The sequence below is a fragment of the Magallana gigas genome, chromosome 10 (genome assembly GCF_963853765.1).
Source record: "Magallana gigas chromosome 10, xbMagGiga1.1, whole genome shotgun sequence".
Taxonomy (NCBI): domain Eukaryota; kingdom Metazoa; phylum Mollusca; class Bivalvia; order Ostreida; family Ostreidae; genus Magallana; species Magallana gigas.
In genome coordinates, this window is record NC_088862.1 from 15,335,632 (window position 1) to 15,479,810 (window position 144,179).

At 33.0% G+C, this 144,179-nt stretch overlaps 6 protein-coding genes and 1 long non-coding RNA gene across 16 annotated transcripts; 4 read left to right on the forward strand and 3 right to left on the reverse strand.

Moving 5' to 3' along the window:
* Positions 1–11,705: 11,705 nt before the first annotated feature.
* Positions 11,706–50,616, reverse strand: LOC105326851 (uncharacterized). The gene is made up of 6 exons (XM_034454717.2): positions 50,545–50,616; positions 49,947–50,051; positions 49,345–49,579; positions 44,457–44,573; positions 44,161–44,257; positions 11,706–12,428 (listed from the first exon to the last, which is right to left on the reverse strand). The coding sequence occupies exons 2-6, from the start codon at positions 50,010–50,012 to the stop codon at positions 12,359–12,361; spliced, it is 585 nt and encodes a 194-aa protein (XP_034310608.2). The 5' UTR covers positions 50,013–50,051; positions 50,545–50,616; the 3' UTR covers positions 11,706–12,358.
* Positions 50,617–50,845: 229 nt separating this feature from the next.
* Positions 50,846–56,621, forward strand: LOC105326852 (vacuolar-sorting protein SNF8). The gene is made up of 8 exons (XM_011427061.4): positions 50,846–50,997; positions 52,234–52,284; positions 52,514–52,652; positions 52,794–52,898; positions 53,253–53,325; positions 55,205–55,346; positions 55,780–55,854; positions 56,284–56,621. Exons 1-8 carry the CDS (start codon positions 50,947–50,949, stop codon positions 56,386–56,388), a joined length of 741 nt encoding a protein of 246 aa, XP_011425363.2. The 5' UTR covers positions 50,846–50,946; the 3' UTR covers positions 56,389–56,621.
* A 1,498-nt stretch (positions 56,622–58,119) lies between these two features.
* On the reverse strand, positions 58,120–90,578 carry LOC105326853 (dnaJ homolog subfamily B member 6). 8 transcript variants are annotated; one of them, XM_034454700.2, is made up of 8 exons: positions 90,483–90,578; positions 75,167–75,299; positions 69,862–69,971; positions 69,272–69,463; positions 66,702–66,762; positions 63,435–63,626; positions 61,239–61,349; positions 58,120–59,827 (listed from the first exon to the last, which is right to left on the reverse strand). In XM_034454700.2, the coding sequence occupies exons 2-8, from the start codon at positions 75,232–75,234 to the stop codon at positions 59,728–59,730; spliced, it is 834 nt and encodes a 277-aa protein (XP_034310591.1). In that variant the 5' UTR covers positions 75,235–75,299; positions 90,483–90,578; the 3' UTR covers positions 58,120–59,727. The 8 variants fall into 8 exon arrangements, with proteins under 8 accessions (XP_034310591.1, XP_011425364.2, XP_034310587.1 ...); XM_011427062.4 differs by having other exon boundaries at positions 66,702–66,801; XM_034454696.2 differs by lacking the exon at positions 90,483–90,578 and adding an exon at positions 90,235–90,369 and having other exon boundaries at positions 66,702–66,801.
* LOC136272384 (piggyBac transposable element-derived protein 4-like) lies at positions 78,612–82,636 on the forward strand. Its single transcript, XM_066073869.1, has one exon. The coding sequence runs from the start codon at positions 80,163–80,165 to the stop codon at positions 81,486–81,488; it is 1,326 nt and encodes a 441-aa protein (XP_065929941.1). The 5' UTR covers positions 78,612–80,162; the 3' UTR covers positions 81,489–82,636.
* Positions 90,579–90,768: 190 nt separating the features above from the next.
* On the forward strand, positions 90,769–104,905 carry LOC105326854 (polyribonucleotide 5'-hydroxyl-kinase Clp1). Of its 3 annotated transcripts, none has more exons than XM_066072613.1 (12): positions 90,769–90,935; positions 91,189–91,266; positions 93,068–93,181; positions 93,697–93,822; positions 95,292–95,405; positions 95,738–95,936; positions 96,119–96,208; positions 96,889–96,989; positions 98,349–98,499; positions 99,168–99,248; positions 99,442–99,535; positions 104,262–104,905. In XM_066072613.1, the coding sequence occupies exons 1-12, from the start codon at positions 90,921–90,923 to the stop codon at positions 104,374–104,376; spliced, it is 1,278 nt and encodes a 425-aa protein (XP_065928685.1). In that variant the 5' UTR covers positions 90,769–90,920; the 3' UTR covers positions 104,377–104,905. The 3 variants fall into 3 exon arrangements, with proteins under 3 accessions (XP_065928685.1, XP_011425375.3, XP_065928684.1); XM_011427073.4 differs by lacking the exons at positions 98,349–98,499; positions 99,168–99,248; positions 99,442–99,535 and adding exons at positions 102,252–102,402; positions 102,893–102,973; positions 103,449–103,542; XM_066072612.1 differs by lacking the exon at positions 104,262–104,905 and adding an exon at positions 99,826–100,469 and having other exon boundaries at positions 90,770–90,935.
* A 1,770-nt stretch (positions 104,906–106,675) lies between these two features.
* On the forward strand, positions 106,676–109,287 carry LOC136272134 (polyribonucleotide 5'-hydroxyl-kinase Clp1-like). Its single transcript, XM_066073184.1, has 4 exons — positions 106,676–106,874; positions 107,365–107,445; positions 107,921–108,014; positions 108,734–109,287. Exons 1-4 carry the CDS (start codon positions 106,691–106,693, stop codon positions 108,846–108,848), a joined length of 474 nt encoding a protein of 157 aa, XP_065929256.1. The 5' UTR covers positions 106,676–106,690; the 3' UTR covers positions 108,849–109,287.
* Positions 109,288–133,576: 24,289 nt separating this feature from the next.
* On the reverse strand, positions 133,577–136,123 carry LOC136272379 (uncharacterized). Its single transcript, XR_010710371.1, has 3 exons — positions 135,926–136,123; positions 135,367–135,623; positions 133,577–134,978 (listed from the first exon to the last, which is right to left on the reverse strand). It is a non-coding gene; the product is annotated as an uncharacterized lncRNA (long non-coding RNA).
* Positions 136,124–144,179: the final 8,056 nt, after the last annotated feature.

Consider the following 144,179-nt stretch of genomic DNA (forward strand, 5'->3'; position numbering starts at 1 on the left):
GGGGGTGTTAAGGAAGCATATGGAATCTGAGTTACATGTAATTCCGTGAAATGACAAATCTTAATTATTATGTACATATTCAAATACCTAAGCAACGAAACGTAGATCAAAAACAAATAAAAAATACTGAAGACAATTTTTTTTCAGAAATTAGTTTGTGTTACGTAGATTTACACATTGATGACGTCATGACTAAAAGTTGAATGTCGTGTGAATTTGATCGGAAAGCATTGTAAACATATTCAAAATATAACTAATCTAAGAACTCTGAAAAAGTATTGTGGTGTGATTTATTGAGAATTGAACATAAGAATACTGGGGGAGATGTTAGTTTTATCAATCATTCTCTAAAAGGTATGTAAATTTGCTTTTCTTTCTCGGCCAGGCTTTCCTCTGTCGTTGTTTACGATATAAAAATCCGACTAGAACAACACTACCCCGTATATATTGAACTTGAAATTTTATACGTATCGTTAGTTTGATCAATGCTTAAATTGAAAAGTGCTGCTAGAATCCCATGATGTGTGTTGTTTTGATGCAATTTGCCGTTTTCCGTGCAAACTATATAAAAGTTGGGAAGGTTTTACAAGAACCGGATGAATAACTTTTTAATAAGGAAAAACATAGGATTCTAGCAGCGGTTTTGATTAAACTGAGATGTTTTGCTTTCGCTTGGTATGTTTATTTTATTTTGGAAACTGCGGGGTAGTGTTGTTCTATCTCATTTTATGTTAAGGAATATACGTAAGCTATTTATAGTTGTCACGTGATAATACACTAATGTGGCAGTAATGTACTACCCGATTTTATTGCACTGACATCTATTTTAAAGGACAATACTAAGTTTTTGATCTTATTCAAAATAATTATTTTATTCCACGATTTTGAATATAACAGTCAAAATAAGACGCTAAATTGGCCATATGCTTCCTTAACACCCCCGCGTATAACTCAAAAAGTTTACAACCGATTTTTATGAAACTTTCAGAGATTATGTGCAATTATAATACCTCGGCGTTTATGAAGTTTCTTTGAAAACGTCACTTCCGTTTTAACGTTACGTCATTTTTAAAATTTTCAAAAAGTCATTTTGTCCGCGGCGTTTCTCAAAAACGCTTTAAGATAAAGGCTTGAAATTTTCAATGCTTATGATTTGATCGATTTACCTCTATAATAAGGCTGGAAATGAAAATCTGTCACTTCCGGTCAAAACCGGAAGAAAAACAAATTTTTCGAAAAAATGAATTTTCTGATTAAATCAAAAATGAATATGTGTTTTGTAGAGCTTATAAAGCTGAATCTAACACTGCAAGCCGTTTTAAAATCGGACGATGCATTACAGAGATATCGGGGTTTAAAAATTGATTTTTCCGGAAATTTTGTTTCCGCGTCCTTGGTTTAAAAAATAGAGTAATGTTCAAAGTAAAATTAACTCGTACCAAAAATAATTGTTAAGTCGTAGAACACATTCGGATTTTTTTTGTGAAGTCGTTCTTGAAATCGGAAAGGTGTTTGTTAAGTCGTACTTAAAATTATTCGTATATTGTTAAGTCGTACCAGGAATAATTCGATTTTTTTCATCTTTTTATTTTAGTTACTCTTGTTATTGGTTTAAGAGCTTTGCTTCTTACAGGAACTTCCAGCTTTACTTTCTACATTAACGGAAGACCCACTTGTTGCTTTGCAACGAGCTTTGCTCTAGTTATTATTCTTTTTATTTTTTTTTTCTGACTCCTTTTCGGCTTTATAACTCAAAAAGTTTACAACCGATTTTGATGAAATTTTCAGAGGTTGTGTGCAGCTATAATACCTCAAAGATTTTAAAGTTTACTTGACAACGTCACTTCCGTTTTTACGTTACGTCATTTTAAAAATTTTCAAAAAGTCATTTTGTCCGCGGCGTTTCTCAAAAACGCTTTAAGACAGAGGCTTGAAATTTTCAATGGTTATGATTTAATCGATTTACCTCTGTAATAAGGCTAAAAATGAAAATCTGTCACTTCCGGTCGAAACCGGAAGGGAATCAAATTTTTCGAAAAAATGAATTTTCTGATCAAATCAAAAATGAATATGTGTTTTATAGAGCTTATTAAGCTTAATCTAACACTGAAAGCCGTTTTAAACTCGGACGATGCATTACAGAGATATACAAGTTCAAAAAATGATTTTTCCGGAAAATTTGATTCCGCGTTTTTGGTTAAGAAATAAGTATCAAGTTCTTGGTTAAATTAACTTGTACCTAAAAATTAATTGTTAAGTCGTACTGTAACACATTGGGATTTTTTTTGTTAAGTCGTTCTTGAAATCGGAAAGGTTTTTGTTAAGTCGTACGTAAAATTATTCGGTTTTTGTTAAGTCGTACCAGGAATAATTCGATTTTTTTATCTTTTTATTTTAGTTACTCTTGTTATTGGTTTAAGAGCTCTGCTTCTTACAGGAACTTCCAGCTTTACTTCCGACATTAACGGAAGACCCACTCGTTGCTTTGCAACGAGCTTTGCTCTAGTTATTATACTTTTTTTTCTTTTTCTGACTTTTTTGGAGCGTTATTGCTCAGAAACTATTCAACCGATTTACACCAAATTTTTAGGAGATATAAAGCATCAATGTCGCTACTAATTTTTAAAATTTCAAATGATTACGTCACTTCCGGTTTCAGATATGGACGATTTTGTAAATTTTTAACGGTCATTTTGTCCACGCATCTCCTCTGAAACTAATCATGATAAAAGCTTGAAATTTGTAGGGATTGTAGATGAATGTCTGTAGATTTCCCTCCATGCTTCCAATTGCGAAAAATGCGCAAGGCCTAGAAGCTCGCCTGAACCTGAAAATTAGCACCAAATTTTTTCACAAAATGTTCGCACATTTTCCATAATATCTTTTGACGTATAAATATTTTGTTAAAACATGTAATGCAAAAGCTGTTTCAATTTGCACGGGCTTTTATTTGTTATCAAGAAAAAGGGGCTGGCCCCTCAAATTAGGGGCCAAGAGGGCTCTAAAGTCTTTTAGCAATAACTTTTTAGTGAACAATAATTTGTTATCAATTATAGAAGCAAAAATGCTCACTGTACAGCTGTTTATCTATACAGTACCATACTTAAGTCATATATTACGTAATTAGGGGTTTCAAAGAGCCAGAAGTTCAAAACTTTGATCATTAATATCTAGAAAAAGAGAAATATTTTGAAAAGTTGTTCAAAATAATGTTTTGTACAATATGTTACCTTATATGTTTTTGTTTATGACCCCATTTAGGAGTTAAAGGGCCGGCCCCTGAAACACATTTGTACAGATATCTCCAGAACGGTAAACATTTTGTGAACACTTGTTGAACAAAATATGTTATATTTACAAGACCTTTCATTTGATGTCAAGAAAAAGCGGCTGGCCCCTCAAATTAGGGGTCAAGAGGGCTCTAATGTCTTCTTACAATAACTCTTTACTGAACAATATTTTGTTATTAATTATAGAAGCAAAAATGTTCATTGTACAGCTGTTCATCTATACATTACCACACCTAAGTCATATATTACGTAATTAGGGGTTTCAAGGGGCCAGAACTCAAAACTCTGATCATTAATAACTGAAAAAGGAGAAATATTTTTAAAAGCAATGTAGAACAAAAGTTCTTCAAAATAATCTTCTAAACAATATGATACATTAATTTTTTTTGTTAGTGGCCCCGGTAAAGAGTTAAAGGGTCGGCCCCTAAAATACAGTTGTTTAGATATCTCGATAACGGTTTACAATTCATGAACACTTGTAGAACAAAATATGTTTATAGTAGCGAGACTTTTTATTTGATATCAAGAAAAAGGGGCTGACCCCTCAAATTAGGGGCCAGAAGGGCTACTAAATCTTTTCATAATAACTATTTTCTGACCAATAATTGATATTAATCATAAAGCAGCAGAGAAGCTTTTATTAAGCTTTATTTAAAACCGAAACCCGTTTTAAAATCGGACGATGCATTACAGAGATATCGGGGTTTAAAAATTGATTTTTCCGGAAATTTTGATTCCGCGTCCTTGGTTTAAAAAATAGCGTAATGTTTAATATGTAATGTAATAATTGTTAAGTCGTACTTGAACACATTCGGATTTTTTTTTTTGTTAAGTCGTTCTTGAAATCGGAAAGGTGTTTGTTAAGTCGTACTTAAACGCATTCGTATTTTGTTAAGTCGTACCAGGAATAATTCGATTCTTTTCATATTTTATATTTTAGTTACTCTTGTTATTGGTTTAAGAGTTCTGCTTCTTACAGAAACTTCCAGCTTTACTTCCGACATTAACGGAAGACCCACTCGTTGCTTTGCAACGAGCTTTGCTCTAGTTACTCTTGTTATTGGTTTAAGAGCTCTGCTTCTTACAGGAACTTCCAGCTTTACTTCTGACATTAACGGAAGACTCACTCGTTGCTTTGCAACGAGCTTTGCTCTAGTTATTATACTTTTTCTTTTTTTTTCTGACTCCTTCTCGGCTTTATAACTCAAAAAGTTTCCAACCGATTTTAATGACATTTTCAGAGATAATGTGTAACTATTATCCCTCAAAGATGTTAAAGTTTTCTTAACAACGTCACTTCCATTTTGACGTAACGTCATTTTTAAAATTTTCAAAAAGTCATTTTGTCCGCGGCGTTTCTCAAAAACGCTTTAAGATAGAGGCTTGAAATTTTCAATGGCTATGATTTGGTCGATTTACCTCTGTAATAAGGCTCGATATAAAAATCTGTCACTTCCGGTCGAAACCGGAAGTAAAACAAATTTTTCGAAAAAATGAATTTTCTGATCAAATCAAAAATGAATATCTGTTTTGTAGAGCTTATTAAGCCTTGTCTAACACTGAAATCCGTTTTAAAATCAGACGATGCATTACAGAGATATTGGGGTTTAAAAATTGATTTTTCCGGAAATTTTTTATTCCGCGTCCTTGGTTTAAAAAATAGCGTAATAATCAAAGTAAAATCAATTCGTACGAAAAATAAGTGTTAAGTCGTACTGTAACACATTCGGATTTTTTTTGTTAATTCGTTCTTGAAATTGGGAAGATTTTTGTTAAGTCGTACTTGAAATAATTCGGATTTTGTTAAGTCGTACCAGGAATAATTCGATTTTTTTCATCTTTTTTTTTAGTTACTCTTGTTGTTGGTTTAAGAGCTCTGCTTCTTACAAGAACTTCCACCTTTACTTTCGACATTAACGGAAGACCCACTCGTTGCTTTGCAACGAGCTTTGCTCTAGTTCTTTTTTCCTTTTGTTAGTAAGCAATGGGAAGCGTTAAAATGATTTTGCAATAAGTTTGCGGATGTTCCGGGTCTCTTTACGAAGGAACATTGGTAAGCTTACCAGGAATGATCTACTGAGCCATATGCATGGACTAGAAACTTTTTACATTGATACAGAATCTGGGGGAATAAGCCGTTGCAAATGCCCACGACCTTCTCGTACCTCTAGTAAGAAGAAATAAACGTACGGGTTAACTGGGCATTTAAACGGTGGACAGTATTGTCCAAATGAAAATGTCCAAATAGGCGTAACTGTGCTTAAATTTTATAGTAATTACATATACTTTAAACTGGCAAATTTGAAATGACAATCACGTACTCATTTAAAGAGTTTAAATACAAAAATGTTGATTACTTTCTAAAAGTATTTTATTAATGTACCTCAGTCATCATATACAACCCCTAACGCAGGGGAGTCGACAAAGAGTATGGGGGAGTCGATTCCACCATTTGTAGTAGTCGATTTTTTCCGCTTCGGAAACAGGAGGAATTTAGGTAACACCTTTAGTAGGTATTTAAAACAAGTTTTTCCAAAAAGAAATGAGTGGCGTCGGAATCAAATTGAAAGTGTGTGTGGGGGGGGGGGGGGGGGGGCTAGACTTGTACAAAATATTGACAAGCAAAAAAAGGTCTTTGGTATGTATAAATTTGCAAAAAAAACATATTTGTGTTGGTCATTGGTCCGAGTGGTCTATATGTCTTCTGGTACAACTACTATGCTTTTTCTTTCACAACAAAACACGCATTTGTAATGTGATTTTCCTGCCGATACAATTGGAAGTGAAATACATGCCTAGTTAATCGTTGAATTTGCATTAGGCGCACACTGTACGTTTGACTTAGCTTGTATTCTGCATTTTGAGCACAATTACATGCTTTTGTCCAGCGTATGTCCCTGTTGTGTTAACAAGACTCTCAAGGATTCAGAGATTGAACGTTTTATCTTGCCATTTAATAGTTTCTTGCATGCACAACAACCATTTGTTTAAGATATGAAATCGTGAAATCTTAAAGAGAATAACATACATTTCATATTTTATAAAAGTAGTAGAAAACGCATATCAAATAATTTCTAGTTATTATTAGCAAATTTTTAATTAGTAAGAAAAGAAAAGAAAAATTCATTTTAACAATGTATATTATTAAGTATAAAAAGAAAATTACATTTTAACGATGTAAACAAAAAGATAAACAAAAAAAAACTCAAAACGCGTACGATTCGAACACCCGCTTTTGCATTGACATTTGTTCAAAGAACTCCTCACTTACCACTACACCACCGATTCGCTTGTTTAAAGGGTATAATATAGCTGATTGTATTGTTATCAGTATTACGTAAACGACTGGACTTAGCCATTTAAAGCCCAATCTTAAAAATCAAAAGAAGAAAACTTACTTTTTACCATAGAGTGGGTTTTCGTACCATTTTTTGGAAAATCGAAAAAGATAGATGTTAATATGTGTTATCAATATTCATTCTTTAAAAAATGGTACGATGACCCACTCTATAAAAAAATATAATTTGAACATCCGATTTCTATATCATTTTGTTGCCAATTTAGCATATAACTATTTTGTTGTCTTAATAACAATTAGTAACAAAAGTGAAATTTGTTAGAAAAAAAATGTTACTTTTTTTAATGGACCTATGTGGTTTTTTGTCTCGGCTTTTTCCCCGAGATTTTTTTTTCTGCAATTTTTGATTAATAAAACTAAGAATTTCCAACAAATTGGAGCATTTAGGTACATAGCTATATGAAAAGATATTTAGCAATCAAAAATTTTACTAATAAAAGTTATTAAACGAGAATAAGAATCCTTAGAACTTACCTGTAGATTTTAGATAAATAGCCACATGTAAACACTCTCAGGTAAATTGTGAGTTTAAACCTCAAGCGCTTTATATTCACTTATTACTGGAAAACCCTTGATCACGCGTATTTTCAAACTTGCCAGGTGTTACAGTCGCTTCTGAATATGGTCGCTCAAATAGCCGTGCAATTCGACATACGACACCAATAATTTGAATGTACTTCTGTACTAGATATACATGGAGCCATATCAGATTCTTAAAAATAAATATTTTTATGAATGAATTAAGAATCTTTTAAAAGGACACGCAAAAAACCCAATGGAATTTAATATGTTTTACGGTGCGACCGTTGGGGCGAGAGCAGCAAGTGATCAAAAATCAATTATGATATAAAAATAAAAAAAAAATAAAAGCCGTGACGTAAAGTAAATGAAGAATGCAAAATGAAATAAATATACCTATTTTCCAGTAAATTTTCATTATTCATAATTCATAAGATTTTTTATCTTTTAATAACGCTCCAAATTCTGATAACAAAGTGTAGCGACATCAGAATTTGTCGGAGCGGATCAAAAATCTGATTTTAATCAGATTGTTTATATACTGGTCGCACGCCAGTATAGAATTTATCTCAGATAAAATTTTGTTGAATAATAAAGATTTTAACATAATGCTAAAGATTCTAAAAAAAAAAAAAACGCTCATTGGTTCGCAGTTCATAATTTTTCGTGGAAACTTTGTACAGAATAATTATAACGTGTTTAACAAATGAAATTTGAGAATCGGTTGTAGAGTTATAAGCAAGATAAGGTCTCATAAGTATTTGTCATGTAAACAAGGCTCGAGTCCTGTTTTTCTTTACATAGGTTCAATTTACCCGGTAAGGCCCGAGAAGCTGCGATTGGCGCTTGATATTCACTTATTACTGGAAAACCCTTGGTCACGTGAACGGGAAGTACATGTACTTTTCTTTTTAAAAAAGAGAAACTAGTAAACAGGTTACCGCCTCAGGTATTACACTTGTAATCGATTAATCAGTTGTAGTTCCATATTTAGTAATATTTCAAAATTATTGTTTTCCTTGTGTGACCGCGTAGTTTCGTACGGTGCAGGGAAATTCCTCTAGCTGGAACTGCGTCCGTCGTGTGCAATATTATCGGGGTGGGGGAATGTTGGATTGTTGGGTCAATCTGCCCCTACATTTTCGATGTCGCTACACAAAGTAGCGGCTTCGTAATTGTCGGAGCGGATCAAAGATATGATTTTAATCAGATTGCGTTGAGGGTACAAGGACGAGGCGCGCTGTGGTCGGTGTGCCGTATTCCCAGAGTTCCACCAAAATGCAATTCTAGATAAATAAAAGCGAATTGATGCAGGATTTCTAATTTATTAGACGAGTCGCAACAATGGCAACAGTTTCTTGAATCAACAACTAAACAGACATGTTTCTAACGAGACGGATATGGCCGGTATTGGCCTCCGAACTTCGACTGTGAGTGAGTCGGACGACTGGCCGAGACTTGCCGTAGTATTCCGGACTGAGAATTGATAATTGTACATGGCTATGTATAAGAATCTAAACAATGAGTAGAAATTGACAGGTGTTGACATTAGGTAAGCTGAGTGAAGGATTCACAGGTTTCGAATAAACCCAATGGTTGTACAACATGAAAAACGGATTTCTGCACAATGTTGTTTTAACAGCGTAGTAGTTCTTGAAACATAACACTCTGTCGCTTTGAAAATACAACAGAGTCAGAAAAGTCTATCAATAATTGAATAAATACTTTTGTTATAATTGAATTATGAGAAAATTTTATAAAATATATTTTGATTTTAAAAATAAAGGTTCAAAATATAGTTTATAATGAACAGGGAATTTTTCACGGTGATACTTGACAACTTTTTGACATTACTTTACTCAGTTTTGAATATTTTTTTTGTATATTTCGTGTCTTTAACCCTTTAACCCCCAGAACTTTTCACAATTTACCAAAATAAAGTTATATAATAACAAATTGAATTTAACTTAATACTGGTTATTTTTTTACTCAAATAACTATATATGGAATGAAAGACATTATTTTGCAGATTTTAAATTTGATTTAAAAAAGTCAAATATGCGGTTGCCATGGCAACGTTTTGGACACTTCCCTGGTTTGTAAAACTTCTGGAAATTTCCTCTTGTCATGTCGATAAGTGGTCTGATTTTATGAAGTCTGAAATGTAATAAAACATGTATTCTAAAATGTATTTGGGGAAGGGGGGGTGGTGGTGGTGGAGGATTTCAACTGCAAGCCCTCACTCCCTTTGAAAAAATTCAAAGTTATATAGTTCACATAGTAAAGTACCGTAACAAAAAATAGATCTTGGAACCCACCCACCCCTTCCCTGGCAAACAGAATTTCTGCATCTGTGTATACATGTAATATAATTGTTCACTGAGATAGTAGTTTTGTATTCTAGTTTTGATATTTCGGTTTCAGTCAAAACTCTAACCATGGTCCAAAACTTGACATGCCAACACTCTACTAATACTGAACCACTGATTGATTTTTAGGAATGGTTTCCCTCTAAAGTGTTACATAGTGAAAACAATTACCGGAGCGATACGTGTGTTAAACTGTAAAAATGCATGCAGATGCCAGTTTTCAGTATTTATGTCAAATCATGATGAAAGATATTATTTTAAGCAGACTAAAGATTAGATAATGCTTTAAAATTTTGTAGTGAAAAAAAATGTGGAAAACGATTTGTGGTGTGGAAATCATATAATTTTCAAAATATAATTAAAAAAAAAAAACCTTTGGAAATGGATGAAATGACGTCACTGTAGCTTTAGAAATTCGTTTCTATATTCTATCTGTAAAAGTGTCCAGATCAGTCGTCGCAGTCATAAATGATTCCCTCAGACTTTGTCGTAAGAGTACGACCAATTTTGAGTTTATGCGCAAGTCTGAGAATTGAGCAACAAGTGCGAAACATTGCAAAGAAGAACATGACCAATCCATCAAAGGATAATTTTGACAGAAACTTTATTAAAAAATCTTTGATTTTTGCTCACTTTATGAGAGATTTGATTTCACTGATTCAAAGAATGAGAGGATTTGGACAAAAATGTGTAGTGTTTAAATTTATATTACTTTGAATTTCTTATTAAAGATATATTAACGCAAAAACATGCCAACACACCTTTTACAAATTCACACATATGATATTTTGTGTAGAAAATAGGTTTCATGTATCTATGTAAGAAGATAGTGACCTATATATCTAACCAATAGAATGCTTTCTTTGGTGAATCATGCGGAATATAAAGGTAGCGACATTGCAGAAAAATACATAACTCGCGTTAGCGAATTACGTATTTTTTTCTGCAATGATTATTTACAGCTTTCCTTTAACAAATTAATGAATTTATCGCAAAGAGTAAGTAAAGATAACCTAACTTGGCATGGTCACAATTTTTGTCGAAAATCATTTTCCCGATTTTAATGTTTACAATGTTTCAGTAAGGCATTTCTAATAGTCAATCAAAATTTGAGTGTCATTCGTTGAGTAATAATCGAGTTACAAGGCTTAAAATTCTTTGCTATGTAAACAAAGCGTCTGTTTACATTTTGAATGTTGAAGTGAAAATTCAAGTTCTAGACCAAAAATGACTGTGTTAAACGTTAGAAACTATATATCTATGATTAAAATGAATAAAAAGATAGACAATTCAACCTGAAAAATATTTTTAACTGGTATATTGAACCTATGTAAACAAATACAGGGCACGAGCCTTGTTTACATGACAAAGAATTGTGAGCTGTGTACCTTTCTTATAACCACATGAATGACTCTCAAATTTGATTTGATCATTAAGAATGCATGTAAATAATAAAATCAGAAAATTAGAATTTGGCCAAAATCATGACCATGCCCCTTTAATTTTTGTTTATGTACATCTGTACGTTAGATAAAAGAATTTACCAAGTCGCCACATGGGAAATTGATTTTGATATCACCGTGATTACCGGTATTTCGTACAGTCTGTGATTTTTCTTTGGTTGCTGAAGGATCGACCGATCGATAAACTTGTTAGAACTGGATCGGGTAGATTTCAGTCCTGTTAGTTTATAGTATTATGAATCATAATCAGTTTTTTATAAGAATTCGAGGAGAAAATACTCGGCCGATGTAAATATTTATACAATAAAATACTTTCTTTGATGATTCATGAGGAATATCAAGGTTGCGACATTGCAGAAAAAAATACATGCATTAACCGCGTTAGCATCATCATGATTACTAGTATATCTTGCAGTCCGTGATTTTTCTTAGGTCGCTGTAGATTTCGACAAATCTGTTTCTACAGCTGTTCTATAGAGCTGTTATTAACTATAAGTTTCCTTAAGAAATAGACGGAATAGATGTAAATATATCCTTACATAATTATGATTGTGGAAAATCCGTAAATATGATAGCTTTATGGTAGTCTGTGTAACATAAAAATTGAACGCCAGATTTTAAAAAAAAAAGGTATTATGGAAGTTTTTCTGTACATGCACATTTCAAATTGTAATCAAAACTTTATATTTTGACGCATTTAATGTCATAAATACAATTATAATGTTGATTTTACAAGCCGTGTGGCAAAAGGTTAATTTAATTGAGCAATAGCTTTTAAAACACATCATTTCTTTAGGACTACCGTAAAGATCAGTTAAAACCTTGAATATACACATATCACGAATGCATGGCACTGATTGAATAACTTGGGTGACAATATATACATGCACAAATAGTTGTTTTAAAGATGAAATAAATTGGTTTTTGTCATATCAGCATTCGATCATTCGAGAAAACAAATTAAAATGACCTTTTAACGACAGTTGTATATAAAAGCATAAAATTGGCAGCATAAAACATGAAGCATGTAACTAACCATTTCAAATTAATTTTGAGTGAACAGTACGAAGCTTCGCATTATGGCAATGTCTGTAGGAATTCATCGACGTGGAGCAATGGCAATGGATATGGCAATGTGTAAGAGCAAGTGGTTTGTCGAACATCGGTTTTGACAAGCATCATTTCTGTAAGACTAGCATGTTGACTCAAATTTATTCCTATTTCATTATTGACGGTGTTTTGAAAAAGTTCGCTATAGCGATGTACTTGTGCATGACATTTGCATGCACATTTAACTGGTTTGCAAATGAAATCGCAGCTCGCATGATGACATGTGCATAATTATTTAAAATCACAAGATCATCTCAATACACGCGCGTGCATTATTTGAAACATCGATAGGAATGTATACGCCAAATTTCCCCAGATTCTGTAAAAAAAAAATAATAATAATAACTAGATTCGATCTCGTTGCGAGCAACGAGTGGGTCTTCCGTCCAATTTTTGATTAGATTAGATTAAACTTATCAATTCAAAGATAAAATCGTAGATCTAAGCGAAAAATAGAGAAATTTTTTTTTGCGGCACTCAGGGCTTGAACCCGGGTCGCCTGGGCCATGTACACGACTCTATCGACTCAGCTACTCTACTCTCGCTTCAGAACTTTGACGCTTAATTTATCGAGAATGCCTTGATCGATTTTAAAACAAATTACATATTCTGAATCAGTGAAAGGGTCACTATAAGGTGTAAAAATTTCAATAAAAAATATTTAAAAAAAAAAAGTCGAAAATTTCAATTTTTGAAATTTCCTTCCGGTGATAACCGGAAGTGACGGCGGACATTCTCTTGACCGAGGTACATTAGAAAAACGGTAGATCCATGATATCTGAAATGTTCAGCCTTTTATCTTTACTCGTTTTTGAGAAACCCGACAGACATTCAAAATATTCAATGAATATTCTTTGTTAGTTCTATTATATGTCATTTTTCAAATATAGGTAGATAAAATATTTGGTATTATGTATTGATGCATTTAAGCATACGTATTGTACATTTTATGTTTTAATGTCAATTGGTTATTATTTCATAAACAAATTCAATGGTATATTTGAAAAACATAAATATTATTCCAGGATAACCCATAAAAGCTCAAAAGGTTATTTCCAATTGGGTATTTTTAATAATATGTGAAACATTTCTTATTTAGTTTACTTTTAACTGTAAAACAAAATGTATGTGTACATAATACAGGCACTGTGCTAATTATAGCGAGCTTAGCGAGCTCTAAGAATCATTGTGCGCGGGAAAGAGAACGAGCTAAACCTACAGATTCATCAAACAAAATTTTTTGTCTACGTCCCATGATGCTCTCCAATGTTTCACCCGTGGTGTTATGCCAAACATGGCCGACTTTTAACTCGTAATTTACGGTGTCTTAAAGTTTGAAGACACGTTTTGAGTACCGCACATGCAAGCTTTGGCAAGACCCAAAAGATTTTTTTATACATACTTCCATACCTTCGTATTAACCCCTTCACTGTAACTGCGGTACTGCTCTTTTGCAGGGCAAAATGACATAGTTTGGTGAAATATGACGTAACGTCAATTGTTTCATTTACGTCATTTAATTATCTACCTACTGAAATTTCGGCAAAGTATATCATTTGCCCTGCAAGATAGCAGTACCGCAGTTATCGTGAAGGGGTCTATTGAGTCCAGATAGGTAAAACACAAAAAGATAATGGATGACGTAACAGTGTTCTCGCGCTTTATTTCCCGCGATAAATTTAGTGGTGGATCAAACATCTGTAATACGTGTACTATAACTATAGGTATTTCAGTATTGACTGCGATACCTGCCTCATTAACATAATTTAAATTCCAAATATTTTTTGCATGTAAAGTGTGTGAAAAGATACTGCAGTTATAAGACTGTAACACACATAGGGCACTCAAAGGTTAGAATGATTAGTTTTATTATGACGTCACAAACATCGAGCGCTGTAAAATGCAACGTCACAAGCGAGAATAAAAGTTCACGCTTGTGGCTGTTACAGTGGCTCTTCCATTAATTTGAACTTACCCATAGGTTAAAACAGAAATTTTGAATTATAAACTCATTTGCAGACAAGGCAAGATGTTGAAAAAATTTAAATGTAAACATTAAATCATTCTTTTTTTAAAGATATATAGTCTCATAACCGCAGCGGTGTGTGCATACACATTTTCATAACGCGCTAGCGCGCGTTACTCAATTTGTAAGCACACTTCGATGCAGTTATGAGACTATATCTTTCAAAAAATAATGATTCAATGCTTATATGATTTGTTTTTAATTTTTCGCGGGTACAATAAGGCAATTCTCAGCGATCTTTGGAGTAAAAATTCCTCTAATCGATATTTCGTCACAATAATTAAGCAGCATGATGTCATGTTTTAATCAGAAACATGTCAATTTTAACTTTATCTCTGGTTTAAATTATAAAAACTGCAGGTGTAAATTGTCACTAGAAACTCTTCTAACTGAATGTATCTTTGATTTTTCTGTATTACGTATAATTATCGTTGATGATGTCACAGGCATGTTTAATAGAGATGATCAATGTCGGGAGACAAATCATCGGGATGCAGTGTAAACAATGCCGAAATAAGACTTATTTAATACAGATATCCAAAATTAGATGAATATCAGTTAGGATATAATCAGGATAATACAGGCATGGATATTTTGTTTTATCAGCAGTGTTATAAGGTAAACAGATATACATTTATATGGTTTACCGGCGTTTTCTCTGTCAATATGTACAAAAAAGGCAAGAGGGTAACACTACCCCGAATATTGTGAAAGTTGAATTTGAATCAAAAACATAAACCTAAAATAAAGTGTTGCTAGAATCCTGTGCTTTGTTAAATACGCAGTATTTTGAATGACATTGAAGAAGTTGAGAAGATTTCCGATAAATAATGACAATATTTATTTTATGCGAATAACTATATATATATCCCTCGTAAAAATTTTTCAACGTTATCATCCGGGCGTCTTCATCTTCTTGGCAATGGAAACCCCCCGCAGACTTTTTATTTTTAGCCAAGTATTGATTCCCGACAAGCTAGAGGGGGCGTTTCAAAGTGGAAATCTTCGGATTTTTTCATACTATTTAATGAACATCGTTTGAACCAAGAGGTAATTATAAATATCGAATAATTTAAAGAAATATGCGGCAAAATTATCTTGGGACAGACTATAGCAAGAGCCATTCTTTACTGTCATATCGATTCATTTTTAAGCTTATTGCGGATGCATGACAGTAGGCAGGTAAGTAATATGAGTATAGGGAGGAAATAAACAATAGAACATTTTGAACTAAATAAAAAGAAATGAAATGAAAAAATAAACTGTTAAAAACTTTATTTAGATATTGCATATAGTCAAACCATTAAATTTAAAAGTGGGAAATTACACAGCTACAAACAGGTACGGGCTCTCTCTCTCTCTCTCTCTCTCTCTCTCTCTCTCTCTCTCTCTCTCTCTCTCTCTCTCTCTCTCTCTCTCTCTCTCTCTCTCTGTAGGGGGTTGCTCTGTATGTATCATAACCATTAAAATTAGTACATTTGGCATACTTATTGTAGAGCAATACTCTCTAAAATTTTCTTTGACGTTCGTTGATACCTAAATAACATTAGGTTGACAATAATTCATGGTATGTGTAATTCTTGCTGCGCTCGCCAGAACGTTAGCACCGTAAAACATTACTATAAACAACGATATAAACTAATTCTGAGTATACATATGATAACATTGATAATATGCATTCGGTGAAATGAATTTTATAAAATAGTGTCTAATAGTACAATATATAATTGATTTGTTCTAAAATGCTTTTTTGTAAAATAAAACTTTTATCTTTTGTTATATATATAAACAAAAAAATATAAACAGTAATCTGTGAAAATGTATATACCGTCTATGATTAAATTAACGTGGATATATATAGTACCGTTAATTCATCAGATACATTACATATACATGTATACGAGAATTCAAATAAGCATTTACTAGAATTTCAAGTATTAAATTACAATTAATCATTCATTTACATTATCGTATATTTTATAAGATCTGCTTTTAAAATTAGGTCTTATTTAGGCTATTAGAAATATGCAAGAGGATTCATAGGCGTAAGCCCCCCCCCCCTTTTTGGGGGAAAGTTCTATCTAACCATTAGGCACATAGCAGAATAGAGGGTTCAGCGCCCCCCCCCCCCCCCCCCTCCCCGACACAAACACACATACACACCTTTTTTCGCAGGAAACATAATTGTTCCTTAATTAACCTTTGACAGATTGAGAAGTTGTAGTTCTCATGATTTTGGGAAATAGGTTTTTTCTCTCTCAATATTTCTGAGGATCAGTCTAGCCCCATCCCCCACCTTCAATTTGCTTCCGATGCCAGTGCGATTATATATTTGGCGAGTATTTAGTACAAGGATATATATATATATATATATATATATATATATATATATATATCAAGTAATATGTGTTCAGATTTTTTTTTTCTTATATGTCAGTTTATGTAGGTTTTAACCGTTTTGTATATGGGATATTTCTTGTATAAGAGTTTACCTGTATACGAGTTGATCTTTGTACGAGTTAACTTGACACCAATGACTGCGAACCAGTTTACTTGACACCTATGACTGCGAACCAGTTTGCTAATTTAGACTGACGCTATATATCAAAGCTGTTACTGCGCAGTTACAATATCCATCTGTATTATTGTTTAATACATTGCAAGAAGTTGTTTGTTGGCACTGAATACTGTATAAGACTTGACAGTAAAGCTTGACGAAGAGGAACCAGATACATTCTCTCTCTTATCGTAAGTATTCGCAATTTTATGTGCATTTGTTTGGGTTTGTGTTTTTTCGCGCCATACCGAGAGAAGCGTATATTGATAGCCTATATGCGAATAGCAGATGCAGCGACGTTGATAGTTTGACACATTTGGAAACGGTCGTTAAATATTAAAATCCCGAAATATTTCACTGTTCTGTTTTTTTATTATTTCTTTATATTTAATTGTTTTACGGTGCTACCGTCGGGACGAGCGCAGCATCTTGTATCATTGTCAACTTTGTGATATTTTGACAATTATTAACTAACATCAAAGAATTTGAGAGAGAGAGAGAGAGAGAAAGAGAGAGAGAGAGAGAAAGAGAGAGAGAGAGAGAGAGAGAGAGAGAGAGAGACTAATTCTAAGTTTAAAACAAATCTTACAAAATACAATCATATCGTACACAGACCAACTCGTATACAGGTCAACTCGTATACAAACATTTCCGCATAAAAACACACAAGTCAGCTCGTATACAAGGAATTGTTGAGTCATTAACGTTAGCATATACTAATCACCGTTCTAGACAATGAAAGTCATCTTTTGCTGTAACATATTATATAATATTTTCTTAAATACATCATCTGTTGTATGAATATTTGACTCATGACTGGCGTGCAGCATTTGTTATATAAATTTATTATCATATTTAATATTTGACATAAATTATATAGGCATATGAAATTTTTGTATACGAGTTGACTTTCGGTTAAACACACCGCGATATTTTGTATACGAACTGATTTTTGGTTGTTTATATGGAAATTTTTGTATACAAGTTGACCTGTATACGAGTTGGTCTGTGTACGACTTGACCGGACTCCCATAGACTTGCTTCCCATAAAAGCAATCTTTATTTTTGGAGAGAATTGATTAGTCTGTAAAATTTAATTGTTTTTTATTTTGGTCAAACATTTATATGATAAATATTATTTTTATTTTGTACTTTGTTGTTATTTGACTTTTTTCCCTGGTTCATTATATTTTTGGGTTTTAATGATGTTTTTATTATTGGATGCTAAATACATTACATACTTTGTATTCATGCCCCTGGACCAATTTTGTAGAGGTGAAATTTCCCATTTACCAATTAACTGATTTAACAATATCAAAATCTTGAGAAGGTTGGTGCCACATTTGGAATCTGATTTTGCAAAGGAAACATAATTTATAAAAGTTAAAATGGTTTATTACTTGGTTAGAAAAAAAGTTTTATTTATATGCAATTATTTTGTCAAATTGCTGATTCTTTTGAATTGTTTAGACTTTGGACCCTGGACGATTCTTGGGCCTCACAAGGGGTTCAGAGTTTAATGTAGCCAGGTTTTTATCCCATATTTAAACAATTGTTTAGGTTCTTGTTGTGTACCTTGGATGCTCAATATGTGATAGGACTGTAAAATGTTAGAAAGGGGATATGAATGTAAACAAAAAAATTTTTAAGGAGAAATTGATTATTTTATACACTATCTAGTCGATCTAAATGTATTACATGTATTAAACAATAAAATGGTTTATTTGGCGATTCATGCATGATATGAAGGTGGCGACATTGCAGAAATACAAAATACATATCCCCTGTTAGCGGGTTACGGAAAGAGGATATCTATATAGTGTAATTTTATATTTGATTTATTCAACGAGTTGAAATGGTGTATATATTGGAGAGACTGTTGAGCGAATATAATTATTTCAAGATTTGGAATAAGCAATTATAAAATCACACAATATGTAGATGTTCTATTTATCCCATACTATTTGATTTATATTATGAAGCATTTGAGACAGTCCCTTATATGACCCAAAATTGATTTTTTCAAACATTAAAAACAAGGATCCGTGCTCCCACGCAACAGAAATCCTTTTTGCCACTTTCGCACAGCACAAAGAATGACCTATGTTTTGCAATTATTTCTTTGATATGACATACTATGCAAGTACATGTTTATGTATGCGTATATATTATAGTTTTTAATATTTTGAACCATTTTTTTGCATGTTGTCCATTCGTCGTTAAACTTTTCACATTTTTGTATTCTTCTCTTAAACTACTGGGCCCAATTTTGTTTTTCAATTTTGATTTCCAGTTGTTTATTAATAAATTGAATATATGGCAAGCAATTTTTTTGTACGGTTTGTAATAGTTGCATTTATAATCTAGAATTCTTTTAATCAAAAGGACATTTAGCATCAACACTAAAATTCATGCAAATCTTTTTAGTAAAATGATATGTTTCAGTCTTAATTTCTCAGTGTACTTTTTTTTAATTGCGATTAAAATTCATTCAAATGATAAATTTATTATTACTTGGGTTTGGTCGCTTGATAATTTTATACCCCAAAATTTAAGTAACATTGGTCAATTACCTGGTAATTCTAGCATCTGATTCAAATTTTTTTAAATTGAAAATCCAATTTAGTATTTTAGAAATTGGTTTGGACTTGCATTCAGATTTTTGGTAAAGTATGAAAAATAATGTGTAAATGTATAATTTTATTATCTTAAAATGATTTTTACATCTGCCTTCAGACAAATACTAAGGCCTCAAGAAGGGTTTAGACTTCAGAGTATATAGGGAAAACTTTAAAAATCTGTTTCTCAAGACTTACAATGGTACATTAGGTCAGGAATTTTTTATTTTTAGGTTTACGAACAACAAAATGATAAAGTTCTGTAGGAGGAGGAAATAAGAAAGGAAAAAATCACTTTTGACCAACAATTTTTTATCTTAGGTTTACGAACCCCACTATTGTGAAGTTCTGTTGCCTGTTGAAGGGAAAAAAATTATGACATCATTTTTATTCTTCTTAATATTAAATGAATTGCAACTTCATGATTGTGGTGTGTAACTGCATAAAGTGTAGCATGAAGTGTAGCATATGACAAGTATGTAATCTGTGAAACATCGCCGAAAAAAATCTTCGTTATTACCAAAGAAACAAAATTTCGTATACAAAGGTTGGAATAAGGAATGCTATATATAAATGTATAGTCAGAGGTGTTATGCATGAACATCATCATTAGACAATGCTGCTTTAGAATATGTTAACTTTCTTTAAATAAATGATGTTAAATTTCATTTTATTCAGCGTTTTGGATGTTCAAGTGATCGTTTCCTTTTCACTCGCAACAAATCGACATGCATCAATTACATATCGGTCTGACAAGATAGTTTGATCTTTTTAATTTGTTGATCTCAGCTTTTTCCATCCCGGGAACAAATTTCAGACTAAATGAGCTCAAAATAAATACAAACTTCAGTTCAATACATTTTCTTGAGCCATATTAGATAGCAAATTGTTGCCTTACAGTCAGTATTGATCACGATGAAACCTTGAGAGCGAACCAAAAAATAAAATCTCGATCCAGTCTAAAATTTGCTGTTTTTGCATAAAGGTATAGCACCCCACCATGCATCACACAGTGTCGCCATGCTTCCCGCTATGCATACTTACATGTATTATAAGCAAAAAATCGTTTTCCAATTATTCAAATCTTAACAGTGATAAGTAGATTTAAAGTTGTCGTTTTTCCGTTCAATCTTCATAAAAATGTCTGCACCCACAGAGAGCGACGCTAACTTCAATCGCAGTCTTCGAAATAACCTGGGAGTCCGATGCCCGGGGCCTGGTAAATTTGCAGGCGGGCATGTAAAATTGCCAAATTACATGTACATTACATGAGTAAATTTTTTGTCAACGTACATTATGTTTACTTGCCATTTCTTCCATCGTACCCAAGTTATTCGTGTAACTTGCTTTGTGCAGTCTACAATCTTGGTACAACTTGTCAAATAAGCATCAATCGTAATCATTGAAGTGTTTACCGGTAGTTAAACCTATTGTATATATGTTTGCTAAATTATCAGACGAAAAACGATGATAAAATTGATATAAAACCTTTATCTATTTATATATTTTGGTTGCACCATACATGTACCGATAAATATTAGAATTTTGAGTTGGGCATGTAAAAATTTGAATGGGCAGGGTTAAAATGATGGGTCTACATGCCCTTCGGGCATGTGCTGAAAAAAATTTGTCAAAAGACTGCAATCGACATCGATCTCGGCAAGGGGGCACACGTGGTTAACTGAACTTATGATTGAGATATATTGTATCTGAGTTTATAAATCGGTAATAAATGCATAAATAGAGGGGTGATTACTTCTTGTTTTAATATAAGTGTGTTCTTTGACACCTCCGCCATTATCGAATGTTGGTGATTTTCCAAGATCTAAAAATACCGCAATGTTCCCTTGATGGAGTTAGGTTGGTTGTGCTATGATTGAACTGTTAATTTGCCTTAAAATATTGGCATCTTGCGTAAATATACTCAAATAAGAAAAAAAATATATAGTTAAGCCTGATTGCAAGTCATACACGGAAGCGATGTCACTTAACTATAATATAGAGACATCGTATATAGTATACCTCTGAAAATGACTGTGTGCTCATGTGATGTGAAGAGAATGACTGCAAAGTTATAGTGCAGTAATTATTGAAATTTGGTGTCAAAACAAATTTGCTGTAATTGCATAGTAATGCCTGTTTCTTGCCCCCCCCCCCCCCCCAAAGTTAATCTTTGTATAAAGGGGGAAAATAATAAAACAGAAGGTGTAAAAATGGTATTAATATTGCTAGAAAAAACCTAGAAATATATGAATAAATATACATGTATGAATAACAAATAAAATGAAATAATACTTATTGATGTAGATTTCATGAGAATGCATTAATTATAGTACATAACATGCAGTACAATTGATCATCATATGGTTATATTATGTGCAGTGATTTCGTGCTGGCTGTGGCGCTGTTACGTTGCACCGCACACGAACTCTGCCAAACTTCCCCCACTCCCCCCCCCCCCCCCCCCCTTGCATTAAAAATTTTCTGGGGATAACACTGAAAAGAAGAAAAGAGAACTCTCTAACGGATGACATTTTCACATTTTTGTGCCAGCTTAGTGTGCACAGGAATACAAGGTATACTGATATTTGAGAGCTTGGTGGTTTTAAGTGTTTTTGTGTGTTATATCGTTGAATGAATTTACTGTATTTCAGTTGTTAGATAAAAGAAAGAAACAGATTGTCTCATATTGGAGTGTGAGTCTGACATTATTATAATTATTTCATGCAGTCCATGATTTTCCTTAAAGCAATGGTGGTTTCAACCGATTGATAAAAGAGGCGTCTAGATTTCAATCCTGTCTGTTTCGGTCATTAATGTTCGACCAATCAATAAATGGGGCATGTGGATATCCGTCCTATTAATTTTTACAGAGCTATGAATTAACTAGTTACTTTCTATAGAGCTATAAATAAACTAAAGTTTCCATAAGAAATAGAGAGGGACTCGTACTCGATACATGTAATTACAGTCATATCAAACCCGTAAGCTATTATGTTCCTTCAGGCCTTTGATTTTTGAAATAGTGAAAATATATGAGAAAATGGGATCTGTACAGTGTCTGTTTGGAGTAAAGTTACTCATAGACTTGAAGTTGTGATTAATAAAAAACAGGGTTATATGGAGCATTGTCCTTGAATTTGTTGCGTTTTTATAAACAAGCCTGAATTTGTCAAAAACCTATGTATGTACAATATACAAGTACAAATTTACATCATTTACATTTATAAAAATGAATTTGATTTTAAGTTAAAGAGTAAATGGTATTGGATGATCTGGGATACCCTGTACATGTAAGGAAAGTTTATAATTTCTGTTTGCTTCGTATGGTTCTTGTGAACAAACATAGGAAATTTTTATTTCAAATAAAGTTTGGTTGTGAGGATATGTGTCATGAACTTGACCAAGGGTCAGTTGTTCAAGGTCATTGTTTAAAAAAATGCTTTATACTGTTGGGGCCATATCTTGTAGGAAATGTAAATTTAACACAAAGATTGATTGTGACTTGTAAATGTCCTGATTTGAGCTGTGTTCATTTGTGGTAGTTCAATGTCTCTATAAGCATTCATTATTTTCTAATAGAGAAATACTTCAGTTTTAATATTTTGTCTTGTGGTGGGTATCCTTGTGAGCTTGCTCAGAGTACCTCTAGCTTACTTGAATCTATAACTTTGATATTATTGATATTAGGCATTTGTTAATTGTTTGTTGGTGTATATGGAACCTTATAATATCTTTATTCAAAAGTAGATTACAAAAACCTATTTGAATGATTATGCATGTTCCAGTATTGTTAAATTTGATAGATTGATGCCCGGGATATCAATATTGTTCAGTTCATGTATCTTAAATCTTGGGACATGATGTCTAGAAAATAGGTATTAATGACCTTCCTTTTTTGTGTTGTTCCAATGTATGAATATATGAGAATTGAAAATTTTCATATTGGAAAATATAAAGAGTTAAAAAAAAATTGTTGGTTCTGACATGTGATATGATGTATACATATAAGCCTCTTGTTTTTATTCACTGTTTACTTGGTTTAGCTCACCTGGATTTTGATTTTTGATTATTTATGGAAAAAATACCAGCTGTTGAACTTAATCATTTCAGAAAGTATTGTATTCTCTTTAGCTCACCTGGATTTTGATTTTTTATATTTTATTTAAAAAAAATTCTAGCTGTTGAATTTAATCATTTCCTTGCTAAATTTTGCATTCTCTTTAGCTCACTTGGATTTTGATTTTTGATAATTTATGAAAAAAATACCAGGTGATGAACTTAGTTATTTCTTGCAGAATATTGCATATAGGTTACTCCATTTCTGTGGGATGGTAGTGTTTATCAATTCAAGGTTGATAAATGGATGATGGATATTGTTTACACAAAAGAAAACTGTGTTTGCTGTCACATTGACATCTTTTCCCCTGTTTGTTAAATTAAATTGTGCACCAAAAATCAAGTTGTGTCTCCATGTTTATTGACATCACATAGTAAAAGGATAGTTTTGTTAAAAGAAGAATTGGCGGATGAATACAGCACAAATGGTTTAAAAGTTCACCAAATATGATATAAGTTTTTTGATCAGGTTGATTACATTTTTACATTATTTTGATATTCGATAACAATTTCAATCTGCTTTTTAAATTTAATTTCAAACAAATAGTTCTTAAAAAAAGGAAGCGATAAACTTGTTTTGTGATTTTGTTGTAAGAAGCAAACATGATATTGTAGAAGGATTGGTTGATCATTATAGATATGACAAATTTCTGCACGTGTCTGTTTGTACTCAACCAAACCATATGTATCTTTTTTTTTCAAACCGGAATGGGAAATGAATAATAGTATGTTTAATTACATATAGGGAAATAATGGTAATAAATTGTACCCCTGTTTATTGACAACTCATTGCGAAAACATATGTTAGCTAAATCAACGTTGTATTGAATTGTGTAGAAATGGTATATGAATACGATAACATGATAAATGATACGACAATTGATGCAATAATTCTCCAAATTTGATATATATGTTTATCTGAATACTTATTAATTTATTCTAATATTATATGGTATGCAATAATTGGTACAGAAATCCCATAGTGTCTCTATTCAAGATGCTTTATACAGCATCATGTTATTTCGTTACAATTGAAAAGAGAAACTGGGTTTTGGAATATAATACTCTAAATGAAAGTAAAGAGTTAGACATGTCATTTTCAAACTCTGTCCAGTTGGTACAGGTATCATGATATAGAAAGGTGTTACCTAATCCATCATCAAAAAGGCAAACACCCATTAGCCTCATGATATTTTTCATTTTAACATAAATTCAAAATTCTTATCTATAACTATCATATTATTTACATTGAATGTAAAGTAATATTCCGGATATTAAGATAAACAATGTATCAATACCAAAAACATATAAGTGATTTGTTAGATATGTTTAAGGGAATGCATGTGAGTTACGTAGTGATAATATTAAAAGGTGCATCGAAAGGTTTTAGCTTGGTTCAAGTTAGCTTTTAAATCTCTTGTTGTCTGGCATCTGTCTGTCTGTCCGTCTGTAAACTTTTCACACTTTTTACTTCTTCTTTAAAACCACTGGGCCAAATTTAAACAAATTTGGTACAAAGCATCCTTTTGGAATTTTAAATTGTAAAAATAAAGGACTGTAACTTTTTCAAAGGGGACATAATTGCAAAACAGTGAGTTTAGTGTGCATGTCTTTAAAAATCTTCTCAAGAACCACTGCATCAGAAATGCCAATAATTACACAAAAGGTTGTATATTTAGCAAATATTCTAAATTGTAAAATTCGAGACCCCTGGCAAATTCAATGTTTAACATAGAAATACATAGGAAAAATGTAAAAAAAAAAAAAATCTCTCAAGAACCACTGCACTAGAAATGCCAATATTTACACAAAAGCTTTTAATATAGTGAAGATTCTAAATTGTAAAAATGTTGACCCCTGACCCAAAACGGGGGTCCCAGGCGCGGTTTAAAGATTAACATGATAGAAATACGTAGGAAAAGTGTTTAAAGATGTTCATCTAAAGAACCACTGCTTCAGAAATGTACATATTTACACAAAAGCACCAATTTTGATAGTTTTGATTTCACGCTGCAATTATCAAAGATAAGCATGGAAACGTAATTTTAAAACTAAAGTTAGTGTTTTTGATTAGTTTAATTTGGGGGAAAATGATAAATCACAATCATAGTGAAATTAAAATCATCGTGATTAATTACCAATTTTAATTTTAATTTGTATGTAGATTATGCTGATCTTTTTTACTAAGACATCTAATGGTACTTGATTCCTCTTTTTTTTTTGGTTTCTTGACCCAGAAGTTATCAATTGCTTTCTCAAAGATGGCCCAAGGAGCTTCATAAAATTGTTTAATATATAGGATATAACCCTTTGAGGAGATCATGACCTTCCAAATGATGACATTTTTTTCTTTAAATTGCCCCAATTATAATTAAAGTCTTCCGTATCCAACTCAAGACCTTGTAGTGATTGTAATGCTTCTTCTTCTTATTTTTATTCTTTCCTTTTTTTGTCAACAAGATTTCTCAGAGGTGGCTGGATAGATTTTCTTGAAATTTTCAGGACTGATAGAGAACGATAATATCTGCAGACGTATTTTCAAAATTCACTTCCTGTAGTCTGTGTCCTGTCCCGCGGCAAAAAGCGTTGGACAATGAGATCTCAAAAAACGATAAAGACTTGAACCGCCAAAGTTTAAGGGATGACAGACTTATAGTTGTAGATGTGTTTAAACTATTTTGTTTTGTTCGTCGTAACTTCTGGTCATCACCGGAAGCTCTTCAAAAATTATGTTTTTAGGCATTTAATATATTTGACATAGAATTAAAACATAAGTATAAATGGTTACATATGTCATCTATCCGATGTTGAATTAACATAAAAATTCTACTTCCGGTGAGATAACTCAAATATCTCAGGTAGCCTTTTTTAAAACAAATGTTTGAACCGTGAGATCTCAGAAACTGTAAGTGATCAAGACACAAAACTTATATGGATGATACACAATTGTGTGTTTAACTGTTTTCATTTTGTCAACCGTCACTTCCTGTCCACACCGGAAGAGTTCAAACAAATCAAGTTGTTTAAAAGTGTATCTGTTTTTGGTTGACAACTATAGATAAATTGATAGACAATTAAGTCATGTTGTTTTATGTTTTAAAAAATACCAAGTTTTATTATACCCCCGCAAACGAAGTTTAGGGGGGTATATTGGTTTCACCCTGTCCGTCTGTCCGTCTGTCTGTAGACACAACTTTGTCCCCCCTATAGAATTTTTTGTTACTGCATGGAACAGTTTGAAAATTTGTACATATGTTGAACACCATCTGAAGATGTGCACCTGCAATTTATTTTAAGATCAGACAAGATTTAGTGATTTCATGAGAGTTTTCATTTTCCTTATTCTATATATTGCACACTAATGTTGAAAAGTAAGGGAGGTAATCCTTACAGATTTTATTAATTAATTAATAGTATTAAAACACTCTAAAATATATTTATATAAATACATCCAAATGGAGGTTTTTTGTCTTTATGTCTTAAAATTTTTTTTTTTAAGTATTCTATCAACTGACAATGCAAAGTTTTTGTTTGTCAATGATAAATTCTTAGGAGCTAATAAGAACATCAAAGACAAGTGTGGCTGAATTCATTTGTCCACAGGGAGCCATTATCTGAGCCATGGTTCAGATGGAGCATGTGTTTAGGGGAAATTGATAATCTGTAAAATTGGTGATGGTTTTGGGGCTATTTTAAAACTGTTTCATGTAAACCAAAAGTTCTATCATTGTAAGGAAATAAATAATATCATTATTAATGAAGAAGTTAAACTATTTCTAGAGGTTGTTTAAATTTAAAAAAAATATATATCATCAGATACATACATTTGAAAATGTATTACTGTTATAGATTATGTATTTACAGTGAAATTCTGACAATTTTGATTTTAATTTTTCTTTGTTCACTAATTTTTTTTTTACATGCAATTCTAGAATTTATTTTTGTATGTGTTCCAAACCTTTATTATTGAATTCAATTATTTGTCCCATTTGAAATTAGCATTGCGGGGGTATTAGTCTCATTAGGACAGTTCTAGTTTTCATTGAGCACTTCCGTTTGTTTGTTTCCTGTCCTGAGACAAAAAACCTTGAGTCCTTGAGTTCTCAAAAACGATATTGACTTGAACAATCAAACTTTGTAGTATGATAGACCTGTGTATACAGATGTGTTAACATTATTTTGTTTTTTCGGGGTAACTTCCGGTCGTCACAGAAAGCACTTCAAAAATTATTTTTTTTTCTTATTTTATTTATTTTAAATGGAATGAATATATCAGTATAAAATCTGATGTGTGTCATCTATACAGTGTTAAATAAGCAAACAATTTGTACTTCGGGTATGATATCTCAAATAGCTTTCCTTTTTACAAATTTGATGTTCACAAGTTTTTAGTTACTGTAAGTGATTGCGACACTAAGCTTTTATGAAAAATATACATTTGATTGAAGATGTCTTTAACGGGTTTTACTTTGTATACCGTTACTTCCGGTTGTCACCGGAAGGGTTCAAACAAACCATGATTTTAACATGTTTAACTGACTTTCTTTATTGTTTCATCTAGCATGATAAACAGTGATGTACACTAGGCAAATGTTTGAAAAATACCAGCTATTATTTTTATCAATCACTTCCGTTTGTCCGTTTCCGGTCCAGAAAGAAAAAATTATTGTTTCAATGCGATCTTAGATTTGGCAGAGACGTGAACAACCAAACTTTGAGGAAAGATTGACTTATTATTGTACAAATGGTTAACATGTTTTGCTTAGTTTGGCCTTAATTCTGGTCGTCACAGAAAGTACTTCAACAATTGATTTCTTTTTCATTCTCGTTGTTTTACATGCAAGTAACGTCTGGATATATCATGCACAATAATTATCACATCCACTATTTTTTTCTATGTGAAAGAAGCAATGTCTTAAAGTTAAATTGATTCATGTATATCAAAATGGAAGACTTTTTTGTTGCTCGAGCAACAAGAGTCTAGTTTCTTCTTGTTTTCTTTAAACTGAAATTTTCCTGAAAGGGAACTAGTTGATAAAAGTTTCCTGGTATGTTGTTAATTTTTGTTCATTAAGAAATATTTTTTATGGTGGGATATCTCTGCCCCTTGTGTGCAAGTTTTTTTCTATCAAATATGTCAACATGCAAGATAATATATCGACATGCAAGATAATTATGTCAACATGTAACATAATTATTTTAACATGCAATAAAATTGCAACCAGATAACAAATATACAAAATCTCAAATATCGCCCACCTGTGACATGCAAGATGCTAGATTATACCCTTTTATGTCGACATGCAACTAAGTTATGTTAACATGCAAGATAAATATGTTGACATGGAACATATTTATGTCGAGAGGCAACTTAGTTATGTTGACATACAACTTATAAGTTGCATGTCAACATATTTAGCTTGCATGTAAACATAACTAAATTGCATGTATTCATTGCATGTCAACATAAGTCAGTTGCATGTCGACATAAAGAAGTTGCATGTTGACATAATTAAGCGGCTTGTCAGCATATTTATCATTTTGCATATTTATCTTTTTGCATTATGGCCACCTGTCTTACCTTAATCATTATCAGATTTTCGGTTATTTTCAGATGCCTAAGGCAAAGAAAGTATCTGCCAGAAAGCGGCGGTTAGCTGAGAAGCTCAGGAAAAGAAATCAGAGAGAGAAGCAAAGTCAAGATTTCCAAGACAGTTCAGAAGCTTCAGATCCAGAGTCTGTTGTTTCTTGCGAAACATCAGATGGAGCAAAGTTTGCTCCTCCCGGTAACTTTCCGGGGCAAGGCTCTATAGGGTTGCCTCCTGTTGAGGGAAAACCCTTGGCCAGAGTGCAGGCCTCTCTTCGTGAGAAAATGCACTCACCTGCCCCGAGGTTGCCATCTCCTCGGGGAAGCCGTCTGATTGTCCAGAAGGGCAAGGCACCGTCCACTGACTCCCCACCGTGGGTTTGTGCTCCACCGAGGGCACCTGGACCGGACACCGTGCACGTGTCTGGTCCAGCAGGTCAGGCGCAGCTGGATACCTCCTGGAAGGAGGAGACCAGTAGAAAACTAAAAGATGAGGGCTACCTAAACGATATCAAAAAGGAATCTAAAAGTAACACAAATGGAAAATTGAATGAAAAATTGGATACTGTAGAAAATATGAGCAGAGAAAGTATAGATATGATGGATTGTAAAAATAATGGAGAGATGAAAAAAACTGAGTCAAAGTTACGAATTGAAATTGATGGTGAAGATAATTTGAGAAAGGAAAATGTAGAAGACTCTGACAGAAGTTTGAATTTGGGAAAATGTGAATACAGTCAGAATATTGAGTATTTGATTAAGGAAAACTGTGGAAAAGAAGGTTCTGGTTTTGAGAATAGTCATGATAAGGAAAACTCGCATTGTAACAGTGCAGGGACTTTGCATTCCGTTTCGATTCAGGGTTCTTTTCATCAAGCTGATCCATTGTTTGGCGATAGTGCAGGAACACAATGTGTAGCAAATTGTTTAGCGGGTTTAGCTTACAATGTTTTGAAAAGTGCAGCTATTTGGCAAACAACTGATATGAACAAAATACTGGTGACTGGAGATGAATTATACACACATTTGCAGCATTGTTCTTCAATTACTAATAGGTATTTGTTAGTGGAAGAATTGCCTCAGTTTTTTGAATGTTTCAACGAAACCTTTGACTTTACAGTAAAAGTATTGGTCCCAAGTTTAATCAGCTTATCTGAAGAGGAACCGTGTTATGAAGATTTTAATGCCTATCCTCTGTTTGAAGCTTTGCAAATGGCACTTACAGAAACAAACGGATGCTTTGCGTGTTTTGGTGGAAATACTCTTTTAATAGGGAAAACAAATGATGGCTTTTTCATATTCGATTCACACGCCAGATGCTCTCGAGGCTACCTTAGTGTCAGGGGGAAGAGTACAAGGATATTGTTAAACGATGTTCGGGATGTATTTACCCATCTCAGATTGTTGGCTGTTTCTATGGGGATTTCAAGAACTGTAGAATGTGAATTATCTGGAGTATTATGTTCACTTAAGCATTTTGCTGTTGCAAAAGTGTATGGGAATGAAAATGAAGGTTCAAACAAAGGTGATCAATTGTCAAGTCAATCAAACGATGAAAGAATTCGGACATATCCAGAAGGTTTCAATAATTCAGAGGAAAGTTTGATTATATCAGATCAACCAGAGATGATGGAGACAAATGAAGTTATTTTCATGGGGGAAGAACTGAAACAACATGATTTTATTGCTTTGTCTGTACAGAAACAAAGAAAGTTGTGCAAACAATTGGGATTGCCATATTCAGTTCCTAACAATGAACAAAATTCAGTGTCAGTGAAAGATATTGATAAACCGACACAGTGTAAAGAAATTGAACAAGATGGAAATTGTTTTTTTAGAGCAATATCATTCAGTCTGACAAACTCTGAAAATTTTCACCAACATATTCGTGAAGCTGTTTGTGATCATTTGTTGAAGAATAATACAAGATTTGAGCAGTTATTGAGATCGGAGGGATCTTTAAGGGATTACTTACTTTCCAGTAAAATGACAAAAGAGGGTACTTGGGCCACTGAATTGGAGATTTTTGCAATGGCAGATATGTTGAGTGTAGACATATTCACTTATTCAGATATGAAATGGCTTCAGTTCAGCAAACAAAAGCCGTATCATGAATTGCTTGAACAGGAGGAAGCTATTTATTTATACCACAAACAACGAAACCATTATGATGTTGTTTTAAACGTGTCAGCAAGGATGTCTGAAAAGGAATCTGTCATTCAAAATACGCCTGCTACTAAAGAGTATTCACTCCGTAGAAGAAATCGTATGCGAATGAAAACAAAACGAAAGACTTTAGAATCGAAAGTGGCACTAGATTTAAATGAAAGTCGCAGTAATGCATTTAGGAAAAAGTACAGGGTATCTGAAGAGATTAAACTGAAAGTACAAATGAAAAGCAAAGAACGTTATCACAATGATATTGATTATCGGTCAAATCTGATTCAACGAGGTGTTCAGAAATATGCACTAGATTTAGAACACAGAAAAAAAGTTCAAACAACAAGTAGAGAAAGAAGTAAAGTGAAGTACTCGACAGACTTGAATCATAGGATGGAAAAAAAGAAGAAAACTGTGGAAAAATATAAAGTAGATGCTCAGCACAGAAATCAAATGAAAGAAAAGAGCAAAGAAAAGTACAGGACAGATAATGAGCATCAAGAGAAGTTAAAGAAAGCAAGTACAGAGAGATATAAGACAAACTTGCAGCACCAGAGAAAGGTGAAAAAAGCAAGTATTGAAAAGTACAAGACAGACTTGGAACATCAGGAAAATGTGAAGAGAGCAAGTAGTCAGAAGTACCGAACTAATTTGGAACATCAAAGAAATGTGAAGAAAGCAAGTAGTCGGAAGTACAGTACAGACTTGGATTATCGAAAAGAAATGAAGAAAGCAAGTACAGAGAAATACAGGACAAACCTGGAGCATCAAGAAAGGGTAAAAAAGAGAAGCAGTGACAAGTATGAAACAGACTTTGAACATAAGACTATAGTAAAAGAGAGGGTATTGAAAAAATACAAAGAAGATGAAACTTACAGGATAAAAAACAAAGCTGCCAATGTACATAGATATAGTACAAATGAAACTTTTAAAGAAAATGTGCGAGGGAGAGCTGCAAAGAGATATCAAACTGATACTGAAATTCAGGCCAAAATGAAGAAACGTAATAGAACGGAATACAATTTTTCAGAGGAAGTAAGAAATAAGAAAAAGAAGGAAGTTACATTGAACAGAAAGCTGAAGCAATTGAACAGAGAACAAGAAGAGGAAGTAATCAGATCATTTAAGAAACTCGCTATGGAGGGTCCTAATTATGTTTGCTCATGTTGCCATAGACTTTTGTTTAAAAAACAAGTTCAAACTTGTGAAAGCCAGATGTATCAGAAAACTGAATCAGCAAAATGTATTTCCGAAATTTGTTTGTTAGACAAGTATTTGCACGAATGTTCTGAATCTTGCCCAAAAGAATGTACGAGATCATCATTATGGATCTGTTACACTTGTCACAGGAAAATATTGAGTGGCAAAGCACCAGCTGAAGCTTCAGTCAACGGTTTGATACTAGAAGATATTCCTTCTGAATTGGCAAAGTTGAACAGTTTAGAACAGCATTTGATTGCGATTAACATACCATTCATGAAAATCATGGCTCTTCCTCATGGTCAACAGAAAAATATACATGGACCTGTTATTTGTGTGCCATCAGATATGAGAAAGGCAGCCAGTTTACCAATGAATCAGGATGAGAACTTGCTGTTACGAGTTAAGTTAAAAAGGAAATTGAATTACAAAGGCTACTTTGAATATCAATTTGTAAATACAAACAATGTGATGTCAGCCTTATCATACCTCAAAGAAAACAACCAGTGGTACAAGGATATGAAAATTGAATCAACAATTGAAGAAGGTATAGCGAGAAATGAAGAAATACCAGATGATAAAGTTAATTCAAAAGATGATGTTGAAGATGAAGACGAAATGGTTGCATTTGACACTTGTTTACAACCGATTGATGTTGCACAGGAAGTTTTAGACCATTATTTTGATGATGTGTACGACATTGCACCAGGCGAAGGTAAAAATCCAGTTCGAATGTTACAGGAACCTGGCAACGAAGCTAAGGCTTTCCCTTGTCATTTCCCAAGTGGTCGTTTTTCCTGGAATGAAGAAAGGTCAGAAAAATTGACACTGTCTAGGTATTTCAACAATAGGTTGATGAACGCAGATAACAGGTTCGCAAAGGACAGCAATTACATTTTCTTCAGCCAGTACATGTCTGAATTGAATCAAGTGATTGAGAAAACACAAATTTCACTTAGAAAATGTCTATCAAAATGTACTAGTGGAAAACCAGTAACATTGGGCATGTTGCAAGATCCAATGACTCTCTCTAGTATATTGAGGAATGATGATGCCATAAGATTCATGCAACCGATTAGAGGAACACCTGCTTATTGGGCAACTGCTCAGAAAGACCTCTTTGCAATGCTGCGACAATTAGGAATTCCAACTTGGTTTTGTTCGTTTTCTGCAGCAGAATATAGATGGAATGATGCTGTTAAAGTCATATTACAACAACAAAACGATGACAGAAATCCAGATCAAATGGAATGGTCAGAAAAGAATGACGTTTTAAGGTCAAATCCAGTTACAGTGGCTAGAATGTTTGAACATAGATTTCAAATATTTCACAAGGAAGTAATACTCTCCCCAGCTGAACCAATAGGAAAGGTAGTAGACTTTTTCCAAAGAGTCGAGTTTCAGCAGAGAGGATCCCCCCACATGCATTGTTTATACTGGGTTGAAAATGCACCGAATATTGATTCTGATGGAGTGGAAGCTGTATGTAACTTCATTGACAAATATGTGACCTGTGCTGTACCAACAGAAAGTTCTGACAAAGAATTGAGGAAAAGTGTCCTAGAAGTGCAACAACATAGTAAAAAACATTCCAAATCCTGTAGGAAGAAGGGAACAGAATGTAGGTTTCATTTTCCAAGGCCTCCCTCGAAAAAGACTTTCATTACAAGCGTTCAAGAGGAAGACAACACAGATGACTGCAAAATAGATTCTGAAACAAATGTTAATAAGGCGTATGCGAAGGACATTTTAGTTGCTGTTTGGGATAAAATACAGAATCAAGATGAACAAATCTTGACAACAGAGGAACTATTTGATGATTTATCACTAACGCAGGAGCTGTATGAAGAAGCCCATAACCTGTTATCATCAAAAAGGTCAATAATTCTTAAACGCTGCCCAAATGAAGTGTGGACGAACCAATATAACAGATGCCTGTTAAAATCCTGGGATGCTAATATGGACATACAGTTTGTATTAGATGCGTTCAGTTGTATTGTTTATATTGTTTCCTACATATCAAAGTCAGAAAGGGAAATGGGCATGTTACTTAAACAAACTAGATTGGAGGCTGAAGAAGGAAACTATGACGCCAGACAGACAATGAAGAAAATTGGTTCAGCCTACTTGCATCACAGAGAAGTAAGTGCTCAGGAAGCTGTATACAGAGTATGTAACTTGAGGATGAAGGAATGTTCTAGGAAAGTTGTTTTTGTGCCCGTAGGTGATAACCCTGTGCGCTTAAGTAAACCACTGTCTTTGTTGAAAAAATCTTCAAAGAATCAAGAAAATGATGAGGAAGATGACGAAAACGATGTCTGGATGACAAACATCATTGAACGTTACATGAACCGGCCAGAAAAGCAAATTTTTCATGAAATGTGCCTTGCAGATTTTTGCTCTGAATTTAGAGTGCTGGCTAAATCTCAAGTTCCTAAGAAGGAAAATGAAAATGTGTATGAATTACAGAATAATAAGGGTTACGTGCAACGAAGAACTAGAACACAACATGCTGTTGTAAGGTATCCTAGGTTCAACGTTGAAAAAATGCCAGAAAAATATTATCAATCTCTCCTGCAACTTTTCCTGCCGTATTGGACAGATGCACAGTTGAAGCCACCAGGGTTTGATTTATATCAAGATTTTTATGAAACTGGTTACGTGAAAATTTCTGGTCGTAAACGCAAACAATCAGTGAAGTCTATTGTAGATGTGAATCATGCAAAGTATGCAAAAAATGAAAATGAAATTTTCAATGCCCAGGAAGCATATGAAATGAATGGTGAACCAGAAGATGCATGGTCTCGCATATGTCCAGAAACAGAGGTTCTTAGAAGGGAGGGTATGACATTCAGAAAAGAAAACAGTGAACCACAAGAGGATAATGTAGATGTCATACCGGATATTGAAACTGAGAATCATAATGCCGATGTCATGTATCATGTTCAACAAAACATCAATTCTAGAGAAGAAATGATACCCATTCTTCAGAATTTGAATGAAACACAGAGGGAGATATTTTACATGGTTCGTGATTGGTGTTTAGCAAAGATTACAGGAGAGAATTGTGAACCCTTACATTTATTTGTAACTGGAGGTGCAGGTACTGGTAAAAGTCATCTCATTAAAGCTATTCACTATGAAGCATCGCGTTTGCTTTCAAGAATTATGTCTGATCCAGAGAAAATATCAGTGGTTCTAGGAGCATTCACAGGAACAGCAGCTTTCAACATTGGCGGAAATACACTTCACCACCTGTTTTCATTAACAAAGTATCTTCCATTGCCTTATGAACCACTTGGAGAACAAAGTCTCAGTGAATTAAGAATGAGAATTGGAGATCTCCACATTCTTATCATTGACGAAATATCAATGGTGTACAAAAAACTTTTGTACTACATACATGAAAGATTGGTACAGATAAAGAAATGTAGAGAACCCTTTGGAGGAGTTTGTGTTATTGCTGTTGGGGATTTTTATCAGCTTCCTCCAGTCAAACAGCGAAAAGATGAAAGGCTTTACAAAGAAAATATGGCATATCCAATGGACTATTGGCTTGATTTGTTTAAGATCATAGAGTTAAAAGAAATAATGAGACAAAAAGACGATTTGTCTTTTGCTGAGGTCCTGAACTCCCTTCGTGTAAGAGAGAAAGATGAACCATTTACACAAGAGCAAAGTACTATGTTACAAGACTGTATCAGGGAAGGACCAGAAGATGTTCTTCATGTGTTTTCAACTAATGAGGAGGTAAACACATTCAATCTCACAATGCTAAACAAATCATGTGAAGATTTACTAGAAATCAATGCGCAAGATTATAAGAAGGACAAAACATCTGGTAAACTGATATTAAAGAACAAACCTTTGACGAAATCAAGAACTGATGGACTTCCAAGCACTCTGATTTTGTCTGTCGGAGCAAGAGTGATGCTTACAAGGAATTGTAACGTAGAAGATGGACTTGTGAATGGAGTAATGGGGCATGTCTGTCGGTTTGTTTTTAAAGAAAACAGTAACAGTATTGTTAGTGCTGTGGGAGTTGTGTTTGATAATAAGCAAGTTGGAAAAAAGTCAGGACAAAAAACAAAAGATGGGAACCTAGTGTTAGTAGAAAGAGTGCAAGATGAAATAAAAGACAAGATAGCTACAGTGGTACGTCATCAATTTCCAATTCGGTTATCATGGGCATGTACTGCTCATAAGGTGCAAGGGATGACATCAGACAAAGTAGTTGTGAATTTAGATAGAGCATTTGCCCCAGGCCAAGGTTATGTTGCATTGTCAAGGGTTACTTCAAAGGCTGGTCTTTTTATTGATACAGACGATCCAGCTCGATTACGGAAAAATGTTTATGCTGATCCAGAGGTAAAGACAGCTTTGAATGAAATGGCAATGGTTACTTTTAATTACATTTCACGAACTTTGAATTCAGTTGGAAAGAAAATAGTTCTGCATAACATACAGAGCTTAAATAGCCATTTTGCAGATCTACGAAATGATGCCAGATTCAATAAGGCTGATGTCATTTGCTTAACCGAGACATGGTTAAAATCTGGGGAAAACACAGATACGTTTGCTCTTCAAGGGTATCAATTTCATCATCTCCCAAGAAGGGAGGCATACGAGGAAAATACTGTCTCAGATCAGAGTTTACGCATGTCAAAAGGTGGAGGCGTTGCATTGTATTTAAAAAATGGACAAGACTCATATGATATTGTTTCACTGTGTCAGATGAATATTGAAGGAATAGCTGTGAAATTGTTGAAGGAAAATATTTTGATATTATCTGTGTATCGCCCATCCATAGCAAAAATGGCAACATTTCTTCAGAGTTTTCAGAAAGTTCTTGACTTCTTGAAGGCAACTAATGAAAACATTATCATTTTGGGGGATTTTAATGAGGATGCCAAAGCGAATGGTCCTCTGCAAAAGTTTTTAAGAGATCAGAACTTCAGACAAATTGTTTCCTTTAGCACCACTGAAGGGGGAACAATTTTGGACCATGTATATGTATCTAGTTCTATACGAATTGGCAGTCTTCATCGATTACCAACATATTATAGTTATCATGATGCTGTACTTCTAAATTTGCAAACTAAAAAATGATGATGGTTCATTTTTCAAACAATTCAGTCAATAGAACTTGCAATGTAAGGGAAGTTGATATGCACCCAGTTATGATAGAAGCTACTGTTTCACATTCGGCATGTTTAAATAGTTTTTAAAATGAAAAAAACTCGTGTGTAGTGAAAGACACAATTTATTTCTTCGGTCAGATTGAAACTCACTGAAAAATATCAAAACATGTGTTTGTTGTATATGAATTCCTATAACTGAACAGATTAAAAAAAGCTCAAACGGATTTGTAATAACTATATTAAAAGCCCGTATAAAGTCCCACAAAAATCAAATAATTATAGGGTAGTGTATATAATGTAAAATAAGTTGTTAATTGTATGCAGTCTTATCTAATGTACCGTTTATAGTCTTGTTTAGTCGTAGTTGAACTAAACGTGCTGAAGAACCATGAGGTAACAAATGGGTCAATTTTTGACTGTTCTGTGTCCTGTTACATGCTCTAACATGAGGAATGTAGTCTTTTGATATGAAATGTAAATATTATTTCAAACATATGACTGTATTATAGATACTGGAAATATCCCATCAGTTTTCTATACTGACCATTGTGAAGTGTAAAATGTAGTTTTTACCATATTGATTTGTAGTATAGAACAATCAATTAGCTATATTTAAACAAAATGTGGAATTTCATTTCATAAATAGTTATTTTAGTTTAAACTTACTGTACATTCTGCCTATATCCAGAAATGTAGTATTTTGATCATTGCGGACAATATATGGTGCTTTTTAATGTTTTGTTCATTCATGACCAGATGTAAATATTCATTGATTTATTGATTTGAAGATTGCATAGCCTTATCAATACAGAGTGTTCTGTGATTGTACATACCATAAATATTTATTGTGATCGTGTAACCCTTAATATACAATGCAATAGAGTTTTACACTTTTGTCTGTTTTCTTCATTATCAAAAGATGGAATGTATAGTGTCGTAAATTTGAACATGTTGGTTAACTGTAGAAATCCAAAATTGTTTTGCTCTAACGAATCTGATTACTGTTGACAAGTACATGTTGACAGTTAGGAGTTGTTGTCGTCAATGTACATATTTTCTTGAAGATACAGTATAATGTATATTATTGATGCTATAGATTATCTTAGAAAATTATAAGCGTTTTTAAGAGTTTAGATAGTTAAAATCAGCTGGCTTATTACTTTAGTGCTTATTAAAAAAAGATAAATTACATAATACCATAAAAAATATACCCTGCTCAAAATCCTACTTCCACCTCCCCGCGGTGAGCAGGGGGCAACGGACAATGTCCGGCAAACGGAAGAGGTTTAAAATACTTACATGAGGACAAAACTAAACTCGGACGCAGTTCAGACGCAGACACAATCGCACCTTAGATACATTACTCGACCTGAGCTCACTTTAATTCGCTGTAAATCACATTATTATTTTTGATGATTTATTCATTAATTTGAGAATAATGTCATCAGACGCAGAATTGCAAGAGTATCAGATATATCATATATTAAAATCAGTCTGAAGTAATTTTAACACAATTTAAATCGGATTTTAACTTTTTTTTTTTTACAAATTTTAAGAATCACCGACACCAAGTGATCTCTATTATCTTTTATGACGATACGTCACAAGGCGATTTTAACGCATTGAGAAGCACAGTTTATATCGCCAAAATGTGGTGTCTACCTCGATATCATTAGACGCAGAATTGCAAGTGCAACTTAGATATCATGATTTCAAATTAGTCTGATGTCATTTTATCACGATTTGAATCAAATAAACATTTTGGAAAAGCGAAAATTCCATCCAATCAGTTCGAGAAAGATGTCATCATACGCAGAATTGCTAGCGAAACTTAGATATAATGTTTTAAAATTGGGCTGAGGTCACGATTTAAATCAGTTTAAAGGGAGTAAGACACGATATGAGCTCAGAATTTTCAGATTTTATTATTTTATTTTTAATGTCTAGATTGACTAATAATGGTGTTATTAATGCTTACTCAAGATTTGATAGTAAGAAATTAAGTTACAAGCAAGATACAAACCATGATATTATCTGTTTTGTAAACAAAGCTAAAGTGTTCTTATTGTTTATATATGCGTTGTATTGCTAAAAAAATTCATTGAATGGTGTTTTCTTTTGTTGATAATATTATTTATGCACGCAATGAATCAGTTTATCTTGTTTGCCACTGATCAATTTGTCAAATGAATGGTAATTCCTTTACTTTACATTATTTGTTAACCAATATAAGACTCGAGCTTTGTTTATATAACACTGAATTCTTACCTCTGTATCTCATTTGTAACTTAACATCTATCATTCAAATGGTCAATCATTCAACATGCACATGTAAACCTTTTATGCATAAAAACTTCAAAATTAAATTTTCATCTCAAATCGTGTCCAAGTCATCGTCAAGTTTCATGATCATAGTTTTGAAAAAATCTAAATTTCCTCCAATCTGTTCGGAAAGATGTCATCAGACGCAAAATTGCAAGCGCAACTTAGAAATCATGTTTTATAATTAGTCAGAGGTCATTTTAACACGTTTTAAATAAGTTAACAGTTTTGGAGAAAATGCCATCAGACGCAGAATTGAAAACGCAATTTAGATCTCATGTTTTAAAATTTATCTAAGGCCGTTTTAATACGATTTGAATAAATCTAAATTGAAAAAAATTAACGTTTATCAAACCAATTCGAGAAAGATGTCACCAGACGCAGAAATGCAATAGTATTACAAAAATCATGTTTTAAAATTAGCCTGATGTCATTTTAACAAGATTTAAATGAGTTTTATTTTTTCTTTATTTTAAATTTGATCTGAGGTAATTTTTACACAATTAAATATGAATTTGAATTAAAAAAATTTAAGTATCGTTCAATGAATTCGAGATGGATATCCGATTTATGAGTATATGAGATAAAAATCCATAAAATCATAATAAAGTTAAAATCGTAAATCTAAGCAAAAATGAGTGAAAAAATTTTGCGGCACTAGGGGCTTCATCCCGGGTTGCCGTCGTATATAAATCGAAAGTAGAAGTCCTAAATCAATGACTGATTCATTTTACACATGTATTTCAGTGTAGAGATTTTTTTTTGTGTCGTTTACTATTATGTTTGACAATCTTATTTCAACAGGATTGATAAAATCTTTATAAATGTAGAAATAACGAAATCAGTAACACGTAAATTTCTTCCGTAAAAATTGGATGACAGTAATTTCCACAGTTCTAACATTTATAAGTAGTTTACATGCTATCTTAGATACAGACTAAACGGAAAACAAGAAATATACATGCAGCAGAAATAATTCGCGGCTGCTTACATCTCTTGTACTGTGTAAATTTTAAGTCCCCGTACAAACTATACTCGCCGTTTGATCTCAGCAATTTTTTTTTTACTTGTTCAATCCGCTGCATATTTGGCAAGCAATAAGAATGGGGTCCGAGGTACATTTACACAACATTTCATTAGGATTTAGTGAAGGGCTCGAAAGTTAGAATTTTTTTCTACAGTACATGACAAGCACGCCAATCGAAACTCAGATGCCCAATAAGTTGATAACTCTGATAATAATGAACAAATTGGTCTGGTCATTGGTACAGTAATCTAGAACTGTACTAGGTTAAAAATAAAGGTTCAAGATGAAATATCATGCCAGTAAAACTTAATGATTCTTCGAATAGGAGGGGTGAAGGGTCGGTTCGTGTACTGTGCAAATTTTATATTCGCGTAAAGGCAATACGCGCCGTTTGATCTCAGGAATTTCTTCTTAATTGTTCAATCTGCTGCATATTTTACAGACAATAAGAATGGGGTCCGATGTTCATTTTCACGAATTTTCATTAGGATTGATAAAAGGGCTCGGGAGTTAGAATTTTTTCGGGGGTCGGTCGGTGATTTCTATATTTAATTCTAATTATCACATATTACACAATTTCTAAATAAAATACATATGTTAGAACAATGTATAAGCCTTGTTTTAAAGATGTAACTATTTTTTTTTCAACATATATATATATATATATATATAAATATATATATATACATATATAAATACATAGCTATTGATCTCAATACACAAATACGGAGAAAAGCGCTATTTATGTAACTTCTTTTACAAAATTATAACGGAAAAGAACATAATCCATCATTTTAAAGATAAAAAATCAGATCTAAGCACAAAAATGAGATGAAAAAAAATTCGGCACTCCGAACTCGAACCCGGGTCGCCTGGGCACATGTCCACGACTCTAACGACTGAGCTACTCGGACTCTCGCTTCAGGACTTTGATGCCTAATATCTCCAGAACACCTTGATCGATTTTAAAACAAATTACATATTCTTAATCAGTGAAAGGGTCACTATCAACTATAAAAATTTCCGAAAATTATATTAAAAAATAAAAAAGTCGAAAAATTCAATTTTTCAAATTTCCTTCCGGTGACGACCGGAAGTGACGGCGGACATTCTCTTGACCCAGGTGCACCAAAAAATCGGTAGATTTATCATCTCTGAAAATTTCAGCCTTTTATCTTTACTCGTCTTTGACAAAGCCGACCGACAAAATTGACTTTTTAAAATCGTAAACGGACGATAACTTCCGACCAGAAGTGAATTTTTAAAAATGGATAAAAAACGATAAACTTCAGATAAAATCGCGTTAATCTTGAAAATTTGAATGAAATCGGTTGAGCCATCTCTGAGAAATCGTCTGCACAAAATCGGTAAGAAAAAAAAAGAATAATAATAATAACTAGATTCGATCTCGTTGCGAGCAACGAGTGGGTCTTCCGTCCGATTTTTGAATAGATTAGATTAAACTTATCAATTCAAAGATAAAATCGTAGATTTAAGCGAAAAAAATGAAAAAAAATTTTGCAGCACTCGAGGCTTGAACCCGGGTCGCCTGGGCCATGTCCACGACTATATCGACTGAGCTACTCGGACTCCGCTTCAGAACTTTGACGCTTAATTTCTCGAGAATGCCTTGATCGATTTTAAAACTAATTACATATTCTTAATCAGTAAAAGGGTCACTATAAGGTGTTAAAATTTCAAAGAAAAATATTAAAAAATAAAAAAGTCGAAAAATTCAAATTTTCAAATTTCCTTCCGGTGACGACCAGAAGCAACGGCGGACATTCTCTTGACCGAGGTGCACCAGAAAAACGGTAGATCTATCATCTCTGAAAATTTCAGCCTTTTATCTTTACTCGTTTTTGAGAAACCCGACCGACAAAATTGACTTTTTAAAATCGTAAACGGACGATAACTTCCGACCGGAAGTGTATTTTCAAAAATGGATCAAAAACGATAAACTTCAGATAACATCGCGTTAATCTTGAAAATTTGATTGAAATCGGTTGAGCCATCTCTGAGAAATCGTCTGCACAAAATCGGTAAGAAAAAAAAAGAATAATAACTAGAGCAAAGCTCGTTGCAAAGCAACGAGTGGGTCTTCCGTTAATGACGGAAGTAAAGCTGAAAGTTCCTGTAAGAAGCAGAGCTCTTTAACCGATAACAAGAGTAACTAAAATAAAAAGATAAAATAAATCGAATTATTCCTGGTACGACTTAACAAAATACGAATGATTTTAAGTACGACTTAACAAAAACCTTTCCGATTTTAAGAACGACTGAACAAAAAAAATCCGAATGTGTTCAAGTACGACATAGCAATTATTTTTGGTACGAGTTAATATTACTTTGAACATTACGCTATTTTTTAAACCAAGAACGCGGAATCAAAATTTCCGGAAAAATCAATTTTTAAACCCCGATATCTCTGTAATTCAACGCTTCGGATTTCAGTTTCGTGTTCAGCATAACCAACTCTACAAATCGCATAAACATTTTAAATTAAAACGAAAAATTCGAAAAATCGAAAATTTTAAAACACTTCCGGTTTGGACCGGAAGTGACGGAAACTAAATTCCAGCCTTATGTCCAAATAAAAACGATCAATGCTTCAACACAGAAAATTCCAAGTTTCTATCTTGAAGCGTTTTTGAAAAACGCCCTGGACAAAATCACTTTTTTAAAATTTAAAAATTGACGTAACGTAAAAACGGAAGTGACGTTGTACTTAAAAATTTAACATCCTTGAGGCACAATAATGCTTCATAATCCCTGAAAGTTTCATGTAAATCTGTTGAAAACTTTTTGAGATATTAAGCTTTGAAAAAGTCAGAAAAATAAAGAAAAAGAAAAAAAATAATAATAAAAAGAAACAATAGAATAACAAGAGGGTCTTCCGTTGGAAACGGAAGACCCTAATAATAATAACAATAAGAAAAGTGAAAAAGAAACAATAGAATAATAGAAGGGTCTTCCGCTGAAGACGGAAGACCCTAATAACAATAAGAAAAGTGAAAAAGAAACAATAGAATAATAGAAGGGTCTTCCGCTGAAGACGGAAGACCCTAATAAAGACCGTTATGAAAAAATCAAATTACCTAAGAATAACATATCTGACACAATATATATTTTATGTATCATACTGAATTCTATTACAAATATACTAAAGTCAGTTCAACATACTAAAAAAAGTATTTCCCTGAGCGAATAGATGAAAGCATTCAATTGTTTATTGTTCATTGATACTATTTCAAAAGCAAATTATTTTAAATCACATTTTAAAAATTTAGGCACCTATCTGATCTCGATCGTATATCAGGATTCTGCGCATACTCTTCTTTGTATTCTGCCTTTCGACGATCCTTTTTCACCAATCCATAGCATGTTTGATCTAAAGTATTGAAAACAAATTATAAAGTTAATATATTTAAAGTGTACATTATAATGAGATTAATTTTAAACATTGTGCATAATGTTGCATGGTTAATTATAAGGATTATCAGTTAAATATATATAGTATTGTTTGTTGTGTTAAATCTTCGTATCTACAGGAAGTCCTCTTTTTTTTTTACTTTTTTAATAAAACTTACATTTATATGCCTCTGTTGAATTGTAAAATGCTGGACATGGTGGCTCGTGCGTTGTACATTCTGCATTAAAATTTTCTTGTATGACTCGTCCCATGACATTGTATTCTGTACAATAACCTTGAAAGGAAAAACGTTAATTAGTCTCAATTGGATCTGAGTATGGTCTACTTGAATATAGTTTTGAAACTTAGTGTGGTCATTCTGCGCACTAGCTCAGAGAGCAATTTACGTTTAAAGAATATGAAACAACGCCAATTTTGGACAGGTGAAATAGCATTTAAAGAATATATTTTTTCTTATGTAATGGTTGGCTGAATGGAACCATCCAGTAGATCTACCACAATTTTTAGACTAAGATATGTTCATAAAATATAGAAAATATTTTGTTTTAAGTGGCGTAGCTACGCCGAAACATTGTAAGCACATGCTTGAATTCAACTTCTTTTTGCGTTTTTGCTGGAACTTTTCAGAATCATGCTGAACTTGTTTTTATAGTAATACACTTTTGAAATATTGACCGAATTAATTGCTATGGTGTTCCGTTGGGGCCACTCGCATATATCTTCGCACTTTCACCTTTCGGGCGAAGTTCCGAAAGCGAAAAAGCAAGATGCGACAAAAAAATGGCGGAGGTGCGAAGGCGAAGGAGCGAAACAATTATCGCTCCTTTGCCTTTGCAACTTCGCACTCTCGCCATCCCATCTTCGCCTTTTTTCTCTTTCTCTTGGTCAATAACATATTTGATCGAGGTATCTACTTGCCCGAGGTTTTCCGCATGTTGCCGGACATTATTTGTACGCATGCGCTAGACAGTGTGGCGGTGCAATCGTGCTCACTATAAAAGTTCATGAATAAGTTAATGGATTATCTGACATAATTATCTTTTATCCATTGCTGGCTTGGCCTAATTATTATGTTCTATATATAGATTGCAATGTCCGCCATAATTGTGTTCACTTTCAGACACCTGTCGCTTATTCACTTCCAGACACATGTCACTTTCCAGCTCTCAGTCTTCTTATCTTAAATTCAATACCATGGTTTCTGAATTTCATTATATACAGAGTGTTTAGATAGTTAGTAGTGAGAAATAATTTCTTAAAAAATCGTCTTCTTCCGCAGACGTCAGTTTAGTTCCACAAACACATACCGGTACATGTAAATGGGGATGGCGAAGTTGCGATGGCGAAAGTGCAAAGTTGCGATGGCGAGAGTGCGAATTATAAGTTGCGATGGCAAGAGTGCGGCGAAGTTGCGAAGGCAAAGGAAAAAGAGTAGTATCGCTCTTTTGCCTTCCACAAGGTCTCAATATTGGCTTCGCATCTTCGCGCTTCGCCGTCGAGTCTGCACACTTTCTCTCCTTCGCCTTCGCACGTTCGCCTTCGTACTCTCGCATCATTGGCGAAAGTGCGATGGTATATGAGTGCATGGTCCTATTGGAACACATTGTTTGGGGTAAAGGGAATGTATATTGCCACAGTACTTTGAAATTTCAAAAAGGCAAAAAAAAAAAAACAAACAAACAAAAAAACCAAAAAACAAAAACAAAAAAACAAACATTTGCATCAAATAATAATCATAAAGTTTTATTCCCTTATTTAAAAAAAATACCTGGCATAAAATTGATTGAGAAATACTGAAAACAATGATAAAAGACCTCTAGTCAAAAGCTCCACTTTCATCGTATTATGAATTTATAACATTTATAAACCTATGAAACGCCATGGCTGCCTTATAGCAATATACTATAGGTACATTATGTCAAATTACCATTACATTATGTCAAAGTCCAATACGTGGTGTGAATATATCTTTACGCTTGGTCAAATCGTTATTACGTGATGTCAAAAGCACGTTAGGTGAAGTAAACATGTCTTTACATGATGTCAACTTTTTATGTTGTGATGTAAAATCACCCTTACGTTATGCCAACATTGTACAACCAAAGGTCAATACATCATGACATTATTTCGACACTGTATTACATGGGGTGAATGTATCCTTACATTACGTCAACATTTTATTACATGCTTTCAATATATCCTTACATTATATCAACACCGCAGTACGTATCGCGATTCTATCCTTACATTATGTCAACATTTTATTACATGATATCAATGCATTTTTACATTTTATCAACACTTTATTACATGGTGTAAATATATCGTTTTATTATGTCAAACCTTTATAACTTGATGTCATAAGTTTATGACGTTATGTCTAAACTTAATAACGTGATGTGAATAAGTCTTTGCTGTTAGTCAGTTCTCTATATCATGATGTACATGCTCCATTGCTTTAAGGTGAAACATTTCGTTACGCGAACACGGATACATCGGCCTTTCTATATACAAGGAAACGGTAAGCTTACCCAAATGTATCCAGGGGTTATTGAAACTTTGTGGAACAGAACGAAACCAGTAAAGGGTCATCCAATGGGAAAATAGATATTTAAAGATAATGAATTTTTTTTTTTATTCATTTCATTTCAAAATAAGATTGATCTTTAATTTTATTGTTTAAATTCGTTGTTTAAAGAAAAATATACATAATTATATTACTTACTACTCTAATATTAACATATTACAGTATTTTCACGGCAGAACTTACTAACTAGTTTAAGCTAGCAAAAAAATATTCTCTATTAGTCAGAGATTTAAAACAAACGAAACGCATTCCAAAGCATACCATCTTTAAAATTACAATGTCATCAGTACTTGACTTATTTGTAAGATTCTGGTTCCGTTAGGTTCCGCAATATATTATTACCCCTGTGGATATTGGTATTCAACGGAACAGAACGGAATGGGCGTAAATTTCCTTCTCAGCCTATTTTCACGCCTATTCTATACTTACAACGAAAATATATGTAACATGATCATACATTTAACTGTTTACAAAAACCAACACTCATGCTGTCGAATTATTTCATTTAATTAAAAATTAGTAAGTTACATGTATGGGACAAACCCTGAAGATAGAACCGATTCTACCAAAAGTGTTTGCCTTTCTTAATAATAATTCTGAAATCGGCGAATACAGTTCACCTCTCTTATTTGTGTGCGTTTTTATTATGACATATTTCTGATTTATACCCTCTGTCTGAACAATTACCTTAAACAAACATTTCATAAAAACATCTATATCAAAATGGAGAAGGTCTTTAAAGGGGTTAAAGATCTCTTGTAATTTATTTGAAGATTTTATTTCATATAAGTTATCGAGTGCCCTCTTGGATGAAAAGGAGAAAATTTATTCAGAGGAACGTAGCGTACCCCCTCCTCAAACACCATTCCCACCCCCTCTGCAGCAATAAGAAAAAAAATCATTTTCATAGCATAATAATGTTGTAGCAGAACGGCCATACCTACATGTGTAGTTAGGGTCAGTATCCTTAATTTAAGATAGCAATAGCAACGTTTACTTTTAACTACTAAATACTTTATTTTAACTACTAAATACTTTGAGACTAAATTTTAGAAAATTAAATATGCACTGGGTGTCTGCGCCACGACATACAGGCTTTGGAACGATAAAGAACCCTGACTGCTAAATGACTGAGTGTGTAGTAACGAACGTAATTTGAATATTCTTGAAGTAAAAAAAGTATAAATCAAAAATAAAATTTTAAATCTCCCCCCCCCAAAAAAAAAAACAATAAAGGGGTTGATTTTAGATTTTATACCCATTTCATTTTAAATATTCAAGGGCCGATGAGCACGAGAAAACTTGGATTTTCTTATAACTTAAGTCTATCTAAACTATAAATTCAATGTTTAAATACGTAGATGTTCATTCACTTCACTCTCGAGAAATTAAATTGTCAGCAACTAAGTCTTTTACAGCTTTCAGAAGACCTATATATAGGCCTATATATATTTTCATTCTTGTATGATTAAATCACTGCTTCTTACTAGTATCTACTGTTCGGGTTTTTCTGGGTCCATTTGGGTAAATCGGCGTACCGTTTCTATATAGTAAATTGTATTTAAAACATGACAAATATACAAAGACCAAGGATTTCGTGTTTGTATAACGGAATGATGTTTCGACTTAAAGTAATAGAGCGTATACATCACGGAATAGAGAATTTGCCTAATGTAAAGACTTATTTACATCACGTAATAAAGTTTAGACAAAAAGTCAAGACATTTTCGTATCAAGTAATGTACTTTTGACATAAAGTGATAAAGTGTTGACATAATGAAAGGATGAGTTAACACCATGTACATGTATTAAGGTGTTGATAAAATGTAAAAACGCATTGATATCATGTAATACAATGTTGACATAATGTAAGGATTTAATCGCGATACGTACTGCGGTGTTGATATAATGTAAGGATATTTTGAAAGCATGTAATAAAATGTTGACATAATGTAAGGATACATTCGCCCCATGTAATACAGTGTCGAAATAATGTCATGATGTATTGACCTTTGGTTGTACAATGTTGGCATAACGTAAGGATGATTTTACATCACAACGTAAAAAATTGACATCATGTAAAGACATGTTTACTTCACCTAACGTGCTTTTGACATCACGTTATAACGATTTGACCTAGCGTAAAGATATATTCACACCACGTAATGGACTTTGACATAATGTAATGATAATTTGACATATTGTACCTATAGTATTATGCTATAAGGCAGCCATGGCGTTCCATATAAACCTTTGCTTTTAGGTTTTTGAGAAGTAATTTCTTGACTCTTTGGTACACCAAAAGTATGAAACTAATGATTACAGCCCTGCGCACAAAATTTAATTGGAAAGGTGTAGTGAAAAAGCACTTAAAGTCAAGTGGCCATGGTGTGCTATTATATACAGTTTAATACAATTAATAAGTTTTATTTTATAAAACCGTATATGTGTACCGTACCAAATATGGTTCGATTGGGTGCACACACTTCCAAAGTAGCATTCATCCAGGCATTGATCACGCAGTGGTACTGAAACCGATGATTCCCTTTGCTTACGGTCTTGGAGCAGTTGTGTTCTATGGATTCACAATTCATATCTTTGGCCGCTTTCTCCCACGACTTCAAGTCCTCCGGACATTTGTCAACGTACCTTACTGTCTTGGCTGACTCCTCGCAGAAAGTCATCGCCATAACCTTGTGATATGCAAGATTAGAAAAAAAAATTAGTGAAGCTATATGTAGACACTCATAGAAATTGTTATCTAAAATGTGTATAATGTTTTTTGGGGTTTTTTTTTTTGTCGTTACAGAAAGGGGAGTGCGTTAAATGTTACTTTAACATTTTTAAAGTTGAGGGATCAGTTCGCATATCAATTCGTTTCCTATTTGTATCTACGAACATTTTTAAAAAATAGTTCGGTGTGTTGGTTTTTTACTAAAAAATAATAAAGATAAACAAATTAATAAATAAGATTAACAAAAGGGGCGTGTCATGCACCCATCCCCACTGTTGCTTCGTCCCAGAATGTAGCAATAAAAAAAACCACCCATAGATATTTACCGCTGCGTCCATGTATAAGGTCATTGTAAGTATTAGTAAGTAAAACATCATTGTCATGTCTTCCATCACTTTCGGTTCAATGAAACTCGGTGTCAGTCAACACAACTGAAACGTGAAAGTATTTTCAAGCGTTGAATTAGTGTTTGAAAGATAAAAAAAATCAACTGCATGAAAAAGTAAATACTAAATTAACATAAACATGTACATGTATGGCTACAATTAATCTATTTCAAATATGAAACATAATTGCATTGTTGTATCTTATTTTTGCAATACCGTAATGGCGTATTCTATATTATATTGCATTTTTAAACACACAGGCGCCTGACGTTATAGGCTACGTTGTACGGTATTTTTTTTATCATAATAAACTATATGGATATATCCCTAATTTTATTAGGTACCGGTATATATATTATCGTTATGAGAATAATAAATAACACCATGCAGGTACTTGATAATTAACAATATAAAGAAGTACACAATTACATGTAACCAAGGTACATGTATATAATTATGATATAATTAAGTTCATTTATCTATTCAGTTCACTTCAAAGCATACTTATCCAACGAGAACATGGTTCCTACGTGTTTACCTGAATAAAATTAACATCAGTTCCTTTGAATTTACCTGTATTGTATATACCTGTGTAAGTCACCTGTGTATATATTATTACTGAGAAAATTTTCAGAGAAAATAAACCCCAAAACAGAAAATTTTCGCGGTGAAAATTTTGAAATCTATAAATAGGTAGGTACCCTGTTCCTTATTTAATGACACAGGTAGTTTACAATATGCTTTCTCTGGTTGCCCACATATCTCGGGACAGGGTTTAAATGATCTCAGTGTGACAATATTATATGCTGAGTGAAAACAGCAACGCGTTATTTTCGCGTAACGTTCACCTAAGATTATTTCGTCTTTAACTTTGCTGCCCGTGTAAGTTCATACTTTACACACATTTTATTGACATCCTCGAAAATCACGAAATGAAAATATGAGGAGAGGTGTAGGAATTGCAGCAGCGAAGAACAAATCTCTTGCTCAGGTAACTGGAAAGGATAATTTTAACACGATTGGTGTATTAAAATGAAGCCTCGTCACCTGTTTTGTCTTAAATAAAATGGTACCGTACTACTGTTTTGGTCTCTCCTCGACATATCTGTATATAGCAAGAAAAATATATTTATTGATACTTCGTCGTTTTTTTTCTTGGAAAAATTCACAGGAATGAAACAGATTCCATACGGAGATGTTGACGTCTTTTCTCCATTTGGAAATCAATTGAAATACCAGGGACATACATGTATATCCCTGGAAATTCCTCCCACAATTTTTAAACTTCATCATCCGGATAGTTTCATCTGGCTTGCATTGAAATACCAGGGACATGGCATTGCATGTATATCCCTGGAAATACCTCGCACAATTTTTAAACTTCATCATCCAGATAGTTTCATCTTGCTTGCACTGCAAAATTCCTGATCACATAGACTTTTTATTGTTAACCATGTATTGAAACCTGCATGACAAGCTACATGTAGAGGGGGTGTTTCAAAACAGAAATCTTGGATTTTTTTTTTCATTCTATTAAATGAACATTGTTTAAACCATGGGGTGTTTATAAATATCACATAATTTGGGAAAAAGGAGCTGCTTGCATAAATATCTTGCGACAGACAATAGATACCTTGTGTTGTTATTCAATAGGGTCAGCTTTTATTACAGAAACATACATCTGTGGTCTGGGGGCTATAATTTTTTAGGTAAAACTTTTCTATATGTATTATTGAAGTTTGCATTTTCTATGGGAGGGAGAGGCTGCCGCCCAATCACAACTTCTCGGGCCTTTCTGGCATGCTCGAAAAAACACCTCGAATGTATTAACATCACCGGATGTAGGAATTTTATACAAACATGACAAAATGGAGTCGCTTCCCATTTAAATAAGTATCGGCTAGACAGTCTTGTATGTCGCTTCTGTGTTATATTTTAGTGTATCATATCGTTTACTTTAATGAAGTATTATAGCTCACATCTCAACAGATCGTAAAATATGTTCTATTTATTTCAAGTTTTACAAAAAGGGGGGTTGTCATGGAACATTCGAGGTGTTTTTCCGAGCTTGCTGGAAAGGCCAGAGAAGTTGCAATTGGCTGCCGCCCTCTCTCCAGCCCCCCTTTACATCCACCCATGATTTGAAGCTAGCAATGTGTATAACAATTTTACACATGGCTTAGTTTAAGGCAGGCTTCTAAGTGTTTATTTTCTTTTTGTGTTGTAGGCTCGTTACAAAGACAAAGGCAATGAGCTTGAACAAAATCAGATGGCCCAGGTAAAACCACTTAGTCACATATTTTTAGACTATGAATAATTTATAAAATACCTGTAATGATTTTTTTTCATATATTTTTATTCTCACTACACTGTATTAAATCTGCAAAATGATTTTCATTCTTTTCCAATTTATACGTACATTATTTTCTTTCCTTATTCTGTGATTATTATTTTACATCAAGATTAAACAATATCCATTAAGATATATTTTGGACAATATGTTGTAGATGGCCAAACAGATGGAGACGTTTAAGGTGAACCTGGAGGAGTTTGCTGCCAAACACAAGGATGACATCAGGAAGGACCCGGAGTTCAGGGTCAGCTTCCAGGAAATGTGTGCCTCCATAGGGGTCGACCCACTGGCATGTAAGTCTGTCTGTTTGTCTGTTACAAGTTATATGTTTCTGTAAGGGTCATCCCCTTGGCATGTTAGTCCATCCGTCTGTTTGTCACAGGTTATATGCTTCCATATTTATACAAGAGTTCTAATTTGTATTGTTTTTGTAGCCAGTAAAGGATTTTGGGCAGAGATGCTGGGGGTGGGAGACTTTTATTATGAGCTGGGTGTTCAGATTGTGGAAGTCTGCATGGCAACCAACCACAGGAATGGAGGTAAAGTGAATAAAAAGGCACATTACCTATAACACATGCATTTTGCTGTTCTCTGATTAAATTTTTAGAGAAACATCTCTGCATGCTTGAATCGATAATTAAGTGATGAAAAGTATAAATGTTATAACTATTGCATACTGTGATATCAACTGAAGAGTCCTTAAATTGTAATTTCAGAATGCTAATGTTGGATGTCAACAGTTTCCTCTAATTTGCTATTTATTCCTCTAAGAACTCTCTCTTTATGATTTAAACAACATGTATATTGGTAGGAAAAAAATATGCAGTATTTTATGAGACAGTGAAATTTTGCTGTTGAGATAACATGTAAATGTATACTGTTATAATTCTCAGGGTTAATTGGAATAGAAGAACTAAGGGATAAAGTGATGGCATCTAGGGGAAAGAAAAGCCAGGCCATTAGTATGTAAGTGTCAAACTCATGATTACAATGGAGATATAGTTCATAAACCAGCTAGGTGAATGTAAATGAACAGAGAACAAGTAATTTTCTGGGGAAGAAAGGAGTTGAAAACATTTATTTACATTTATTATGCAAGTTTCAAACTTGTAGTTTCCCCACAAAGGAATAAAGAATGCAGAATTTTTTGATTAAAAAAGTTAAAAGCAGTGCCCCCCATTAAAGAAAACACAATCAAAGGTCCTAAATACAGTGAAACCCAGTTACAACGAACATGCTTTTAATGAATTGACGCTTACAGCAAAGTGATTTTCATTCCCTGTGACATTATTACATGTTGTAAACTTGACGGATATAACGAATTATGCTTATAACGAAGCAAAATTGCCAGTCCATGGCACTTCGTTTATATATGTGTGTTTTACTGTATACAGTCATATAGTGTACCGTATTTTCCCGACGACTCGTCGATGCGGACGACTCGTCGAATTGCCCATTTTTAGCCAAAATTTTAACAAAATCCTATGATACGTCGATCTCAGACCATACGTCGATCTTATCACTTCAAAATGGCCTATAAAACTGCAGTAACATTATCAGTGTATGATGCCACGATGTCACCGATATTGCTACCAATTATTATTAATGATTAACATTTAAACAATTACGCTTTATACTTATGCATCAAATTTTCAAATACCGGCAACTTCTACAAAGTCGCTTGCATTTTAAACAATTCCCGATATCGCGTGTTATGCAAAACTAAACTTACTTTGTCAGAAATATTTTATTCCCAAGCATTAAAATAAGTATCCACTCTGACTATCGCCAGTGTATTCGCCATTACGTAACCAGCCACCTGTTGACTCGGCGCGTGGTCAATGTTTGTTTAACAATTTCCGGTGTCATAGGCATGCACCTGTCTCGTGTCGGACTTCAAAGGGGGATCTCAAGTGCAGAAATTTAGCAATTACTATGATTTGATGAAACTTGTTTACTTTGTATCCAGTAATGCAGTTACACGCTATTGTTTTACATAGACACTGTTAGAAATAGATCGATCATTTGTACGACTTGATAATGACGATATACGACATACAAACGTTTCCTAAAAAAATTATCTAACAGTAATCAAAGAATTGGACAATAATTAATCAATGAACTATAATCACTCTTATAACGGTACTCTTTATATACACAGGGAGTGAAATTGCCGTAAAGATCTCAGCCTTAGGGCAAGATTATTAAAACAACCGGTGTCAGCCTATTGTATAAACAGTAGTATTGATAATTGCCGATTACGTATTTTAAGATTGAATTTGACCATTAAATATTTCTGATTTATACTTTCCACTAACAACTCTTTACAAATAAAATAATTAAATTAAAAAAAACATTCCCCGGACCTACTGCAATATTTTCTTCCATTCAAACTTGGTTTCAATTTTACTGCGCAATGTTATCTTCCTACTAGTGATACATAGAACCATGTGACGATGTGTTTATAAAAACGGAACGGTAAAACTTTTAATTGATTAAAGACAATGCAACATTTTTTAATAACTGTTGATTTTATTATGTATTTAAGTGTTGACAGATGAGTGAAAATGATAATTATTAAAGATGAACAGTGAATTCAACAACGTAATTTTCAATCACACAGCCAACGCAAGATGATAAAAACCAAGATTTTTAATGCTATTTTTAAAAAATTTCTGACTACGAGCCTACGACAAGTCGAACAAGACGATAAGTCGGGTGCTCTGCTTCAGAGGAAAAAAATACCGACTTATCGTCGGAAAAATACGGTATGTGTTAATTTTACTGGAGAATTATGAGAAGGTTTTCACTAAATATAAACTGGTCATATATTGGCTGATTTCAGAGATGATCTCCTGCGAGCCATAAAGAAGCTGAAGGTGCTGGGGAATGGTTTTACCGTCATCCCCCTTGGGAAGAGTTACATGGTGCAGAGTGTCCCTGGGGAGTTAACCATGGACCACACCAAGCTACTACAGGAGGCCCAGGTAACACAGAAATAGATCATAAAATATATTAAATACATGTACTACATTACCTCTGGTCATGTGTTTAATCAAATCCTAAAATCAAAAAAATATTTAAAAATATTTCTCTCCCATTGTAAACCACTCCAAATCAATTATGGTATATCCCAGTTTATCCTCAAGCTATGGTAATTTTCTTGAATTTAATATGAAAAATATATCATATTTACTTAATATTGTGATAAAAATACAATAATACCCTACTTGTAAGAGCTGAAAAATGTAAAGATACCTGAAGAAAAATCAAAACCAAGAGTACATGTATTTTGAAAATTGGTGTTGGCAAGGTCTTTCTGATTTCTGTAGAGTAACTGTGGTTGCCAATTTTGTGTTGAATCCTGTTTTCACAGGTTCAGATATTTCACTGTTGATAGTGACCGATATGTTTTTGTAGAATGAGGGATTTGTATCCAAGAAATCATTGATGCATTCACTGAAATGGGAGGAAGAGAGGGCTACCAGAGCTTTGGTTTGTAGAATATAATTATGAACATGTAATTTTCAGGCATTTCGCTGAAGGTAATTGTGTAAAAAGTTTTAAGAATTTCTTGCATTTATATCAATTAAGTTGAACTTTTTGAGCCATTTAATATAAGATCAATTCTGTTGTTCACATGAAATTGTCATGTTTTGTGATTACATTGTGAGGGAAACACTACTGGTATATTGATACACGAGATATTGTCTGTTGTAGTAATATATAAGGAAGGAGTTATATATAGACGTAGATACATGCGATATATTGCTTATAATGTCATGTTGTAGGATTACATGGAGTGTTAGATACTTTGTTAATATTTATTTAATATATAGACTGTTGTCATATTGTAGAATTGTTGAGGGAGGGACTAAAGCCATTTCATAATGGTATATAACATTGTGATACTGTTTGTTGTAGGATTACATGGTTAGAGAGGGCCTAGCCTGGGTGGATGACCAGGCCACTGGGGGCAGACAGTACTGGTTCCCCAGCTTCTTCCCAGAAATCTCCTCTGTCACATGATCTACATGTACATCTTGCAACCTATTTATAAATATTAGTGTATTGTATACTTGTGGATGTTATTGGAATATGGACGACTCCAGATGACAAGGAAAAAATCGGCATGTCTAAGGAAGACGATTTCTTTGGATCCTCTTTCTGCTGATCAAGTTTTCAATTCACATTTAGCATAATATGTCTTTCATATTTGAGAAGAGAGATATGTATTCATATGACAACTTTTTGTTACTGAATTAACCCTTAACTTATGTAATAAATTTATCTTATAAAACCCTTTTATATTTTGATTTTTTTTATTAGATTTAATATTAAATAAATATGAAATGCATACTGTGGAATCATTAAAATTTGTTGGGCCAATGTTGGTAGATTGTGTTTTTTTTGCTTACCGTAGTTATGTAAATTCATGGATGCGTCGTCTCAGTCAGACCCTACCATAACAACAGCCATGGGACTTTCAATATTGATTTAAGAACATCAACTTTGTAGCTATTACACGTCCCCAAGCTTATTATGGACAGCTTTCAGAAAGTGGAACTATAAGAATATTAGCATTTAAGGTGGTATGGGACACCGGGGTTGTGACGTATGATTTATCGAAATAAACAATAAAATGAAGCATAATTTTAATATAAACAGTTTCTTTCCGAATAGAGTTGACTAGCAGCATAGTGCAATGGTTTAGAGGGTTCACTACGGATCTGTAAGTCATGGATTCGAATCCCGAAGGGGATTTTAAAATTTACATCTTTCCAGAAAATTTTAAATGTATTTTTTAGCTAAATAATGTAAAATTTGAAAATTCTAAACCCGTGAAAGTATTATAATTATGATGCACTTTAATCCAGATTAATATCGACAGATGTCTCATACCACCTTAACAAAAAATTATTGAAATTAGAATAAAACTGGAAATCATTGTATTATCTGACCATGACCAGGCTACGCTCAGCTAAACCGGGTCCGTAGGACATCTGTCATTTTAACGATAGAACATTCTATCTATTGGGTTGCACGCCCTTGTACCAATTTTTGGGTCTTCATTTATCGAAATATACTTGAGAGAGGGCTATATTCACGAATACCACAAAAATTAAGCCATGAAATTCTAATGATTCCACAGTACTAAATACTGGTATATTTTAGGTAGTGCTTACAGCTAATCCGAAATGTGATTGATTTTTAACACTATATCTCTATTATTTTGAATACTTTAAACACAATGTTTGGCGGAAAATAAGTTTTCAACAAGTTGGCGTAGATTTGAATTGGCATATTACTGAATGTTTCTATCCTCATACATATATGCATGACATTTAGCGACGTACAGTGTACTTTATTAAGCGGAAGCTGCATTCCACAGAAAACACCAAATAGAATACACGGCCAAATGGAATGTTTACAATATATTCTGGCAAAATAGATCTGCAAATGGGAGTAACGTCTATGCTGTCTAAAGAAAATAAGCTACTCTTTGTTTGAACCCATGCTATAGTTTGTTGGCAACACATTTTCATTTTATGATGGCTTTAATTTTATCTGTCGAAAAGGCTTTCATCTAAATTTATTAAGTCATTTGATAGCTAGGGGTTGTTTCAAATTGTAGACAATCTTGGATTGCAGAATCTATGTTTTATTTCGTTCCTTGAAATTCTGATCCACATTTTCAGAAAAGCTTTGTCTTGTTAACTGTAGCAGAACATTCATAAATTAAACTGCGCCAACACAATCAAATATAGCTTATTTATTTGCTATTTGGCCAAACATGGTAAAAATGAATGAATTCAAAGACAGTAATCAACTTTGATACATAATACTATGAAGAGAAGAGAAAAAGAAAAAAAAAACATTATACATGATAATATTGTACACAGCTGTTAAAATTATAAAGAGACACTTCCTCTGTATATAGATGATCCTACAACAGAGACTGGCCAGACATTTACAAAAGACTGTGTGGTAGCAAAGTGATGGGGAAAAAGAAATTAAACAAAAAACAAAATCATAAAAACCAATTGCAACATATACCACACCTGTGACATTTGCAAATGACTGACATACGATTTAAATAAAAGCTAAACACTTTAATCATCAATGACCAATATAGCATAGTACTCTTCACTTTACAGGTTGTGGAGTCTCCACTTCCAATTGTAGAGTACGTCTCAAGTTTCAAGGAGTCTGATTATTAAAGAGTCGCAGAAACAACAATGTTATATATAGAGTTTATCATGTGTTGAGACACTAGCATCAAAATACATGTATCAGTGAGAATTTTTATCCTCTGCTGTGGAAAAAGCTTCTATCTCATATAAATAATAATTGAAGCTTTACAAAATATTCAGAACATAATGATTTAACAGAAACAACTATGTTCTTTCGGTATCAATTTCAAAAGTCAAAAGTGCCATTGTTTTAAACAATAACATGAGATCCTGCTGAGAAAAAAAAACAACGGCATCAAACAATTGTATTCATGTTTTTCAATTATGCAATAAATTTTAAGCATATTAAATTAAAAATACATACAGATTTTGATATTTTTTCCCATATATGGCACAACAAACAGCTGAACATTGAAATATACTGAAGAGAAACAATCTGCCATAATAGCATGGTACCGGTATAACAGGCAAACAAAAACCCAGACAGTTTACATATTGTCTTCACCAAAGGCCCAAAAGCAAATTTCATGACATTCTTTAACATTTGAAAACAAAAAAAAATTTTTTTTTAAGTAAATTTTTCATCTTTCTTTGAAAATCTTCTACCCTGTTCTGAAAGAAGGTGATTCCAGCTTAAAGGAATCAAAAAATTGAACAAAACAAGTTGGAAAATAATCATTTCGTTCAGATATGTTTGCATTTCTTTGCAATTTCTCATTGTGCACTCATTCTGGTAAACAGCAATAGAGAATCTTGTAACGTAAGATTAACTGCGGCTACACATATCCGGACATATACAATAAACAACACACATACATCATCTACAGACAGTAAACACAACATATTGCAATTTGACCTTGCAAAAAAGGGTAAAAAAATCACCATTTTTTCATAACAATGAAAGAAGAAGCATGTAATTGCTTCACTTTCAGGAAAAAACATGTATATCTAAATTCAGATTTTACTTCAATTTACCATCAGAAAGTTACGAAAGATAAAATTCTGGCCTGGATAAAAGACACATAAAAAAGAAAGGTCCTGACCCCAATGCACTTTCAAACGACCCATTTACATAGTAAATATTATTAAGCTCTTGATGATATTTGACTTAATTAATATATAATGTTACTATAAATAACACAGATGCGCTTTAGTTGTGATTGGTCAGACACCTTCATCCCTTTATCGCCTGTTTCTCTTCACCATTTACTAGATGTTTGACCACTTTACCATCTTCTGTAACGGTTACCGTCTCCTTGCCATTTTCCACCACTCTGAAAGGGAGATATCAAAAATTTCTGTGATGTTGAATATGATGAAACTTCACTGATGTTATTGGAATTTCTTCACATTGTAGAAATATATTTTTCATATTGTTTTCACTTTCAATCTGCTTAAAGCAATATGAGCTGCAATTTTCATGTTGAATTCGTTTTTTTACAAAAATGTTATTTTCTATTAAAATGACAAAAAATATGATGGTTTTTAAATTTCTTTAAGCTATATTTTCGCGGAAAAAGCTGTCAAGAAGCCTTAATTGTAGCAAAATTGATTTATTGTCGTCCTGTACAAAAATTGATCTGCTATATATTCTCTCTTTTGACAAAAATTAATGATGTTTTCAAATCTTATTTATCATAAAAGTTTGAGTTACATTCAGACTTATCGTACTAGCAGGTTTTTGCAGCAAAATGAAATTCTAAAAAATACAGCTCATATTGCCTTAAATCATAAATTCTTAAGTCTTTTGCTTCCTTCTACATGTTCTATTGAAGAAGTATAGTGACAGGTATCTATCAAATGAATTTAATTCGGTTAACCTGTCATACAGTTTAATTCATATACTGTAAAGTTAACCAACATGTATTAGCGACAACTTTATTTCGCAAATTTTCATGACCAAACCTTTTCCTCATCTTTCTGTTGTTGTTACAACTACATGTATATTGATAATACTGGTCAATGGTGAGAAATATTCACGAAAATGAGGCCATCCCGAACAATTCTCACATGCAAATAAAAGTTGGTTTACAGAATTTTTATTGTGGGACAACTGTAGAAGCACATATTTTTGTAGGGTCAGAATCTCCTTGTTTTTGAACCAAATAAAATTCTGTTGGCATTAAATTTTGTTATATTGTAATCTCTTTGTATTCATTGATACTTTGGTTAAACATTTGTCATGGATTTAATTTCGTTAATTGATACTGCCGATGAAAATAATGAAATTAAATCCTCAACGAATATTTCTGCTTCTACAGTATATTATTAAGAATGAGAAAACAGACAACACTTTATTTACTTTATAACACAGCTTTTGTTTTCTGATAAAACGTGAAAAATTTATACCATAACAAAATTGCAATATATAGGATTTTCAACCTATAGCAGCAGATTTGCAATATAATACATATAAGTACTGTAAAGTGGTTATTTACACTCAGTCTGGTGGTTAAGTACACGTTTTTATGTAGACAAACATTAAATATGCAAATATGTGATTTATCACTCTACATTTTATATTTTTTACCATATGCACAGGTTTTTTTTCCACACTTTAAAGCCTACCGCGTAACTAGTGACAATTTTCCTCATGCGTAAATACTAAATAACCACTTTTACAGTATATACTCGCATAAAATGAACATGTACTAAAATTAATTAAGGCAAAGACATAAAACTCACTTTTTGGTCACAATTTTTTTGCCGTTGACAAATTTGGTGGATGTAGAGCTGGATCTGAAATTTCCTCCACCCCTGGGGCCACTGAAGGATGTACTGGAGAAATTGGAGAACCTGTCAACAAAGAACGATAAAACCGAATTACACAATGAAATACAGAGTTTCTGTCCCTCCTTAGACATTCACTAAGTACTTCAGGCCCCGCCGTCACCAACTTTCCTCAAGTCAATACTCAGCCTCAAATCTGAGGTTTGACCTCGAATTTATGTCCTTTTCTTTAAAGGATTTGAGTTGAGGAACGAGTTGAGGGATTTGAAAATTTTGGTGACGATGGAGCCAGGAGTCTTAATGAACCTGCTTTGTTCTGTTTTTCTATCCAATGAATAATAATTTTGTTATACAACAGTAAACATAAAATTTACTGTTATGAAAGATTACACCTTATATCGTAGTTACATTTTGACATTTGTGTTAAGTAAGCTTGGCAATTTCGTGGCCACTTTTAGACTGTATTGATCTCCTTTACAATAAGAGCTCTATTTATAAAACAAAAGATGTTTGTGAAACACTTATGCCCCCCTCCCTTGGAAACATCCACAAAGAAAATAAATGTAAACTGCAAATAACTGGAATTTTTCTAAGTCCTAGGGGTATAACTCTGCCAAAAATTGCTCTATCATACCCAAAATCGAACTTGACCGAGACATTATTTAGATAAACCTGTATACAAGATTTCAAATCAATATGTGCACCCTCTGCGAAGAAAATGAGCGGAAAGTGCAAATAACTGGAATTTTTTTATGTCCAAGAGCCATTACTCTGTCTAAAATTGCTCGATCGTACCCAATATTGTACTTGACCTAGATATTATCATGATAAACCTGTATACCAAAATTCATTCTAATATGTTCATCCTCTGCAAAGAAAATGAACAGAAACTGTTGGTGGACCGACAGACCGACCGACAGACAGCAGCAAAGCAATGTGCCCTCCCTTCTTCGAAGGGGGGCATAAATATAAAAAATTTGGCTAAATTTATAAGTCAAAACATAAAGATTTTCTTTTTCTTACTCAAAAGTAGTTAATAGCTAAATAAATAATATCTTAAAATTTGATGGTTAAATTTTTGAGCATCCAGCCTCATTAATACAAATGTGTATGTGTGTGCATGTGTTTTTAAAATTTAATGTTATTATACTTAGATCAAATTTTACAACATTTATGAAGACCTAGTTATCATCATATCAATCACCTCTAGGACAACCATTATTCCAGGAGAAGACAGTTTCTTAGAATAAAACTGTCAACTGAAACCCACCTACCAACCCCTTCCCCCTCATTAGAGTTACCAGACTTGTAATATTTTTACAGGTAGCAAAGAATGTTGAATTTGTTATTTTTCTTCTACATTGTACATGGTCTTATGTAATTATCTGCTTCTTATTAAAACACAGGTTGAAGCAGTGCTAGTTTATATTGGGTACGTTTGCAATGGAAATTCTGAAAAAATGGTCATTTAATTAACCGTGGGAATTGTATGACACCTATGATTTTTTTTTCAGCATGATTAGTTGCACAGCAACACCACACGCAAAGATCTGCACTTCAAACCCATACATGTACATTAAAATAAACACCAAAACTTTGCACCAATGGTCAAACTTTCTTTAAACAATTTTAACACACGACTAATTTGAAGCAATTAAATGGTGTTAATTAGGCAACACTCATACACTATAACCAGCATATTGTTTAAGTGTTTCAAAACAACAACAAACTTGACACTTCATCAGAGTATATAAACATCATCACAGTATTAAAATCATGATGCATTAATACACAATAAATGGTCAGCTATTGGTCATTCGATTATTCAACACTAATCTCTGGTGCTTTGACTACATCATGTATCTAAAACTGCTGTATACACTAAGGATTGTACTGTTGACATGATTCAAGTTCTTAACGTCTGTTTATATAGTATTTATAGAGTACAGTGAATACTGTATAAATGAAGTGTAATGATGAGGAAAGATATGAAGAGAATAATGATATCGTGAGATCCATAAATTTAATATGAAGATCAGTTTTTATTGTCGAATCATGACAAAACCTCATCATAATCCCCCTTCTGCAGACCCCAATCCCTACTAAGATCCCATTGGAGCATGCCAAAATGATGAATATTCATGAATTTACCCAGAGCTTGGATGCATTCCAAAATGGTCATCAAACAGAGGAGAATGGAAACCAAGCCCCATGGGGATTCCGAAATGGAGGAATGGCGAGTGTCCGACTGGATGGTGAACGCTCCGCTCGGCTACATCCCTGGGTCGACGGGAATAAGCCGGTCCGTCGCTTCTCTCCCGTCTACGCTGCATGCGTCGTCGACTGCGGAGATAATGTGGAATGCACAGGCTGCATGGATGCCCAACCCCAGAAACTTATCAAAAAACTCGCCTCCATCGAGTTTTTCCCCCATGCAGTTGTTAGTAAAAGCATTCAATAAATAATGATGTTAAAAAGAGCGAAAGGACAATAAACTGTACTCCATGCAAATTAGTTTGACGATATCCATTCTAACATTAACATGCATGCTATGATCCTCTCAATAGGACATTACATTGAATACATTTTTGATTTTTCCCAAAATTACCCTGAATCAGGCTGATGACAATTTCTATTGAGCAACCTATGTTCCAAGTTTAGTCAAATTCAGCTAAGAAGTGTCTCCTAAGAAGTTCTGACCATCAATGAAGGGGAAATACATTTAATTTTTTTTTACAATTAATGCACTCAGCAGACCCCAGCTCAGGAAATATTGTTTTTCCCCCATTAAAAAAAACTTCTTGAGTTGTCATAAAGTGATTGTATCATTCCATGGGATTAATCTGAACTTCTGATCATGTTTTCCATATTCGAATTCACTTTGTATCCTTTTGATAGGTGCTGTCAAAGCTTTATTTTATTCCATTTTAGTGATATTACCAATGGCATATATTTTTACTAGATATGCAATTTTGTAAGTAATAACTTAATTGCTTAGAAAAATTTCAGATCCACGTAAATGATCTCTGTTAATAGGGAATCATATTGTCATGATCTTTTGTTCTGATACAAAATGTACAAATACTTCTTTGATTGGTGCATTCAAAATCTTGGTTTGTCCGCATGGCCTCCTTATGATAACACAGAACTTCACCCTTCAAGGGTGCATGGTTCATTAAGTTTTACATAGCATGCAAACTTGTTTGGGATTTCCCACAGTACAGTAGTATAAAAAAAGAATAATTCAAAAGCACTTTAAAAGGATATACCAACAGGTAAATACCAAATCTTCCAACAAAGAAATTTACATGGAACATTAGTACTGAACTACAAGGAATGTTACAAAAAAATAAACAGGGAGGGATGACTAACAACTTCATCAATAGTCATAAGGGATATCAACAAAATATCCCAAGAGATATCAACATAATATCCTAAGGGATATCAACACAATATCCTGGAGGATATAAGGGATATCAACACAATATCCTGAGGGATATGAACAAAGTTAAAATGGTTATCTTGATATTCCCTTGGGATATCAACAGGGATATTAGCAAGGTTAAAAGGGATATCAACAAATTATCCCTTGGGATATCAACCAAGTTGAAAGGGATATCAACAAGAAACCTTGTTGACATCTCTTGGGATATTGTGTTGATATCTCTTATAACTATTGATATAATAGCAATAAAATAATAGATCTGCAAGAAAAATTAACATTAATTTTAATCTTGAGGAATTAAAACAATAAATTCACTGGGAATATCAATAAAGAAAAAAAATAAGGGAATATCAACAAACATTACAGGAAATCTTGGATATAATTACAGTTACTGTCAAAGAATAACAGCTAACAATACTGGAACTACCTGGTATTTTAAAACAATTACTTGATATCTGCACTATTTACTGGGAATTGTAGTGGAGGATATTTAGTAAAGAAAAAAAAATGTTAAAGGATTTCCATGGCATAGCAGCCAAAAATGTCTGGGTAACACTTCAATCTCATGATGAACAGTTCACCCGCAGGAGAATTACTTGGTACATGATCCCTCAGCAAAAATCAAATTAAAGGCTTATCAGTGGAAACTTTCAACGGCAAAAAATTGCAGGGCCTCTTGGCAAAATACTACTGGGTTAATCAAAAGTGAAAACCAAAGTAAAAGTATTTCTTTTCTAACTTTAAAGTCATTGACATCCTAAACTATCTCCCCAGTACTTATAAGCTCTCCATGAAACAAGTTATACACTGCAGACATAGATTCTGAAGCCGATTGTACATGCAAACACAAACAAAGACCACAAAATGACTATACAGTGGCACCTGGTGTTGAAAATATTCTAACAGCAGTAATAGTAACAAGTAAAACAGAAAAATTAGGTATCAGAATGTCACTTCAAGTCAAAAATTGACAAAAAAAATAAACAGAGAAAAACACCAAACAATTTATGCACAGGGTTGTCTCTAAGACCCAGGAGGCGGGGAATTCCCCCGCCTATAATGCCTTAATTACCCGGCTATTTTTGCATTTCAAACACAATGTTACAGTAGCTATAAGCAAGACCCCCAGACCCCCTGCTACTTTTTCATTTCCTCCTTCTACTTCACTTTTTAGAGACAACCCTGATGCATCTGACTTTTTTGACAACACAGCAGGGAAACCATACTTATCAGCTTCATATTCAAGTGTCCATTTATGAATATATATATATTTTGGAATAAGTCATAACCATGGTGTCGATTTAATATGACAAAGCTGCATTTAACACATACATTACGGAAAAATATTGAAGAAGAATTTGAAATGACACTAAGTTCAGCTCAGTTCTGTGTACATATGTGTGGCATGAGACAGGCTGGTCCAGCAAGAAAAAGATTCAACTGTCCCTAATATCTGCAGATGTTATGAAAATTACAGCATACAAGGGTAGAATTAGATCCCTTGTGCGATTGAGGACAACCCAGCAGAACAAGTAGGCAGAGTGCTAACAAATATATTTAGTGCTTCAGAAACCCTTAAAATATCATGCTACAAAATTCAACCCCCCCCCTCAAAAAATATGATTATTCATTTAAATATAAATCAATCTTCTTCTTTTATTAATCTCCCCCCTTTTCCCTCTGCACATCAAGTATCTAAGTCTCCATGTATACAATGTTTTTTCTCTAAGTGGGCTTAAATAACATATCAACGAGCTAAAATTGTTAAATTGGTAACAAGGACAAAACACAACATAAACATCACACTCTAATTACTACTACTACCATGCTGATAAATATACACATTAAGTCACGTTAATTCATGTACTTTCTGTGGTACTTAAAATGCAATTAATTCACAGGTCAATCATTCAGCGGACAAATGGTTCAGCTAAAACATCACCAAAAATATTCCCGTCCCCTCCCCTACTTACCCTCCATCTCCGAAAATGTCTGAGTGTCCTCCGAAAAAGTGCATGGAGGGACGTGTAAAGCCTGGAAAAGAGTCTTGGAAGTTATTGGGATTGTCACGACCTGGAAGTGGAAAAACAAAGGTCAGCTCTCTGAACCAAGCTTCCTCATGCAGTATCAACTGTGTTACATTTAGGGTGTATTCGTTTGGTCGCTAGGAGAACTGCATGAGTAGGGTAAATTAACCATGCGTCGGACACATACCTTTGATCGGACAACTTTGTTTATAAATATACAAATAAATGTGCATGCGCTCATGTGTTGTTTCGTATATTCCTGAATTAGAACAAATGAACTTTATCATTATTAAGAATTTGACAGTCACATTGTCAAAGAAATAGCAATATAGGCATCGTAAAATGACATCAAATACGCCATTATTGAAAATTAAGTTAACGAAGATTTTACACCAAAGCATTATTTGAATGTTGTGCGTTTGATTGTGAATTAGTGAAAATGCACTCTCTGCGTAAAATAATTAAAAAGAAGTAAGTTTTGAAACAAAATTTGATTAAAATAAGTCCAAGAAATTTGAACAATTAATGTCAAGGTCATTATTGCACCATATGTTCATTTCACCATGGATCGGACACAAATTAACCATGCATCGGACAATTTTCACTGCATGATTTCTTCTTATAATATGGAGATTATGTGCCCATTCCTTGTGATATACTTTAAATGAGAAGTAAAATAAAAATTTTAAAAATAATTGATACATTTTCCTCAGACCACTTAGAAATTGAGTTTTACGGATAAAGCCCTTTTAGTCCAAATTTCCTGTAGGAGCTGACACGAGAAAGAACCCCTTATGATAAATATTCCTTTAAACAGAAGCACTAGTCTAAATTCATATAGTACGTAGATTTGAGGATTTACATTAAAAAGAAATCTGAATAGCAATTGAATAAATTATTTTTTCCGTAAAGAACTTTTTCATTAAAACCAGAAAATGTTGTTATTTTCAATCTCTACTGTACTGCTATAACTGTCCGATGCTTGGTAAATATTGTCCGATCCATGGTGAAATAGTTCAACACTTCATTAATTTGCTTTATTTTCTACATTTTTTAACAATTTCCCAATTTTTTCTCTAATAATTAAGCAAGGGGAAAACCTGTAACTTTTAAAACAAGTTTTCTATATATTTGTAAGATATTTGATGCGTGAACAAAGGGAAAAATCCAAAGTTGTCCGATGCATGGTGAAATCACCCTAATCCTAACTTGCTCGTTTGCAGTATGGAGATCTCTGGTAGATCTACATTGTCTACTTTCTAAATAGCAGGTAGACAATAGAGATCTGCTGGAGAGTGGAGATATTCAGGACCAGTTCTGGAGGTAGCAGACGAATACACCCATATTTTTTAATGGGTTTTTCTTCTTCTTTATTTACATCATTTTTTGTGGGGTTTATTTCAATACAACTACATTCTACTCAAAAAGTTGTTGCATACAATCATTGACAATTTAGTCATATAGGTACAGAGATATGCATGCTTAATTTTTTTTTAAAAGAACTTTTTTTGAAATTTGATAAAAAGTGTCCTTTTTCTTGTGGCTCATACTGTGATACCTTATATCTGGTAATTTTTGCGAATTTTTGCTTTTTTCATGACCTCTTTTAAATCACAAATAATTGAATATGCAGAAATTATATCCTGTATCATTTTCCATAGGAAACTTTTTAAATAGCAAAAAAAGACTGACGCAAATTTAAAACGTTATTGATTTCCCCCATATTTGCAAATTTTGTGACACGCAAAAAAAACTGGATATACAGTAACTACACTACAGTACTATAAAAAATTTAGTAAAAACAAAAGTCATTGTCATTCAGTGTTCTTGCTGCTGAGGTCTTTTGGTACAATTTCTTTGGTTCCTGAAATACCTGTACTGTAATACATTGGTAACATAAAAGTCAACATCTTTTCAATGTGCCCTCCAATTACAGTAAAATACAGTTATAGCAAACATGCTTATAATGAATTGACGATTACAGCGAAATGTTTTCATTCCAGACCTAATGACCATATTCACTTAGTAAACTTGACAGATATATTGAATTACGCTTATAAAGAAGTGAAATTGCCGTTTCAGGAGCGTTGTTATAAGCGTACGTGTTTTACCCTATTGTTGTTGTATAAAAGACAAAAAGTATTGCCTCTGTAGAAAAGTATTTACGTGAAGCTCTTCACCTAGTTCAGTCAGAAAAATATAGCGACAATTAAAATATGGCTATCTTATAGAGGGAAAACAGTGGTCAGGGGCCAAAAACTTAGACAAGCTCGCTTTTGATCTTAATCTCACTTTTCCGCAATATGCTCCTTTAAATATCTAAAAGTGAGACCGAGATAAAAAGTGAACAACTTATCTAGTTTTATGGTCCCTTTGACATATTGATCCTGTATTAAAAGGAGAAAAAAAATTGTCACATTATAAATTTAAAGTTGTCTATCCTATATAAACCTGTTCACATGTGCAATCATAATGTCAAGTAAACAGGTCCATCAACACCTTTCGATGTATTTTACCAAAGAAAGCAGCAAAAGGATCCCTTCCACCGAAAAACTCCTTGAACACTTCTTCTGGGTCTCGGAAGTGGAACGGATGGAAGCCGGTGAATCCTCCGCCCATGTTGAAGTCGTTGTATCCACTCCCTCTTCCCCCTCCCCCGCCGGTCAGGCCATCCTTTCCGTACCTGTCGTAAATCTCTCGCTTCTCCTCTGTAAATTACACAGAAAGGTATAGACTGCAGTTTGTGCACAGAATATGTATGTACTTAAGAGGGCTGGACGGTTGAGGCCATTTCAGACTAAATTTCAATCTACTTGAGAAGAATTGAAACAACAAACATTTATCATTTATTTTAATATTTTGAAAGAAACTACAAGTTACTTTGAATAAGAAATTCTCTGAATTAAAATAAAGTGTAATATGATATTTGCAACATGGCCAATCAGATTGCTGCATTTATACCATGTGGACATTTATTAGTGATTTTAAATGATGTACATAATAACCAAATCATAAGTATTAGTTCACATCATTTAACTTGTAAATGGCCCCTTTTGCAGAAAAAAGTCTATGTATTATAACCACATATACAGCACATTTGCCTTACTGTCTGATAAAACTTCATAAGCCTCAGAAATCTCCTTGAACTTTTTCTCTGCTTCCTCCTTCTGGTCGGGATTTTTGTCTGGATGCCATTTTAGTGCAAGCTTTCTGTAACTGTAAAAGAAAGGCAGAATTATAGGATGTTTATTACAATAATACATTAAACAAAAATTTTGATTATCCGAGATGCACATGCCTCCAATTTTTTTTTCTTTTTCTTTTTTAAAAATACAAAAATCTAACATTTTCTGATAGTACCTAATTTCTTGTGATGCCTCAAATCATTAATTGCATAAGAAACACACAAAATTTTGTCATAAAATCTAATATTAGTAATTAATCACAATCTCAACAAAGAAATAGGGTACCATAACATCTGAAATCATTCTTAGACTAAGGTATGCTTTGCTCAGCAAAAGGGATATGAATATTTCACTTTATTTCATTTGTAAAATTTCAAATTACCACAATGCGCCCTCCCCTACATGTATGTTTTTTAAACAAGAACCCAACAATTCGGTTTCTAATTTCAAAATACTTCAACATGTTCAATATGTGGGCTATTTGAAGCGCATTTTACAAAATGGCATTGTATTAGTAATCCAAAGTGGTGTGCCTGTGTGACAGGCTGCACCAATATTGATCAATTGTGTGCACTGCACATCATGCATGCATGGATTTTTACAGATATATTAAACCTCTTTGGTTTGTTTAAATTGTTTTGCTTACCAGCTCAACTGTACATGTATTGTGCAACTATACATTTTGCCTACAGATGCAAGTACCAAATTGAATACATGTATGTACATGTACTTTAATTGTAATGCAGATTTTCAATATTTCTGGGAATTTTATAAATCTCCCAAAATGAGATTAATATAAATGCCATTAGCATTTACTGGGTAAATTTAACATTAAATATTATTTATCAATACCAATTTTTCAGGCACTTTTTGTAAGAAAAGATATAACATTGCCTCGATCACTATATCAACATCCATCAAGGAATGTGCAAACATTGCAACACTAATAAAATTATGACCTCTTATAGTTTGTAGTAAATAATTTCCCCTGGGTGTAAGAATCAGATTCCAGGAACTGCATGCATGCATTCCGCAAGGTGGCTGATAAATCTTCAGTGAAATCTAAATCTTTCTGATTGGTGGAAAATTTTTTGCCTAGGATCATAACGTACCAGTGTTAATGAGTAATAAAGGTAATTAGGTGTGATACTCATGGTAAACAATGGGCAGATGGCTTTTTTTTCAAAAAATCAAAACCAACTTTACTTCTCGATCTGTCTAGTACCTGGTCATCAATTTTGTGATATCTGAGTCACCTCCGTGGTTATTTATATTACCCAACGAGACCAATCCTGCCGAATTTTCATTTCTAAAATTTTTCTTTAATCATTCCCTGTTAGATTCGGCTTTGAAGGTCGAAGTGAATTACCATGCATCTACAGCCTGGGAGTGGAGAGATGGTTCAATGGTACAGCTGTTTTCTTCTCACAGAACATACGCGTGTTTAAAGAGTATGGAGAAATGATGAATCATTCATAAAAAGTTTTGAATGAAATGATTTCTCAAATGCAAAGGAGGTTGAGTTTCAGTAAAAAAAAAAAAAAATCAAATATAAATCAACCTATTTCTTTACAGTAACTGCTAAGTTAGTATATCTGTTTTGGGTAAAGTGAATTAAGACACTTATGAGTATATATACCCCAGGTTAGGTTGACCTACAAGATAGATATTTTTTAAATATAGAGATGGTAAAATAAAAACCAAAATTATTAAAAAAAGAATCAAAATACCATACAAGGAGTAAAGCAATTTATCATTTTTGAAGGAATGGAGGGGGTCTTCTGAAATGTTTAAATAAATTTAGAGTATCAATACAGTTAATACATCTAGCCAATATTTTAGAGGGTTTCCAGATGCTTCACCAAGAATAAGTTAATTGTGGACAGAAAAGTGATGCATATATCTACATGCACATACATCTACACATACAGTGTCATTTGATTCACAAGTCATACTCCCTCACTACATTATCATATTCATACTCTAGAACTGTTACAAAAATAGATTTGTTTGTTGGTAATATGAACCTATATTTTGAAACTGCATGCTATATCTTTTCAATGCCCTAGCTTTAAAATTCATCTCATATTGCTGTGACTTTCATGCTTTTATACATAATCTACCCCAGAGTATAGATTTAATTCTTTGGTTACAAGTAGTAAGTCTAACAGTCGCGACTCATTTACTTTTTCACTGATTTATGCTTTAATTTCATAGTCTAGTTGCATGTTATTTTAAATACAGATTTATGACCTGTAAAGTATACTGTATACAGGGTTGCTTTCACCCCATGTAATTTTTTGCCCTTCTACACTTGCAAACAGTTTTGCCCCGTCTTGAATTTGCCCACAGTTGTGTTTTTAAAGAGATATTTGAGACACTGTAATTTGCACAGTCTAAATTTGCCCTCTGAAACCAAGGGCGAAAGGGGCGAAAAGAAAACAGGATGAATATTTTTCTGTCTACAGTATCATATTTGTGAATAGGGGTGAATTCATGCCTGTGCAATAAGTTACTACTTTCTTGCAAAAATTGTTTCTGCCCTATTTTTAACTGCAAGACCATTAACAAGACTTATTATAAATTGTGTCTTATATACTTAGCTTACAGTCATGTAGCAACTGTTTTTTAAACTGCATGACCATTAACGAGTATAAATTGTGTGTTATAATACTTCGTTTACAGTAATGTATAGCAACTGTTTTTTACTGCATGACCATTAACGAGTATAAATTGTGTGTTATAATACAATGTACTTAGTTTACAGTAATGTATAGCAACTGTAAATTTTGCCTAGTAAGTGCCTCTTTCTTGTAACTCATTTTTATGAGATAATTCAGAAAATATTAAATTAATGATAAAACAACGCGAAGACTCTTCAATGATTTCAAAGATTCCTCTTGTTCCAAGACATCAAAAATTAAAATTTCAAGTAACCAGTAAAAGGCAAAATAAGTAATAGTTAATCTTATGATTTCGCGGTTGGTAAACAAGAGACATATAAACTCTCTTCCTAGAACAAATCCTGTATTGTATGAGCTTGAAGAGCCATGATCTTGACAGAAACAATCCACTGACAATGTAAGTGTCAACAGCAATATATACAGAGGTATGTACCAGTATAAAGCCACCGAGCTATTATACGTATAAGATCCTTACTGGTTGTAAATACTAAGCTCTAGCTAAGAATCTGAAGCCAAGCAAATGCTACACGATCAGAAAGATATTTTTACTTGACTTACATCAGAAATGCCATTAATTTGTTTATCATATGGTCGATGTTCTACGAAATCACTATAAAACTACAGGTGAAAACTATGTATTAAATTCTGATCCCCCTATATATAATACAGGTTGTAATATGTGGTATAACCTTACTTTTAATAAATCAAACTTCTATGCCTCCTAGTCCCTAAACACTGAGTGTACTGGATGACAGTTAAGTTAGCTTGAAGCCTGATCTGAGATGACTCAAATCGATCTACATGTTTAATACTTAGGATTTATGTAAGCTGGTCGAGAGATTTAAAGGATACATTGTATATCACCATCAGATTCCCTTAGCCAAATAATATGATAGATTTTTTTGTAAATTGATCGAAAAAAAAATTATGCTCTGGAATATATTCTTCCTCTGTGCTCTATCATTGTCTATGCAATATTTAATTAAAAGGTGCACTGATGATCAATACTGGGCCTTATTTCATCTACTAGGGAACACATAGTTTACATGACATTGTACTAAAGGTTAATAGACTTTTTCTTCTGGTTATATATATACATTAATATAATTATATACATTAATAATGTTGTTCATATTACTTGAGTTTTGTGGGTGGAATCAACAGTTTTGAGGCAATGTAGATAATGGCCAATAGATTCAATAGATTTATCAATGACATACGCTGCCAACACTACATATCTTCTATTTCGCTAAAAAAAAATGTTTAAGAGTTTGTCCCAACAACAAAATACAAAAAAATTTGGCGGCCAACTAATATTAACGAAACCAATTACAGTGAATTTTGCTTTTAAGATTTGCTAATAACTGACTTTAATTCCTTATAAAAGAAAATTTTGATATTCAGGATTTGGGGGACAGCCTCGGTGGGTTGATACACATGGATATAGATATGGTAGGATGGATTCCCTCACCCCGAATAAGTTTAATACATTACTTAGGTGAGAGAGTGATGGAAGAAAAGATGTCCTAAATAATTATATAAGTATCATACATTATTCAGGACATTCACACTGGTAAATTTGGTACAGAAGTCTTGGTGACAGCTTCCATTAATCCCTGCATGATGATAAAGGACATTTCTATGTAAACAAATATCATCCCTTTACCTCATAATATAAACACGGAAAGTGTTGGACCGTGACCATCTTCATTAATCTCTAGGTCAGGGTGTGACCCAATTTTTTGCTACCTGACAGCTAGCATACAGCAAGTCACTTGAGGACATCTGATATTTACCTGAACAGCCCTTCAGAATGTTGCATCTTATCTTCAAACACCCCCACCCCCTCCCACTCATCTTCACTTTTGTACAACTGATATACAATAGTGTAGCAATGAATGGTTGTAGAGCAACTTGTATCTAATTTACAATACAGTTATTATTTTTGTGTGGTGAATTAACCTAGTGTTACAACAGCATACATGTTATAAGTTTATACACTTAATAAGAGTTGATCTTGATTTCAGCACCCACCCCCACAACCCCAAACCCTCTCCATCAAGCTTACTATTACAGTCAAACTTTGTTATCACGAACTAGATGGGACTGTTTAAAACTTTGGGATAGCTGAGTATTTTAGATATCGAGGGTAAAATAGTTAAATAATAAGTGGTTGGGACTTACAAATCACTTCGACATATCTATTGTATTCGAGATATCATAGACCGAGATATCAAAGTTCAACTGTATATAAATTACTTTGTAGCCTGTTCAAGAGAGCTAGCTATCACTCAAGAAGGCAAAAAAGGTCTCTGGTTGCAAGGCTTTCTGGGCCCTCCTCCTCCACCCCTTCATCTATATGTGGCAATTTCTCTTGCAGATATCTGATAAATTGAGGTCTCCCCCCCCCCCCACCCACCCCCAAACTATCTTAATCTTTGTTGTTTTGGTTACAGTCTAGCTCTCTCCACCCAACTCCCCCCCCCCCCCCCCCCCCCCCCCACCAAACCCATCTCAATCTTCATTTACTTCATTTACTTACGCTTTTTTGATTTCCACGTGACTGGCATCTTTGGCGATGTCAAGAACTACATAATAATCCAACTCCATTATAATGTATCAATCACTCACTCACACACAAAAAGGACCGGGTTATAGAGACGCTGGATTATAACCTACAAAACAGGGAAAAACAATATCAATCAATTATCAACCGATAATAAGGATCAGCCGCTTATTGGCTTGATATTAATTCTCATAATATCCAGATGTTTTGTTTCTTAGCATATTTGATTGTACATTAATATGGCTCAAATCATGTATTTCTAATAAACATGTGATGACAAATATGTTAAATGATAAAGAAACATCATACATGTCCTTTTTCTGTTTAAATAATTTACATTTGCATGCAGATGGGTTAAGGCACTTGGTTCATAAAATGCACAGGAAATACATGTATGTACTAGGGAAAAACCTTACATTTAATTTGAAATCAAAATTTATATACATGTATCTTATTATCTGAAAATACAATGTCCTCTAGTGAATGACACTTGTTTACATACATGTTTGCATCATGACAGTAATACATGAAAAATAGGAAATCTAATAAGCCATCTCATCTGATGACATTACAGAGTCATATTAAGAAATCAGCATGGCGAAAGAGCAAACAATTGTTATACACAATCATTTTAAGTATGATTACAGCTAGGGTATAAAAAGATCCTGATAGCTGTTATCACTGCACAAATCCTGATATAAAAAATCAACTTCATCTAAAATTTGACTATAATACCAGGTAATACAATGCGTAATTAATTTAGTTAGATCTTATCATCAATGTTTCAACTTCTGAATATTCTGCGTTGTTAATTTTGTTTATGTATTCTAATTAGCTCATTAGCATTCCCAAATGTATAGCCTTCAACTCACATTAAATAACAATAGTAAAATAATACTACGCATTTAATCTGATACATACTTGACATATAACATGTACTAATGTTAATTGTTAGAGAAAACATGTTTTTATTTAAATTTAACACAGACATTTATATGTGTAGATTATAATTCAGTGGATGAGACACTGTCGAAAAAAGAAGAATTTCAAATAAAGAGATGCCAAATTCATGCAGCTAGGAAAATCAAATTTTCAAAGTACATACCATACACATAAAAATCTAGCTATATTGTATGAGAGTCGATACCATGGATTTAAAAAAAATGAAGATGAAAATCCTGATCAGTTAATATTACAACCCGTTTCCTCAAGAGAATCATAGTGCAGTGCCCTAGCTAGCATAACAGCTAAGATATTTCTATATATACATACAATTATACAGCAAACAAAACTTACTGTAAAAAAATCAGCTGACAAAGGATGTTTTCAAAACAAAACTCTAGATACAGTTACGTGCCCAAATTAAATGAAAATTCATCTAGTATCCATCCCAGGTTAAAAAAAGTCAACTTCCTGATCATGAACCACACAAGAAAACGTCCATAATAACTCCACGGATATAAAACACAGAAAAAAAACTATCAGCTGGAAACCCCCCACACAACTGCTAAGCTTGTGTGTGTACCTAAAAATAGACCCAATGGCTAGGTCGAAAATATTCGCCAACTCTCTCCTTTACAACACACAGCAGAGTAGCATATACCACTGTATCCTGATGATTTTTCGCAATGGCTAAGCTAGCTAGTCCATAATACTTACTTACTTCACCATTAAACACACATTATATATCATAAGTAACATTATCCAGTGTCCCCTTTTCTGATAAAATATATGAATTTATATATAAAAGGTGATAAGAGTCAGAAATTTTCATGGAATTATCATTTACCTGCTAAGATCTGGCCTACTGCCAATTCACCTAGTTCAGAATATAAACTAAGTACAAATTTAAACTTTTCATGTCCGAGACCCATTCATAATTTCAACACGATCTTCAAATGTCGGCTGAACCTTAATTGACCTATATTCTTCAATTTAATATACATCAAATTCATTCATAAATACTTATATTTCATTAGCTTCTTGAACAAATTACTACATATTAAAACCTGTGTCAAGTCTGCAGGATTTCCTTGAAACCTGACATTTTCAGATTTATAGAACATAGATCTATATACCCCACCTTGCAATCCGATCTAGATATGACATCGGGCATTTAATTTTCTACAGGGTACATGTAAGTATGTGTACCTGTGTCCAAATTCTACATGTATGTTTGAACAACGTATATGAAAACTTGCATTGTATGCTTAGGAAAACCCTACTTTTGGTTTACACTCTATATATATACTACACATTGTGTTCTGCTAAAACACTAGTGCACAGGTACTATTGATTTAGTAAGATTAAAGATTCTAGGAAATAAGCTGAAGCCCGACATTAGATTAAGGGACTTCTGTAAAGGTGTAAAATGTCCTGTATGCAATAAGCTGTTATAAAAACAACATTATAACCCTGAAATCTTATAGGTCTTAAACCTCAGCTGCGGATAATGACACAATTAACAGTAATGCAACATTATATGTACTTTGATTTCACAGTCCTTGGGGGTATATAAATGTATTAAAGAATATACTAATTCACTATCAATGCATTTATCAAAACCCCTAAAAGGCATAAAGGTACATGATATTACATTATATTTATATAATGTGTGATGTACACCATGTACAGTATTTGTACATGTATGAAAATCATTCTACTGGGTTCTCATATTGACATCCAACTGCTTTTAAAAAAAAATTATTTATATATTTAGCTTAAAAGGTCCTCCTTTTTACAACCAGTAAAAACATACGTGTATATGTGATTAAATGTCAGACTCTAATTTATTTTTAACATGTATATAAATATACTGTTATAGTAACCTTTCGAAATGACACCCAATTTTTATTTATCTCTGAAAACCTCAGTGCTTAATTTATAACATTAAATATTACCTTAGAAAATATTGCCTTTTGAAAACAAAAACCTAGAACAAATATATACAGAGAGTACAAAAATGTATCCTGATTCAAGTCCTACAATCTATCATGACATTATTTACCTGAGAATAACAGGTATGGTCCCTATAGATTGAACTATCCACTTCAGAACAGAAGTACAAACTGAAAGTTAAACTGAATATACTTCCTCCTTACAATCAAGCACTATTGTCATTTTCTTGGAATTCTTTTTTAACTGTCAAAATCTATTCAAGGAATTAACAAAAATCAGCACTCAAAGTAAAAAAAAAAACATGTCTTTAAATTAAACATGCATTGAACATGTTGAACATTTTCCTCAAGACTTTAGTGTTTGACTTTCTAGAAGAAATGGATGCATTTATATCTTTAATATACAAAATCTCCACTGATTACAGCTTGAATATATATTAAAGTCAGGTCTCTATCATCTTTTTAATAATCATATCCTGATTTTTTATACAATATAATTGCCACAAATTATGTCTCCCAAATAATCTTAACCCTTGCTCTGCTGCGCGCACATATATGTGCGCATTACAGAGTGTGCGTTACCATGCGGGGCGCACATATATGTGCGTTTCAATGAAAAACAGACGATCACATTTTGTCTGGATGATTTTTTTTTATATTGCTCTTATTTTCCGGTAAAAGTCTCTGAAATATATAATACTGGTCCATAATTTTAAGATTTATTAAAATAAAATGATTACATACAGGTTTGGTTACATTTTTTTTGCATTTTTCTCCAGTAAATAATGTGTTGTATCGGCGCCATTTTTAAAAGTGAAAGCGATAGTAGACGCCGACATTCGGTACCCTGATATGAATCAACCGATAAATTTTATCGCATGTTTATATCCCTCTTGTATTTATTAATGTTCATATCAAGTACACTTATATTTCTTTTTCTTCATTATATAATTTTTACGCATTTATTGATAGTATTTTTCTAATGTTATATGGAACATTTTGTATACAGTTAAAAATAGATGTAGGTGGATTCCACCTCGTATTATTCTTATAATTTTCAATACTAAAAGAAGAAAGAATCGATAATCACTAGCTTAATTGCCTTTCACGTCTAAAATTTGTATTACAACAACAAAACAATGGTGTAACACCTATGCTTTATTGTTTGGAAATTTGGAGGGAAATTTAGTTAATGATATAGGCGTTTAAACAACGCGACAGAAATGGCTGCTGCACACGTGTTTTCGTTGTTGGTGTCTGGTGATCTAATTACGTAAATAGGAGATAATACTATAGCAAGGATAGTAAATCTAACATTTGAAAGGTATATATAAACACACCATTCTTTGTATTAACTAGTTTAAAGGAAATAACGCCGCAATCTTAGGAAGCACTTGATCTTACGGCACCGGAAGTTGAGATATGACGCGGCGATCAGCTGTTTTGTATCGTTTGGACTACCGATGATATATTGGCAAAAATATCCATTTTTATAAATTAAACAATGAAATCTATTGGTTGTTTTCGTTTTTTCAGTGTTAATACAAACTGAATTGAGTGGAATATTTGTTTGTTTCATGAGAGATATACAATTAAACCCTGTTGAAAATATGTAAACAATATGCTCGATAGACGTTATGGCCGACAGAGATAACATAATAGAAGAAATCTTTGCAGATAGCGATAGTGACGGTGAGGACAATTTTGAAGGCTTTGATTTAGAGGATTTAAATACTACAGAATTAGATGATGAATCAATTCATGCCAATTACAATGTTTTGAATAGTGAACTTTGGAATGAAGGTGATAGGACTCCCTTACCGTTAAGTTTTGAGCAGGAACCAGGTTTACAAAAAGAAGTTTCTGATTCTGATTCTCCGATCGAATATTTTGAACTTTTTTTAGATGACTTTGATTACCAAAATATCTCTGATGAAACAAACAAATACGCTGATCAATTTCTTGCAAACAAACAATTAAAGGAAAAATCTCGCTTTAAAAAATGGAGGGATACAACATCTTTAGAGATGAAGAAGTTCTTTGCCATTGTTATAGCGATGGCCATCATAACATAAATGGATATTTCCGAATACTGGACCATTAATCCAGTGACATCAACTCCCTTTTTCCCCAGTGTTATGTCCAGGGATAGGTTTTTACTCCTTCTTGCCTTTCTTCATTTAAACGACAATGAGAAGTATATTCCACGTGGAGTCGAGGGCCATGAACCTCTATTTAAACTGGGCCCCCTATACCATAGAATCCTTACAAAGTTTCGTTCTGTATACAAACCCAACCAAGCTTTGGCCATTGATGAAAGCATGGTTGCCTGGCGAGGCAACTTATCATTTCGTGTTTATAGTCCAGACAAACCAGTCAAATATGGGTTAAAAGCATATGTTTTGTGTGACTCAGAAAATGCATATTGTTTGAGATTTAAATTATATACTGGTAAAAAATCTGTACAGCCATCAGAAAACGGGGCAACATATGATCTAATAATGGATTTAATGAGAAACTATTTTGAAAAAGGGCATATTCTTTATTGCGACAATTACTACAGTTCACCGCGTCTTTTTATGGATCTGTGGGTCCTCGGGACAGGAGCAACTGGAACTGTACGCAGTTACAGGAAAGGTATCCCAGACAAATTAAAGAAAGCTCAGCTTAGCAACAGAGGGGACACAGCAACCATGTCATATGGACCTTTGAGCTGCTTAAAATATCTAGATGCAAAGGCTGTGTACCTAATAAGCACCACTGACACCTCTGTCAATGTGGAAACTAGAAGACCTGACTTTATGAGAAATCATGAAGCAAAAGTTAGGCCTTCCATGGTTCATGTCTATGATCAAAAAATGGGTGCTGTTGATAGGAGCAACCAAATGGTGGAAAATTATAAACTTGGCATCAAAACTATGAAATGGTGGAAAAAACTTATTTTCCATATTATCAATATTGCAATTGTAAATTCTTATATTTTGTACAAAGAAAATTGCAGTTTCAACAATGCCATGGTTCAGCGCCATTTCCGAAGAAAGCTCGTTGAGCAGCTCATCCAGAGCTCTGGAGGGAGCATTTCAACACCACTTGGACGACCTGCCCCCAGAGTTCTGGAGAGACTTACAGGGAGACATTTTTTGGACAAGTTGATGGAAGGAGAAAAACCTCTTCATCGCCAGTGCATTGTTTGTGGACCAGCAGAGAGGGAGATGCTACCCCCATTAAGACCAGGAGAGAAGCGGAAAAGGCGATGTGGCCACATGACCAGCTACAAATGCAGACAGTGTAATGTGTCGCTATGCATTTCTCCTTGCTTTGAGATTTATCATACAAAGCAGGAATTCCTTTTGGCCTACAAGAGAAGTCGATTGAGTTCAAATTCCTCAACAGAAGAGTAATTTCAATTGTATAAACTATACATGTAAGAGGAAAGCCAGAGTTCTTTTTATTGAAGGTTAATTGAGCTTTTGTTATTGTGGTACATGTCTTTTCCGCTTTTCTCTCTGTGTGAAATAAGTATGATATAAAATAGAAATGCTTTCATGATTATAATGATTATATAAATACATCAGAGTATTATTTGAATTCAGAATTATTTTGATTCTTGGAATTTAGAGTTTTTAAGAAAATTGCCCTTAGTTAGACTATCCATAAGAAAAATTCATGTTACCTGTCTAAGTTAGTCTAACCAAGGGCAATTTTCTTAAAAGCCCTGAATTCCAAGAACCAAAATAATTCCAAATTCAAATAATACTCTGTTTTATCGTTATACACAATTGCCTTAAATGGTTATTTTAAAAAACAACTGGTATTAAATAACTTTGCTTTTTAAATAGCAATTTCATGTACATGCAGAAATATGTTAGATATATTTTTGTTGGTTTTGAAGGCTCTCAACTTGTCCAAAAAATGTCAACCACTTTTCAAATTTCTGAAAAGTTTAGTGACATGTATGTTCATATAAATGCATATTAGCTGAAGAATGCAGTGCTATGCAATGTTATGCCCGATTTATATTTTGTTGTATGAAGTTTTGTTTGAAGCTCAAGCTAACTTAGAGTACAGTGCCTCTTTAAAGTTTTGATGCTGTTATTAAAGTAACTATCTTCTCTTTTTCTATCAAATGTACTGATGCATCAACAGATAAGTTGGATGGAAAACTGTGTCAGCGCTCAAGGTTTTCTGACATTATTTTTTGCTCTATGCACAGAATAAAAACCTGACCCGATCATTTTATAACATATGTTTCCTACTATGCAAGTAATTCAAATCATTTCTGAAATTGTATGCCAATAATATTAACATAAATTTCAACAAACTGGAAGCACTGTGCATGAAAAAATGTAATTGATGAAGTAGTCAACATAAATAACGCGTTATAAATGTTTAAAATGTGGTATTGAGTTTTAACGTGCTTTGGTGACCTTGACCTCTTTGTATGTGACCTTGGGAAATATCTTCTTAAGAAACCTAGAAAAAATGCCACCTGAAAAATGATTGGTCTTAACTTTTTACAGTGATATGATAAAAATTCAATTAATGATAAGTGTGAAAATGTTCTTGAAATTGTGTCAAATCACAAGGTGATATTAGTTCATTGAAATGAAAATTTTATGACTATGAATTAATTTTGTATTATTTTGTTATTTTTGTATCATATCTAAATCATTTGTCCTTTGGTTCACTGCCATGAATAAAATTGATGCTAATTTAAAAGGAATTTTAACGTTTTTTCTGCAATTAGTAAATAAAATGGTTACCATGGCAACAATTCTTTATGAAATTAATGCAAACTTTTTCAAAAATACAAAACAACCATGCTCTACAACTTTGGAAAATTTCATTTATATATCTTTGTAAATAAAGATTTTATGCATTGATGAAGAATTGATGTCATCAAAATGTGATTTTCCCAAAACAATTCAGCACAGGTGCTCTTTAAATTTGATAACAATATAGCAGAGCAAGGGTTAAGTTTTAAAGCTATATTATCCAAGGTAAAATAGCTTGTTCGTAATTATGTCAAATCATCACTTATTCAGACAAGCTGTTGTTTATAACTTTGAAATTCAAATACAAATTTTGCCAAATGAAACAGCAAAATCAATTAAACATGATCCGCTGTTTATAGATAAATGAATGGATAACGTCCTTATTAATACGAAACAATATCCTGTCAGGATACGCAAAAAAATTTCACTGAAATTTTGCACAAAAGTTTTCAATTTGCAACTGTCTGACTATTCCATGATTAATCATTGAAAATATTACGTCAAGTTAAATGTAACAGTCTCGATCTACCGTATTTCATGTTCGACATATATCTGTAATCAATTTTACATCATGCAGGTTCTACTGCAATCATCTTCTGTTGTGTTCTTTTACTATTTTGTGTAGTACGTTACATCATTACAATCATTTGATTTCTTTGATGGTCGGAGAACAATTCAACATAGGTTTTGGGACATCCCAATACCTGTAACATCGGATAAGTTCACTCTGTCACTCAACTGAGCTGATTATTTATCAGTAGGATATGTTGGCATTTGCTTGCAAATTTAAGCTGTTCAAAGAATGAAAGCACTTTCCGCAATATTTCACTTAAGTCACTTTAAGTGCTTTACTGATCATCTAAGTTCTAAATTAAACTTCAGTGAAAAATTTCTTTTTTAAATATTTTATTAGACAGCAGTAACTTTACGCACAAGTTCTGTATTTTTGGCATCAGAAGTGACATCAATTGTCTTTCAAAGCTAAATATATAAACTACAGCAGAAAGCCCTCAGATTCATCAACTAGAAATTGGCTGCGATAATAAATTTACGGCATGCTTTACAATGAGCTTAGAAGACTAGAATTTCCCAATTTCCTTATACTGTAAACCAGCTTTATACTAATTTTCAAGATCAAGATGTAGATTATATGGAAAAATAATATACGAGAGACATATGAAAACTAATTGGCAGCAATACAAGACTCTCGTGAACCTCGTTGCATAAATTTCTCATACGCAATAAAAGTTGGTTTTGTAACCTACAGCCTGGTCAATATTATACAAGCAAGAGTTAAAGAAGTCTCAGGGCCAATGTCACACAATGTTCACTAATTAATAGAGGAAACAGCAGGATCTGTCTGTAAAATGGTTCACTAAAATGTGGACACTATCACACATGTACATGTATTAACAGACAATCAGGGAAAAGATCATTACATATCCATTACAATGCATGCAGTTCTGTTCCTAAATTCATATTGATTTGTTATATATATATCGAAAAATCTAGAATAAAAGTTTCCAAACCCATTAGCTTTCCGGATATTGTCTTCAAGTCGTGCTATGCAGAATATCAGCTCCTATTATATTGATACTGTCATGTCATTTTACAATAAGATGAAACATCTTAAAAATGTTTCGATCAATACTGTACCTTAATATCATTTTTAGTGTCAGAAAGATTCCTTGGATCAAAAGACTCAATTAGCCTGCAGATTGATTGTACCAGAAATGTGGAATAAAGAACATAAATGAGAGGTCAAAGTGCACATGATTACATATATACAATGAAAATTTGAATTAGCTAGGAGCTCGAAAACCTAACTACAGGTCTTCACTTGAAAAAAGCCATTTGTGTCTCCAAATTTGCATAGGACACAATAGACAAATCTCTATGAAAGTAAACTGTAGTCATTTTAAAACTTCATTGCTAGTAGACAAGTCAAATAGACACAACTCATTCTCTATATCTAGCAATACACAGGTCCCTATATGCATGTAACAATACAAAATATACAAACGCTAAGCTATAATTCCGCTAGCATCAGAGAGCGGATTTAGACATTACTTTGTCTATTGCCAGTAGAAAGCCCAAATACCAGTAGACATTCATAGACACAGCATGATCATTTCTCTACAATATGTAGACAGTTCTCTACATATACCAGTATACAAGTATAGACACATCTCTACAAAATTAGTCTGGAGCTGTTCCTCCCCCAAGATTCCTGTACGATAAGATCACCCACCTGTTTCCCCATTCAGCAGCCAACAGCTCTTGTAAACAGTTCCCCTAATCACCAGAAATATCTCCCACAACAATTTGGCACAATCAAAGTATCGAGAGGAGGGAAGAATTCCTCAGAAGCACCATTTCAATTTTCCCTTTGCCTTATCATCACATTGTTTGCAATCTTTACAAACAGTTCGAGAGATTTTTTCTGAATTACATGCCTTGAATCATCAGACATAACTATCATCGCCACGCAAATAGTTTCATACTTTTTTTATAGCTCTCTCTCTCTTTTTTTCGAACTCAAAATAGGAACAGGATTACAGCAGAAGAAGTACAATGCTGATGAGCAAAACAAGATTAATAAGGCACGTACCAAAGGATGGTTAAGTAAACAACAAACAGCGAAAATACCATTGTTCAATTAATAAAAAAAAAGGAAACGCACGATAAACATTATTTTCCAGCTGGGATTGGGTTCTGTGCTACAAGCCTACAATATGCACTTTTTGAAGAGCTATTTCTTGGACAAACACAGCTGTTCACATATATAGAAAAGGGCAAGACCTGGGCATCTTTTACACATGGCCAAAGGTCGAGTACAGTTTCTTCCACATTAAAGTAGCCTTGAAAATACTGAGTTTTACACCTCAGCATAACTTGAAAAATTCATGCGGTTTTGCCTTAATGTAAGATAATCAAAGGGGTGGTGGGTGTGACACATAACCAAGAAATGTTTCAAATATGTCATGAAAGACTTCTTAATATTTTATTGTCCAAAACATCACCAAATCAAACAGGTATTGAACTATAGTAAAACTGATCTTTGGTAAAAGTTGAACATATAAAAATGCCATGATTCAAGAACAAATCTTTTGCTCTGACAACAGGATACTGTTTAGAGGTTTCAAACTCCACAAAGGCTCAAGAAAAAATCAGGAAGCAATTAAGAGCACCCAATTACAACAATGTTCAACTCATATGCCAGTTATATGGGTTAAGCAATAGTTGGCACTGACATCATTAAAATCCCACAAGGTTTTAACTTTTTTGTAAAGACTGACTTAATGATTTCATGAGCTAAACAAATGTACTTATTAATAAAATCAACAGACATATAAGACAAAATTTGTCCCAATATAAGAAAATGATGAAATCTCAAAACCATTTAACACAAAATATTTTAGTTCAGGAAAATGATTGGTCAAAAAATAACCATAAAATCATTCTAAAAAAAAAATTACACAACTTTAATTTTTTAGCCATAAAATATTAATAGGTAAGTATTATAGCTAATGTTAATGCTTGAGGCAATTTGAATATTTCCAATATACAATCATAGAGAGTTTTTCGATCTTCTCAAGGTTATAGAATAGCATGACCATCCAGTCATTTTAATCTTTGGAAATTAATTAATATATATATACAGATCTCAGACATGATACTAGGCAAATCTACAGGCACACTGACAAGCAGGCAAGAACATTCCTTGATGAATTCCCTTCATCTGTCAACGAAACCTATCAAATCCATCTATAATGCATATAATTATAATTTTGCTGCCCATTTCATAGCATATCAAGAATACATGTACTTACATGTAACTTTAAAGACTCCTAAACATCTATGGTGGAAATTATCATTGCACAACAAGAAAAAATCCCTACTGCTACATGTATTATCTTGATCATTTATCAAGGTTTATTGCATTATCAGACAGGTAACACTGAGCCAATATGCAACTTCCTATGGGAGTTTAATTGTCTTATCTATAAGAAAACATGCAATATACCGACACATGTTTTTGTGGTTCTTCAAAGTTAGATACAAACATATAGAGAAAGTTAGACTTACATCGTATTAAATAAATCCTTTAACAACAAAATCAAGTTGGCTTTACATCTTCGGAGCACAGGAAAGTCAGATAGACAAAACATGCAATAAAAGGACACTAATTCTGTTTGTGTATGTAGATTTTTGTGTTACAAAACTTTTACAAAAAACAACATAAGTTACAAACATGAAGAGAAAGTTAAACTTAGACTTACATCGTAAATAAATCCTTTTACAACAAAGTTGGCTTTACATCTTCAGTGCACGGGAGAGATAGACACATATCTAGGGGGCAACACCACATTCTTCTAGAGCCAAATTTAGAACCAGGCACAAAATGAGTCAGCACCAACAAACACAAAATTTTCTTACAGCTACAGTATTGGCAAAAAGGAGGGGGAGGGCTGTCAATCAATTAAACGAGAGAGAGAGAGAGAGAGAGAGAGAGAGAGAGAGAGAGAGAGAGAGAGAGAGAGAGAGAGAGAGAGAGAGATTACATAAATATTGCATAAAAAACCTCAGATAGTATCACATAATACATAAACATACAGATATTGCAGACAACGATAACATTATTACTGATGCTGTATGCATTTTTCTGCAAAATGTAAACATAGATATGTTCTGGAGTATGTAAACAACTTGGTAGTGATTATAAATAAGTGTAGACATGCAAGAAACCAAAGGAAATGGAGCTTGAAAGAAGATGATGGGAAATCTTCTTTTATTCATTTTGACAGTTAAATAAACAATTTAACATTCAATATATGAAATCGATCATGTACCTTTTTAACAGGAAGATGAATTAATTAATGGATTTGTTTTACATGTATGCACTCAAAATGCCCAAAGGAATTGAGCTCTAATTTTACATTCATAATTATATTTCAGCTAGGTAATCATCATGATTCAGCCATTTACTGCAACAGATTTGAGGAGATCTTTCCAATATAATAGTTCACTTGTTTATACATATATAACTATATTCTTTTTAGTACGTAAATCAATAATGTACAATTTCTTAAGAAGGTGGAAATTAATGCTAATGCATTACCCAGTCGAACCGGAAGAAAAAGGCATATGAATAGAAAACATTCATTTTTCTGAAGGATATAGGATAAAATTCTAATTTCTGTAATTTCACAGGACAAAATTATTTCAATCTGTTGTCAAGAAGGTTTAAATGACTGATTATTTCTAGTTTGAATCTACATTAATACATTATCTATAAAGTCCCAGTTATATTCTATTTTATTCTTTGGGGGTGGGGGAGGGGAATCGAAGGCTTGTATAAGAAAAATGATTTTGCTTCTTTGCTTCAAACATCATTAATATTGATGTTTCATAAATGATTTTGATTTTGAATTTTGTTTAGAAATATAAATGGATATCAATCTACATGTATATCTTCCAGGTTCAACATTCCTTGACAAACTGATACAAAACCAGTTAACACTTGTAAAACAATTCATTTGTACCAAAACTGTTAATAAAAATAAATATATGAAAATTAAATTGATACATGTAACCCTGGTACCCATTATGATCTTAAATGAAAAACAATCTATATGAACTATAATACCCTGTGTACTACGCTCAAGATATCCTTGATGAAAAATTTGCTTGTACGGCTCGTAAATAGGCTCTGTCCACCAAATTTTGCTCTCACCACCATTATCCCTGCAACCCCTATATAAGCTGGAGACCTCTTCGCAGTTTAAAGTATTTTGCTGTAGAGGTCTCACCTGTGTGGACGTACATCTTTCCTTGCCTTGTTACTTGGTCGTGATGAAATTATCAAGTTTTACGCACTTTTATCAAGCAAGGAGAATACTAACCACTGCTTACATCAAATAAACTGATCAAAATATAATTTACAAACAGAATGTGCATATAGAATAAAAATAAAATGCATAAATTCCAAAGACCACGAAAGGAAAACTACACGTCGGACATGAGTGAGTTTCAGGTGTGCAATCAGGTGTAATGAAATCGAAGGGTATATATACCAGGTACCTGTGTGACGGTGCCTAATTACGAGCGGTGTTCAGCTTTAATTACACAATATCTACAAATACTTCAGGGTTCAAACAATGCTCATTCAAAAGTATAAAATAAAACTTAAGATTTCTCCTTTAAAACACCCCTGCTAGCATGTCAAGTTTCAATACACAGCTAATTTGAGCTAAAAATGAAAAGTCTACAGGGATTTTGCACATATAGCAAATGACATGACAGTACCTGAATAATATAATGTTAAAGCTGCTTGGTCCGATTTTTTTGTAATTACAGTATCAAAATTTTTCCATACAAATCATTTATCTTAGAAAGTTATGGACTTTCTCCAATTTACACCAGCAGAATCAGTCTCCTTTCAAAGTTAGAAATATTCAAAGTAAATAAAAATAATTTCTCTTTGGGCAAACGAAAAAACAAACCAAAATGCATCACGGGAATGTATAGAAAAGGAAACCACTTGGTTTCGTCCCCCCGAATGATTGGGGTTATTCAACCCGCATGTTATGCATCGATTGTAAAGAAAGCAGACTTTGGAAATATTAGCGAACAATATGTACATATGTTTATTTGTAATTTGTCTAATCATTTCGACCTTCATTTAAAGCGATGTCAAAGTCGTAATACCACCATACCCGTCTCGTCGTCAGGGGTGAAATTTAACATGAGGCGAAATAACGCGGTACCTTTTAATGTCGTTTGTTTTGTTAGCAAATTTTGCACGAATTTTTCTTCATTGAAATTTTGCATAATTGATGGGTAAAACTACTGCAATGTCTATTATTATACATATACTAAGCATAGCCATCGTTTAAAAGTGGCATAAAATTTGATAAAAAATCGGACCAAGCAGCTTTAACAAATTGTGCAAGATATTTCGAGTGTCTTACATATTGGTAACATTCAGAAGTAAAGTTGTGTCAACGATTAGAAACAAGGAATTCTACACTTTGATTACGAATGCAATCTTATTCTTTTATGCTTGGTAACAGCAAATGATTAAACAAAATTGTATAACGCACATTTAAGATTCAAATACACATACTATTGACAGTACAGCTGCTTTTCAACAGTGTAAATTCCCTTAGTTGGAATTCAGCAATTCAGTAGTAAGCACTGTCATGACATTCAGTATCCAATTTCTCATTCTGCATGCATCTAATTTCTAAAGAATGTTAGGAAGCAGATTTTGCTGACTCCAAAGAACAAAAAATAATGTATTGCATTGACACCATTAGAAACAATTAAATGTCAAGGCCTTATTCATTTTCTACAAAGAAAACATTACCTGAACATCGATTTTCTCTCAACAAGAGCGAAAAACCTTAATTCTCTAATGACAATGCCATTGTCATGATTGTGCATGAAACGTCATAATAAAATGATGCGAAAGCAAGGAGAGCCTAACAACGTAGTAGCGCCATAAGCTATGCGTTTGCGAAGAAAATAACGGAATAGCAATACACTATAATGATTTGCCAAATTTTGACAATCTCGTTTTTAAAGGAAGAAAATGTTTTAATTTGTTTTACTAACCAGATTTGCAAATCCTTTTCAATGGTCGCCATCAGCAACTTGATACCCATGTGGATTTTAACGTATCCAGAAGCGTCCAGAAGACTAAGGAATCGTCTAATAGCATAAAAGTTCATGTCATTATTTAACAAAAGGAAAAAAAAAATATTCGGAATGATCATAATCAAGAAGTAACAAAAGTTAATGGAATTTTTTTTTAATTCTAAAATATGATAATAAACATATATATTTAAAGAGTTTTTTTTTATATTGATGCCATCCTTTTTTTTTTTTTGTTTCGTTTAATAGTCTTACCTTTCAACCGGAAGTTTTGGTTTGTGGAGGTTTCACTTCGTTCGGCAAGGCACATGCTGGATGATGCATTCGACAGTGGTTTTTTTCAGTTAGATCTGTTATATACAAGTTTCAATAACTGCACAGAAAGAATTAACGTTAACCATGTCTGAGGAAAAGGTAAATTTTAATTTTGAGTAATTAGAATGACCAAGGCAAATGAATACTATTGAAGAATAATTACAACAAACTAAAGCTGAACAACATTCCTAAATAGCATGAGTCACCGTCACACAGGTTCATAAACCCTTCAATTTAATAACGCCCGATTGCTGAAGTTCATGGACGTCGGATTCCTATCATATGGTTATAGATTTTGTGCATTTGTTTATTTGAGATATTGTTTTTATAGACGTTACCATATTTTTTGCAGAGTGTTGAGGAGTACAGGCTTAATGCAGATGAAGAACTGCGATTTGAAGTGGAGGCAAATGCTTCTGTACAAATGGAGGTATGTTTGTGTGAAGGTTACATGTAATTTCTTGTATTTTAACTCTTGTAGCTGACAGAGCATCTGACTAGGTAATGGTTTGAATCCTGCTCTTTTATGTTATTTGTTGTTAATCTACATGTATCCTATCATGTGTTACGTACTGCAACTGTACAGTAATATTGTTTAAGAGTGTCCAAGTAGTACAATGGACATAGGTAGAATGTTCTATCGTTAAAATGACAGATGTCCTACGGACTCGGTTTAACGATAGAATTCGTCCCATATAGTCACTTCGTAGCAAATAAAAAAATTATATCGCATTGTATCTCGCTTAAACTTTCATGTGATTGGTCACAAATAACTACAATGTTGCTCTTTTATAATCCCATATTACCACATAAACTGTTTTTGCAACGAAATCGCTGCCACTTTCAACATCACTTTTGAAACTTCGCTATTTATGGTCGCCATGTGAATGATAAAATCCGAGACATTCCGAGTGCTGTGCGATTTCCGCCAAAATGGCAGGCAAATTTAAATGTGTATTTTAACAAAATGCATTGGTACGACTCGTTAAATGGATATTTTGTGGAATAAACTACATATGCATGTTCAAAAAGGTTTGTAATGTATAAAATTGTGATTTTCCCCTGCAGATTATTTTTAACAGACTTAAAATCGACACAAAGCTGATCCGCTTCGCGACTGCTACATTGCAAGTATATGGGACGAATTCTTACTGTGACCTGAGCGTAGCCTGGTCACGGTAAGATTATTCTTTCTACAGTCAATGGACAATGCAATGCACTTGCTTCTGTCTGCTGCGACCCAATTTCTATCCCCATGTCCATTGTTGACAGTGGTTGTATGTGATAGGGTATGGTGGTCTCCCACTTGGAAATGTGGGTTTTCTCTGAGTGCTCCAGCCTCCTCCCATAACAATGACTCCCTCACGCTTACATTTTAAAGTTCAGTTCAATTGCTAGAGATGAAATTGACTGTATTTCAGTGCAGTTAGATATTTGGGCTGATGCCATCTGTGAATCTCAGGACAGTTTTTCATAGTTTGTGACCGGAAATTTGGCCCAAAACTTTGCTTGCTTGTTGCGGTTGTGGTTAAAATAAAAATCTCAATGCATTCCGCCCGCTTGCTTTAATTTTGCATCTGAGACATTCTTCTATTTCAAATCTTTTTTCCCTTTGCATTGTGCATAAGAGAATATCATATGTTTTCTGTTACTCAAAGCTGAACACCGCTCGTAAATAGGCACTGTCCGCCATATTTCTCTTTAATCGTTGCTGTCCCTACAACCCTTATATAAGGGACAGACCTCTAAACAGTTCAAAGTACTTCGCTGTAGAGGTCTCACCTGTGTGGACGTACATTTTGCCTCGCCGTGTTACCCGGTCGCGATGAAATTATCAAATTTTACGCACTTTTTGAAGCCAGGAGAATACTAACATCAAATAAATTGGTGAATGCATTATTTACGAACAGAAAATGAACATAAGATAAGAAAAAAATGCATAAAATCTAAAGACCACGAAAGGAATACTACATGTCGGCCACGAGGTTCAGGTGTGCAATCGGGTGTAACGAAATCGAAGGGTTTATATACCAGGTATCTGTGTGACGGTGCCTATTTACAAGCGGTGTTCAGCTTTAACATTATATATGTATATCTGTGTGCATATTTTCTTAGTTGTTGCTGTCTCCTAAATTTTCTTGATAAATTGTAAGCAAATTTGTTTTTTTTTTAATCTATTTATTCTGGTCAAATTGTATGTCTTATTGCTCTTTAAAAAAATCTCTTTGCAGTTGTTGGAGGGTATGGCTGAGGTGTTTGGATCTGAGTTGACCAAGGGCAAAGTCTACAACTTTGATCAGGGCTCCAAAGTGGCTGTGTTCACCTGGCATGGCTGTTTAATCAAAATATCCTTTCCACTCTGATTCTTCTATTTTAACTAGATAATTTTATCCAATAAAGATTTTACATGTACTGTACATCTGAAAACCATATACTGGGGTATGTCTAATACAATATACTGTCTGTATAATGGAAATTTTCTGCAATTTTAATTGTGGTTTAGATTCTATTAGATAGGTGTCAAATTATATTCCAAGTGTATATTTCTGTGATAACATTGATTTAATGGAGTAAAACTGGTAAATAGGGTAACCATCATCTTCATAGAATATTTTGCAATATTTAATATTTTATAATATTTTTCCTGATATTCCATAAATGAATAACTGCAGAAAAAACATTTATATAGTATATAGATCATAGATGTGTTGTGTATTCAACATGATGATTTGAAAACTTTAAACTGTACACATTGACGACATGCATAAATAGGTGAATGAACAATATAGAACTTGTACATATCATTGAACTGACAAATATAATTGTCCACTGACTTTGTTTCACCTTAACTGCCTGTCACCTGCAAGGAAGAACTGAGGTGGCTTATGTTGCCAAGGAAACACCAATGGTGATGTACATAAACACTCATGCAGCCCTGGAACAGATGAGAGAGAAGGCTGAGAGTGATAACACAAGGGGACCAAGGGTAGGCCTCACTTGTCAGTTAGACAGAAAGTTAGAATGGAAGAGTAACCATTGAGAATAATAGGGTATCAATGGTTTATGACTCTAGAGAGTAGAAGGGTGTATGGACACAAAAAAAAAAGAGGGGTAGGCCACACTTGTCAGAGAGGTAGAGTGGAAGAGTAGCTGATGAGAATGTTAGAGTACCAATAGTAGATAACTCTAGCTAGAGAGTAGAAGAGTGCTTGAACACAAAAATGCGAAGGCTAGGCCAAACTTGTCAGTTAAACAGAGAGTTAGAATGGAAGAGTAGCCATTGAGAATGTAAGGGTATAGGGTATCAATTGTAGATAACTCTAGCTAGAGAGTAGAAGAGTGCATTAACACAAAAAGACGAAGTGTAGGCCAAACTTGTCAGACAGAAAGATAGACTGTGATAGTAGCTCATCTTTGCAAGCCAATGGTTTTTGGTCCACTCTGTTGTACAAACAGAAAAGTGTAGTGGACTAAAAAAAAAACCCTTGGCTAGCAAGGTGTGTAGGATAGAAAACGGGGAGAATGTTTAAGTAGGACTATAAACAAACTCTGGTTAGAAAAACGATATGTTAGGCAGCAAGGGTAAGTAACTGTAGGCAGTTAAGTTAGAGTAGCAATTGTAGATCACTAGTCATGTTAAAGAAGGAATGATAGGTAAGTTTTGTCTGTGATACGGAGAATGAAAATGTTACATGTAAAGTACCAAGAATAGGCAACTATTCAGTGAAAATAGTGTGAAGATTTTAAATCTGCTATTGCATTGATGGATAACTGTATTCATGAAAACAGAAAGTGTGAACATCAAAGTTACATTGGGTAGCATGTAAAGCTTGTCAGTAAAAAAGAGAATGAGAAATTAGAGAAGTTATGATATCTTGTTGTAGATCAATATAATTGTAATTTAGAAGAAAGGGGGAAGGAGAAGAGATTCTTGATAAAGGGAGAGAAAAAAAAATGAAAGATTAATATATTAATAGAGAGAATTTATGGAAAGAGAGGAGAAAGAGAGAGGGGAGGGCTAGCTTTTAGAGAGAGAGAAGAAAGAAAGCTAGTGAAGAGCTTTTTAGAAAGAGAAAAGAAAAATTATAGAGAGATAGAACAAAGAAATTATAGAGAGAGATAGAAGAAGAGATTATAGAGAAAAGAGATAGGTGAGAAGAGATGTGTGAGAGGGAGAAAGGAGAGAGAGAGAGAGAGAGAGAGAGAGAGAGAGAGAGAGAGAGAGAGAGAGAGAGAGAGAGAGAGAGGAGAGAGAGAGAGAGAGAGGAAAAGACATTATATAAAAAGAAGAGACAAAAGGTGAGAAGAGATTATATAAGAGATGAGATTATGGAGAAAGAGACACAGGGAAGAGACTTAAATAGAAAGTGGAGAGAAAGGTGTACATGTATAATGTTTTGTGTCTCAGAGAAGCAATGTTAAGAAATCTTGTTACTTATTGGGACTTGTTGCCAGGTGATGGTTGTTGGACCGACTGATGTAGGGAAGAGCACACTGACCCGACTCCTGTGTAATTACGCCGCCAGACTGGGGAGGGCACCTTTATTTGTTGACCTAGATGTCGGACAGGTATTGTACTTACTGCAATACTTTATTTTCATGTCATGTTTGTATAATAATGTATTCTTTATTTTCAAAAATCTGGAAAGATCTGTTTCATTGTTGTTCTCTGTTTCCACACTTCTCATTCATGTGTTAAACCCAGTAACACAACAGACAGCAGTACAGGCATTTCGAAGTCGAAGAACTGGACAAAATTTCAACAAATTCTTGGAATGTATTGTCATTGATAAGAGTTAAAACCATGTTTCAAATGGTATTAAGATACCTAATCTAACACAAAACATCCAGTAACACTATAGAAGCTTGTATTGAATATTCCACCGATTCTTGTTTATTAGGGTCAGGTGTCTATCCCGGGGACAATTGGCTCGGTGGTGGTGGAACGACCAGCGGATGTGGAGGAAGGTTTCCACCTGAATGCTCCACTAGTTTTCCACTACGGCCACACGGCTCCATCCACCAACCCACAACTGTACAAACTCATTGTTTCCAGAATGGCAGAGGTCACGAACTTGAAGTGTGAGAAACAACGCAAAGGTCAGGGTTCATTGTATTGACTCGGAGTTGGACTCGGGGTCCAGAAACAAGTCTTATTTGAGTTAATAGACTTGTGGCAATGAGTTGGGTTTCAAAATTTTGTATTTTTACATAGAGTATTAAGAAGGATTAATTTTTTTTTACAATGCAATACATTAATTTAAATTGCGTTGTTTTTTTAGTCAGCATCAGTGGAGTGATCATTAACACAGGGGGGTGGATCAAAGGTGGTGGATACGACTCGTTAAAGCATGCAGCAGGGTCCTTTGAAGGTATGTAATTTTGGAAGAACAGGATTCATTAAAGTGTACAATGAATCTTTTGATCATTGTCAAGCTGAATACAGCTGATCTAATATGAAGCATGAAGATAAATCAATTAAGGAATAAGGAATCACTCTTTTAGTTTTATGAGGTGATCAAATATGGCCGGGTATGATGAAGCATGTAGGGCTAATACAATGTATTCAACAAATGATTTCTTATTGCTCTGTTTATACAGGTATAATTTTTCTTGAATTGTATATTATATATTAAATGATTGACATTTTTATATAGTTTCGTTTTGTATAATTATGCAAACCCCACATGCCGAAAATACGTTATTTACGTCATTGAAAAAATGTTTTGATCTAAGTATTACAAATTTAATTTGTAGTCTTATCACAGACAGAGACACTGGGAAATGTAAATATTGATATATGGTTTAAATTTAAATTCACCATTTTTGAGGAGAACCTAATGACAGATTATGCATTTTTACACGGAGTACAAAATAATTTAAAAAGTACAGTATTTGGTATAACACTAGTTTGCTTAATTATCTATCAAAGTCCTAAGTCTACTGTCCCAATGCCTCGATGATAAGGAGACTGATGTCCAGTGTATTGTTGTGTGTTTTGAACATGGAGAGAGTTTTTGCCGGTAATCTTTGCATGTTTGTTGTTTTGCAGTTGATGTGATCATAGTTCTCGATCAGGAGAGGTTGTACAACGAGCTGAAAAGAGACATGCCCGAATTTGTCAAAGTCATCCTTCTCCCCAAATCTGGTGGAGTAAGTACATGTACCTGAGTTTTTGGAGAACACTTGATCTACAAAATGCAATTTCTATTGTAAGGGGAAGAAAACCTTTCAAGTGGAATTATTTGAAAATAATTTAATTCTGGTTGTAACGAACATTCTGATTGGCTAAAAAATTATTTTATATCGTATAAAGAATGTTGCCTACGTCATAGTAAGACTAACGTCAAAAACATATCAATACGCCTGACGTTACGTGTGAATTTTGTACAATTTTACAAAAAAATTAAATTATAAGCAATGAGTTCAATATTTATTAGTTTATACGATATAAAATGGTTTAAAACAGTTAACGCTTTTTTATAAACCGCTTTGCGGTTTATAAAGCGTAAACTGCCCCAAACCATTTTATATCATATAAAAGAAATAAATATTGAATTCATTCCTTAAAAAAGATATCTATATTAATTTAAGATAAAAAATTAGATGCAAAGAAATAAAACATGCATTATTTTAAGAGAGAGTTATCTTTGTTAAGTACATAAAAAATGTAATTTTCATTGGATGTATCCCATAAAAAGCATTTGGTATTATTATACTTTCATTTAAAAAACTGAAATCTGATTGGTTTAGATGCTGTTGATAATCCGTTCTTTTACCCTCAGCGTTAGCAACACACTTGGCAATGGGTAACACAGTGAATTGTTACATGCCCGTAAATTATGCTCATTCAGTTCACCGTAGAATTCACACCATTCCTAAAAAAGTCAGTTACATGCAAGTTTTCTTTAAAATTAAGGCATTCAGTATAATAAAATATATAGTGCCTGTTTTGGAGGGTAACAATTGAAGTTGACACCCTCCAAAAAACCATTGTCAACCAATGTGAAGCAGAATTTCAACTGTTACCCTCCCAAACAGGCACTGTATTATATATGAACATGGAACATGCATGCATTATTAATAGGGAGAGATGTCTTTAAACTGGTATTTCTATAATGGGGGATAACTGTGTACATGTACTTGTATTGTTCTTATGAAGAGAACAGTGGATTAACTCACATCATGGGAAATAACTTAATCCTCCAAATAAACTCTGAAAATGAAAGTGTGATAAGGAAAATGGAAGATTTAATCAGTGAAATGTAAGAGGATAGTAATAAAAATCAGTTATTTTGTATTTATATAGCCCCCATGAATTTATCTGAATTCATGAAAAATTCGTAATTATGCAGCATTGAGATCAAAGAACAAATTCTTCTCCGTTTCTTTTGTGTTTGATTGGCTCAGTAACCCTGATTGAATGAAGAGCAATTAAATAATCGGAATTGAATCCTTCCAATAGGTCAACCATATTCTTTGTCTCTGTATTTGATTGGTTCTTTCACACAGGTGGTGGAGAGGAACCAGCATCAGAGATCAGACGCCAGGGATTCCCGTATCAGGGAGTACTTCTATGGAGTCAAAATTAACGGCAAGGACTCGTTCTTCCCCCACCCCATGGACATCCCATTCAGTTCCGTCAAACTGTACAAAATTGGAGGTCAGCTTTGTTTTTGTTTTACACAAATAGGCAATTAATGAGAGAAGTGTTCTGGGCTCTTTGAAGATAACAAATACATGTACTGTAGATTCCTTATTTTATGCGAATACTTAATTCTGCGATTTAACGGTTTGCCATCAAATCGCAAGAACATCAAATCGCGATTGCCGAAATTTTATCATGATTTCATGTAGTTTACATATGTCTGAAAATTAAAAGCGAGATTTTAAAATTCGCAAGACAGGCTTCTCACGATTTTACACGGATATTAATTCCTCGCGTTTAATTAGAAATTTACAGTACGTTAAAGGCAACTTATTTAAATTTTCTGCTATATTTTTCACTTTGCTTAGGAAAAGGCAATTGTGAAATCATATTTAATTTAGACTAATTTTACTGAAAAGCATTATTTTAAAAGTAATAAGAGAAGTATCTTATAAAGTCATCATGTCAGAAATTGGGATGATAATTGTTGGGGTTGACTTGTTCTACACACAGCTAGTCAGAAAATGAGAGCATACAATGTGCCTTTTTTTATGACACATTCTTTTTTAAAACTCTTGCTAGAAGTAGTTATATCAGAAACAGATCGGTGAGTTATGTCAATAATTCATTTAAAAATTAATGCTAGAAAGTTTACATATGTTTATTTGTGTTGAATATTGTAGCCCCTGCCTTACCTGATGCATGCCTACCTCTTGGAATGAAGTCACAGGACAACAAACTTAAACTGGTACCCATTAGACCAGGCAAGTTTATCCTTAATTTTAAACAGGGGGAGGGTGGGGCAATACATTTTGCTAAATGTGAGGAAAAATGGGTACTGTTATTAAGTACAGCAAATATATTTCTTAATTATGATACATATACATTAGCCTTTATAAAATAAATTAAACAATAGTTATAACTGCATGCTTAATTGTCAATTGTTGTTTTTGTAAGGAATCAACATCCTCCACCATGTGTTCAGTGTCAGTTCAGCAGCCAGTGTAGAAGACAACGTCATAGAATCTAATGCCCTCGGCCATGTTGTCATGTAAGTTTATGGCATATTTTAAATACACGTTTTTATAAATGGGAAAATCCCAAGATTAACTACACTTCATGTCCTTTCATGTACTGGTATTTTAAAGTTAATTTATAATATTTAATTATTTAATATTTCAGTAAACCAGTAAAATTTCTAGTATTTTTTACATGCAATATTTAGTCTTGTTATTTAGTTTTACTTTCCTTCATACAAATACTTATTGCTTAGTACCAAACCATACTAACATGTTTGTAACAAGTTTATGAAATTCATGTCATATATGGTGTGTTTTCCAGATCTGGTTTAGACACAGAAAAAGAAACATTTAACATCCTGTCTCCTTCTCAGAACCCTCTCCCTAACGACATACTCCTCATATTGGATCTACAGTTCATGGACATAGAGATCTGATGTGTTCATGTGCATATGACTACATTGGATTTGAAACAGACACTGATATCTACTCTCAGTAATGTGCGTGCACAAAATTCACAAGTCTTGTTTTCAGAAACATAGATTTAAAATGCAACAATGCGACAGAAACAATGAGATGCCAGTGTTATACAAGATGCGAGTGAATGACTGATAGATAAGTTGGATTGGTTTTATGGTGAGAAGGATTTTCTGGCCAATGTATGGTTTTATATGGATGGAATACCATCTAGAATTGTGCTCTAAGAGTATATACTGTTTCGTGGTGTCTTGTGTATGAGTGTGACCTAAAGTTCAAGTGACATTTTATGCTGTTGCCACAGTGTATGACATTTAGTGAAACATTGGTTTGCATCTATTTTTTTAAACAAATGTCAACATGTCAATTCATTGAAAGACATTCAAAATACAGTAAAAAGAAAACATGTCGTGAAACTACATGTAACTGTTATGTATGTTTTGCTATACTGGGAAGTGTATGACTCCAATAAAAATTCTATGATGAAAACTTTTGTATATTTTGTTTAATGAGAAACCCACATGTGAGCAGGAATACGCAAGGTTTTTCTTCTTGATGCTTTTTGAGTGATCTAATCAACTTAGACTCATTGTCAAATATGACAATTTCAAAATTATAGTTATCATCTGATCACCAGATAAAATGCTTTTTATAAAACACACAGGACCTCTGTTGTTTTATTTTTTCAGTGGAATGACAAGTTTTGCTTAAAATCCTTGTCCTTTCTTAACTTAGATATCTCTAGAACAGGAAAAAAAACTTTTGTACAAAAAGACACTATTCTAAATTTTGAAAAAATATATTCAATTTAATAATTTTATGTATTAATGAAGAATTTGAGAAATGACCTTGCCTATTCAAAATGAATTTAATGCCTGAAAACACAGCTCAGGGGTCATAGAAATTAATTAGGTATTGAATAAGATTTTATTTGATTACGTGTACCTGTCCAGGGAGCTGTATTATTGTGGAAACTCTAGGGTTTGATTACTAGTATTAAACATTTTGAAACAATAGAAACTGTGTTATATGTTGTAAAATTTGTAAACTTAGGTCAGATTCATTAAAGAATTGGTATGTTCCTTATTTCCTTTAAGTTTGATTTTGGGTATGATAGAGCATTCGACAGAGTTATGGCTCTTCGACATAGAAAAATTTCAGTTATTTGCAGTTTACGTTCATTTTCTTTGTGGATGTTTCCAAGGGAGGGGGGCCTAAGTGTTTTACAAACATCTCTTGTTTCATGAGCGTTCAATCTAAACATAACGTTGATATTCATACATGTAGCTGCATAAAATACAGTTGCTGTTTCTTTTATAGTTTATTGGTTGTGTTAGCTGTAATGTCAGATTTTGTTTTCATTGTTTTAATCCTATGTAATTAATTTCTTGTGTAATACAGGAGGGACTGGTTGTCCTAAAATTTGACAAATTCAATTGTTCGTGTCGTTAGCCACACACACAGATATATATATATATATATATATATATATATATATATATATATATATATATATATATAAAAAACAACTCTGAAAGTAGTTGTTAGTTTTCTTTTACATGAAATTAACAGAACTATAGACTGTAGTTTGTTGACACGCGCAAAGATCGAAACAAATCACAAAACCATGTCATTTTGTCAGACAGCACACAAACACAACTTTTGATTTCTGCTAAGTGTAATATTGAATTTTCTCCACAAGAGATGAATGCAAATGCCTAATAACAAAGAGGTTGTCTCTGCTGTCAATACTTAAACCACACGCTCCCCATAATTTACAGTTGTCAATGTAGCGGAGGAACTGTCCGTCCTGATCAAGAATGTGAATTAATGTTGTATCTGTTGTCAGAATCCGACCTTGGCTGTCTGTTGTGATGCCAACTGGGCGAAATTTATGGTAATTTAGAGCAGTATATGTAAACCGGAGTTTCCCGCTTTGATTTACCACCACCACTGCACCACCATCATAATGAGCAACGCAAATATCGAAGTTCCTGTTCTCACAGATGTATAAAGTGTTGACAGAAGATGAAAAGAGTGGCTGTCCTTCGTCATTGAATTGAATACTCTGTATTTCAGTGGAGCCAGAGTAACGCACTATTTTAATTTGTTCATTTATGTCTTGTATGTATTCATGAAATACCATGACAACAAGGAGATCACCAGACGTAATCCTGATTGAACAAAGAGCAATTAAATAATCAGAATTGAATCGTACCAATATGTCAACCATATTCTATGTCTTTGTATTTGATTGGTTCTTTCACACAGGTGGTGGAGAGGAACCAGCATCAGAGATCAGACGCCAGGGATTCCCGCATCAGGGAGTACTTCTACGGAGTCAAAATCAACGGCAAGGACTCGTTCTTCCCCCACCCCATGGACATCCCATTCAGCTCCGTCAAACTGTACAAAATCGGAGGTCAGCTTTGTGTTTGTTTTTCACAAATAGACAATTACCGGTAATGAAAGAAGTTCTCTGGGCATTTTTTTTAGATAACAAATACATGTATGTTAATGGCAACTTATTTAAGTTTTCTGCTATATTTTTCACTTTGCTTATGAAAAGGCAATTGTGAAATCATATTTAATTTAGATTGATTTTACTGAAAAGCATTATTGATAGAATAACAATTTTATAAGTAATAAGAGTGACCCACAGATGTAGCCTATAAAGTCATCATGTCAGAAATTGGGATGATAATAGTTGGGGTTGATTTGTTCTACACACAGCTAGTCAGAAAATGAGAGCATACAATGTACCTTTTTTATGACACATTCATTGAACTCTTGCTAGAAGTAGTTACATTGTATATCAGAAACAGATTGGTGTCAGAGTTATGTCAATGATTTATTTAAAAATTAATGCTAGAGAGTTTACATATGTTTATTTGATGTATTGAATATTGTAGCCCCTGCCTTACCTGATGCATGCCTACCTCTTGGAATGAAGTCACAGGACAACAAACTTAAACTAGTACCCATTAGACCAGGCAAGTTTATTCTTTATTTTTCAACCAGTTTGGGGAGTGGGGTTTGGGCAATACATTTTACAAAATGCGAGGAAAGATAGCAGTTACTGTAAACGTATTATATTTGGCTTGTACGATATTTGGCGGAAAATAGTTTTTGAATAAGTTGGCGTGGATTTGATTTAGCTATTATTGAATGTGACTATTCTTATACATATATGCATGGCACTTAGCAATGTACTTTATTTTGCGGAAGCCTCATTCCTCCAAAAAAGCTAATTAGAATACACAGCCAAATGTAATACGTTAACAGTAAATATTCAGCAAAGAAAGGATTTCTTAATTATAATTTATGTACTGTACATAAACCTTTATAAAATAAATTTAAGTTAGACAAGATTAACTGACAATGAAGTCTTTCTACTTCGTCTCTTTATGACAGAACATAATCATTATGATAGGCAAACAAGTAATGGTAGGTTTTTGTCTTTGACAGGAATTAACATCCTTCACCATGTGTTCAGTGTCAGCTCAGCAGCCAGTGTAGAAGACAACGTCATAGAATCTAACACCCTTGGCCATGTTGTCATGTAAGTATTTGGCATATTTTAAATAAAGGTTTAATAAGTTAGTGAATCCATTGGAAACTCCTGTACACTTCATGTCCCTTAATGTAATTATGGTGTTAAGTAAACACATGATGTTATATGATAGAAACCCAACCAAACAAAACAAAAGCAAAAATCGAGACGAAATAAAACCAACAAAATAGAACAAAAGCAACGAAATGGAATTAAACGAAAGAAAAATCTATTATGACTATTGACTACATACATTCTAACTTCGTTACCTCGAACTAGATGGGACTTCAAAAACTTCGAGATATCCAAGTTTTCTAGATATTGAGGGTGAAATGCTTAAAAAATAAGTGGCTGGGACTTACAAATCACTTCGACATATCCATTGTATTCGAGATATCAGTGATTGAGATATCAAAGGATAACTGTACCAGTGAAAATAAATTAATCGAAATAAGATTTTAAACCATAAGTATAACAGCTTGTATGTTTCAGATTGCCGTTTTAAATTCTTAAGCAAAAATTATATAGAAAATTAATGTAAATAACTCATACAGGTACCCTATTTCAGTATTGCAGTAATATGGGTAGTGTTTTCTATGCAACATTTAGTCTCATGATTAAGTACATGTACTACTTTCCTTTATACAAGTTATTATTGCTTACTAAAGCATACCAACATGTTTGTAAAAGGTTTATGAAATTCATGTAATATATGTTGTGTTTTCCAGATCTGGTTTAGACACAGAAAAAGAAACTTTCAACATCTTGTCTCCTTCTCAGAACCCTCTCCCTAACGACATACTTCTCATATTGGATCTACAGTTTATGGACATAGAGATCTGATGTGTTCATGTGCATATGACTACATTGGATTTGAAACAGACACTGATATCTACTCTCAGCAATGTGTGTACAAAAAATTCACAAGTCTTGTTTTCAGAAACATAGACTTAAAATGCACTGATGCGACAGAAACAATGAGATGCCAGTGTTATACAAGGAGTGAGTAAACGACTGACAGATAAGTTGGATTGGTTTTATGATGAGAAAGACTTGCTGGCCATTGTATGGTTTTATATGGATGGAATACCATCTAGAATTGTGCTCTAAGAGTATATACTGTTTCGTGGTGTCTTGTGTATGAGTGTGACCTAAAGTTCAAGTGACATTTTATGCTGTTGCCACAGTGTATGACATTTAGTGAAACATTGGTTTGCATCTATTTTTTTAAACAAATGTCAACATGTCAATTCATTGAAAGACATTCAAAATACAGTAAAAAGAAAACATGTCGTGAAACTACATGTAACTGTTATGTATGTTTTGCTATACTGGGAAGTGTATGACTCCAATAAAAATTCTATGATGAAAACTTTTGTATATTTTGTTTAATGAGAAACCCACATGTGAGCAGGAATACGCAAGGTTTTTCTTCTTGATGCTTTTTGAGTGATCTAATCAACTTAGACTCATTGTCAAATATGACAATTTCAAAATTATAGTTATCATCTGATAAAATGCTTTTTATAAAACACACAGGACCTCTGTTGTTTTATTTTTTCAGTGGAATGACAAGTTTCGCTTAAAATCCTTGTCCTTTCTTAACTTAGATATCTCTAGAACAGGAAAAAAAACTTTTGTACAAAAAGACACTATTCTAAATTTTGAGAAAATATATTCAATTTAATAATTTTATGTATTAATGAAGAATTTGAGAAATGACCTTGCCTATTCAAAATGAATTTAATGCCTGAAAACACAGCTCAGGGGTCATAGAAATTAATTAGGTATTGAATAAGATTTTATTTGATTACGTGTACCTGTCCAGGGAGCTGTATTATTGTGGAAACTCTAGGGTTTGATTACTAGTATTAAACATTTTGAAACAATAGAAACTGTGTTATATGTTGTAAAATTTGTAAACTTAGGTCAGATTCATTAAAGAATTGGTATGTTCCTTATTTCCTTTAAGTTTGATTTTGGGTATGATAGAGCATTCGACAGAGTTATGGCTCTTCGACATAGAAAAATTTCAGTTATTTGCAGTTTACGTTCATTTTCTTTGTGGATGTTTCCAAGGGAGGGGGGCCTAAGTGTTTTACAAACATCTCTTGTTTCATGAGCGTTCAATCTAAACATAACGTTGATATTCATACATGTAGCTGCATAAAATACAGTTGCTGTTTCTTTTATAGTTTATTGGTTGTGTTAGCTGTAATGTCAGATTTTGTTTTCATTGTTTTAATCCTATGTAATTAATTTCTTGTGTAATACAGGAGGGACTGGTTGTCCTAAAATTTGACAAATTCAATTGTTCGTGTCGTTAGCCACACACACAGATATATATATATATATATATATATATATATATATATATATATATATATATATATATATATATATATATATATATATATATATATATATATATATATATATAAAAAACAACTCTGAAAGTAGTTGTTAGTTTTCTTTTACATGAAATTAACAGAACTATAGACTGTAGTTTGTTGACACGCGCAAAGATCGAAACAAATCACAAAACCATGTCATTTTGTCAGACAGCACACAAACACAACTTTTGATTTCTGCTAAGTGTAATATTGAATTTTCTCCACAAGAGATGAATGCAAATGCCTAATAACAAAGAGGTTGTCTCTGCTGTCAATACTTAAACCACACGCTCCCCATAATTTACAGTTGTCAATGTAGCGGAGGAACTGTCCGTCCTGATCAAGAATGTGAATTAATGTTGTATCTGTTGTCAGAATCCGACCTTGGCTGTCTGTTGTGATGCCAACTGGGCGAAATTTATGGTAATTTAGAGCAGTATATGTAAACCGGAGTTTCCCGCTTTGATTTACCACCACCACTGCACCACCATCATAATGAGCAACGCAAATATCGAAGTTCCTGTTCTCACAGATGTATAAAGTGTTGACAGAAGATGAAAAGAGTGGCTGTCCTTCGTCATTGAATTGAATACTCTGTATTTCAGTGGAGCCAGAGTAACGCACTATTTTAATTTGTTCATTTATGTCTTGTATGTATTCATGAAATACCATGACAACAAGGAGATCACCAGACGTAATCCTGATTGAACAAAGAGCAATTAAATAATCAGAATTGAATCGTACCAATATGTCAACCATATTCTATGTCTTTGTATTTGATTGGTTCTTTCACACAGGTGGTGGAGAGGAACCAGCATCAGAGATCAGACGCCAGGGATTCCCGCATCAGGGAGTACTTCTACGGAGTCAAAATCAACGGCAAGGACTCGTTCTTCCCCCACCCCATGGACATCCCATTCAGCTCCGTCAAACTGTACAAAATCGGAGGTCAGCTTTGTGTTTGTTTTTCACAAATAGACAATTACCGGTAATGAAAGAAGTTCTCTGGGCATTTTTTTTAGATAACAAATACATGTATGTTAATGGCAACTTATTTAAGTTTTCTGCTATATTTTTCACTTTGCTTATGAAAAGGCAATTGTGAAATCATATTTAATTTAGATTGATTTTACTGAAAAGCATTATTGATAGAATAACAATTTTATAAGTAATAAGAGTGACCCACAGATGTAGCCTATAAAGTCATCATGTCAGAAATTGGGATGATAATAGTTGGGGTTGATTTGTTCTACACACAGCTAGTCAGAAAATGAGAGCATACAATGTACCTTTTTTATGACACATTCATTGAACTCTTGCTAGAAGTAGTTACATTGTATATCAGAAACAGATTGGTGTCAGAGTTATGTCAATGATTTATTTAAAAATTAATGCTAGAGAGTTTACATATGTTTATTTGATGTATTGAATATTGTAGCCCCTGCCTTACCTGATGCATGCCTACCTCTTGGAATGAAGTCACAGGACAACAAACTTAAACTAGTACCCATTAGACCAGGCAAGTTTATTCTTTATTTTTCAACCAGTTTGGGGAGTGGGGTTTGGGCAATACATTTTACAAAATGCGAGGAAAGATAGCAGTTACTGTAAACGTATTATATTTGGCTTGTACGATATTTGGCGGAAAATAGTTTTTGAATAAGTTGGCGTGGATTTGATTTAGCTATTATTGAATGTGACTATTCTTATACATATATGCATGGCACTTAGCAATGTACTTTATTTTGCGGAAGCCTCATTCCTCCAAAAAAGCTAATTAGAATACACAGCCAAATGTAATACGTTAACAGTAAATATTCAGCAAAGAAAGGATTTCTTAATTATAATTTATGTACTGTACATAAACCTTTATAAAATAAATTTAAGTTAGACAAGATTAACTGACAATGAAGTCTTTCTACTTCGTCTCTTTATGACAGAACATAATCATTATGATAGGCAAACAAGTAATGGTAGGTTTTTGTCTTTGACAGGAATTAACATCCTTCACCATGTGTTCAGTGTCAGCTCAGCAGCCAGTGTAGAAGACAACGTCATAGAATCTAACACCCTTGGCCATGTTGTCATGTAAGTATTTGGCATATTTTAAATAAAGGTTTAATAAGTTAGTGAATCCATTGGAAACTCCTGTACACTTCATGTCCCTTAATGTAATTATGGTGTTAAGTAAACACATGATGTTATATGATAGAAACCCAACCAAACAAAACAAAAGCAAAAATCGAGACGAAATAAAACCAACAAAATAGAACAAAAGCAACGAAATGGAATTAAACGAAAGAAAAATCTATTATGACTATTGACTACATACATTCTAACTTCGTTACCTCGAACTAGATGGGACTTCAAAAACTTCGAGATATCCAAGTTTTCTAGATATTGAGGGTGAAATGCTTAAAAAATAAGTGGCTGGGACTTACAAATCACTTCGACATATCCATTGTATTCGAGATATCAGTGATTGAGATATCAAAGGATAACTGTACCAGTGAAAATAAATTAATCGAAATAAGATTTTAAACCATAAGTATAACAGCTTGTATGTTTCAGATTGCCGTTTTAAATTCTTAAGCAAAAATTATATAGAAAATTAATGTAAATAACTCATACAGGTACCCTATTTCAGTATTGCAGTAATATGGGTAGTGTTTTCTATGCAACATTTAGTCTCATGATTAAGTACATGTACTACTTTCCTTTATACAAGTTATTATTGCTTACTAAAGCATACCAACATGTTTGTAAAAGGTTTATGAAATTCATGTAATATATGTTGTGTTTTCCAGATCTGGTTTAGACACAGAAAAAGAAACTTTCAACATCTTGTCTCCTTCTCAGAACCCTCTCCCTAACGACATACTTCTCATATTGGATCTACAGTTTATGGACATAGAGATCTGATGTGTTCATGTGCATATGACTACATTGGATTTGAAACAGACACTGATATCTACTCTCAGCAATGTGTGTACAAAAAATTCACAAGTCTTGTTTTCAGAAACATAGACTTAAAATGCACTGATGCGACAGAAACAATGAGATGCCAGTGTTATACAAGGAGTGAGTAAACGACTGACAGATAAGTTGGATTGGTTTTATGATGAGAAAGACTTGCTGGCCATTGTATGGTTTTATATGGATGGAATACCATCTAGAATTGTGCTTTAAGAGTATATACTGTTTCGTGGTGTCTTGTGTATGAGTGTGACCTAAAGTTCAAGTGACATTTTATGCTGTTGCCACAGTGTATGACATTTAGTGAAACATTGGTTTGCATCTATTTTTTTAAACAAATGTCAACATGTCAATTCATTGAAAGACATTCAAAATACAGTAAAAAGAAAACATGTCGTGAAAGTACATGTAACTGTTATGTATGTTTTGCTATACTGGGAAGTGTAAGACTCCAATAAAAATTCTATGATGAAAACTTTTGTATATTTTGTTTAATGAGAAACCCACATGTGAGCAGGAATACGCAAGGTTTTTCTTCTTGATGCTTTTTGAGTGATCTAATCAACTTAGACTCATTGTCAAATATGACAATTTCAAAATTATAGTTATCATCTGATAAAATGCTTTTTATAAAACACACAGGACCTCTGTTGTTTTATTTTTTCAGTGGAATGACAAGTTTCGCTTAAAATCCTTGTCCTTTCTTAACTTAGATATCTCTAGAACAGGAAAAAAAACTTTTGTACAAAAAGACACTATTCTAAATTTTGAGAAAATATATTCAATTTAATAATTTTATGTATTAATGAAGAATTTGAGAAATGACCTTGCCTATTCAAAATGAATTTAATGCCTGAAAACACAGCTCAGGGGTCATAGAAATTAATTAGGTATTGAATAAGATTTTATTTGATTACGTGTACCTGTCCAGGGAGCTGTATTATTGTGGAAACTCTAGGGTTTGATTACTAGTATTAAACATTTTGAAACAATAGAAACTGTGTTATATGTTGTAAAATTTGTAAACTTAGGTCAGATTCATTAAAGAATTGGTATGTTCCTTATTTCCTTTAAGTTTGATTTTGGGTATGATAGAGCATTCGACAGAGTTATGGCTCTTCGACATAGAAAAATTTCAGTTATTTGCAGTTTACGTTCATTTTCTTTGTGGATGTTTCCAAGGGAGGGGGGCCTAAGTGTTTTACAAACATCTCTTGTTTCATGAGCGTTCAATCTAAACATAACGTTGATATTCATACATGTAGCTGCATAAAATACAGTTGCTGTTTCTTTTATAGTTTATTGGTTGTGTTAGCTGTAATGTCAGATTTTGTTTTCATTGTTTTAATCCTATGTAATTAATTTCTTGTGTAATACAGGAGGGACTGGTTGTCCTAAAATTTGACAAATTCAATTGTTCGTGTCGTTAGCCACACACACAGATATATATATATATATATATATATATATATATATATATATATATATATATATATATATATATATATATATATATATATATATATATATATAAAAAACAACTCTGAAAGTAGTTGTTAGTTTTCTTTTACATGAAATTAACAGAACTATAGACTGTAGTTTGTTGACACGCGCAAAGATCGAAACAAATCACAAAACCATGTCATTTTGTCAGACAGCACACAAACACAACTTTTGATTTCTGCTAAGTGTAATATTGAATTTTCTCCACAAGAGATGAATGCAAATGCCTAATAACAAAGAGGTTGTCTCTGCTGTCAATACTTAAACCACACGCTCCCCATAATTTACAGTTGTCAATGTAGCGGAGGAACTGTCCGTCCTGATCAAGAATGTGAATTAATGTTGTATCTGTTGTCAGAATCCGACCTTGGCTGTCTGTTGTGATGCCAACTGGGCGAAATTTATGGTAATTTAGAGCAGTATATGTAAACCGGAGTTTCCCGCTTTGATTTACCACCACCACTGCACCACCATCATAATGAGCAACGCAAATATCGAAGTTCCTGTTCTCACAGATGTATAAAGTGTTGACAGAAGATGAAAAGAGTGGCTGTCCTTCGTCATTGAATTGAATACTCTGTATTTCAGTGGAGCCAGAGTAACGCACTATTTTAATTTGTTCATTTATGTCTTGTATGTATTCATGAAATACCATGACAACAAGGAGATCACCAGACGAGGTACAACATAAATTGAAGGGTTTCCACCCTTGTAGTTTGACCACAGTCTGTATCTGGGTATCTTTCACTACATTTACTGTGTCATCAGAACGATCAGTATAGACTATCTCTCCATCTTTTGTTACCGCTATGTCTGATGGTATTTCCCCCGACTTGGGTTGGATCGACTGTAATAATTCTCCATGAAGGTTGAAGATTTTCAAATGTTTATCCGTAGTCAATATTTTGTCATCATCTAAACAAACAACACTATAAAGATAGCCGATTCCTGTGTCTATAGTTGTAAGAATTACGGGTTCATCTAGTAGTTGTCTGCTTGAGGGAGAGTTTGAATGGGCACCAGGGGACACAATTGTATGGAAGCGTTCTTGTGTTGTAACAGAGGAAGCTGACAGGGTACCAAACGTTTCGCGCAAGTCAGTCTTATTAGTGAGCAAAGTTGGGAAGAAAAAAACGAGTTTTCGAGGTAGTTTTTTAAATTCGCAATTTCTGGATTTGTATTCAGATACAAGACAAGCATCACTGGAGTCAAGAACCCTCTTCAATTCAACAATGCTTTTTGTCATATCGGTAATACTATGTTTGATTTCTTCTTCCTGTTTATTTAAAGCAGTCTCGATTTCGGAGTGTGTTCGATAAATTTCTAATTTCATCTCATTTATCATTGCGTCTATTTTATTGTGCCATTCTTTTCCCCGTTTGTCCAGACATGATCTCAACCTCTCGGAATTTTTATTCATTTCAGACTTCTGATCTGTGATTTCAGATGCTATCTCTTGATATATGGGATAAATGTTATTTTCCAACTCTTCTAAATCTTTTCTCAACAATTTTTTCTTGCTTTCCAGTAAAGTCAAAATGTCTATTAAATTGTGAGTCTGATGCTTTTTAGAGGAAACACACCGTGAACAAATAGGAATGTTACACTCGTCACAGTGAAGTTCACACAGTTTTCTGGTATGTTTTGAACATTTAGGATAATTTGGAGTAGATCTTTGTTTGATAGGCAACACTCTGTGTTCTTTAGTTTCATCCAAGAGATGTTCTCCAGCACAAGTCTTGCAGAGGTTGATGTCACAGCGATCACAATAGTATGGAGGAACAGGTACCTCACATAAATGACAACGTAAGACATCCTGGGCACTGCAATGTGGGTCCATAGTCTGGGAAACAGACAAAATCAAATCTGAAGAGAGAAAAAAAACTTCAAGCTAAATGAAATCTTATAAGAATATTTGTATTTAAAATAGATATTTAAATCCCAACCCGAAATGATATAATTTTTTGATAAACAACAGACAAAAGCGAATAATGCAACATACATACATACATGTAGGACAAGATAATAACATAAGGGTGGGTGGGTGTGTGTGCGTTACACCAGGGAATTTGAGAACGGACAGAAGATCAAATATTTCTTAAAGGGGAATTGTCACGTTTTTTGTCAAAAATTATTTTTCCGATTTTAATGTGTACTATGGTTCAGTAAGATATTTTCAATAGGCAACCAAAATTTGAGTGTCATTTGTTGAGTTATAAGCGAGTTAGAGAGCTTACAATTCTTCGCTATGTAAACAAAGTGTTTGTTTACATTTTGAATGTTGATGTGAAAATTCCTGTTTTAGACCTACAGTGAATGTGATAATCGTTAGGAACTGTTTATGCATGCTTAAAATGAATAAGAAAATAGACAAATCAGCTTGAAACTGGTATATTCAACCTATGTAAACAAAAACTTGTTTACATGACGAAGAATTGTGAGCCCTGTATCTTGCTTAAAACTCATCGACTTGCACCCAGATTTCATCTGATCATTAGGAATTTCTAAAGCATTGTAAATAATAAAAACAGAAAAATAAAATTTGACCAAACTCGTGACCGTGCCTTTTTAAGGCTCACCTACACCGAAGGTTCTAGTGAGCTTCTCTAGTCACCTTATGTCCGTTGTCCATCTGTCTGTCCGACTGTCTATTCGTTTGTCCGTCCGTCTGTCTGTAAACTTTTTACTTTTTTGACTTCTTCTCTAGAACTGCTTGGCAAAATTTAACCAAACTGAGTATAAAGCATCATCTTTGAATTGTTAGAATAAGCGGCAAATATCTATTTTTTAAAGGGGGATAATTGCAAAACTGTGGAAAAATGGGGCATGTCTTAAAATATTTTTTTAAAATCCAAATCTGGTGTGCGTGTATATAATGATATAATGAAAATTCTACTATGTTCAAATTGTGACTTCCGGACAAATGTTGCAGACTTATAATAGGGGCTCAAAGTTTAACATAGAAATATAGTATAAGGGAAAATGTTTAGAAATTATTCACAACTTACTTATAATTATTTATATAAAATCAAATTATAAACAAACCTCTTTGAAATCCAAAATGGCGATGGCAGATTCGTATTATTCCTTGCTCCGTTAGCAACCTATTTGAGATGACGTGGTTGATTTAAATGCCACTGTATGGCAATTGCTAATCGAAAATGTGCTTGATTTGGAGCACTGCATATGTAGCTCTATTGATTTGAATACTCTTGTGTATGTTCAAATATGCAGAACTTAAAAAACGGAATATATGGATCGAAGGCTAAAATGTTCATGCAGAAGTTAGTTTTTAGTTATTATGCTACATAGTGTTACTAAATATTCCCGAGAAGCATACTCTCTGTTAGTTCAATGCTCTAATTTATTGCAACAATATTTTTTATTGTAATACTTTTTTGGCCCCTCTGTCAAAAAAGAAAATTAACTTTTTAATGATATTAATTATATGAAACTTTTAAATTCTAGTCTTCTTAAATATGCCGCTTCTGTTTATTGCAACATATTAAATTTTATGATGTTTTCAGATATGTTCCATGATATAAATTATTTAACTGCTATAAAGGTAATGCAGACAAGTTTAAAAGACACTGTTCGTTCAATTTACGAATTATTGACGTAGAAGCCATTCACTATACCACTTACAAGAATGTATTATAAATTGAGTGATTAAGATTTGTTCAAGTCTATACCACCATTTCCCCGAAGCATGTATTTGTTTCATATCGGTAACTTTTGCAAACTTGCTATTTTGTGAATATTAGGAAAACATTCTCCATTTGGCATGGATGTTTTTTCAGTGGAGCCAGAGTAACGCACTATTTTGGTTTGTATGTATCCATTTCAAACTTCTGATATGTGATTTCAGATGTTATCTCTTGATATTAGGGGAAAATGATTTTTCCAACTCTTCTGAATCTTTTCATAAGATTTTTTTCTTGCTTTCCGATAAAACCAAAATATGTGTTGTGCTTAAGCTTAATTCTGAAAAAAAAACCAGGATTACTATTATATATATGGCATTAAAGCAAGGAAAGTAATATTTGAGAGCTCAGGATCGAGTGTTCGTTGACATATACATGTATATACAGACATTTTTTCTTCCTTGTTTTGTTAGCAACCTATATCAGATGACATGGTTGATTTCAATGCAATGTTTCATGTAGTTTGGCAATATTCCTGCATTAGGTCCTTCAAATTGACAGTAGAGTTAATCAACTGTGTTAAAACTGTTTTCTTTTTAATAGTAAACATTCTAAACGAAGGAAGAGTGATTATGGTGGTTAAAAGAAAGCAATTGAGTCGAGTGTCATTGAATTATTTACTTGTTCCAAGACCGTAAACAGGGAACATACTTAAGTTGTATAATAATTGCTTAAAAATATCTTGATTTGGTTATGTCAAATTGTCTAAGGAGGTGCACGTTGGTATAATTTAACCTTAAAAAAACTGATGACTTTTATCAAAAAAATATCTTCGAAAGTTGAAATATCCACTTTGGTCTGTTCTCTGTATTCATTGTAAGAAGATTCTTTGATTCACTTTGATTCAGAGCTAGGGTAATATATTCTCAGTGAAACATATCAGAATTCATTATAATATGTAGAAGTTTGTAAACTTACACATTGTATAACCATATTTCTCTTTGAACAGATACTCATTCTATCCGTTTCTGGCCCGTAAGAGCCTTTGAGAGTGATTATATGAACAATCTTTTAGCCAATCTGACTGGAAAGCTCAGATTTATATCTGCCGCCTTCCAATATATCTACTTAGGTTCCACTTCATCCTGTCGTCACACAAGTCAGACCGCCATAGTAAGATCCAGAGCTGCGTTTTTCAAAAGAACTTACGACTTAAGACCAATTAGTGAATGTCAATTAATCACAAACTAATCAATGTTTTATTCTCATGGCTGTAAAATATGATTATGGATATTGGAATGGTTGTATATAGTTGGTTTTGTTTAAGTTTTATTCATTAAAGATTATTCCATGAGACTTAAAATATTTACGACTTTGTCGCAAGATCTTTTGTAAAACGCAGCCCAGTAGCAAATTGTGACTACAGTTGTATCCACAATGTCATCGTCAAAGAGCCCAGTTCCTTTGCTACATTAATAATGTGTAGTGTTTCGATCATTGATTTTTTTTTTTTTATTTTTTTTTTATTTTCATATTTTTATAGTATACAGATAGACAGACGGAAACCACTTTCTCAGAGACTCACACACAGCAAGTTGGTACAATGTTTTGGTAAACACCTACATATATACACACAGTACAAATTATCTCAAGAAAAAGAAGAAAAGTAACAGCTACATCATCACCGTATTAACTATATATAAATATATATATATATATATATAATAAAAGAAAAAAAGCAACACTAACTGCAAAACATAAGCGCTTTCATTGTTAAAAATCTTCAGACGTTTTACAGTCGTTAAAACTATGACGTAATTACGTTACCTAGTGATAACGTCAACAATAATACTATGACGTCATAATGCTTATTGAAGGAAACAATCATAGAATAAAGTTATATAGCCTTATATACAGTAAAACAAAATCACAGACGATGAAACAGTCTATATCAAACTATTTAACGAAGGTTTTAGTGACTTTATAAAATGTTTTTCTTTTTCCCTTCGTTCAATTGCGTTGTCAGTATACAGTTTATAAAACGGAAAAACTGAAAATTGTCCGTGGCCACAAATATCAAGATGTTCACTAAGTTTAATTTTTCTGTACTCGGGTTGATTGACGTGTTGTTTGTGTATACGAATACGGGTGCGTAGGGTTGTTCCAGTATATATATATATATATATATATATATATATATATATATATATATATATATATAAAAGAAAACACGAAAAACGTTCAATATAGCTACAGCGCTTTCATTTTAACATCTTCAGAAGCTATATGATGGTCTATCTATCTATCTATTTTGTGATTTGGATATATATATATATATATAGATAGATAGATAGACCATCATATAGCTTCTGAAGATGTTAAAATGAAAGCGCTGTAGCTATATTGAACGTTTTTCGTGTTTTCTTTTATATATATATATATATATATATATATATATATATATATATATATATATATATATATATATATATATATATATATACACAGAGGAAAGAGACAACTCAATGGAGACAATCTCTTTTTAAAGTATTCAGCAGTAAACAGTTTCATTTCAATATTGTAGTCAGTTAATATTTAAGTTGTACATTCCAAAACATAACTTTATATCTTCTCTCGACCTTTGAAATATATAATTCTTTATCAATACAATAATCAAATTAATTACATGGTCCATATCTGGATTACCTAATAATACACTTTGGATATCAAATGTTATTCTCTTGCCAGATCTATTAAATATATAGTCTGACTTTGTCTAAAGACTCAAGATTAGTGCACATTGGTAGAATTAATGCTTAAAAGTCTCAGGTTCCAATACATATTGCTCATAAGTTAAATTAAGTTAAACGTTTATTTATACCTAAAATTCTATGAATTATTCTGTAATTAAACCATACCAGTTCTGTATCTTTTGTGATTAACTTAGAGTTGCAATATATGTGGTTCCAATGAAAGTCTGGTTCAAGATATAAGTCAATTTAGCTCATTTAGATTCACATATTGGCCTATGCTTTAGTTTAGAAATAAAAAAGTCATAAAATGTTTTTTTTTATATGTTTACACAACATTTTTATAGATTCTAATTGATACGGTTTCACTTCTAATCCATGTGAAAATTGCCTGATACTAGGCTAGGAGCTTAATATAGCATGCTTTAAGCCTTCATTTTTGGTAAATGGTAGCTTGAAACTAAGTAATCATTGTAGACCATTGGTTTATACTTTGATCCCAATAACAACCTTTTTAGGACTACCACGAGACGCGAATTTAGAAAAAAAATAATCCAATTTAAATAAATTGAAATTAACAGTCAGAGTTGTGTGTTAGTAAATTGTCCCCGTTTTATGTAAGCCATCGAATATTGTTTGAATACATCAAGGTAAATATTATGTATATAAAAAAACTGCATTTCAAATGTCTTTGTATTGTGGCAGTAATTCTTATTCATTGGCAAAGAAGCTATGTTTACATAGGTTATCTACACGGCATGCTGTTTAATGTATACACAGAATGAAGTAGAACATTCTGTAGGGATTATTTTTTGTTGATTTGTAAACTTTAAGAGTATTTCACTTATCGTAGTGTCGTACAAACATCATTTGAGTCTTCCAAAACTATCTTTAGATAAAACATGCATCTTATCATTATACATTAATGCTAAAGCACCTTAAGTTATCTTAAAAAGTTCTAATATTTACATGCTAGTAATCAATGACATCTTAAATTTTCAGATAGGTCTTACACACCAATAAAAGGAAAAAAAATAATTAGAAAACAAAAACATATTTCATTCTCTCAACATTGTCATTCTTCTAACATTAATGAATGAAAAGATGGTACACTGTCTAAGATGCTTTTTAGATGGTTACAATTTAATCTGTAAGTTAAAAGTTATATCTATCTTACAAAAGAGCAATTTCATAAAATTAAATTAAACTTAGTGGATTGTATTAAAGTACATGCGTGCATTCATGACAATTGACAAAATGCGTATAATCAGATGTTACATAAATTCGACAGAAAAAATATGAGCTCAAACCGTGATTGTGATATTGTACGGCCTACATTATAGTAAATATCATTTTAACGCCGCATTTTAATGGATCCTTTCAACACTGCAACACATTGATTTAAGCCTACAAGGGGTAAATTAAGTGATTTGACATTCCACGTTGCATAGAATAACTGCAATACACATGTATGATAAACATTAGGACAGCAAACTCTTTTTGTCCATGATTTTTATATCATAATTATATAGACAACTACAGTGAACAATTGTAATATAGTAAACTGCTATATACCATGGATACATAGAGTCTGCCTATGTATCTCTACACCCAGAGACTATGTGATTGATAATGTTGTCTACCGTGTTAGGCAAGATACTACTTGTACATTTATTTAAATCTCTATACATTGCTAATTTAGCCTTATTTATACACCATTTTTTTTACTTGCTTTATGAATCTATGCTAATTGTATATACATGTGTAATACACTGAAACATTATCTGTGGAATCTATACAACTCTAAATACTCTTTAAAGTATTTTTTTCATAAGCAATATAAAATTAGATGACAAAAATAATATTCATAGTATCTTATGGAAGACAATGTGCTGTCTTGTAGATAGCTTATTAGAATTCTGTGCTTGAGGTTATTGTATACTTTGTTTGTTCTTGCAAATAAATTATCAAAAAAAAAAAAAAAAAAAAAAAAAAACATGTAAAGGTAACTAGTTCAAGTGTTGTGAACATTAAAATTTAACAAATGAAATAATCTTATTTCAAGGTTATCCACCCATAACTGAGGCGAATTTTAACAATTTTGATAGATATAAACTACAATGAATACCCATTCTAAAATTATTATGAGGCTGACATTAACCAAACTCGGGAGTATGTATGCAGTCGTTTAAATGATATTTTGCATTTGGAACCTTTTAAAAGAGTTGTCTGCCCCTTGCAAAAATTAGGAAAATTCAATTTATAAAAATATGTACTTTAAGTTATGATTTTTTTTTGGCTTTTCCAAATAAAGGGAAAGATTTTGCAACTTTTTACAAAGAGATTTTTGAGAAAATTTTTGTACTATGAAGATATATTCAAAAATGCATTTTTCCATAGACTTCAATGTACATGTTAACTTGAAGATGTGATAAATTTGTTTATATTCAAAATACATGTATATTATTTAATCCTTTAAACCACACTAAGATTTTAGCAACCAACCTTGCAATCTATTATATGAAATATAATAATTATGGATGGACTACCTTAATTTTCCAACGTTCATTATATGAGAAGACAATTTAAGTCTTGAGAAAATTAATCTCAAAAGAACTTTCCTAAAGCAAAATGACACGTGACCAATTTATCTCTTATTAAAAATCTTGTAGTAAAAGTTTTCCATTTAATCATTATGACGTCATACAGGATTTAATCGATCTTTTTCCCATACAAAACGGCTCTAAAAAAGTTATTGTCATAACATGAGCCTGTGGACTAAACCACTGACGTTATAACATTTTTAATTTTAGAAATGTAAATGTACAAATCCATAAGCGGTTTATAAAATCAGATAATTCTGATATTGATCGGTTCATGTTAATTGTTAAATTAATAAATCTAAATAATGCATTACTTTGCCATGATTCAAAACAGAATTGTCACAAAAGGTCATAATTCCAAAATAAGAGGTAGGGTGATTCCTATTGTCGTATCTCTCTTAAATGCCCAGAAAGTTGCCATGAAACTTTTATAAGTTATAAAACACATTCTAAGGTTGACATATAAAATTTTAAAAAAGAGTCATTGACAATTTTTTATGTGCCATCACATTTTGTTCAAATTTAGAATCAAAAACTTCAAAATTTGAAGTGCTCATTTTAGCAATAATTTTTTTTATAAAAGTATGATATTGCTATTATAAAAAAGCAAATATTGTAAACAATTTTGAAATTTGTTTTCGTTCTCAAGATTAATTAATATGATTCATCAAATGAAATAATTATTGCAGAAAATTCAAATTGTTCAAAAAATTCATTATGCAAAAAAGGGGATAATATCTATTAAAATATCTCCCTTGCAAAGTAAGAAAGTAGTCATGAAAATGATGTATGTTGTATAGTGGACATCTTAATGTAAATGTATTAAAAATAGGGGGGGGGGGATCATTGACAAATAATTTTACTCTGCAACCCTTGTTCCCCCTTAATTAATATGCTTGCAACTTGTTGTCAGTTCTCCAGGACACAGGAAACATCAGCAATTGTATCATTAGTCCTATGATGCATTTATATGTTAAGAATTTTCCGACAGAACTCTTGCAATCATTGAATTCAAACTTGTTTGAGGGACTGTATTATTGTATTTTTTAACCATTGAACCCATTGCCATTGGCAGGAGAGGTTCTTTCATTTAGATTTTTTTTCATCTTGATAATATTCCTCGTTACATTTATAGACTGTATTCTCATCAAACGGTTTAACTTCATTATCACAAAAAGATTTTTTGACCATTGGTTCTTCATAATAACTTTCGATTTCAGGGGATTGACTAGTATTTGGGGATTTAATTGGATTAAGACTTTCTTCTGTTGTTATGGAGAGTGCTGTCAAAGAACCGAACTGTTGAAATAGTTTGTTTGTGTCAATTCTTTGAGGAGAAAAGTGTGGTAGCGAAATGACGAGTTTGGAAGGCAATCTTCTGAATTCTGCATTTCTAGATTTGTACTTAGAAAGAAGCTTGGCATCATTAGAGTCAAATAATTTCTTCAGTGCATTGATGTTCAGTGTAATTTCTGAAAGACTATGATTTATTTCGACTTCTTGTTTCTTAAGGACAACCAGGTTTTCAGATACCGTATTTTCAATATCAGATTTAATTTTTCTGATAATGTTGTCTATTTCTCTGTGCCATTCTTCACCTCGCTTACTGATAGCTGAAATCAATTTTTCGGTGTTGCTATTTAAATCACTCTTCTGAACTGAGAACGATGAAGCAATTTCTTGATATTTAGGATAAATTTCTTTCCCTAGCTCTTCTAAATCTGCTTGTAATGCTTTATTCTTTTTCTCAATAAAATTCAATATGTCGACTACGTCATGAGCCGCATGCTTCTTGGAAGTAATACATTGTACACAAATAGGAATGTCACATCGGTTACAATGGAGTTCACAAAGTTTTGCTGTATGTTCTGGGCATTTGGGAAGGATAGGACTTGACTTTTGATGTTTGATCGGCACTACTATATGCAATTTTGATTCCTTTAAGATATGTTCTCCAATACATGCATTACAAAGACTGATGTGACAGATGTCACAGTAAAGTGGAGGGACAGGATCAATATGACAATAAATTTAGCATGGGAATTGCATGTGTATTTACTGAGCAAAAAAAAATCATCAAAACAAAACTAATCAGCCAAAGAATCACCGTTAATAGTGAGCGCAGTATCAGTATTAACGGTGACTCCCTACTGTGTACTTCCTACACGTTACATTCAGTACAGATGCTTGATCCACCTCTAAATGTATCGCGGGAATATAAAACGCGAGATCACTGTGACGTCATACTTAACTTTTAGCGCTCGACAGTTTTCGTAAATTGTCGGACAAATTCGGGGAAGGAAATGACGTCATAGGTACAGTTTTATTACGTAAGCATATGTGTTGTTTACTTTAATGTTTTTAAAAGGATTTTTTATTGTTAAATGAAAATGATGTATGCGATTTACAGGTAAGAATTTTCCTTAGAAACGCTTCCTGTTTCGCCAAGTTGCTATGCACCGCAAAGGATCACTGGGATAGTAGAATGTTTTCACGCGGGTCCACAAAATTTTCTTTCAACAATGTGCAGATTTCAACTCGAATTTCCTCCGTTCGTACACGTTGTCTATGGAACTCGCTACGCGAGCGGCGCTGTGCGCCGCCTCGCTGCGCTCGCTATTAATTCTTAAAAAGTAAATTATTATACATAACACTTACGTGTAGTTCACATCATACATTTTTTGTTTGCGTATACAAAGCAGGCTTGGGGTAATGCTAAATGTAATGGTAATGCATTGCAATGCATTAAATGTTTTCAAAGTAATGCTAGTAATGTGTAATGCCACAAAATTAGCATTACAAGTAATGGTAATGTAATTAATTACTTTCCAAAATCTAGTGTAATGCTGGCATTACATGGCATTACTTTGCATTACTATGCTTATTTATGCGTGTTCACTTTTAAAAATATGATGAATAAATGAATAGTTGAAATTGAATTTGATTAAATTTATTTTTAAAGAAGAAAGAAATAATTCTTGAGATAAAAATGTTTTAATTGTATTATTAAAAACGTTTTTAAAAAATTCATTTTTGAATTGTTAATACATGTATTACTATATATAACAGCACAATTTCATAACATTTTTAAGAGTGTTGTTATTAAGAGTTTTTAATCATTTAAACAATTTACTCCAATTAGTTTGCACTTCAATAAGAAATGTGTCAACAACACACTATGCCCCAAGATAATCTAAGTATCAAAACAATCTATTGTTATAAGAAGTAAGTGCTAAACTCCCCTATCTCCTTCCCTTCGCTATGTCCCAATAGAATAGGAGACAGACATGCACCTTTAAAAGCATAATGAATGCACTGTCCATCCATGATGAAAATAAATATCACTTCCAATATTATAACCCATTTGAAAATAATTGTACTTACTTATTTCTCTCTCTCTCTCTCTCTCTCTCTCTCTCTCTCTCTCTCTCTCTCTCTCTCTCTCTCTCTCTCTCTCTCTTGTATATTAAGTACACTGTACATTAGTTTGGACTGATAGAAAATACAAGATTCATGTAATTTTCTATTATTGCACTTAATATATCTTAAGATAAAGATCATCAAACAGTACTTTCAGTCCAAGCTTCGACTGCTCCTGTATTTTTAAAACATTTATTTAGTATAGCTGGGAAGATTTTCAAACTAACAGGATGCAGTTAAAAGATGAACCCTTTGAAACTTCGATCATAAAGTGCAACAGCAATCTTTTGTCTTAAAGTGTCCTTAGTAGAAACAAATTGTTTTTTGTTATGCATGTAATTCTGTGTCTCTATTTCGTATCCTACATTGGATCATGCCAAATGTCTATGAATATCATTTTACTTATGTAATACGTATATTGTGCATAATGCCACAAGATGATTATATATTGAGCAAATAAAGAATGACTCTTGTATAGTCATTGAATTTGAACCTGATACTGAGCATGAACCTCTAGATATGTTAAAGAGTGTTTTATATTTGAAACATTTGCAAAAACTCTTTATTAGCTTTGCTTTTTTAAAACAAAGTAATGGTAATGGTAATGCATTACTTTACTCATGTAAAGAAAATCAAGTAATGGTAATGGTAATTTAATGCCAACATTCATGAAGTAATGGTAATGTAATGCATTACTTTACAATGTAATTCGCTCCAAGCCTGATACAAAGTATCATTTGTAAATTTATGTTACAGTAAATACAGTGTGTCAGTGATCACCCTCTAGAAACGGACTGAAGTATAGTATTACATCACACAGAGTACCTAAGGAGGCTTGGTGGTCAACACATTAAACATAAAGGTCTACCTTAAACTTTAACATAAGATAATTTTGTCTACTTACTGACAAAATTAGTCAAGAAAAATTTAAATTTTGAGCTTTGAAGTTTATCAGTTCCTTTTACCTATATACAGAGCTATTCTTCTTATGAGATTTTAATAATCTAAAAATGGCCACAACCATCAAGGTCGACCTCTTTATATTTCGATTTAAGATTCCTCGACAGACCATTATTTTATTCGATAGATCGATGATGAATCTTTTATAATAGGATTTCACAAAACCAAAAACAATATCGGATTTTATTTATTTTATGTAAACTTTCATTCATTGTTTGTATTGAAACGGAAAAATGTTTTGACTGCGAAAAAGGTATTTTAGAGCTTAAATTAAATTTGTTAGATAGATCAAGTACTAGTTTTTAACAGTGAAGTTAACTTTTCAATATATTGGTTTAATAATTTATTCTGGGTGCTACACTTGCATTCCCAGTTGTTATTTGTATTGAAAATTTAATATCGTCAGTAAAAGTATAATTCATGACCAATATTGTCTTTTTTCTCATCTCCAACAAACAGAATTTTGTTACATAGATTAGCGACTTGTATATCGAAATAATTAGATACATGTAACTCGTTGTAATGAGAACTGTATCTCGATAGGATATATGCCGGTATTTTATTATATAATGAAAGGATTTTTATTTTCTAAAATATACCCCTTCTTTTACTGTAAGTTTATTTGAATATCGGTTATAATTTCAAGTACCTTGAGACAATATTGTAGAGACTATTTTACATGTAACAAGAAATGATACTGAAAAACCAAAATTCATAATTTATATGGGAGTCATAATTCTGCAGGGTCTCTTTTCTTCATATGATTTTTTTTTTTTAGAAAATGACACTCATTCTTTAAACAAAAGGGGTCCTTTTTCTACGTAGAAAGAATTTAAGTCACTATAAAACAATTGGTACCCTCTAGACAATCTGTTGTTTAGAAAATGCTGATAAAGAAACAAACTGTACTGTTGTATAATTAGAGACAATAGTTAATAAAAGCAAACTATCAGTTCTAAATTTAGATGCGAATATGGTAGTTATTAAAAAAATATTGATAGGAATTTGACTTGATCTGATCCGATCCTTAGAGTTGTTTTTTGTTTAAATCATATTAAACACTGGTTTTCTGTGATGAAGCACAAGTATCAGTTGTTCACTAATTATCATCATTCCTGACAATGATAACTTGAAGATCATTGAAGGATGAAATATCAAAGCCCCTCCATCACAGTACTTTAATTGTTTCCTGTAGATATATCATTTTTACATTGTTCACACTTCCACTACCAGAATATTTTTACTTGATTAGAACTGATTCCATTTGTATTCTCTAAAGACACTAAACGTTATAAAGCTATTTTAACGTAAGCTTAGATAATTTCCAATGTATAGCATAAATTGCATGGAAATGATTTAAAGGTCGAGTACACGAAGAGGCCTCTTACTGTTAATTTTTGTTTTGACGTTAAAATTGTAATCATCATCATCCTTGTCATAAAACTCGTGAAGTCCCAGCCTTAATGGTCAAGGGAATCGTCAAATTCAGCTTCGTCTGAGGATAACACGGACTTTTCTGTTGCATCGGACAAAGTACCAAACTGTTGAAATAGTTGTTTTGTGTCAATTTTTTGTGAAGAGAATGCTGGTAAGGAAAATACGATCTTATGAGGAAAACTTTTTAATTCTTCATTCAAAGATTTGTACTTAGAAAGAAGGTTGACATCATTAGAATCCAATATCTTTTTTATTTCTTCAATTGTCTCTGTGATTTTTAAAATGCCCTGTTTTATTTCACCCTCTTGTTTCTTTAGTTTGTCAAGGCGTTTTATCTCTATTGCATGAATATTGGATATCAGTTTTTTGATTATTTTGTTTATTTTTTCATGCCAGGCTCTTCCACGGTCATTAAAATCGACGATTAATTTTTGAGTGTTTCTTTTCAGATTTTCCTTCTGAAGTGAGATAGACGATGCGATTTCTTGATAATTAGGATAAATGATTTTTCCCAACTCTTCTAAATCTGCTTGTAAGGCCATCTTCTTGCTCTCCATAAATGTCACAATATCTACAACATCATGCGTTTTATGTTTCTTGGAAGAAACACATTGTGCACGAACAGGAATGCTACATTGTTCACAGTGGAGTTCACACAGTTTTGTGCTATGCTCTAGACATTTTGTATTATATGCAGAAATCGACGGTCGTTGTTTTAATGGCACCACTAAATGAAATTTGGATTCATCCAAAAGATGTTCTCCAGCACAGGCCTTACAGAGATTGATATGGCAAATGTTACAATATAGTTGAGGAGCAGTTGTCTCACACAGATTACATCGAATGAGATCCTGGAGGCTGTAATCGGGGTCCATGGTTTCTGAACCTTTTTAAATTGCAATTTGAAAGGCGTGGTGGGATCTAAAGGAAAACAGCTTTGATAAAAAAAGGTTGACAAGATGGCATTATAATTTCGTAATGTATTAATCTGAACAACATTTTCAAAATTTACCATAATGTGGCTTTTTAGGGAATATTCGAAAACAAATATGAACCGCTATATCAGTTCATAACGTTCTGTTTACTATTTTCAAACTATTAAACAGATCATTATTTGTTTGACATTATTATAAAATCATAAATAATGAAATTTACGTCCAAAACTACAAACCCTTTAAGGATTTGCATTTACAGTTTTCTTAGGCTCAGGATTTTCGGGAATGATTTTGCAAGTTTACGGAGATTTGATTACATTTTTAAATTGCTGAAATAATTTTTTTTAACATTATAAAGAGTAAAAAATAAACAATTGATGTTCAAATGTATACGTTGTGGCACAAACATTGAAAAACGAAACAAATACTTTAATAATTATACTTTTACAGACCATCGATTAATGAACATTAATAAACACATGTACAAAGTCATACATATATAATTTGCTTGCACTATCCTGTGTGAAGATGTAAAGGTGAACCCCGTTCGTACATAGGAATTGTCATTCATTGTTATCCATACAACCCCTATATAAGCTGCAGATCTCTAAACGTTTTAAAGTTTTTCGCTCTTGAGGTCTCACGTGTGTAGACGTACATTTTTTCTCGCTATGTTTCTTGGTCGCGATAAAATGAAAAATTTACGCACTATTTTAAGCCAGGAGAATACTATTTTAAACTTTATGGGTAGTTGCATTATTTACAAACAAAATATGCACATTAAATGAGAATAAAATGCATAAAATCTAAAGACAACGGAAGGAATGCAACACGTTGGCCAGGAGATTCAAGTGTGCAATCAGGTGTAACGAAATCGATGGGCTTTTATACCTGTGAGACAGCGGCTATTTACGAGCGGTGTTCAACTTTAAGATAGATTTTAAGGCAAACTCTATTATTTTATCGAGGAAAATGTAACAAAAGCTGTCCAGCTTTTGTAAAAAGAGATGCTAACATTTTAGCATGTAAGAAGTACTTAGATTAGTTCAATTCACACATCACAAACCTTTTTCATTCAGAACGGCGATTCCAGGCCTAGGTATATACTCTTCATGGTTTTGAAAGATCTACCTAGTAAGACGACACCGATATCATTTACTTAATAAGAAAAAGCAAGTATTTACAAGTGCATATAGAAGGCTGCACTTGGATACGGGTGTTGTGGTGTATGATCGTATCTTTAAACTAGCTTTTTTTTTACGAAAGCCAATTAGAATCATTTATGTAACTGAAAAATAAGATTAAATACAACGCGTATCTTAAAGAAAAAGATGTTACAGTGCGGAAAAAGGCACTTTGGCAAGGCGTTATAAAGCCTTTTTAAAAAGGCATTATATTTCTTTTTTTCATTAAATTAAATCCCTTCAAGTTCAAGCAATATAACTTTGGAAACTAATGGCCTTTTCAAAAGGCGTCATAACACCTTTTTACGTCATTACGCCATTTTATGAGTTATAACGCCATTTAAGAAGGTACAGTACTAATAGTATCTCTCTTCCGATATATAACATTTGTAAACGTCTTCGTGTTAATAACTGACGTGATGTGAGCAGACAATTTGAATAGCTCAACTGACGGCAGTTATTGACACGACGACGCCAAAAATAAATCATTCAATGCTTATAATTACATTCATTTATTGATGGACTCAATAATAAATCGGTATAAATCGAAGATCACGGAGGGAGTAAATTAAAAACAGCACGAACAGCTGTTTTCTAAAACCGTATCACTCATAAAAATTAAATCTTGAGATTTTACTTTTAATAAAAGAATCATCTACTGTTAAATTATTTTAAAACATAGTGTTTTAACACTATACATGAAATATATTCTTAAACCGATAACATAGAAATCAATTTTTGGGAACTACCATTGTGAATTGCAAACATCTTTATACATAGTGATTAGGTTGTTGCATTAAGAGTCAATTAAAGATGACATAATCAAGAGAAAACCCACAGAATAAAGTAAACATTTACTATTAACAAGTTTTACAAATCCAACTTCTTAAATATTGATTGTCCTTTACTTGTTGGATAAGTACACAGAGTTTTTGAGCACCCGACTCTTCTTAAGTATGATTTACCTAGAGACGCTACGTAAACCAAGTTTAAATTTGCATGTATGTTTCTTTAGCGAATGTGCTGTTATGATTTATTTATGATCCAGTTGCTAATTGATTAAATTATTTTTTGCTGATTTAACAGAAACATCTATGATTCTATCGACTTAGATAAATCCGATCCTAACTTGAGGATATGGTGTACCCGGATATATTAATCATATAGTCATGTTTGTGGTCGGGTGTTGGATGATACCTGGTCTGAAAGTAAATTGTATTCCTTGGCGGTCACTTTATAGCTATGTCAAGATTTCTGATAAGTCTAGCCTCCCCCACCCCTACTTTCAATTTGCAAATATTAAGCTCTTTTTTTTTTGAATTCGTCCCCACAATGATGAGTATGTTCATTGTAGATCAGTGTTTTGTAATGCTTTGAAAGAAAAATGTTGGATTGGAATCAATCTCGTGTTCGTTGAAATTGCCAGCGTACATTTGTATATATGTCAGCAATACACATTATGCTTTATAGAACGGCCATGTATTATAGAAAAATCGAGTTCAATTACCATGTATTGGAACCATTTTATTAACACATCTTTCAGTCAATTCAAAATGTCTTCGTTAAAGTAAAACAGCAGGGGGTTTAAACGTGTCTACGTCCAGATCTACAAGCTCAGAAGACATGAAAGCTTTAAACAGTTTAATCAGAGAATATAAATACACATTCAAAACAGGAAATGATCGTGTTTTCAATTTGGAAGTCCGCAGAGACACCAACGTGTACATACCTAACAGGACCTCGTGTAAAAGTGATACCTTGTTACGCCAGCAATATACCGTACGGTACTGGGGCCCGTTTCACTAAAAGGCGTAAGATACGACGAAACTTAAGTTAGGCCTTAGGGCGTACGCCAAAGTTTAGTCCGGCGTAAATTGTGTTTCACTAAGAGGCGTACGCCTGGCCGTAAATACAAGATTTGGACTAAGTTAAGGCCAGACTTACGTCCTTGACAACGAGCTTATGCACATGCGCGTACAGATAATAAACAGTAGATAGATAGATAGATAGATAGATAGATAGATAGATAGATAGATAGATAGATAGATAGATAGATAGATAGATAGATAGATAGATAGATAGATACTGTTTATATAGATAGAACGATAGAAACTTGTCAATTGTATTTGCATGAGAGAAAGATTGAGAGAGTGAGAGAGAGAGAGTGATTGAGGGAGAGAGAGATAGAGAGATAGAGAGAGAGAGAGAGAACAGCAAAGGATTAAGGAAAATTGGTTACATTTAATTCAGTACATTGTTGTTAAAAAATAATCCTGTTAAGTGACAAAATTACACACCAAAACTTGCGGAAATGTTTTATTTGAAGGATATATTTGATGAAGCATATAGGATATGTTCAATTGAAATTAATAACTCAACAGAACTATTTTGTTAACGATATCTACAGTGATTTCACCATGCTTCAAACACCCTTGGAATTTTTCTTTTGATCATGCGTCAAGTATAAATATTTTTTTATTAAATTTTCTGGTTTTCTCGTGCTTTACCATTGAAAGAAAATCAGCGAATTTGATCAAACATAGAAAATATAGCAAATTAATGCATGTAGTAATGAGCTATTTAACCATGGATCGGACAATATTAATCAAGTATCGGAAAACCATACAGTAGATATTAAAAATAATTGATGAATTCCAAGGCTAATTTTTTTTTACACATTTTGTTTCAGAGGTTAGGCTTTTTTTCCGATTATTTAAGTGAAAGGGTACATTTTCACTTGACCCTTTCAAATGCCGAACATTCAAATTACCTTTGTGTAAAATGTCTGTAACCAACTTTTTAATGACGGCGTATTTTACGATGCCTATTTTGCTTTTTCTTTGACAATGTGATAGTCAAATTTGTTCATCAGTTCTAATATTCAGGAATAAATTAAACAAACCATAAGTGCATGCACGTTTATTTAATTTGTAAATGTTCATCCAAAGTTATCCGATCCAAGGTAAAGATGTATGTGTCCGATATATGGTGAACTCAACATAAACTACCTAAGTACACTTTCATGTGTATTTAGTATATTGAGTGATATACATTCTAAGCTAATATAGAGTAGGTGTATGTAACCTACGAAATAAAATCTATTTAATCTGGAGTCAGTGTTTTGCATCGGTTGTATGATAAATACAATATCTAATATTTAAAAAAAATTAAGGACTTTTGACGACTCTAAAACACAGTTGGAGCTTTCATCATATTTATGTATTTACATTTTAACAATACTGAAAATACTTTTGTGATTAACCTTAGTTTAACTACCTAAACATGGCACCTTTTACTCCCAAAAAATGAAATAAAAAAGAGGAAAAATAAAGTCAATAATTCACTTATAGAGTTTTTAATTTCAAAATATCGCGCTCATACATATGTTGCGTGGAAGTTGGGGGGGGGGGGGATGATAGGCTTGAAATGTTACAAATTTCTAATACAAATACACCTTTGCACTACATGTGCGCCGTGTGTGTATATTTTCTGCATTATCAATTGCCAAATCTACTAAAATATATGAAACGTAAATCAAATTTTTGAATGAAAAATAATCGAATGAAAACTTTATATCGATTGTCTAAATATGTCATTTTAACATGTAAACGGCGAGTGCAAATATAAAGAATGTGCATAAAACAAGGTAAGAAAATTGGTACCACCTATCAAAACTCTCTATGTTTTTAATTTCATATGAAATTGATAAAATTTACACGACAAAATGTACAATTTAACATTACGGTCAGCACCGATATTCTCAGCAACAGAATTGGCAGTCAATTCCTGTTTACGCCATAAGTTACGACTTCCCTTGGCTAGGCGTAGATTTTTGTCTTAACTTAAGGCGGGTGCAAAGTTACGCCTTTTAGTGAAACGGACCTTAGTCCAAATATTTGACTTAAGTCCAGACTTACGACAGGCGTAAGGTTACGCCGGGCGTTCGCCTTTTAGTGAAACGGGCCCCAGGCCTATAGACAGCTAGCGACTCTGCTATCGATCGGTTACCCGAGTCGTGGTATCTAAGTATAGAAAGGGGCACAATTTTGAAACAAACAAAAGGTTCATCTTTATGAAATGACAGTGTATAATACAATATGATTAAACACTTTTATGTGGAATCATTTTCACGCGCTGCATGTATTAGTTAGTGCATAACAAGAACCCCGCTTTCATAACTTCTTGCACATGCACATTCCCACAGAAAATGGACCGATCCAGCTAAAATTGTTTCTGCAAAAACTGACTATATATTACAAGAACATCACGTTCTATACTACGGATGTAATCAAAATTAAGTTCTCAACGACTTTGCTTCAATAACGCAATTAGACATTTTCTTCCTTTGAAAGTTATTGACAAAAACGTTTGAAGGCTTAAACTTCCCAAAAGACGGGCCAGACCAATTTTCCGCATACCATATAAAAGGTCATCTAATAACAAATTATTATCAGGTAGAAAACAAAAAAGGAAAAAAAGTGATTTTTTGAAATTATTTCTTACCTTGTTTTAACACCCATACCGCTCCTTTTATTTGCATTTTTATAACAAATGAAATGCGTCCTGCATATTTCAATGTCTCTTCCAAACGAGCTAATCTTTGAGACTCTGTCAGTCATCGTTAAAACTGAACCCGTCTGTCAAAAGAAGTCGTAAAGTTATACTTAAAAGAGGAATACTAGTAATTTAAAACAGGATGGGGATTTTCATCATAAAATATATCACGACCACACCGTGTTATCACTGCATGTTATCAGACCCGAAAATTGGCGAAGTCGCAAAATATAAAGGATCAAAATTTGCGTCTAGAAGGAGAAAAATTAAATGAAAAAAAAATCAGAATCAGAATATTAAAGTAATAGTAATGTCTTCCGTTCGGAAATGTGGGCTGTAGAGCACAAATTCCAGAAGAAACATTTTTGAATTTTATTTACGTTATTGTAAATTTAAGTTCCATAAAATTATATGCCTTGTCCTGCAGCTGTTATGTTTCTTTGCAATAATACATGTATACAACAAAACATAAAAATTAACTTCAGTTCAATTTTGGTATTTATTGATTACATCAGTATCAGGAATTACTAATTTACAAGATGACGGAGAGTCATCTAATTGACTCTGGAAAATGAATATTCAAATGATCATAACATCTCAAGACCAACTATGCGAACAAAAATGAACTGCAAGACAAATATGGAGGCATTCTACTAGTATAATTAAGCCACAAAATCTAGTAAATTGATTTTTGACAACCAAGAGAAATCTTACACGGTGAAACTATTAAAAAAAGATTGTCATATAGCATGATAAGAAAGACATGAATTAACAGTAATGCGTGTAACACCATACAATACCGTTGCTGTTCAGATCATAAACAATACTGTGGAATCATATGAATTCGTGGGGACCAATTTTCGTGGATTGTGAGTTTTTTGTTCATTCACGGGGATGTAATTTCGTTGATGCGTCGTTTACTGTTTCAGTAACAAAGATAACTCTTTCTAAAATTGTTTTCGTGTAGGATTTAAATTCGTGGGAAAGAACTACCCACGAATACCACGAAAATTGAGCCACCACGAATATTAATGATTCCACAGTATTTACTAACATCCAAAACTAGCTTAATCACTCCTAAATATCTGCATAGTAATATCATTAATTAATACATATAGTTATTATTATATTACCAGCAACACCCTCAATTTATAGAAAATTACTGAGGTAAAAGCAGCGTATATCATTTAAATAAAACAATATCCAATATGATGAAATGACTCATTAAACACAATCTGAAAATAAGAGTAGCAGATGATCAGATTAATCATTTCATTGTTCTAAAATTCTGTATGTATCGTGTGCTCAGCAAATAACAAAAACAAGAGCCCAATAGCGGTTCAAAGTTTGACATAAAAATATATATAGGGATATTGTTTTAAAATCTTTTTCTTCGGAAATATAATGCAATAATTTGTGGGGTTACTTTGAAAGCATCGTAATGCCGAAACAAAAGTGATGAAACTGTGACCTCCTTCTATACTGGAGGCCAAGACCGGGTACAAGTATATGGGGGAAAATGTTTGAAAATCTTCCTCTCAAGAACTACAATGGTAAAATTTGCGAGAGTGTAGACTTTAAACTATTACAAATATGACTTCAGGCTATTAATTGAGCCGCAAGAGGTACTATGATTTAAATAAAGAAATATAAGAGAGAATTTTTTAAGATATTCCCTTCTAGAACTACAAAATTACAAATTGAAAATTACAATGTAAACAACTTCAAATAAAATATATATAAAATAAAGACCACCGACATCATCATGAGACCCAACGAGGAATTCAAAGCTTTAAGTTCAAATTAATAGAAAAAATGTATTAAATATTCTTCTCATAAAGTGACGTTACTATGCAAGTATCGTCAGATAATATAACTAAGACCCCTAGACCAATATACTGGGGCCTCAGGAGGAAATTTTAAAAATCGTGACACTACGACATTAAGAATAGGAAAACATTTATTATCACAATTGGAACATAAAAATTGTCCAAATATTGAGACAGTCCTAACGCTGCTAAACACATATCATAACTATAAAGGAGATTTAAATCAAATACTTTAGGAAACCTTTGAAAAATGAATTTGCTTTACTATCAAAAGAAATCAGAATCTTTCCCTTCATATGTTTCGTCCTGAACTGTACTTTCAAAAGAGTCATCTTGCTCAAGCGAATCATGAAATAGTGTTATATTTAAAGAAGAAAAGTTGGCTTTCTTTGAAAAAGAGGGTGCTGACAGTGACCCAAACTGTTTAGAAAGTTTTTCTGTGTTAACTCTTCGTGGAGTAAATGTTGGCAAAGAAACAATAAGCTTCGGAGGCAGTTTTCTGAATTCTACATTCCTAGATTTGTACTCAGAAAGAAGGTAAACATCATTGGAGTCCAGTATTTTCTTCATTTTGAAAATACTTTGTGTGGTTTCTAAAACGCTTTGTTTTATTTCATCTTCTTGTTTTTTGAGGACACTTAACTGTTCAGATTCCATTTCTTGAATATCAGATTTCAATTTCCTAACGATGTTGTCTATTTCTCGGTGCCAGTCCTGTCCCCTTTTATCAAGACACGATCTCAGTTTCTCAATATGTCTATTTAAATCAGCTCTCTGGACTGAGAAATTCGATACAATTTGCTGATATTTAGGATAAATAATTTTTCCTAATTCTTCTAAATCTGCTTTCAGAGCTTTGTTTTTCCTCTCCATAAATTTCAAAATGTCTTCAACATCGTGAGCTTTATGTTTCTTTGAAGAAAGGCATTGTACACAAACAGGAATGTTACATTGTTCACAATGAAGTTCACACAGTTTTGTGGTATGTTCTGCGCATTTAGGATAACTATAGGTATAATTCGGCTTCCGATGTTTGATTAGCACGACTAAATGAAATTTGGATTCATCTACAAGATGTTCTCCAGCACAGTTCTTGCAGAGGTTGAATTGACAGATATCACAGTATAATGGAGGAACAGGTGAATCACACATATGACATCGTATGACATCCTGGAGGCTGTTTGTATCTAGAGGGTCCATGATTTTGAAACTTTGTTTATTTACAACTAATTTGCTACTTATTTAAGGGGCTGGAATCTAAAAAAAAACATAGAAAATGATTGTCAACATTACATTTCAAAAGGGTTTTTTCTGGAAAACATTTTAAAACTTACAATCATTATATTTTCTTTTTTGTAGACATATACGACATAAAATGAATAAGGCTACGATATCAATTCCTAACATAATATCATTTTTAAATTATTACACATTATACATCACAAACCATTAAGTTCAATATTACCTACCCTTCAATAATCCGAAATACCATTTACAGATATTCTTTAAACCAAAACTATTTTTGCATATTTAAATATCATATTAAAACATATACAAACTTAGAAAAATAAATGTTAATTACAGACAGAATTTTTGTTTTCAAAGAATGCCTCAGAACATTATCAAAATATTAGTATTCACTTACAAACATTTCCAGAAAACAGCAGGCTGTCAGTTTATTTTGCTGATTTTCGTCCGAATTTTTTGTCAATTGCTACCTGGAGAGGAATATTCTGGTCGTCTGACAAATGCCTTAATCCTTCAACCACTGACGAAATAAAGGTAACCCAATAAACCAGTCTTATAAAACGTGTCCTCATATTGGGCCTTGCGTTTATCCGTTGTTGCAATGCAAACGTATTGTGGCGTTTTTACTTCATATTTCCTTATATTACAGTATAACTGCATAAATTATGATGATACATTTAAAGTAGAAAGTAGCTAGTTTGAAGCGTCCATTGGAATATTCTGCTACAGGATAAACATAATACATGGTTACTATAAGACAGTAGATACATGTATTTAACATGTATATGCCAGCAGTGACATAGTTCTTTTTCTTTGTAAACTTTATAAACATGATGGCTTCTAAGTCAAGTTTTATTACGTAATCGAAGGAATAATAGCAAAATCTTTCTAGTTTTGGTATAAGAAATTTTAACAGTTTAACAATATGTATACTTAACAAATCTACAAATACAAACCTTTTTATTTCAACATGGCGATTCCAGGTATACTTTTCTTGGCCTAGAAAGATCTATTTAATTAAACCGGCATTGATTTACATGACAGAAAAAAGTGTTTAATTTATGTAGATATAAAAGACTGGATTTAAAATGCCAGTGTTGTAGAGTGTGCTCGTCTCTTTATGAAGTTTTTCGCTAAAGAAATCAATAGGTGCAAAAAACGTTTAGGATATAGCCTCAAAAACAAAACTCTTTAAAAAATTGAAAAGATTTTTTGTTGGATAATCAGAATTGTTTTTGTAAAATTAAATCGTATTCATTTAAGCTAATCTCTTAAAGCTGGTGTAATCTTCAAATTTGAAACTTGTTCTGCTACAATATTTATAAATAAAATCTTTGACCTTCATTACAGTGCCTGAAGTACCATACAAAAAAGCGTAGCTACCTGTGTGATTTACCTGCTCCTCCACATTAATGTTAAATTTGTCCAATCTCTGCTGTAAAACACGTGTAATATGTATCCAACGTTCCCATTGTGATGCGAATAAGAGAAACGGAATCAGCCAATTTCTGCCTAAAATTGTAACTTAATTAACTATTAGAGTCAAGACGCCTACCCATGGAGTCCCTGCTCTCATTATAGTCATAACCCTTCATAACGTGCATAAATCATCAAAGAAAGTATTCTATTGTTTATATCCACACCTTCCTTTTAACAAACTAATAAATTAATTGTAAAAAGTAAGTTTAATTTACGAAATTAATGTTAATGTACATGAGTTCGTTCGATAAAAGAAACAGCCAAATTGTTTCTAATAGAAATTTGAGTCTGACACCATCAGGATAATTTCGTGCAGTCCGTGATTTGGCTTAGGTCCCTGTAGCTTTCGACCAATCGATCAACGGGGTGTGTCGATCTCAGTCTATTAGTTTCTAGAGAGCTATGAATTACGTCAAGATTCCGTAAGAAGTAGAGGGAATCATACACGGTAGATGTAAATATTTGCATATAAAGTTTAATCAATCACAAATGATCAACGCATAACAATATAAAGACAGTATAAAAAGAAACTAATTAAGAAGAAAAAAGTATCAATGAATATTCAAAGAAATTCGATCATTTTAAAATCTGATGATGCTACATACTCATATGTATACTTTAATCGTTGAAAGACAATTATCATAATAATCATAATTTATCAAGTCATTCATATGAATCTTTTATTATCTTAAACAGAATATAGTTGATAACAATATAACAATATGTGTTAATGATTGATAACCATTAAACAGATGGGAAAACCCCTTAAATTTTGCTCATTCTTCATATATAAGTAAACATGTGTTTTGAACACCTGAGTCTTAGTACCAAGTTATCTATTGACACTACGTAAAGCAAGTTTGACTTTTTAACCAAAAAATGTACAGACTGTCACGGGAATTTTATTACCAGAATAATGGTTGTCCTAGAAACCAGGTACAGATGTTATATTGACCAGATTTAAGTTAATTTATACAGTTTATTTAAGGGATCAGAATCTACGATTTTAAAACATTCTATTCGGATAAATTTTACAGGGCTGAATTACTAACGTTAAACACGTCTATTAAAATAAACTTTAATTTGCATGCAATAAAACAATATTCAAGGTTTGCGAGATCATCATCGACACAATTAATTCTTACTGCAAACGAATCATGTTTGTTTTAGGTAATTTCATTCGAAAAATAAGAACCATTCAAACCATTACGTACCATTTACATACTGGTAGATTGCGACATTAATCTCTATTAGGTGGTTTACAGATATAAGCGTCATGCAATTAATACACTCAATCTAGAACAAAAAATATTGTTTTTCTCAACATCTGGATAAAAGTCATTTTAAAGTCATTAAATACTCATTTTGTGAGCTGTCACGGGATAAAACTTGGTCAGGTTATTCCATATCCAGCGCGATGTAGCCGGTTAAAAGATTGCAATGGAATTAATTATACAATATACTTGTTTATAATCGGATGCAAAATTTGACTTAGCGTACCGACAGAAGGTGTCTATTTGTTAAATATTAGCTTCTGATTTTGGTAAGCTCTGAATTTTCCCGGGTCTGATATTATTTTGTACATATCTAATTAAGCTTTACACACTATAATTTGCGCTAATTTTGAATGACAGTTAAAACGCATGCGTTTTGTTTACTTATTTGTTTACTTACTTGTTAAGTTACCTTTATTCAGTAAATGACAATGGTGAATTCCATCTTGTTACAAAGAATTAGCTTGTTTATTTTTCTGCCAGAAAATTAATGCTTTTTCATGAATAATGATGAAGGAAGAGCGAAACCGACCTCATTGTGCATGTCCGTGGAAAATCAGGTGTTCTTTATTGTTTGCTTAATTACATATCCGTCTGGATTTTGTATATGCTTAACAGTTGTTAATTTAAATGTATTCATTGTTATTAGGTTTTACGTTTGTCATTCACGATCCCCTTACATTTGCATGTTTAAATAGGATAACGCGGACACGAACTAAAAATTGACATTAGGGGAAAACACATAGAGGCCAACGTTATTGTTTAAATGAAGTATATATCTGCTTACAGCTTGTGTTTTTGTTTTCTTTTGTTTGTTCTCGTAAAAAATTGTATCCTTTCCTTCGTGGAACTATAGCAGTTATGAAGGTGTTGATGCTCCACTCATATTTGTATGATAGTCTAAAATTAGCAGTCGATATCACGTGATAGATTGATATTCATGAGGAGGCATTACTTTCCTGGCAGAAAAAAATATTTGTTAATTGTTTTAGATTTTTTATATTAAGTTTTTTACGTGATCGAATTGAGCATTATAATTACATGTATCAGCAAGACGGTAACTTTTGTAATAAGTAATCAAATACATGCATTTTCCCCATTATCAAATATATACGCAAACTAGAGCAGAGCTCGTGGCAAAGCCACGAGTAGGTCTTCCGTTGTTGCTGCGAGTTGAAAATATATGTGATGTGGTGTCAAACGATTATAATTACTAAACTTTCAGTTCTGCTTTTGTTATAAAAACGTGTTGTGATTGAAAGCCTGCATATAAAACGTGTATTGAAAAAGAAAATAAGAAAATGTTTTAGGAAAACTATTTGTCGCACACAGTTTATAAACATTATTTAAAAAATGAGATATTTAATGGCGAGTTAAATTTTCAGAGGGTAGCAAGCATTGTTGTAAACAGTATGTACTCATGGGTCATGTCAGGCATTGTGTTTTTTTTTAAAAACCGAACCCGTTTACAAAACACGTAACCTTTTCTCTAAGATAATTTCTTTATTTAAATATTTCTAAATTTTTAAAAACAATGTACAATTTAGAATTGTTGCGTGCTGACAAAATTTACAGACCCTGAAACGTGCTACTATACCAAAAAAGCGTGCGACTTACGTGCAATAAACTTTTCGTGTTAACCGTTTAGCGTTTCGTGTAAACCGTTTAGCGTTTCGTGTAAACCGTTTAGCGTTTCGGACAAAGCGTGCAGAGTTTCGGACAAAGCGTGTAAATCGTTTCGACCAAAGCGTGCGAGAACCATGTGAAACGTTCATCAGATTTCATTCGGAACTCTCTGACAATTTGTTTCAAAATGGCGCCCGTGTTTTACATTACATGTACTTTAAACTGTTTGCAATTGGCAAAACTCTTTTGTAGGTATTTACATGAAAAAAAATCTAGAGGAAATGATATACTTATCTTTTTACAAAATTGAATTTATTTTTAACAAACAAAAGAAAGGTATATGTATTAAAAGGCGACTAGTTACAGACTACATGTATATATAACGTTTTTATACGATGTTTCAGTACTGGTCCAGTCGTTTTACCGGTAACGAATATTTGCCAGTATCGAATAATATTTAGAAAAATTACTAGTGGAAGACGAAGTTGAGGTTTTAAAAAATCCTAGCTAGGTAATTATAAAACAAAAATAAATATGCTATCAGTGCGTGAAGTTGTTTGCCACTTTGTATTTTGGAGAGGATTTATATAGGCTTTGCCTGTTGCCTAATCCATTTGATTACTCAATAAAATATGTTTAAATTACACTGGCGTCGGAAGCAAATTGAAAGTGGGGGGGGGGGGGGGGGCTAGACTAATCCTCAGAGAAAAAGCGGGGGGGGGGGGGCTGAACCCTCTATCACGCTATGTTTCTAATGGTTAGGTCTAAGAAGGGAATGCGCATGCGTTGACGTAGGTGGTCATGTTTTAAAAAAGCTCCTTGACCAGAATGTTTTGAGCATAAAATGCCGTTTGTGATCGGAAACTTTTTCTAAAGAGTGAGGTGTAGTGTGGTATGAAACTATTCTAAAGTGTATTCGTTCAAGTTTGTGGGATTTTTGTGGATTTCTGGATTTTGTTTAACATTGCATTATGTCAGGTATGAAAACAAGACAACAAAGCAACCGTTAAAACTGTTCACCGTTGGAACGCTCTGGTAAACATGAGTCCACTAGGGAAAGCGTTATACCTGAGTGGGCACAATACAAAGGCCTACCTAACGGTCGAGGTCTGTCTAACGGTCGTGGTCTACCCTCCGGTCGTAGTCTATCAAACGGTTGTGGTCGTAGTCGTAGTATGGGAAATGATTCTCTCAGGAACGACAATGATGAAAGCCAGGACGCGAACCCCCTCGAAGAGATAGCAGCTTCTTTAACCAAAAACGTTGCGCAAATCCAAGATGACCTTTATGAACAGGACGGTTTCCATGACAGGTTATCCTGTCTAGCGCAAACTTACGTCGAAAACGCTGACGATTTGGAATCCCTACGTAAGGAGAACGCTCAGCTCCGAGAAGAGGTACAACTACTCAAATCTATAGTCATAAGTTTAGATCGCAAAGTATCTCAAAACCAAAACGACATTGTCGATTTGAAGTCAAGATCCATGAAATACAACCTCATGATCCACAATTTAGCAGAGGAAGACGGAGAGAACCTCTTTGTCAAAATACCAAAACTAATAAAAGAACACTTTGGAATAAATACCGAATTCAGCAACATCCACAGGAATGGTTGGAACAAACAAGACAAGACAAGACAAGACAAGCCACGCTCTATCACAGGCAAACTCATTAACTTTTCTGATAAAGAGAAAATTTTGAGCGCACAACGAGAGAGGAAAGACAGAACCCCCAAACTGCCATTTTTCATAACCCCACAACAACCCATTCAAATAACTGAAAACCGCAAAAAGTTGATCGAGGTGAGTAACAAGTACAAAGAAGATAACGTCCGCACACGTATCCTGGGAAATAAACTTGTTTTCCAAAACGGAACAGTCTATCGAGACAAAGTCATGAAACCAAGAGCAGAAGACATCCTCCTGATAGACGATGACGAGAAACAGAAGACCGAGTCCCTAGAAGTCGTGAGTAGTGATCCGGTTACTGAAGCAGGTAACAAATTCACCGCAACAGCTGCCGCAGTCAATACTTACGCGAACATCCGAGCCTTCTACAAGAAAGTAGTGAGCGTCCCAGACTGCGCCAGAGCGGATCACAACATTCTTGTGTACCGATTTCGAGATAAATCTGGCCTGATCCACGAGGACTACCAGGATGATGGCGAATACGGCGCTGGTCGCAAAATACTCGGTGCCTTGCGCGACAACAACATAGAGAACGCGGCCGTCGTTGTCACTAGACTCTTTGCAAAACACGTTGGATTGCGGCGCTTCTCCATTATGGAAAATGTAGCGATTGATGCACTGCGCAAACTGAGTGATTAATTGGTATACTTTACTTGGGTGAGATACTGACAAAACTATTACTTTATTTTTGTCTACTTAATTGTATTCACATGCACTTCTATTGCACAAACCAGACTTCGAATGCCGCGTGCTGATATTTAAATCTTATTTATTTATTTATTTATTATTTTATTTACATACTTATATTATTTATATGTATATATATACATATATATACATAATCTTGTATTGATACAGGTATCATTTATTTAAGTTTATCATTAATCCGGGATTTTTAGTTCCCCATCTATACCTACTCGGTCTGCCTTTTCGGATATCCGAGCTTCTATTTTTGGTTTTTTTTTTATAGTCATGTTGATGTTTCCGATATTGAGTATACACATGTTTTGTTTTCTGTAACGGCATACACATTTACCAGGAATATTGAATTGGTAAAGCTCAAATAAATATTCAACACGACATTATCAAGTAAGTCGCAGAGCTACATTTAAAATGTGTCATATACATTTTGTTGTAAATATTCTCTTCTTGTTAATTTTTCTTTCCATCTCTTTTTGCACCCCCTTTCCGTTTTTGTTTGTATTGGTTCAATGTCTGGTATGTAGACATATTATCCTCAACATTTATGCATTTATTCAATATTTTTTAGTAAAGAAAACACACAACAATATCTATGAATCAGAATCTTAATTTTTCTCTACTTTCTTTAAATGTCAATGGTCTAGGAGCTACCTTAAAAAGAAACTGTGTCTTTAATTGGTTAAAGTTAAACTACAAAAATCATTTTGTTTTTTTACAAGAAACCCATACCACACCAAGTGTTGTCCCCACGTGGGAAAAAGAGTGGGGTTCCAGAATATTGTTCTCACATGGTTTATCAAATAAATGTGGTGTAGCAATCTTAACACCTCAAAATTTAGATTTTAAAGTTACGGATACATTCACTGATGAGGAAGGACGATTTTTAAAACTAACTATAAACATCAATGAGACCCTCTTTTATTTTATCAATATATATGCACCAACTAAAGATCATAAAACTAAACAAAATCAGTTTCTTGATTTCATGTTGAATCATTTGTCTGAAATTTGTGATGAAAATATTTTAATAGGAGGAGACTTTAATATCACTTTAAACCCAGAATTTGACAAAAAAGGAGGTACCAGTGAACCACATTCTACTTATAGAGAAAATCTAAAAGGTTTTATGGACACGCACGATTTAGTAGATATCTGGAGAAGCCAGCATCATGATGCTAAGTTATTTACCTATTTTCAAAAGAAACCGATTATTTTATCAAGAATAGATTTTTGGCTAGTTCCATCTTTCTTATCCCCTTTTATAAAAGCAGACATTAAACACTCAATTAGATCAGATCATAGTCTTATCTTATTGCAAATTAATAGTGCTTCAAATTCTAAGAGAGGGCCAGGCTTTTGGAAATTTAATGCCTCCTTACTGGAAGATAATGTTTTTGTAAATCACATGCATGAAAATATAAATACTCTAAAGCAAAAATATAAAGACATGGAAGATAAACATCTTAAATGGGATTCTATAAAATGTGAACTCCGAGGAATTATAATTAAATACTCAAAAATAAAAGCTGGGAAAGAAAGAGAAAGGGAAAAAGAACTAAATAAAAAACTTGAATCACAAACGCAGTTGATTGTTTTACAACCCTCACCTAAAAATCTCAATCAGTACCAAGAATGGAAAAACGAATTAGAAGAGATATATAACAGTAAAACTAAAGGTATCATGTTAAGATCTCATGCAAAATGGTGCGGAGAAGGAGAAAAATCAACAAAATATTTTCTATCCCTTGAGAAAAGAAATTATAAAAATAAGCGTATTATATAGATAAACTTGTAGTAGACAATACAATTCTGACAGATATAAAAGTTATACTAGAAGAAGAAAAAACTTATTATCAGAATTTATATAAATCATCTGAAATAAATGTAACTAAAAATGAATTAACCTTTTTCAATAATTTAAATATTCCTAGAATATCTGAACAAGAGACAAAGAAATGTGAAGGTGAAATTAAGGAATCAGAATGTCTTAAAATTCTATCCGACTTCAAACTTAATAAAACCCCAGGAACCGATGGCTTTCAGGTAGAGTTTTATAAATATTTTTGGAGTGATATCAAAGACTTAGTTCTTGAAAGTATAAATTTCTCCATTAAAAAAAAGTGTATGTCATATGATCAAAGAAAGGGTGTCATCACTCTAGTACCCAAAAAGGATAAAGACAGAACTAATTTAAAAAATTGGAGGCCTATATCCCTTCTAAATTTTTACTATAAATTAGTGGCAAAGGTGTTAGCTAACAGAATCATTGACAGTTTACCAAAATTAATTGATCCTGATCAAACAGGTTATATAAAAGAAAGGTTTATTGGTGAAAATATCAGAACTATTTCAGACCTTATTGCATATACAAATTTGAAAAATATCCCAGGCTTGATTTTACTAGTAGACTTTGAAAAAGCTTTTGATACAGTTGAGTGGTA

What these genes read in the sequence shown, in the direction of transcription:
- LOC105326851 (XM_034454717.2), bottom strand. Translation starts at nt 50,012, where the DNA reads ATGGAAGACATGACAATGATGTTTTACTTACTAATACTTACAATGACC. An exon ending in ACCCAATCGAACCATATTTG is followed by an intron (nt 44,574 to 49,344) that starts GTACGGTACACA and finishes TTTCCTTTCAAG; the next exon opens with GTTATTGTACAGAATACAAT. An exon ending in TTCAACAGAGGCATATAAAT is followed by an intron (nt 44,258 to 44,456) that starts GTAAGTTTTATT and finishes TCAATACTTTAG; the next exon opens with ATCAAACATGCTATGGATTG.
- LOC105326852 (XM_011427061.4), top strand. Translation starts at nt 50,947, where the DNA reads ATGAGGAGAGGTGTAGGAATTGCAGCAGCGAAGAACAAATCTCTTGCT. An exon ending in AACCAACCACAGGAATGGAG is followed by an intron (nt 52,899 to 53,252) that starts GTAAAGTGAATA and finishes TATAATTCTCAG; the next exon opens with GGTTAATTGGAATAGAAGAA. An exon ending in AAAAGCCAGGCCATTAGTAT is followed by an intron (nt 53,326 to 55,204) that starts GTAAGTGTCAAA and finishes GGCTGATTTCAG; the next exon opens with AGATGATCTCCTGCGAGCCA.
- LOC105326853 (XM_011427062.4), bottom strand. Translation starts at nt 75,234, where the DNA reads ATGGAGTTGGATTATTATGTAGTTCTTGACATCGCCAAAGATGCCAGT. An exon ending in TTATGAAGTTTTATCAGACA is followed by an intron (nt 69,464 to 69,861) that starts GTAAGGCAAATG and finishes TGTAATTTACAG; the next exon opens with AGGAGAAGCGAGAGATTTAC. An exon ending in TCCTTTTGCTGCTTTCTTTG is followed by an intron (nt 66,802 to 69,271) that starts GTAAAATACATC and finishes TTCCACTTCCAG; the next exon opens with GTCGTGACAATCCCAATAAC.
- LOC136272384 (XM_066073869.1), top strand. Translation starts at nt 80,163, where the DNA reads ATGGATATTTCCGAATACTGGACCATTAATCCAGTGACATCAACTCCC.
- LOC105326854 (XM_066072613.1), top strand. An exon ending in TTCTCCCCAAATCTGGTGGA is followed by an intron (nt 96,990 to 98,348) that starts GTAAGTACATGT and finishes TCTTTCACACAG; the next exon opens with GTGGTGGAGAGGAACCAGCA. An exon ending in GCCCTCGGCCATGTTGTCAT is followed by an intron (nt 99,536 to 104,261) that starts GTAAGTTTATGG and finishes TGTGTTTTCCAG; the next exon opens with ATCTGGTTTAGACACAGAAA.
- LOC136272134 (XM_066073184.1), top strand. Translation starts at nt 106,691, where the DNA reads ATGTCTTTGTATTTGATTGGTTCTTTCACACAGGTGGTGGAGAGGAAC. An exon ending in CAAACTGTACAAAATCGGAG is followed by an intron (nt 106,875 to 107,364) that starts GTCAGCTTTGTG and finishes TGAATATTGTAG; the next exon opens with CCCCTGCCTTACCTGATGCA. An exon ending in ACCCTTGGCCATGTTGTCAT is followed by an intron (nt 108,015 to 108,733) that starts GTAAGTATTTGG and finishes TGTGTTTTCCAG; the next exon opens with ATCTGGTTTAGACACAGAAA.